At 45.2% G+C, this 142,641-nt stretch overlaps 1 long non-coding RNA gene and 1 pseudogene across 2 annotated transcripts; one reads left to right on the top strand and one right to left on the bottom strand.

Moving 5' to 3' along the window:
* Positions 1 to 42,136: 42,136 nt before the first annotated feature.
* Positions 42,137 to 88,222, bottom strand: LOC123157554 (ABC transporter C family member 10-like; annotated as a pseudogene).
* Positions 59,792 to 63,504, top strand: LOC123158945 (uncharacterized). Of its 2 annotated transcripts, XR_006479402.1 has the most exons (4): positions 59,792 to 60,152; positions 60,244 to 60,338; positions 61,690 to 62,688; positions 63,215 to 63,504. It is a non-coding gene; the product is annotated as an uncharacterized lncRNA (long non-coding RNA). The 2 variants fall into 2 exon arrangements; XR_006479401.1 differs by having other exon boundaries at positions 59,804 to 60,152; positions 61,690 to 63,504.
* Positions 88,223 to 142,641: the final 54,419 nt, after the last annotated feature.

Below are 142,641 nucleotides of genomic sequence, written 5' to 3'. Positions count from 1 at the left end.
GTTGGAGCGCTACGGTCGAAACGGGGGTCTTGTTCATCGGGAGGGGTGTGGTGTACCGCAAAATGGGACTCCACAGGATACTGTTCATCTCCACCGTCGACCTCCTCCAGCCTCCACGGGCTACCGTCGACCTCCTCCAGCCTCCACGGGCTCCTGTTCATCCAGCCTCCACCGTGCACTACTCCACCGGCTACTGTTCAACCACCCCTCCACGGGCACCCCTCCACCGTCTATTGTTCATCCAGCCCTCCACACCACGGGGTCCTATTCAACCACCCCTCCACGGCCACCCCTCCACCGTCTACTATTCATCCAGCCCTCCACACCACGGGGTCCTGTTCATCCAGAGGCAACACCACTGCTCACTGTTCATCCAAACCCCCCCGCAACACTCACTGTTCATCCCAGAGGCAGCATCGATCGGCTTCAGTTAGCTGCAGTAGCGAAGGAATCGCTCGATCGGGTTCAGTTAACAGCCATCGATCGATCGCTCGGGTTCAGTAACGTGTAGCCTGCAGTGCAATCGCTCGGGTTCAGTTAGATCCAATGCCTCGCACACACGCGCGTACGTGTACAAGAGAAACGCGCCTCGCTCGGCCCCCGACCTCCCACCATAACTGGCAACTCCCTGAAATTTTCCTCCCCCTCGCTTCTACCATGTTTTTTTCCATCATGGACGGCCCAAAGAATGTCATGCAGCTGCGTCTCCGGCCCGCCCAGGACGAAAAAAGCCCATTTTCTGTCATGATTTTTTGTCATAGAAGTAGGAGCCCACCACATCTATGATGATACCGGGTTTTGTCACAATTATTGTCATAGAAGTGTCATATGTATGACAGGAAAAATACGTTTGGCCCAAAATGTCACGGATGTGTCTTTTTTTTGTAATGTATACTGCTAGTTTCCTAGGTTGTTGACCGAAAGAATTAAAATAGTTATTATATGAAATTCAACTAAAGTCAACATTTTTGTGTCTAGCCCGTGCGAAGGCATGGGTTAGCGACTAGTGCTACTAATAAATCTTGTGCTCAGCTCTAGTATGTCAACTTAGAGCCACCTAAAATATGCTTTGTTTTTTAGATTACCATGCTCAGTTGATGTTGTTGAGCACAAGTGCATTGCTTTTTTTTTCTCGGTTTTCTTTCATGTCTAAAAACTTGCCTCTCATTAATTAAGTGTAGTTAATTATCTTCTGCTCAAAACTTGTGCTGCTGTAATGTTGTATGATAATGTTGTAAGGGTACTAATTGGTCTCTTCTAATGTTTATCAGAAATGGGGGGAGGTGCTACCTCTTGAGCACTGCATTGGTTTTCCCTTGAAGAGGAAAGGGTGATGCAGCTAAGTAGCGTAAGTATTTCCCTTAGTTTTTGAGAACCAAGGTATCAATCCAGTAGGAGGCTCCCCAAAAGTCCCACGCACCTACACAAACAAACAAGAATCTCGCAACCAACGCGATAAATGGGTTGTCAATCCCTTCACGGTTACTTACGAAAGTGAGATCTGATAGAGATAATAAGATAAGATAAATATTTTTTGGTATTTTTATGATATAGATTGAAAAGTAAAGATGCAAATAAAAGTAGATGGGAAACTTATATGATAAAAGATAGACCGGGGGCCATAGGTTTCACTAGTGGCTTCTCTCAAGATAGCATAAGTATTACGGTGAGTGAACAAATTACCGTCGAGCAATTGATAGAAAAGTGCATAGTTATGAGATTATCTAGGCATGATCATGTATATAGGCATCATATCCGTGACAAGTAGATCGATGATTCTGCATCTACTACAATTACTCCACACATCGACCGACTCCTGCCTACATCTAGAGTATTAAGTTCATGAAGAACAGAGTAACGCATTAAGAAAGATGACATGATGTAGAGGGATAAACTCATGCAATATGATATAAACCCCATCTTTTTATCCTCGATGGCAACAATACAATACGTGCCTTGGTGCCCCTACTGTCACTGGGAAAGGGCACCGCAAGATTGAACCCAAAGCTAAGCACTTCTCCCATTGCAAGAAAGATCAATCTAGTAGGCCAAACCAAAGTGATAATTCGAAGAGACTTGCAAAGATAACCAATCATACATAAAAGAATTCAGAGGTGATTCAAATATTTCTCATAGATAAACTTGATCATATACCCACAATTCATCGAATCTCGATAAACACACCGCAAAAAGTGTTACATCTAATAGATCTCCAAGAAGATCGAGGAGAACTTGGTATTGAGATTCAAAGAGAGAGAAAAACCATCTAGCTAATAACTTTGGACCCGAAGGTCTATGGTAAACTACTCACAACTCATCGAAGAGGCCTTGGAGATGATGTAGAGGCCCTCCATGGTCGATTCCCCCTCCGGTGAAGCACCGGCGAAGGCTCTAAGATGGGATCTTGCGGATACAGAAGGTTGCGGCGGTGGAAATAGTTTTTCGTGGTGCTCCTGGATGTTTTTGGGGTACCTGGATATATATAGGAGGAATAAGTATGTCGGTTGAGCCACGAGGGGCCCATGAGGGTGGGCGCACGCCCACCCCCTTAGGGTGCGCCGGGCACCCTCGTGGCCGCCTCATTTGCTGCTTGACGTCCACTCCAAGTCTCCTGGATTGCGTTTGTTCCAAAAAGATCACTCCCGAAGGTTTCATTCCGTTTGGACTCCGTTTGATATTCCTTTTCTTCGAAACACTGAAATAGGCAAAAAAAAAGCAATTCGAGTTGTGCCTCCGGTTAGTAGGTAGTCCCAAAAATGATATAAAAGTGTAAAGTAAAGCCCATACATACAGAAATACCCTATCCTATCCATTTGGAAATCCTGGTTCAACGCAATTTGCGTTCCGAATTGCTAGTTCTTCTCTTTCAGTATTATAAAATTCCATTCCCATTAGAATATTCATTGACAGATAATAAAAAAAGGAAAACTCTAATATAATAGAAAATGAAATGAAACATCCAAAACGGGTAATATAATAGCATGAAACAATCAAAAATTATAGATATGTTGGAGACGTATCAAACATCCCCAAGCTTAATTCCTGCTCGTCCTCAAGTAGGTAAATGATAAAAACAGAATTTTTGATGTGAAATGCTACCTAGCATATTTCTCAATGTAATTTTCTTTATTGTGGCATGAATGTTCAGATCCAAGTGATTCAACAATAAAAGTTCATATTGACATAAGAAATAGTAATACGTCAAGCATACTAACTAAGCAATCATGTCTTCTCAAAATAACATGGCATTAGAAGGTTCATACCTACAAAATCATATAGTTATGCTATGTTTCATTTTAATCACACAAAATACTCCCATCAAGAACAACCCTGGTTTCAGCCAAGCAATTGGTTCATGCTTTTTAACAGGCTTCAACTTTTTTAACTCTCACGCAATACATGACCGTGAGCCATGGATATAGCACTATGGGTGGAATAGAATATGATGATGGGCTATGGAGATGCCCATCAATTGATGTCAACATGAGTAGTAGGGATTGCCATGCAACGGATGCACTAGAGCTATAAATGTATGAAAGCTCAACAAAAGAAATAAGTGGGTGTGCATCCAACTTGCTTGCTCACAAATGGGGCATCATGGCTCGGCTGGAAACATTGAGAAACTTGGTTTTTTAATTCCTGCAAATCCGAAACTCGCCTGAAAATTATGAAACTTGGCATGGTGTCATGACATGCCAATAACATGACGTGGAAAAAAACTTGGCCAAATTGGAACAAGTTTTGGTACAAGCTTCTTGCAAACCGGAGCTTCTCTCAAGAAGGCTCGTGGTTGTGACAGGGAACATGTCACCCTTGTGTGCGAAATGATATACGGTAGTCCCCCCCCTTGAATTCCTTTACAGAGGCAACATAGAACTATATGACTGCCATGTTAAATTTTGGGATTAGTCCGGGTTCTATCGGCCTTGTTTATACATTGATTGAGTTTCTGGTCATTTAATGTGCACAATTCAATTTTGAACTACAAGCACATGCTCTATGTCTCCAACGTATTTATAATTTTTGATTGTTCAATGCTATTATATTACCCCTTCTGGATGTTTATGGGCTTTATTTTACACATTTATATCATTTTTGGGACTAACCTACTAACCGGAGGCCCAGCCCGTACTGATGTTTTTTTGCCTATTTCAGTATTTCGAAGAAAAGGAATATCAAACGGAGTCCAAACGGAATGAAACCTTCGGGAGCGTGATTTTTGGAACGAACGTGATCCATAGGACTTGGAGTGCAAGTCAAGAAGCAGCCGAGGCGGCCATGAGGGTGGGGGGCGCGCCCACCCCTACCGGGCGCTCCCCCTGTCTCATGGGCCCCTCGGGCGGCCACCGACGTACTTCTTCCTCCTATATATACCCACGTGCCCCGAAAACATCCAGGGAGCCAACGAAAAACAAATTCCACCGTCATAACCTTCTGTATCCACGAGATCCCATCTTGGAGCCTTCGTCGGCGCTCCGCCGGAGGAGGAATCAACCATGGAGGGCTTCTACATCAACACCATAGTCCCTCCGATGAGTTGTGAGTAGTTTACTAGAGACCTTCGGGTCCATAGTTATTAGCTAGATGGCTTCTTCTCTCTTTTTGGATCTCAATACCATGTTCTCCCCCTCTCTTGTGGAGGTCTATTTGATGCAACTCTTTTTGCGGTGTGTTTGTCGAGATCCGATGAATTGTGGGTTTATGATCAAGTTTATCTATGAGAAATATTTGAATCTCCTCTGAATTCTTTTATGTATGATTGAGTTATCTTTGCAAGTCTCTTCGAACTATCAGTTTGGTTTGGCCTACTAGATTGATCTTTCTTGCCATGGGAGAAGTGCTTAGCTTTGGGTTCAATCTTGCGGTGTCCTTACCCAGTGACAGCAGGGGTTGCAAGACACGTATTGTATTGTTGCCATCGAGGATAAAAAGATGAGGTTTATATCATATTGCTTGAGTTTATCCCTCTACATCATGTCATCTTTCTTAATGCGTTACTCTCTTCTTATGAACTTAATACTCTAGATGCATGCTGGATAGAGGTCGATGTGCGGAGTAATAGTAGTAGATGCAGGCAGGAGTCGGTCTACTTGTCACGGACGTGATGCCTATATACATGATCATGCCTAGATAATCTCATAATTATTCGCTTTTCTATAAATTGCTTGGCAGTAATTAGTTCACCCACTGTAATACTTATGCTATCTAGAGAGAAGCCACTAGTGAAACTTATGGCCCCCGGGTCTATCTTTTATCATATAAGCTGTCAATCTACTTTTATTTGCATCTTTACTTTTCCTACCTATATTATAAAATACCAAAAATATATTTATCTTATCATACTATCTCTATCAGATCTCACTTTCACAAGTGGCCGTGAAGCGATTGACAACCCCTTTATTGCGTTGGTTGCGAGTTCTTTGTTTGTTTGTGTAGGTGCGTGGGACTTTTGAGGAGCCTCCTACTAGATTGATACCTTGGTTCTAAAAAACTGAGGGAAATACTTATGCTACTATTGCCGCATCACCCTTTCCTCTTCAAGGAAAACCAACGCAAGCTCAAGACGTAGCAAGAAGGATTTCCGGCGCCGTTGCTGGGGAGGTCTTCGCTCAAGTCAAGACATACCAAGTACCCATCACAAACTCATCTCCCTTGCATTTACATTATTTGCCATTTGCCTCTCGTTTTCCTCTCCCCCACTTCACCCTTGCCGTTTTATTTGCCCTCTCTTTCCCAATCTTCTCCTCTCTTTTTCGCTTGCCTTTTTCCGTTTGCTCGTGTGTTAGATTGTTTACCTTGTCGTAATGGCTAGCTCGGTCTTTACCCCTTCGTCTCCCGACTTTGAAGTTCTTCACTTCAAACAAAGACAAGGAGAAAATTTAAGAGATGCTTGGCTTAGGATGTTAGAATCTTATCGTAGTTGCGCTATAGAAGGAGATTTCAAGATTTTGCTTCGCAATTTTTATGTTGGGTTAACTTTACCCCATAGACAACTCCTTGATTTTGCTGCAAAAGGGAGTTTTATTGAAATTGATCCTAGTTCCGCTTATGAAGTTATAGAGGGGATAGTAGGATTACTTCCCCTACAAAAAGGGTCACTCAATTCTTATGAAGGAACCCAAATTCTAGAGAAATTATGTGAATTGCAAAAATTTGTTGAACCACTTAAGAATATTGGTGGGAATATCAACCGCATGAGTAATTTGATTACACTTTGTAATAAGCGGTTAGATGCCTTAGATCAAAATATCTCTGAGCATGAAGGGAAACGCAAGGGGCCTCCCGGACTTGAGCATAACTCCATAAAAAAATTGAGTGCCAAAGATGGCACTACTTAGATCTATCTTCGCTTTTATGCCTAGCTAGGGGCATTAAACGATAGCGCTAGTTGGGAGGCAACCCAATTTTATTTGTGTTTTTTGTTTTTCTTTCTGTTTAGTAATAAATTTTGCATCTACATTCTGTTTATATGTGTTTTTATGTTTTAATTAGTGTTTGTGCCAAGTAGAATCTATAGGATAACCTATAGTGATAGTTAATTTGATTCTGCTGAAAAACAGAAACTTTGCACACACGAAATTAGTTTTGTTAAATCACAGAAACGTGCTTTTGCGTTTATTCTTTTTGCTTCTGATCAATAGATAAATTTCCCAGGACTTCCTATTTTGGTAGGATTTTTAAAGTTCCATAAGTTTGCGTTAGTTACAGATTGCTACAGACTTTTCTGTTTTTGACAGATTCTGTTTTTTGTGTGTTGTTTGCTTATTTTGATGCATCTATGGCTAGTATTAAGTGGTATGAACCATAGAGAACTTGGAATACAGTATGTTTAACACCAAAATAAATAAATAATGAGTTCATTACAGTACCTTATGTGGTGGTTTTGTTTTCTTTCACTAACGGAGCTTATGAGATTTCCTGTTGAGTTTTGTGTTGTGAAGTTTTCAAGTTTTGGGTAAAGATTTGATGGACTATGGAACAAGGAGTGGCAAGAGCCTAAGCTTGGGGATGCCCATGGCACCCCAAGATATTCAAGAGTAGCCAAAAGCCTAAGCTTGGGGATGCCCCCGGAAGGCATCCCCTCTTTCGTCTTCGTTCATTGGTAACTTTACTTGGAGCTATATTTTTATTCGCCACATGATATGTGTTTTGCTTGGAGCGTCGTGTATGATATTAGTATTTGCTTTTTAGTTTACCCCAATCATCATTTCTGTACAAACCTTTTGGTAGAAGCCCACTTGATTAGAATTTATTAGAATACTCTATGTGCTTCACTTATATCTTTTGAGCTTGATAGTTTTTGCTCTAGTACTTCACTTATATCTTTTAGAGCACGGCGGTGGCTTAATTTTTAAGAAATTGCTAGTCTCTCATGCTTCACTTATATTATTTTGATAGTCTTTTAGAACAGCATGGTATTTTCTATGGTTACAAAGTTGGTCCTAGAATGATGAGCATCCAAGTTGGGTATAATAAAAACTATCATAGAAAGTGCATAAAACACTAGGATCAATTTGATGCTTGATAATTGTTTTGAGATATAGAGGTAATAATGTTAGAGTCATGCTAGTGGGTAATTATGATATTGAGAAATACTTGTGTTGAAGTTGGCAAGTCCCGTAGCATTCACATATGGTAAAAGTTGTGTGACAAATTTGTAGCATGAGGTGCTCTTTTAATTGCCTTCCTTATGAGTGGAGGTCGGGATCGCGCGATGGTTTACTCCTACCAACCCTTCCCCTAGGAGCATGCGTAGTAGTACTTTGCTTCGAGGGAAAGTAGACTTTTGCAATAAGTATATGAGTTCTTTATGACCAATGTGAGTCCATGGATATACGCACACTCACCCTTCCACTTTGCTAGCCTCTATTATACCGTGCAACTTTCATCGGTATCATGCACCCATTATTTACCTTCCTCGAAACAGCCACCATACCTACCTATTATGGCATTTCCTTAGCCATTCCGTGATATATTGCCATGCAACTTTCCACCGTTCCGTTTATTATGACACGCTCCATCATTGTCATATTGCTCTTTGCATGATCATGTAGTTGACATCATATTTGTGGCAAAGCCACCTTCATAATTTTCATACATGTCGCTCTTGATTCATTGCATATCCTGGTACACCACCGGAGGCACTCATTTAGAGTCATATCTTGTCCTAGTTTTGAGTTGTAATTCTTGAGTTGCAAATCAATAAAAGTGTGATGATCTTCATTATTAGAGCATTGTCCCAGTCAGGAAAGGGTAATGAAGACTATGATTCCCCCACAAGTCGGGATGCGACTTCGGACTTTAAAAATAAAAAAATAAAAAAAGAAGAAAGGCCAAAAAGAAAAAAAAAAGGCCAAAGAAAAAAAAGGAGAAAGAGAAAAAAGAAAAAAAGAAGAAAAAATAAAATGAGAGAAAAAGAGAGAAGGGACAATGCTACTATCCTCTTTACCACACTTGTGCTTCAAAGTAGCACCATGATCTTCATAATAGAGAAGTCGCCTATGTTGTCACTTTCATATACTAACAGGGAATTTTTCATTATAGAACTTGGCTTGTATATTCCAATGATGGGCTTCCTCAAAATGCCCTAGGTCTTCGTGAGCAAGCAAGTTGGATGCACACTCACTTAGTTTCTTTTGTTGAGCTTTCATATATTTATAGCTCTAGTTCATCCGTTGCATGGCAATCCCTACTCGCTCACATTGATATCCATTGATGGGCATCTCCATAGCCCGTTGATACGCCTAGTTGATGTGAGACTATCTTCTCCCTTTTTGTCCTCACAACCACTACCATATACCACCATAGTGCTCTGTCCATGGCTTGCGCTCATGTATTGCGTAAGAGTTGAAAAAGCTGAAGCACATTAAAAAGTATGAACCAATTGCTTGTCTGAAACCGGGGTTGTGCATGATGGGAGTATTTTGTGTAATGAAAATGAAGCATGGCCTAACTATATGATTTTGTAGGGATAAGCTTTCTTTGGCTATGCTATTTTGATAGGACATGATTATTTGTTAGTATGCTTCGAAGCATCATTATTTTTTATGTTTTATAAGCTTTTATCTTGAATCATTTGGATCTGAACAATCATGCCACAATAAAGAAAATTACATTGAGAATTATGCTAAGTAGCATTCCACATCAAAAATTCTGTTTTTATCATTTACCTACTCGAGGACGAGCAAGAATTAAGCTTGGGCATCCTTGATACGTCTCCAACGTATCTATAATTTTTGATTGTTCCATGCTATTATATTACCCCTTTTGGATGTTTATGGCCTTTATTTTACACATTTATATCATTTTTGGGACTAACCTACTAACCGGAGGCCCAGCCCGTACTGATGTTTTTTTTGCCTATTTCAGTATTTCGAAGAAAAGGAATATCAAACGGAGTCCAAACGGAATGAAACCTTCGGGAGCGTGATTTTTGGAACGAACGTGATCCATAGGACTTGGAGTGCAAGTCAAGAAGCAGCCGAGGCGGCCACGCCCACCCCTACAGGGCACGCCCCCTGTCTTGTGGGCCCCTCGGGCGGCCACCGACATACTTCTTCCTCCTATATATACCCACGTACCCCGAAAACATCCAGGGAGCCAAAGAAAAACAATTTCCACCGCCATAACCTTCTGTATACGCGAGATCCCATCTTGGAGCCTTCGCCGGCGCTTCGTTGGAGGGGGAATCGACCATGGAGGGCTTCTACATCAACACCATAGCCCCTCCGATGAGTTGTGAGTAGTTTACGATAGACCTTCGGGTCCATAGTTATTAGCTAGATGGCTTCTTCTCTCTTTTTGGATCTCAATACCATGTTCTCCCCCTCTCTTGTGGAGGTCTATTTGATGTAACTGTTTTTGCGGTGTGTTTGTCGAGATCCGATGAATTGTGGGTCTATGATCAAGTTTATCTATGAGAAATATTTGAATCTCCTCTGAATTCTTTTATTTATGATTGAGTTATCTTTGCAAGTCTCTTCGAACTATCAGTTTGGTTTGGCCTACTAGATTGATCTTCCTTGCCATGGGAGAAGTGCTTAGCTTTGGGTTCAATCTTGCGGTGTCCTTACCCAGTGACAGCAGGGGTTGCAAGGCACATATTGTATTGTTGCCATCGAGGATAAAAAATGGGGTTTATATCATATTGCTTGAGTTTGTCCCTCTACATCATGTCATCTTTCTTAATGCGTCACTCTCTTCTTATGAACTTAATACTCTTGATTCATGCTGGATAGCGGTCGATGTGTGGAGTAATAGCAGTAGATGCAGGCAGGAGTCGGTCTACTTGTCACGGACGTGATGCCTATATACATGATCATGCTTAGATAATCTCATAATTATTTGCTTTTGTATCAATTGCTCGACAGTAATTTGTTCACCCATCGTAATACTTATGCTATCTAGAGAGAAGCCACTAGTGAAACCTATGGACCTCGGGTCTATCTTTTATCATATAAGCTTTCAATCTACTTTTATTTGCATCTTTACTTTTCCGATCTATATGATAAAATACCAAAAATATATTTATCTTATCATACTATATCTATCAGATCTCACTTTCACAAGTGGCCGTGAAGGGATAGACAACCCCTTTATTGTATTGGTTGTGAGTTCTTTGTTTGTTTGTGTAGGTGTGTGGGACTTTTTAGGAGCCTCCTACTGGATTGATACCTTGGTTCTCAAAAACTGAGAGAAATACTTACGCTACTATTGCTGCATCACCCTTTCCTCTTCAAGGAAAACCAACGCAAGCTTAAGACGTAGCAACAAAGACCTAGGGCATTTTGAGGAAGCCCATCGTAGGAATATACAAGCCAAGTTCTATAATGAAAAATTCCCACTAGTATATGAAAGGGACAACATAAGAGACTCTTATATGAAGAACATGGTGCTACTTTGAAGCACAAGTGTGGAAAAAGATATTAACATTGCCCCCTTTTTTCTTTTCTTTTTCTTTTCTTTTTTATGGGCCTTTCTTTTTTTATTTGGCCTTTCCTTTTTTCTTTGGCCTTTCTTTTTTTTGGTATTTTTATGATATAGATTGAAAAGTAAAGATGCAAATAAAAGTAGATCGGAAACTTATATGATAAAAGATAGACCCGGGGGCCATAGGTTTCACTAGTGGCTTCTCTCAATATAGCATAAGTATTATGGTGGGTGAACAAATTACTATCAAGCAATTGATAGAAAAGTGCATAGTTATGAGATTATCTAGAAAGTAGATCGAAACGATTCTGCATCTACTACTATTACTCCACACATCGACCGACTCCTGCCTGCACCTAGAGTATTAAGTTCATGAAGAACAGAGTAACGCATTAAGAAAGATGACATGATGTAGAGGGATAGACTCATGCAATATGATATAAACCCCATCTTTTTATCCTCGATGGCAACAATACAATACGTGCCTTGCTGCCCCTGCTGTCACTGGGAAAGGACACCGCAAGATTGAACCCAAAGCTAAGCACTTCTCCCATTGCTAGAAAGATCAATCTAGTAGGCCAAACCAAACTGATAATTAGAAGAGACTTGCAAAGATAACCAATCATACATAAAATAATTCAGAGGAGATTCAAATATTTCTCATAGATAAACTTGATCATAAACCCACAATTCATCGGATCTCGACAAACACACCGCAAAAAGAGTTACATCAAATAGATCTCCAAGAAGATCGAGGAGAACTTGGTATTGAGATTCAAAGAGAGCAAAGAAGCCATCTAGCTAATAACTATGGACCCGAAGGTCTATGGTACACCACTCACAACTCATCGAAGAGGCCTTGGAGATGATGTAGAGGCCCTCCGTGGTTGATTCCCCCTCCGGTGGAGCGCCGGCGAAGGCTCCAAGATGGGATCTCGCGGATACGGAAGGTTGCGGCGGTGGAAATAGTTTTTCGTGGTGCTCCTGGATGTTTTCAGGGTACGTGGATATATATAGGAGGAAGAAGTATGTCGGTTGAGCCACGAGGGGCCCACGAGGATGGGGGGTGCACGCCCACCCCCTTAGGGCGCGCCGGGCACCCTCGTGGCCGCCTCGTTTTCTGCTTGACGTCCACTCCAAGTCTCTTGGATTGCGTTTGTTCCAAAAAGATCGCTCCCAAAGGTTTCATTCCGTTTGGACTCCGTTTGATATTCCTTTTCTTCGAAACACTGAAATAGGCAAAAAAACTGCAATTCGGGCTGGGCCTACGGTTAGTAGGTTAGTCCCAAAAATGATATAAAAGTGTAAAGTAAAGCCCATAAACATCTAAAACGGGTAATATAATAGCATGGAACAATCAAAAATTATAGATACGTTGGAGACGTATCAGGAGGCCGCCACCGCAGGCTGCGCTCTGCCACATCGGAGTATGAGTTGGATGCTTTCGAGTTCTTCAGTATCATACTTGAGAATTCATCCAGGAGGCGGGTATGTAAAAGGAGAGATCTGCCCTTCACCCATATCTTTATGATAACTCTGCTGTTTGCTACATCACTCCTTGTTCCATGCTGCAGAGGCTGCCTGACACTTTCATGAAGATGCTGGACGACCATCGGCCAAAGAATGTGAGGCTGCGACAGGCCGGCAGCGAGCTTCGCAGGCATCGGGACGTGCAGCTGGTGATCAGGTATGGCCACATGTACCTGTGTCATGGCTGGGAGCAGTTCTACCATGCCTACAACCTGCGACACGAGTACTTCCTTCTCTTTAGGTACGACGGCGACGCCATGCTCACCATGAAGGTGTTCAACATGACTATGTGCCGCATGCACTACCAGGATGTCAACGATGCCAGTACATTCTGCCTCTTCTTCCTCTACGTTTGGCTTTGTCTCACATCGATTGTTAATGGTCATTATTGCATTTGGTTAGGTAATGGGAGCAACATCAGCGACTCTGGCTATAGCCAAAGCATCACTGACTCTGGCTACAACAAAAGAAGCAGCAAGGATGATCCGGAATAGAGTGGGGAAGAAGAGGAGTAGAGTGGGGATGAGGAGGTGCTGTCTGATGATGGGCAAGACATGGTGGTGGCTGAGGATGACATAGCGATGGTGGTGGCTAACGATGGGCAAGCGATGGTGGTGGCTCATGATGGGCAAGAGATGGTGGTGGTTGAGGATGACCTAGCGATGGTGCTGCCTGAAGATGGCCTCGCGATGGTGGTAGTGCTTGACAACGACCTCGCGATGGTGGTGGCGCCGACTATCCCACAGCCGGGCGACATGACCATACCAATTGTGGTAGAAGACTACATCCCACTTCCTTCACTGCCTCGCCGCTCTTGGCGCATCAGGATGAAGAAGGAGAAGGAGAAGAAGGAGGAGTGAACAATGTCAGGTATGTCAGATCTCCAAAATGATCTACACTTAGCTTTGTTTCCTCTGAAATTAACTAAGTTAGCTCTAATATGCTAAGTTATCTCTAATATGCTTAGTTACCTAGGTTTGCTCAATAATGACATACACTTGGCTTACTTGTGTAAAAAATGGCATAATTAGTTAAGTTAGCTCCAAAATGACACATTTAACCTAGGTTAGCTCCAATATGATCCATTTTAGCTAGATTAGCTCCAAAATGATCCGTTTTACCTATGTTAGCTGAAAAAATGGCATAATTACTTATGTTAGCCCAAAAATGACCTATACTTACCTTACTTTCATCCAAATTGACATAATAAGCTTAGTTAGCTAAAAAATGGCATAATTACCTATGTAAGCTCTAAAATGACACAACTAAGGAATAAGAAGAAGAAAGCAAGGAAGAGGAGAAAAAGAAAGAATAGAAGATGAAAAACAAGGAAAAGAAAGAATAAAAGAAGAAGAATGAGAAGGAAAAGGGTAAAACCCTTCTTCTTCTTCTTCTTCTTCTTCTTCTTCTTCTTCTTCTTCTTCTTCTAGTCTTCTTCTTCTTCTTCTTCTTCTAGTATTCTTCTTCTTCTCCTCCAAAATGACCTAAGTTAGCTCTAAGTTAGCTCTAATATGCTTAGTTACCTAGGTTAGCTCAATAAATACCTATTCTTAGCCGCTTTATATAAAAAATGGCATAATATGCTTAGTTCACTCAAAAATGGCATATTAGCTCGGTTAGCTCTATTTTACCTAAGTATGCTTACTTCTTCTTATAGTCTTCTTCTTCTTCTTCTTCTAGTATTCTTCTTCTAACTTTCTTCTTTCCCATTTTGCAGATTTCATTTACTTCACAAAAGCTTGCATGGATGGAGTGCTTCTGTTCCCTTTCTGCTTTTATTTTGTATCGATGAACAATGTGGAACTTGTTATATGGATGGATAGGTGTTGGATGAACTATGTGAAACTATTGTAATATGTATGGATGGAACTATGTGTTGGTTATGTATGTATATATGATGAAACTTATGTGTTGGATATATCTGCCACTACTAGGAAAAGGGCTATAGATAATATGGACATTAATGGCGCATCACATATGTGGTGCGCCACTGCTATATAGCAGTGGCGCACCATGTGTTGGTATGCCACTACTAACAAATTCTTTTTTTTCCAAAACTAGTAATGGCGCACCAGGGCATAGTGCGCCATTAATAGTATTAACTAGTAATGGCGAACCACACACCCCGTGCGCCACTACTAACAAACTTTTTTTTACTTTTTTTTCAAAACTAGTAATGGCGCACCAGAGTACAGTGCGCCATTACTAGTTCAAACTAGTAATGGCGCACCACATCCATGGTGCGCCACTACTAACTTTTTTTTGCAAAATTAGTAATGGCGCACCACCTAACAGGTGCGCCATTAGTAACCAGGGTTACTAATGGCGCATTTTTAGGTGGTGCACCATTAGTAACATGAGACCAGCTAGATATTTTGGACAGACACCTACCACACTCACTTTCCCCACTTCATTCTCTTCACCTCCTCCTCCAAGCTTGTCTCGGCTGCCTCCTCCTCCTCACCTCATTTACACCATAGATTCACCCAAATTAAGTGGTTAAATTACCTTTTTTGATAGGCAAGTAAGGGGAAAGCTTTCTTTATGTTGTAGATCTACTTTTTTCTCCCTCCAACAACGTGCACATGCACTTTTTATGGCCTAGCTAGATCTACGTATGTTTGTGGTGTTGCGTATGTTTGTGGTGTTGCATATATGTTTGTGTTTGCAGGTACCGGTATTTGAAATGCTATAGTTGCCAATATTTTGCCGGAATGTTGATTCATTTCTGTTTCGGCGAGAATTTGGCACTATGCATTCTTTTTGGTCCTATTTTTAGGCAAAGTCATGCCGAATTTTTTCTTGGTTCTAAAATATCGTTTTGCTCTACCCCGCAGGCGACCGTGGTCCGCACAATGACTGAAGGCATTGTGAATAGGTTTTTGAGCTCCGCGAAGGCCGAGATGCTTCAAAAGAACGAGATGGAGATAAGATGTCCGTGTCAAAGATGCAAGCTGAGGATCCTTATGGACCCGGCTTCCGTAGAGGTGCGGGACCACCTGCTCTTGCGTGGTTTCATGGATGGCTATCGGTGGCAAGGTTATGAAGATGATTATGAAGTCGTCCATCGGGGGCGGGAAAGAAATGAGGAAGGGAAGCAAGACAAGCGCGGCGAGGGCAGGCGAGAAGACGAAGAATCTCCAGGACATGATCACGAAGTAGATGCAATACACAGTCATCATGTAGAAGATGCTGGACATGATGATGAGGAAGATGCCGGAGCATATGAAGGGCATGATCATGAAGATGAAGATGCCGGAGCATACGATGATGGACCATCGATGGGCTGGGTGCAGGACCCTCATATTCAAGAGCTGCTTCTCAAGCAGACGGATAACACAAGAGCTGCCGCCCGAGAGAAAGCCAAGCTGGATCAACTGGAGATAGACGTGGTTACTCCATTGTATGAAGGATGCAGGCCCGAGGATACCCGCCTGAAAGTAACGCTCATGGCTCTGGAGATGAAGGTAAAACACAAAATGACCGACACATGCTTCGACGAGAACATGTCATTTTGGCACGAACATCATCCTAAGGGGAACAAGTGCCCGACCAGTTTCGAGGAGGCGAAGAAAATCGTGTGTCCTCTAGATTTGCTGCACGTGAAATACCATGTGTGCATGAACAATTGCATCATTTATCAAGACGAGCACGCGGAGTCTACCATATGTCCGGTGTGCGGCGTCACTCGATACAAGAAGAGGAAGAAAGCTCCTCGAAAAGTGGTGTGGTACTTTTCGATCACTCCTCGTCTGCAGCAGTATTTTGCGGACCCTAAGGTAGCAAAGCTCCTGCGTTGGCATGCGGATAGGGAGGAGAAGAAGCGAGAAGATGACGAAAATGAACCGAAGTTAAATAAAAAATACAAGATGCTAAGTCACCCTAAGGATGCGAGCCAGTGGCAAGCGTTGAACTTCGAATACCCAAAATTTGGGGACGATCCAAGGAACATCATGCTGGGCGCGAGCACCGATGGAGTCAATCCGTTTGGCAGCCAGAGAAGCACACATAGCACCTGGCCTGTGTTTGTGTGGATGTACAACCTTCCCCCCTGGTTGTTCATGAAGAGGAAGTACATTCACATGAGTATGCTAATTGAAGGGCCGAAACAACCAGGGAACAACATCAATCTGTATCTGGGGCTGCTGAAAGAGGAGCTAGACATGCTGTGGAAAACGCCAGCCAATACGTGGGACGCTGCAGAGAAAGAATATTTCCCTATGAGAGTCGCACTGCTCACAACGGTGCAGGACTATCTCGGTTACGGATATGTCGCGAGGCAGGTGGTCCATGGATTCTCTGGATGCGTCAGGTGCATGGATGACACAACATATCGCCAGCTAGATAGAGATCCCAGGTCTCCAAAAACCGTGTTCATGGGACATCGAAGGTGGCTTCGCGACGATGACTCATGGAGAAAATGCAAGGATCTGTTCGATGGTGGAACCGAACCCCAAAGACGCCCATGTATGAGGAGCGGCGAGGAAATAGATGAGCTGTTGAAAAATTGGAAAGATTGCCCACTACCGGGAAAGAAGCAAAAGGCGCCAGAGCTAGGAAAGAAGCGAAAGGCGCAAGGAAAGGATGTCATTTGAAAGGATGAATGGTGCAGTAGGAGATGCACTCTTCACGTCCAGGGGCTTTCTGACTGAAGGGTGCATCTCCTACTGCACGAATTATCTAGGCATCGAGAACCCCGTTGGTCTGGCCGTCAACAGGCACCTCGGCAGGCTTGCTGGATGGGGTCACCGTGATGGTCGCCGCGAAATGCATGTCGACTTCGAGGGTCGACTCGCCGACTTTGAAAGAGCAAACCTAGTCACGCTACTACACATAGACGTGGTCGATCCTTGGGTGGTAGAGCACAAAACCTTTATTGAGAAGACATACAATGACCGAGGCCAACAGAGGACAGACAGAGATATAATCAAAGAGCACAACTCATGTTTCGCGTGTTGGTTCAAGGAGAAGCTTCTGTCGTACCCTTTACATGAGGATTCTTCCGCAGAAGAAAAACTCATATTCGCCTCGTCACAGGGCGCCGAGCACAACCTGATGATCTATGAGGCGTACGATATCAATGGCTACACATTCTACACCGAGGGAAAGGACATGAAGAGCGATGGTTATCAGAACTCCGGGGTAACGATGGAATCCTACACCGGTAATGACAAGGACAGATACTACGGAAGGATCGAGGAGATCTGGGAGCTGGCTACGCTGGAGAGAAGGTCCCGATGTTCCGTGTCAGATGGGCCAAGAGCGTCCTAAAAGAAGACCGGTATTTCACCACCATGGTTATACCCGAAGCCAAATCCAAGACCGCGGGCGCATACGTCACCGTGAAAAATGAGCCATGGGTACTGCCTTCCCAAGTGGACCAATGCTTCTTCATTATCGACCCGTGAAAGCCCAGTCGTGTTGTCGTGAGGAGAGGAAAAAGGAAGATCATCGGAATGGATGGAGTCGCCAATGAGCAAGAGTTCGACAAGTACGGTGACCCAAAGATGGAACATGACGACGACGATGAAGTGCCATACACCACAAGAAGAAGCAGCACCACCCTACCTAAAGGACGTCTGTTCAATAGAAGAACTTCATTTGCGAAAAAGAAGGGCAAGCAGATTGTGAAAGGTTAGCTAACTAAGATCGATTGTATTTAAATCGTAGTCTTCATTTCTCGATTGTATTTCGATATTGAAATGATATTTCTTCTGTTCTAGTGTCCTCATGAATATTTATTTATGTTTATTATGGTATTGAATTTCTAACTCACAAAAAATATTGAATTTGTTAATATTTTTTGAACTCATGAATATTTTTAAATTTCATGGGCACTTTTTGAATTCATGAATATTTTTTCAAATTTGATGATATTTTTTCATATTCATAAATGTTTTACCAATTCACAAATGAATGCAACTAAAAATCCAAAAAAATATTGATGATATTTTTAAATAACAAATTTGATGATATTTTTCCATATTCATGAATATTTTGAAATAAAAAATTTGATGATATTTTTTCACATTCATAAATTTTTTTAAATTTGATTGTCATTTTCTAAAAAATATTAGATGCAACTAAAAAAATAAAAATAAAGTTACTAATGGCGCAGCAGGAGAAGGTGCGCCATTGCTATCAATGTACGTATGGCGCACCCCTAGGAGGTGCGCCATTGGTATACCAATTTTTATGATATTTTTTCAAATATTTCCAAATAACAAATTTGATGATATTTTAAAATAACAAATTTGATGATATTTTTTCATATTCATAAATATTTTCAAATAACAAATTTGATGATATTTTTTCACATTCATAGATGTTTTCAAATTTGATCGTAATTTTCTAAAAAATTATTAGACACAACTAAAAATAATAAAAAAAAGGTTACTTATGGCGCACCCCTGGGAGGTGCGCCATTGCTAACCTTCCCCCCTCTACCCCTTTCCCCCTCGCCCCCCGCGCCAGACCCCCCTCCATCTCGATCGCTATCCCCCCTCACCAGATCACCCTCGCCGCCGCCGACCCCCTGCACCCTCCCCCGCTCCACCGCAGCCGACGACCCCCCGCACCTTCCCCTGTCACCTCGCTCGGTTCTCCCGAACGGAATCGGCCGAGCGCACCACCCCCCCCCCCCCCCGAGCGAGACCTAGGGTTCAATCCGCCGCAGCCGGCCCTCCGCCGCGGCGCGCCCAGCCGGCCAAACCCTCCGCGGCCCCCTTCGTCCACTCCAGGAGCCGTGCCTCCTCCGTCTGCATCGAGTACGCCAACGGGTCGGCCGGGATCGCCACTACATCGACGCCACGATCCTCTTCTTCAACCTCGGTCGCCGGTGCGCCATCTCCCAACTACTCTGCTCCGACCACTCCGGCCTTTCCCCGAGCACGCCTACGGCTCCGTGGTGAGCTCCTCTCCCAGCTCCCCCTGTTTCCCCTTTGAATCCATCACCATAGATGTCGTCCCCATTTGCGCGCGTGCCCTGCTGCGCCTGACGCTGTCCCGCGACCGTGGCCGAAGCTCCATGTATGCGCATGTACTGCTGCTGTTGCTTTGCTGCGACGCTGCTCCTGCTGCAGCTCTTGGCTGCCTCGGGAGCCGCCTTCGCCAGCCGCACGTTGCTCCGTTAATGGCCCCGCTGCTGCACTCGCCCGCTGGCTTCGGTTGCTGCTGCCACGGCCTCCAGCGCTGATGCTGCCGCTCATTGTTCCTCTAAGCGCGCTCGACCATGGCCAAGTCGAGCGTGTGTCCGTCCTCATAACTTGGAACATCATTGCTGTTACCTCAAATGCAGCCAGCCGGCAGGCTGAGTAGTAGCTAGGATAGTTTCTTTCTTGTTGCTGTTATGGTGTGGTTTGTTGATGACCATATCCTGACACTCACTCAGCCAATCTGATTGTTTGTACTGATGCTCTCTTGAGTTTCATCCATTCTGCAAAAACTGGAGCCAAGATACATCCCTCTTGATCTTCTCTAGAAAGGAATTCAGTCTCTACCCTTGAAGATTTTAATAGACGTTCATGTCGTATTCGAGCTTAATTAGAAATGGGTACCATAAAAAGTTTGTATGTCAGCAGTTAATTTAAAATTTTATTTATGGTGTAGAAACAACACAATTTTTCAGGTGTAAAACTTTTGCTAAATGCCTGAAACTGAAGAAATGCTAGTTACCATTGTTCGTCAGAGTCAGAGACCATGCATTTTGGTTCAGTTTCCTAATACTACATCACAGTGCATTGCCCAGAGATTTTTAGAATTCAGACTTCAGTTGCTGCTACCTCTGCTGTTCTCTCTCTCTCTCTCTCAAATTTTTTAACCTTGAGTAGTGTAATGTTCAGAATTGTGTAATGTTCAGGGTTGTGTAATATTCAGACTTGACTAGTTCTAACCCCATACAGAAACCCTAAATCCCCAATCCCTTCTACTCACCACGTATGCTCATTTATTTTTCCTTTTGATGTACAACAAGTTAGTGGATTGGTCAGCGGATCTGAAGGTCAGTGGATTTCAAGCAGCCATATCAAAGGTAACTGAAGAAAACACCATTGCTCTGTTATGCCTGTGATGGTCTGAATGATGGTGTAGAGATGTTCTTTTGATTTTTGTGATGGTCAGTTTTGTTACATCAGATCAACTAGACATGATTTGTTACATAGTTGTAGACATGTTCTGTTGATACTTGTGATGGTCAGATAGTTGTAGACATGTTCTTTCGCCATACCCCAAACACCATGAATTGGTAAGCTACTGGTTACTGCCATACCCCAAACCATGAACAAGCTAGTTGTTCCCAAGGATCACGTAAGGTCTAATATGCTTCTCTAAATGAAAACACCATGTTTATGAACACTTTGACATTGACTATATATTTTTCACACAAAATAAGTACTTGGAGTTCTATCTTCCATGCACTAGCCTATCAATGGCAAAAGAGAAAAAACACTGACTAAGAATATCAACATTTGTGTCCATGCTTTGATGCATAAAAAAACATTTGTGTCTATCTTCCATGCACTAGCTTATCAAAGCTCTTTTTACCAGCTGTAAGGCAGTGTGCAATGCAAGACCTACATTAGTTAGTGGATGAGGCCACAAGACCAGCTTTAGGGTTTAGGGCTTAAGCCAGGAGGAGAAATAAAGGGCTGTCCATATGAAAAGATACCATCATTATTGTTTCCATGAATGTGGTGTAATATATGTGGCATGTGTTTGTTCATCTTTTCTACAGGAGCATTTTTGAGTCCTGACACCTTCTAGTGGTGCTGGTGTCTTCACCCAAGAAGATATATTGCTGGGTTTTGTCTCCGACCATCGTGTCGTGATGATTTTGCAGGTACCCCAAGAGGCCCTTGAGTTTGCCGGAATGTCGATTAACTTCCGTTCCGGCAATTTCAGGTACTCCATATATCCTATTTTCAGCAAAGGTCATGCTGAAATTTTCCATGAATTTTAGCATGACTTTGCTAAAAATAGGACATATGGGGTACTTGCGACTAATGCATGGGTCGGGGTATCTTAGTACTTAATTAAGTAGGATCAACTTCCTCTTGTGTTATACATATAGAAGTGTGATATGTTTACTGTCTCTTGGTGTTGGGATCAAGAATTAAGTAGGACTAGTTCTGAACAGCTTCTACCTACGGCTGATATGTTTACTGTCTCTTGGTGTTTGTCCTTCGAGAAGTACCTAGTTGAAGTGTCTCATGGTGTTATATTTGCAAATGCAAGTGTTGAGATGTCTATTTTGTGTTATTCTTGCTACATTAAACACATATGCTGTATTCCTGTGTGGACAGACAAAACCATGAGTCGTTTATAGTTCAGGAAAATAATGTTATCATTATTGTTTAGGGGGTTGAAATAATCTGTTTGTTGCACTTTGTGCACTTTCTAGTTGAAAACTGTTAAATGGAGATACTAGATTAGCTTTTTGAGGTATCCCATTAAATATTATCCATTACTGCCCGCTCTTAAACTTTTTTGCACAACTAATATGCAACAACCATAGGTGGCAATAGAGCCAAGTGATTAGGCCCAACTTAGAATTCCCCTTCCCTTTTCTGTCAGCACTTGCATGTCACTGTTGGCTATTTTTTAACTATTGCGCCATACTTGATAGGGTATATTATTAGAAGATACCCATATATATAAGTCAACCTAGGGCTTAGCTTCTAGGATGCCTCGGTGTCGACAAACCCTAAATGATAAAAGCTTAGCTTTTAGGATGCCTCGGTGTCGACAAACCCTAAATGATGAGACCATGATAATTCCTCACAAACCAACCCTTAAATAACACTGAGCCATTATGCCGTCACCCTTGAATCCTTGCGGGCATTTGCAGCCCTTAGCTTGTTCATTCTATAGATTTCCAAAATTCAGTTTTGTACCGCACACCGAAGCCCCAAGAAAGAAAACTGCAATCTGAAACAAATGATCAATTTTCAGCCCTTGGATTAGTTTAGTATTTTTTTTCACACACTCAGACACCCTTGCTTGCCATGTGTCTGAGAGAGATAGTGAGAGGAGACAAGAAGAAGGGGGTTAGGAAGGGACTTGGACCTTAGCAACAACACACTAACAACGAATTCCTCGAGAATTAGGTTATTTGGTCAACTTAGAGATCTTGTTCCTTGACAATAACCAACTTTTTGACCAAACTTTTTCCTATTTAGAGCGAACATGGCCCACAACGATGAGGTCTGTGGTTCGGGCAAGCAATTCTGGGAGCTGTCCCAGGAGATGGAGGAAGAACCTCGCCGCTATGAGGATGCCGCGGAAGACACCGATCCTGACTACACAACCCCTAGTGGCATCGGGGATGACACCACTGATGGTGCCACCGAGAATGCCACCACTGATGATGGTAGTGCACGCACAGATGGCAGCCAACCGAAGAGGCAACGAAAGGACCGGCGCCCGAACGTGCTCGGCATCGTCAAGGAGGAATTTACTGAAGTGTCCTCCGAGGGGCATCCAACGGCGCCCAAAGAATTAGTCAAGGGGTACGCGGGACAGCTCGGGTGCATTCTCCGGAGCACCATCTCGATCAACACCTAGAACATAAGGTATCGTGACCGAGGGAATTTGCACAATCTCCTCTTCACGAAGATGCACGAACGATACAAGTTCCCCGGTGACGTCGCAAACACACGCCTCTCAGGGAATAAAGTGAACAGTGCCGCCCTCACGAAGATGAGCACGACCCTGGCTACTTGGAGAGGTGCGGTGAAGAGAATGATTGAAAAAGGTGATAGTTATGAGAAGATCAAGGAGAAAAATCCTTCGATCAGTGAAGATGACTACAAGGAGTTCAAGATCAAGTGCGAGAGCAACACAACTGTGGAATCAAGTCAGTGGGGGAAAGATATGCGGGACTTGAACTTAGGGGTCCACCAACTCGGTCCCGGCGGTTACAGAGTGGCGGAACCTATATGGGACAAGGAGGATGTGGAGCGTGCCGAGCAAGGCCTACCGCCCTGCTTTGAGAAATACCGTGACAAGCAGACCAAGAACTATGTCAGGGCCCCGTACAAGGTGGACCCGGTAACAAAGGAGCTTACCACGGATCCGAAGACCAAGGCACTTGAGCTTGTTCTGGTAAGGAATCGCCCCCGCGTAATTAGCTCCATATCGTTGCACTGTAATTAATGAAGCCAAATTTCTAAATGGTTCACATTCCTTCCGCAGGACACTGAAAGCAGTAGCGCGGGGTTGTCTCAGAGCTCCCCTTGGGACAACACTTTAAATAGGGCGTTGAACATAATGAAAAACAAGGATAAGTTCAGTAAGCCGTTGTCAGCTGGTCGTGTGGCTGGCAAAGGCTTGTCCACAAAATGGTCATCATACTATAACGCTGGTGGGCGGAAGGAGAGAAAGACCAGCTCGGAAAGCCAGTTGCGCGAGGTTCAAGAACTCAAGGCAAAAGTGGCGTGGATTTCGGAGATGGTCCAACAGCAAGTGCAACACCAACTAGGAACGACGCTCACCGCCATTGTACCTACCTTGATTGAGGGGCTGAAGGTGTGGATTGCGAGCGGCCAACAAGGGCCGCCCCCGGTTCCCAGCTTCACGGCCAGCAACTTGCACAATGCGCAGGCGGTGCCATTGTTGTCTCCGGCGGAGGCGGTATTGGTGTCTCCAGCGCCGGCGCGGGCATTGGAGCTTAATGCACCCGAGTGTGCGAAGAATACGCCGGCCGGCACCTCGGCAGCAAGCGGCCCCTCCGTCACTTGCATGCCCACCGTTGGCAGTGCCTCGACATTAGCCGATCTCGACGCCATCACGGTAACTAAGCCTCTCGGCCAATGACTTCATCTCCTTGCCTTTGACTGGGCAGCCTTGACGCCCTGCATGTTTTTGCAGGGCACCACCGATGTTCCATGCACTCTCTTGCACTTCGTGGGCGGTGAGTTGATCGATGTCGCCAAGGGCAGAATCATTCACCTGGGCAACCCCATGTTCCACAGTAATCCGATGCCACCCACTGTGTATAGGGTTCAACTGGTTCGGGTGCTGCCAGGCTACGACGACTTGTTACCTCCGTTTCGACCCGCTGGGGCCGACGAAGATGATGTGATGACCCTCAACGCCTGCTTAAGCTGGCCCCTACTTTGGCCAAAGAGCCAGATTCGTTTGGGGGCGGGGGACACCACCCCACAAACAACACCGCCAGTTGTGCCGGCGCCAAGCCATGGCAAGACCGCCGCAATGCTATTGGACATGCCGGACATGCATATGGCACAGGATCCGGACATGCATATGGCACAGGATCCAGACGACAACGATGACGATGACGACGGTACAACTACCAATGTCGATAAGTACTTTGCCAAACATGGGTACGGTGACGAATTCTGGGGCCTCCTTCTCAAGAATCCAACCCTGCAAAAGATGACCACGATCTAGCTGGTACCATGGAGAAACCCAATTGCAACAGGCATCATCTAGCGTTCAGTTCTCAGGAGATACCTCCAGCTGCCGCCTTCATCGAGCCTCAGATAGCCGAGGTGCGAAATATTATCAGCCCCAACACACTCAATAAGTCGGTCTCTGAGCAGAACTCGATCCCATTACAGTAGAAGAAGAAGGGACGGAAAAGAAAGAATAACAAGGGTGCGAGCCAGCCGACACCGAGTACGATCCGTGCTCAGGACGGGCCACCTTCACCTAAGGATATCTCGAGGAGGGTGCATGTGGCGGGTAGGCCGATGCTACCGACTAATCTGCTCAATGCTGCAACCGGTGCTATGCGGAGTCTGCATGACAGTGTTCTTTCTTTGGAGAATCGGCGTCTCTCCGAGAATAATGCGGCATACCCAGTTCTCGTGGCCAAGGTGCCAGAGGGCAAAGGCTTTGTGGATAGCGCCATCGGGGGTATGATCGTGCTGCGGTTTGATGACATCTTCGCTATGTTTAACCTTCATCCGCTGCACTACACCTTCATTCGGCTATTTTCGATGAGTATGGAGATGCAGATCATTAGAGACAAGACCCCGGACATCGTGATAATCAACCCCTTCTACATGCGTGCCAAGATCTTGGCCAGTGCTGGGGACTGGCAAGTCGCGAGTTCATACCTCGAAGGCGTCATTCTGGCAAACCCAGATAAGGATAACTTCCTCGTGCCTTACTTTCCTGAGTAAGTCATCCCCTCACCGCCCTGTAACATATGATTTCTTAGATTTCGATCATTCTTTTTTTTCTAACATTCCGTGTTTTGTGTAGTGACACACATTGCACACTCATCCTCTTAAGCCCGAAATATTCCATGGCCACGTATTTCGACTTGGACCGTCAGTCGAAGAAAGACTACACAAATATCAAGAAAGTTCTTGATGATATTTTCCCCGGCTACGCCAGATCTGGAGGCACCTTCAGCAGGCCAATTCATAGGTACGGCAAGCACGTGTTCACCCACAATACGACGTTCCCCTGCGTCAAGCAGCCGCCTGGCGGTCAGAAGGATTACTACCACGCCACATGCGGACGATCATACGGGACCATAATCACCTTCTGCTACCAAATAATCTTAAAGATTGGGCCGCACGCTTGTCGGCAATCCAGGACACGGACATCAGACAAGAATTCTTTCACATCCAGTCGGAGTTTGCGAAAATCATCCATCAAGATGTCCTTCGTACCTCGGAGCAGTTCTACCTCAGATATCAATCGTCCAACAGTGAGATAGAAACAACGCTACAAATGCAGGCTGACAACGCGATTTCATGACCATCATGAAAGACGGCGGCTTCATCCACGCTCCGGTCCCTGAGTCGAGTCAAAAGTAGTGATGCTATGTAGTTCTGAAATATCGATTAGATCATGTTGTAATTAAACTTTAATGAACTTGTATGTCTCTTTGGTTTGGACAGTCATTCAACTTATATGTAATCAATGCTATTTATTAGTAGGACCATGAATCGTGCTATTAATGTGTTGCTTTTCTCTTCCGATCCTTTTGTTGCATACTTATATATTGCTTATGTATTGTCTGTGAATTGCTACTAATGTTTTGTTTGGTTAGTTCATAGAGATGCCGTCGTATGTCGTGTACAAGGGTAAGGTTCCAGGAGTCTACGACGACTGGGAGGAGTGTCGGAGACAGGTTCACCGTTTCAGCGGTAACAGTTACAAAGGGTACACCACTAGGGCAGAGGCGGAAGCTAGATACGCACACTATCTAGCAGGAGAGAGGAGGGAGCGTTGGAGGAACCGGATGAAGACCAGTTTCATCGCGATGATGCTCATCGTGATGACCGCAGCTCTCTTCTATGTGATGGTAGTTTAGATGATCGATATCGACTTGTAATGTGAAGACAAACTCGCTACTCGCGGTCTCGAGACTTGTAATGTTCTAACTTTGTTCGGTATTTTGAATTCGGAGACTAATATGATGAATTGTATTCGGAGACTAATCTTGTATTGTATTCGATAAATCTGTTGTTTATATGTTGTGCTGTCTATATTCTATGCAGTAATATGTTTTGTAACCTGTGCAAATATCAGAAAAGAAAAAAATTCCTAATATTCATACTAGTGGCGCGCCACATTGCACTTTACTGGCGAACTGCAATAAACACACTAGTGGCGCATTATCTAGAAGTGCGCCATTAGTAACCAGGAGCACAAGGTAAATACGGCCCCCTGGTAGGCATAGTAATGGCGCACCATTTGACATACTAATGGCGTGCAGACTAAGGCATAGCCTAGTGGTGGGAAGGGGCTGATGCCTTCCCACCCACCCAGGTTCAAGGAACGGTACTTGCAATTTGGATTTGTTGCACCTACTACACTGTAGGGGGTTCCCTTACTGTCTTTCTGTCAAAAACATACTAATGGCGCACTCCCTGGTGCGCCACTATTGTCTGGTATACTAATGGCGCACCAGGGGTGCGCCATTAGTATTAATTACTAGTGGCGTGATGATAGTGGCGCACCTGTAGTGCGCCATAAATGGCCAAAACAGGTGCGCCACTAATTAGCCTTTTCCTAGTAGTGTGCTGTGAAATTTGTGTGTTCAAACTTGTGTGTTCAAATTGAATGAATCTAAGAAAAAACAGAAAAAACAGGGGCTATACATACTCTTTGTCGTCCGCCGGCAGACGGCAAAGAGGTTTGCCTTCAGCCAACTGATGGCAAATCTACCACGTGGGAGCTACCTGTTCAACCTGAGGGGCTGGCCTATTTGGTTACTTTGCCGTCCGCTGGCTGATGGTAAAGATGAAATGGTCTTTGCGGTCCGCCAGCTGACAGCAAAGCGCACCGTTAACCCCCGAACGGCCATAAGCTCCCACGTCTGCCATACAAGTCCTTTGCCATGGGCTGGCGGACGGCAAATACCATATCATCTTTGCCATCCGCCAGCGGATTGTGGCGCCCCGGCTTAGAGCAACGGGTTTACCTTGCATTGCCATCCCAGAGACCATGTCTTCTGGCAACACACAACATCTTGGTACAGAATACAACCGCTTTATTGATACTCGCGGAACATAGTTCATATTACAACAAGTTAGGAGGCCAAGCGGCCCACACAATGCGGCTGAACAATATGTACATTATTTAATGAACATAAGGAGGGCCTCGATCATGGCAACTAAGCGGCAACGGAATGACGATGAAGTGGGACTCCATAGCACAGGGACACCGGTGTGGACACAATCTAGACTCGAACAACACTCCGTTCCAACAAACCTTTCTTGAAATCTGGCATGACACGCCAGGTCAGTACATTGAATGTACTTGCAAGCTCACAACAAGCATAAACATAATGACAAACAATATCATGATATTAACCAATTTAATCATCAATGCAATATCATGCTATGAATGTAGTGAATCAGAATCTCTTGCCTCAAGTCACACGGACTTGCTCACCAACGGGTTACCACGTAACCAAATGGTGATCATTCTTGGATCACAAACGGACCAACAACTTGGTCATCAACACCAACATGGTTCTTTAACCATCATCTTTTCAAGAGTGTCATGTTATTTTAGTGTGCAAGGTTTATTCAAAACGTTGACCCATGGTGTGACCTACTTTCGAGCGTGTCCGTAACCGTGGACTTGGCTATCAATAGATTTAATACACTCTGCAGAGGTAGCGCACTGTACCCACACCAAGGAACCCATGGCCTCGCACTCCCATTTGGGTGGACCAACGACATTCCAACAAAACCCCTCCATTGCCACGACACTCTCCCGGCCACTCCGACTAAATCCCCACTGGGCTAAATCATGGGTGGACCCGTGTCTACCCCAGACACCAACGGCCACCGTCGTGGCAAAACGGTCCCAAACAGGGACAAGGTACCATAATAACAAATCAACGGGCACACAAGGTTATGTCTGCTTACCGGGCCAGGGTACCGCACGCCATAACCTTCCCTCGTTGGAGGTACCGACCAGAGGCATGACAATGGACCGAATAAAGGCCTCCCCATAAAGGCAAATGTGGTTGCACTGGGAAATACTTGATTCAGTGGCACCATGACCCGGTCAACAATATGTTCAAGTTGATTTATTATCAGGTTCAACTTAAAATAAAAATGACCGGTGTCATGACATGCATGCAAATGCACTCATATAACATGTTTCACTAATCATCAGAATCTTATCAAGTCAACTTATCTCAAGCACTAAACAGTTCAAAACGTCAATGCACTTTTGTGGTCATGTTTATGCAGCAAGTAATTATGACAATAACTTAGCATAACCATTTTCTTACTCAAGAAAATATTATTCAAACTAGTCCATTTTCAATAGCCAAATATTTCTCCAAAGACTATCATCACTTATAATAACTTAACTCTAGCTTAGTTAACTCCTAACTTTCTGTCAAACAACATATCCACATGAATAAGCTTGCAACAGAATCAACACAATTATTTAACTAGGTGATTTAAACGCATGAACTAATTAATCATTAAAGTTGAAAATAAATCACAAGTATTTCAATGGCACCATGAAAATGTTGTTGTGGCTTGCCTTAGTGCACATGAGGGTCACACTCTCCCTGGTGATCCTCAAGACAAGCTCCACCTTCTGAAAAAGAATTATAAACACAAAAAGAAAACATCAAGAACCCTTCTGAAAATTACCAGAGAATCTAGGCAGCAGGGAAAAATCCCATCTTTTGTGTGCTACTAGAGATTTTCATACAGAAACCAATGCAAAAAGAATCAAGTCATTTGCACTGATGGTTAAAAAGTTGTGGTTGTTTGAAATGTTCTATAAATTTTGAATTTAAATAAACAGAACTGGGGGTGAAGTCAAAGGCGTAAACCCGCGGGGCGCCTCCACTCGTATCGCTTCGGGTGTGTATAGAGTGGCTGACTAGCGGGCCCCGCTAGTCAGGTGAGGGGGAGGGGAAGAAAGAAACAGAGGGCGGCGGGGCTTCACCGGAGCACACACTGGCGAGGAGAGCTCATTGGCCAAAACTTGAGGGAGGGATCGAAAGAGGGGACGGAGGCACACCTCCCCGTACCCGCACGTTAGCTAGGGGTGGTCAGACAGCGTCGGAAACGGCCTCTCCAGCGACGACAGAAGATAGCGGTCGCCAGAGTTGAACACAACGGCGACTAGAGGCAGCACCAGGGGCTCCAATCGAGCGGAACGGCACCATCGAGGCATGGCAGAGGCCCTGGAAGGGTCTCCTGAGCTTGGGAGGGGCTGGAGTGGTGCGGACAGACAAAGGGGATCGCCGGCGAGATCGAGCTCGGGGACGGCGGCCCGAGGCCTGCCCGGCCGGGCCACGGCATTCTATAGGTTTGTGGAGTGTAAGGGAGGAGTGGATGAGGCTCGAGGAGGCTGGGGAGGGCTCTATTTATAGCCGAGCGACGGGAGGTGCTCGGGCTCCGCCGGAGGACACCTGGATGCTACGCCCGATGACGTGCTGTGTCAGAGAGAGATGGGAAAGGTGACGCAGCTCCCACGGGAACTGTGGACGCGCGGAGACGAGCAAAGGAGCAAGGAGAAGGCGACGAACACAGTGCACGGCGCACTGTTGGGTTGGCCAGACCACGCCCGTGCTCGCTGCGGCGAGCTCCGGCATCGGCGAGCGCCAGGGTGGAGTAAATGGCATCGGGACGGTGATGGTGGCAGGGTTTGGCAGGCGGGGAAGCGATCACGCGAGCAACAGAGGCTCGGGCGCGACACAGAGCATGCCGTCTGCATGCCAGCACGCTTGGTCAAATGCGGTCACCGCTTGCACTCTGACCTCAGGCCGACCTAAGCATAAACTTGATGTCTGGCGTGTTGTTCGTGGTAGATATAGTTGTTACCCTACTTTAGTTTGCTCTTAGGCGCAGTGAACAAGATTTTTACTTCACTGCAAGTTACTAGACAGTAACTTTGAGAGCTTGTTGTGGTAAAATTGCTGGGAGTTGGGAGCTGTGCTTTGGGGTGTAGCAGTAAGTTAGGAGGGTAGTGATGCACAAGAAAATGCAGCACCAATGGAGCAAGTAAAATGGTAGTTGCTGTAGAAACCACCATCTCTGGCCAGAACTGAAAATATTTTCTGTAGCAAAAATATTCCAAAAAGTGGTGTGATATTTTTGCTTAGGGAGGTGCCCAAGGTTTCAAAGGATTTTTTTAGAATTTTCTCAAATTTTTGTGGGCAAGAAAAATAGGGGTGTCTTTGGAGCACAAGGTTCTGTTTAGGGTTTTTGAGAGGAAAATGAATATTTTTCATTAAAGAAAAATATCCATGGCATTATTTTGTGGTAGAACAGAGAGGAAATGATGGTTTGGAGGAGGAGTGAGCCACTTGTGTGAAAGCCAAGGTGATGCCCAAGTGTTTTAAGTCCAACTGAAATGACTCAAATTCAAAATTCAAATCAAAACCCAACTGAAAACCAGAAGAGAGAAGAGGGCAAAAACCAGGCTGTCACAAACCTCCCCCAGTTAGGATGAATATCGTCCTCAACATTCGGTTGCTCGGGAAAACAATTCTGGATAATTTGCCTTTAGAAATTCTTCGTGCTCCCAGGTTACTTCTGCCTCTGTATGATGCTCCCACTGGACCATGTGAAAGTTTCTCGTCTTACTCCGAGTGACCCTTTCCATCTCATCCACAATTCTTAACGGTCTCTTTTCATATGTTAAATCCTTAGCCAATTCTATTTCTGTCACAACAATCATTTTTTTGGGCGGTGATATGCATCGTCTCAACTGGGAGACATTAAACATGTTGTGCACTTCTGACAATTCTTGCGGCAGCTCTAACTCATATGCAACAGTACCCACTCTGGACATAACTGGAAATGGACCAATAAACCTGAGTGCCAATTTTCCGCGAGTCTGAAACCTTTTTATTCCCTTCATAGGAGTGACTCTGAGGTACACTTGTTCTCCGGGCTCGAAAGTGACCTGTCAGTGCTTTGCATCATAATAGCTCTTTTGTCGGGATTTGGCCAGTCGCAGACGGTCTCTAATTTCTTGTACTTGTCTTTCAACTTCCATCATGAGGTCGGTTCCGAAGAGACGGCTGTCCCCGGTTTGAGACCAATTCAGTGGGGTGCGGCACTTACGGCCATACAAAGCCTCATATGGTGACATTTTTAAACTGGCCTGGAAACTATTGTTGTAGGAGAACTCAGCATATGACAGACAGTCTTCCCACTTAGGCCCTTGGGCCAAGGCATAGGCTTGTAGCATATCTTCAAGTATTTGGTTTACCCGTTCAGTCTGCCCATCTGTCTGAGGATGGTAGGCAGTACTATATTTCTGTGTTGTTCCCAAGGCTTGATGTAGATGGGACCAGAAAGCGGAGGTAAATAGGGACCCCTAGTCATAAGTGATCGTTCGAGAAACGCCATATAAACTAACTATTTGGGACACATATAATTGTGCGAGTTGATCAACACGATATGTGGTTCTGATGGGAATGAAATGTGCTACCTTGGTTAACATATGCACTATGACCCATACTGCGTCATTGCCTCGCTGAGTTTTGGGTAGCCCGGTGATAAAATCCATGCAGGTGTCATCCCACTTCCATTGTGGAACGGGTAATGGTCGGAGGAGTCCGGCTGGTTTCTGGTGTTCTGCCTTTACTTTATTGCATATGTCACAGCAGGCCACAAAATATGGCATGTCTTTCTTCATCCCATCCCACCAGAATATTAGGCGAAGGTCTTCGTACATTTTAGTACTTTCGGGGTGGATAGAATATGAGGATTCTTGTGCTTCGGATAATATTTTCTTCCTTAAACCTTCTTGACTTGGTACACAAATCCTTCCGCGGAACCTCAGTGTACCCAGATGGTCCTTGGAAAAATCTATGGTCTGTCCTTCTAGCATGTGCTTGACATATTTTTGCAAGACTGGATCATCTTGCTGGGACTTGCAAATCTCATCCTTGAGGGTAGGAGTAATTTCCATAATATTAGCAAGACCAGCTTCAACAATGACCAGGTTGAGTTGAGCAATCTCTTCTTGGAGTTCAGAAGGCATGTTTGCGAGCATGGCATTTAAACTAATGGGCTTTCTGCTGAGTGCGTCGGGCACCACGTTGGCCTTACCCGGGTGGTAATTAATTACAATGTCATAGTCCTTGACTAACTCAAGCCATCCGCGTTGGCGGAGATTCAAATCTGGCTGAGTGAATATATACTTGTGGCTTTTGTGGTCGGTAAATATTTGGCACCTTTTTCCAATGAGGTAATGCCTCCAGATTTTTAGAGCATGAACCACCACGGCCAATTCCAGATCATGAGTAGGATAGTTCCCTTCGTGGGGTCGCCGCTGACGAGAGGCATAAGCTACTACCTTGCCATCTTGCATAAGTACGCATCCAAGACCCTGCCTGGAAGCATCACAGTAGACCTCAAAGTTGCGGTAGATATATGGAAGTGTCAACACAAGGGCTGAGGTCAATCTAATTTTCAGCTCATTGAAACTTTTCTCACAATCCTCAGTCCATTAAAATTTCTTATCCTTTTTTAGAAGCTCTGTCATTGGCTTGGCAATTTTAGAGAAACCTTCAATGAACCGCCGATAGTATCCGACTAATCCAAGGAAACTCCGGATTTGAGACACTGTTGTGGGTGCCATCCAATCAAGCATGTCTTTTACTTTTCTTGGATCCATGGCTATACCTTCCGCGGATAGTATGTGCCCAAGGAATCCAACTTGCTTGAGCCAAAACTCACACTTACTGAACTTGGCGTACAATTGGTGGTCACGGAGTCTTTGTAAGACCGCTCGGAGGTGTCCTTTGTGTTCTTCTTCACTTGTTGAGTATATGAGAATATCATCGATAAAGACCACCACAAATTTATCGAGGAAATCCATGAATACTTTATTCATCATGTGCATGAAGAAAGCAGGGGCATTGGTGAGGCCGAAGGACATAATAGTACATTCATAAAGACCGTATCGAGTAGTGAATGCGGTCTTAGGAATATCCTCCTTTTTAATCTTGAGTTGGTGGTATCCCATCCTCAAATCAATTTTGGATAATACTTTAGACCCACTTAGTTGATCAAATAAGTCATCAATCCTGGGTAGTGGATATTTGTTTTTGATGGTGACATCATTCAGCTGACGGTAATCTACACACATATGGAGACTTCCATCTTTATTATCCACGAATATAGCAGGTGATCCCCATGGTGAGGAACTGGGACGGATATAACCTTTTTGGAGCATCTCATCAAGCTGTTTCTTTAGCTCCACTAATTCTGATGACGACATTCGATAATACTTTTTGTATAACGGTGCGGTTCTGGGCACAAGATCAATTGCAAACTCGAGCTCGCGGTCTGGTGGCATGCCTGGCAGCTCTTCTGGGAATACATCAGAAAATTCACTGACTACCGGAATTAATTCCAACTCAGCCACAGCGGCAAAAACCATTTCTTTCTGTGGTATGCTCCTGCTGGCATGGAATTTTGTAGCTTGTCCTTCTGGACTGGTCAAGGTGACTTCTCGGGTTGCACAGTTAATACAGACTTGGTACTGTGTCAACCAATTCATTCCCAAAATGATGTCCAGCTTAGCAGACTCAATGACTATCAAGGAAGCAGGAAATTGGACTCCCTTGATATTTATTTCCAGATCACGACAAACCAGATTGCTTCTGAGCAAGGATCCCGGGGATTGTACCAGAATATTCTTGCTCAAAATCGAACAAGGAAAATTGTTTTGGGCAGCAAAACTCCACGAAATAAAAGAGTGGGAAGCCCCAGAGTCAAATAAAATTATGGCAGGTATGCTATTAACTGAAAACATACCAATGACAACTTCGGGGTTCTCTTGGGAGAGGGCATGGACGTGGCCGGTGATGTTTTCCTGGACAGGATATGCCCCAATATAATTGACTTGTGGCATGAATGGGGGATTATTCTTGCCGCCCTTGGGACACTGTCTGGCATAATGTCCGGTTTGCCCACAACTGAAATAGGAATTGTTGCGCTGGCATTCTTCTCGTACCGGGTTGGTTACGACATTCTTGACTTGCGTAGGGGCCTTGTTGATATTCTGCTACCAATTGGGCTTGTACTCTACTTGTGGTTGCTGCCAGGTACGAGCCTTTTGCATAGGCTGAACCTCCTTCCTTGGCTCAAACTTGCGCTTGTGGTCATTATTTGAAGGCTTGTTGTCGTGTATCATTTTGTGCTCCCTCTCAGCAATGAGGGCCTTGTTTACCAGAGTTTGGAAATCGGTGAAATCAAACATACTAAGGGTGCATCGGAGATGTTGATTCAGCCCTCCAAGAAAACGGTCAATCTTTCTTTCTTCAGTGGCCACATCATAAAGAGAATAATGGGCCAAATGATTGAACTTATTCAAGTATTCACTCATAGACTGACTCTCTTGGAGGAGCGAGAGGAATTCACGCTGCTTGACCTTCATAACTCCAGCATGAATATGATATTTACGGAACCGATCCTTGAATTTTACCCATGTAATTTCTTCATGGGCAAGCCACATAGCTTTTTCATTTTCACACCATATTGCAGCAGCGCCTTCTAGATAATGCGTTGCAAATTGGACTTTGTCATTTGTATCAGTACGGGCAATCTCAAGTTTCTTCTCAATAGTTTGCAACCAATCGTCTGCATCCAATGGATCAATAACCTGACTAAAAATGGGAGGGTTGGTTCTCTGAAAGTCTGATAGTTTGGAGGGATGACCGTTCTGATTTCCATTCTGTCCAACCATAGCTTGCACACTTTTCAACACTTCAAGCAGATCATGATTTCGCCTTTCTTCAAACATATGGAGAATTTTCTTGGTGGAGGGTGGATTTGGCGGTGGAGGCGGGGGTGGAACGTACGGCTCAGGGGAGGGTCTTGCCTGCCGTGCGGAACGACGAGCAGGGGAAGCCTCACGAGCGTCACTACTGTTGCCTCCCCGAGTCATCCTATTGTTTTTCCCAAGACAACACGATCAAGATGAGCAACATCCAAGAAGAAAACACAGCGGGGAAAAGCCAGCGACAAAAACCCGAAAGAAAGCGAAAGTCCGAAGGAAACCCATCAAAAAGGAGAAAGTCCAACATAATTATACATAGACCCGTACATAAATGACATAACAAGTTCAAGTACTCTCATACATCAAACGGAACATCATGACTCATACGACTACATCCATACATCATCCTGATAACTGCAAATACTCGAGCGCTCTAACGCTCTGCTGGTGCTGCGGTGTCCTCTCCTGAATCAGACTCGGATCCTGAACTAACTGTGTTAACCGCGACCTCCGGGTTAAATGTAACACGACATCGCTGCCTTGAGGACTCTCCCTCAGGAGCAGGTGCAGGGTGAGGCTGAAGCATCGGGGCTACAGGGGTGGTGAGAAGGGAAACCCACTCAGCAGGAGCACTAAGAGGGTTCACAGTCGAGGGGCCCGAGCTACTCGGGGGAGCAACTAGTGAAACTGGTGAGCTAGAACTGGATGGAAGATAAGGAGTGAATCTCGTAGACGATGGAGTAGTGACAGCTTTAGTAGCGGCTATAGCAACACGGGCACGAGTTAGCTCTCGAGCCAGCTCGTGGATCAGCAGGTAGCTAGCAGTAATGTAATGAGAAAGGTGGCTAGCAGTACTATTGGACTCCGGACCAATGGTAGGGAAACGAACAAGACCATTGTCGTGCAGGGAGGGATAGTAGTAAAACCTGGATGGTTCTGCATTCGGACCTCGTTATAGCATAGCTCGACGAGGACCTCAAATGCAGTGAACTGGACATCCTGACAAGCGGTAGAAGCGTAACCGCTCCTGGAAGTGCGAGTGTAAGAGGTGGAATATAAACTGGTATGCAAAGGAACCACGGCGTGATACTCATACACTGAATCTGACAGACACTCCCGGTACACCTGATAGACTGGGTCATCCCCGTGAGGATACAGTCGACACCACACGTTGCGAAGGAGATGTGGCGACGTGTGCGGCATCAGCTGCAACTGGCACGGATACAGCACCGGAGCCATCTACACTCACAGCCATTAGTAGTAAGAAATAAAATAACCAAGTACATGCAAAGCAACAACCAGATAAAAAAATACTTTCGTCACTCAACTTTTACGCTAACTAACGTCCAGTAACGCGGCGGGAGTCTACAGTCAGCGCGGCACTGATACCAAGTGTTGTGGCACACCGGCTCAGAGCAACCGGTTTACCTTGCATTGCCAGCCCAGAGACCATGTCTTCTAGCAACACACAACATCTTGGTATAGAATACAACCGCTTTATTGATTCTCGCGGAACATAGTTCATATCACAACAAGTTAGGAGGCCAAGCGGCACACACGGTGCGGCTGAACAATATGTACATTATTTAATGAACATAAGGAGGGCCTCGATCATGACAACTACGCGGCAGCGGAACGACGACGAAGCAGGACTCCATAGCACAGGGACACCGATGTGGACACAATCTAGACTCGAACAACACTCCGTTCCAATGAACCTTTCCTGAAATATGGCATGACACGCCAGGTCAGTACATTGAGTGTACTTGCAAGCTCACAACAAGCATAAACATAATGACAAACAATATCATGATATTAACCAATTTAATCATCAATGTAATATCATGCTATGAATGTAGTGAATCAGAATCTCTTGCCTCAAGTCACACGGACTTGCTTACCAACGGGTTACCACGTAACCAAACGGTGATCATTCTTGGATCACAAACGGACCAACAACTTGGTCATAAACACCAACATGGTTCTTTAACCATCATATTTTCAACGGTGCCATGTTATTTTAGTGTGCAAGGTTTATTCAAAACGTTGACCCATGGTGTGACCTACTTTCGAGCGTGTTCGTAACCGTGGACTCAGCTATCGGTAGACTGAATACACTCTGCACAGATAGCGCACTGTACCCACACCAAGGAACCCATGGCCTCGCACTCCCATTCGGGTGGACCAACGGCATTCCAACAAAACCCCTCCATTTCCATGACACTCTCCCGGCCACTCCGACTAACTCCCCACTGGGCTAAGTCATGGGTGGCCCCATGTCTACCCCAGACACCAATGGCCACCGTCGTGGCAAAACTGTCCCAAACGGGGACAAGGTACCATAATAACTAATCAACGAGCACACAAGGTTATGTCTGCTTATCGGGCCAGGGTACCGCACGCCCATAACCTTCCCTCGTTGAAGGTACCGACTAGAGGCATGACAACGGATCGAATAAAGGCCTCCCCATAAAGGCAAATGTGGTTCGATTCAGTGGCACCATGACCCGATCAACAATATGTTCAAGTTGATTTATTATCAGGTTCAACTTAAAATAAAAATGAAAGGTGTCATGACATGCCATGCAAATGCACTCATATAACATGTTTCACGAATCATCAGAATCTTACCGGGTCAACTTATATCAAGCACTAAACAGTTCAAAACCTCAATGCACTTTTCTGGTCATGTTTATGCAGCAAGTAATTATGACAATAACTTAGCATAATCATTTTCTTACTCAAGAAAATATTATTCAAACTAGTCCATCTTCAACAGCCAAATATTTCTCCAAAGACTATCATCACTTATAATAACTTAACTCTAGCTTAGTTAACTCCTAACTTTGTATCAAACAACATATCCACATGAATAAGCTTGCAACAGAATCAACATAATTATTTAACTAGGTGGTTTAAATGCATGAACTAATTAATCATTAAAGTTGAAAATAAATCACAAATATTGAAATGGCACCATGAAAATGTTGTTGTGGCTTACCTTAGGGCAGATGAGGGTCACACTCTCCCTGGTGATCCTCAAGACAAGCTCCACCTTCTAAAAAACAATTATAAACACAAAAAGAAAACATCAAGAACCCTTCTGAAAATTACCAGAAAATCTAGGTAGTAGGGAAAAAATCCCATCTTTGGTGTGCTGCTAGAGATTTTCATACAGAAACCAATGCAAAAAGAATCAAGTCATTTGGACTTATGGTTAAAAAGTTGTGGCTGTTTGAAGTGTTTTGTAAATTTTGAATTTAAATAAACAGAACTGGGGGGTGACGTCGGAGGCGTAAACCCGTGGGGCGCCTCCACTCGTACCGCTTCGGGCGCGTACAGAGTGGCTGACTAGCGGGTCCCGCTAGTCAGGTGAGGGGGAGGGGGAGAAAGAAACAGAGGGCAGCGGGGCTTCGCCGGAGCACATGCCGGCGAGGAGAGCTCCTTAGCCAAAACTAGAGGGAGGGAGCAAAAGAGGCGACGGAGGCGCACCTGCCCGTACCTGCAGTTTAGCTAGGGGTGGTCAGATGGCGTCGGAAACGGACTCTCCAACAGCGACAGAAGACAGCGGTCGCCGGGGCAACTGGAGGCGGCACCAGGGGCTCCAATCGAGCGGAACGGCCCCACCGAGGCATGGCGGAGGCCCTGGAAGGGTCGCCTGAGCTTGGGATGGGCTGGAGGGTGCGGACGGACAGAGGGGATCGCTGGTGATCTCGAGCTCGGGGACGGCAGCCCGAGGCCTGCCCGGCCGGGCCACGGCTTTCTACAGGTTTGTGGAGTGTGAGGGAGGAGTGGATGAGGCTCGAGGAGGCTGGGGAGGGCTCTATTTATAGCCGAGCGACGGGAGGTGCTCGAGCTCCATCGGAGGACACCTGAATGCTGCGCCCAGCGACGAGCGGCGTCTGAGAGAGAAGGGGAAGGCGACGCAGCTCATACAGGAAATGTGTACGCGCAGAGACGAGCACAGGAGCGAGGAGAAGGAGACGAACACAGTGCACGACGCACTATTGGGTTGGCCGGACCGCGCCCGTGCTCGCTGCGGCGAGCTCCGGCGTCGGCGAGTGCCAGGGTGGAGTAAATGGCGTCGGGACAGAGATGGTGGCGGCGTTTGGCAAGGTTTGGCAGGCGGGGAAGCGATCACGCGAGCAACAGAGGCTCGGGCACGACGCAGAGCGCGCCGTCTGCATGCCAGCACGCTTGGTCGAACGCGGTCACCGCGTGCACTCTGACCTCAGGCTGACCTAAGCCTAAACTTGATGTCTGGCGTGTTGTTCGTGGTAGATATAGTTGTTACCCTACTTTGGTTTGCTCTCAGGCGCAGTGAACAAGATTTTTACTTCACTGCAAGTTACTTGACAGTAACTTTGAGAGGGGTTGTGGTAAAACGGCTGGGAGTTGGGAGCTGTGCTTTGGGGTGTAGCAGTAAGTTAGGAGGGTAGTGATGCACAAGAAAATGCAGCACCAATGGAGCAAGTAAAATGGTAGTTGCTGTAGAAACCACCATTTCTGGCCAGAACTGAAAATATTTTCTGTAGCAAAAATATTCCAAAAAGTGGTGTGATATTTGTGCTCAGGGAGGTGCCCTAGGGTTCAAAGGATTTTTGAGAATTTTCTCAGATTTTTGTGGGCAAGAAAAATAGGGGTGTCTTTGGAGCACAAGGTTCTGTTTAGGGTTTTTGAGAGGAAAATGAATATTTTTCATTAAAGAAAAATATCCATGGCATTATTTTGTGGTAGAACAGAGAGGAAATGACGGTTTGGAGGAGGAGTGAGCCACTTGGGTGAAAGCCAAGGTGATGCCCAAGTGTTTTAAGTCCAACCGAAATGACTCAAATTCAAAATTCAAATCAAAACCCAACTGAAAACCAGAAGAGAGAAGAGGGAAAAAAACCAGGCTGTCACACGGACGGCAACCAGCCCTTTGCCATAGCCTATTCAGCCGGACCTGTTGCTGTCTGCTGATGGACGATAAAGGCCTTTGCCATCCGCCAGGCATGCCTTTGACTTCAGCCATGGCAGACGGCAAAGTGCCTGATTCCTGTAGTGATCTGCACCAGATCTATCGGGATCGGTGCTGTCAGCTGCATCATCCTTGTGTCTGGCGCCTGTACAAATTTGGTGCTGCGTAAAATTATGGCTCGGAACAACAATTTTTTCGCTGTTTTCATTAGTAGCATCAGAATGGCTATTAAGCAAATGATCATCAGCATATGTTTCACCCCCATGATCAGTTGGATTTAGGAGTTCCGGAGACAGTAGAAGAATTTCTGCTCGAAGACGAGCCCCTGCGCTTGGATGCAAAGCAGCGAAGGGAAACACGGTCTCATCAAAAACCACATCTCTGGAAATATAGACTCGCCCGGTGGAAATGTCTAGACACTTAAAACCTTTATGGATGCTACTGTACCCCAAGAAAGCGCACTGCTTAGAACGAAACTGGAGCTTGCTTGTATTGTATGGGCGTAGGTTCGGCGAGCAGGCGCACCCAAAGATGCAAAGAGCGGAATAATTAGGTTTTTCATGAGATAGTTTTTGAATGGGTGTTTCAAATTTGATGACTTTGCTTGGAAGCCTGTTAATGAGATAGGTGGCTCAAATGAAAGCATCATCCCAGAACTTCAGAGGCATGGATGCTTGAGCTAGGAGAGAGAGTCCAACTTCGATAATGTGTCGATGTTTTCGCTCAGCTGACCCGTTTTGCTGATGAGCATGGGGACAGGAGACATGGTGTGATATACCAATTCGAGTGAAAAAAGGAATTTAACTTGACATATCCCCCCCCCCAGTCAGTCTGGAGAGCAAGAATTTTGCGATCAAATTGTCTCTCAACAAGTTTTTGGAAGTCATGAAATTTTTGAAAAACTTCTGACTTATGTTCGATTAAGTAGATCCATGTGAACTTACTGAAATCATCTATGAAGCTCACATAGTATTTTTTTTTCACCAATAGATTCAATAGCAGGTCCCCATACATCAGAGAAAATAAGTTCCAAGGAAACTTTGATTCACTTATTGATTTTGGATAAGGTAGCTGGTGGCTTTTGCCTTTTTGACAAGAATCATAAATAAAATCGCTGTTGAACAACTTGACACACGGAGATTATTCTGACTAATTATTTTGCTAATAATGGTAGATGAAGGATGTCCTAGGCGCCCGTGCCACCTATCCGAGGAGGGTGTGACACTGAGCGCTTGCTTCTTGGCGCCTTGTCCCGTGTGTTTAACAGGGTATAGACCTCTTCTACCCCTGCCTTGGAGAAGGACTCTCCTCATTCCCCGATCCTTTACAAAAAAGAATAAGGATGAATTTCAACAAAGAAATTGTTGTCAATAGCAAGCGACTGGCAGAGATTAGACCTTCGTTTGCTTCGGGTACGTGAAGGATATTAGTTAGATGCAAATCATGATCTTGGGTATGAATGGCTGAATGACCAATATGTTTAATAACCATACCTGAACTACTCGCGGTGTGAATCTACTCATTGCTGGTGTAGCGGTCACGCACGGTCAACTTCTCCAGGTCTCCTGTGATGTGGTCGGTGGCACCACTATCCAAGTACCAGTTGGTGTCCACCCCATACTGTGGTGCAGTGAGGTTGGCTGACTTCTCCTCCACACCTTGGTAGGATTCGCCATAGCGTTTCCAGCACTTCCAGGCTGGGTGACCCATCTTGCCACAGATCTGGCACTGGACCCTGGGAGCGGAGGCATGATTGTTGTTGTATTTGCCTCCGCTGTTGCCATTGCTGCTGTTGTGTGCGCCACCACCGCGACCTCCTGGCATGGGGTAGCCGCGCCCGCCACGGTCACCACCATTGCCACCGTGTCTGCGACCGCGATCACCACCGCTGCCACCAGGTTTGTGGCCTCGGGTAGTAGTGTTGGCAGAGGACTGCAACCCTCCGCCTCGGAGACTCAGCCTCGTTTCGAAGCTGAGAAGCTGTGAGAATAGTTCGACCACGGTGACCGGCTCCACCCGGGAACACATGGCAGACACCACCAGATCAAAATCTTCTTCGAGCCCGGCCAGGATGTGGGCAACGATGTCGTCCTCATCCACCCTCTTCCCTGCGGCTATCAGCTCATCGCAGATGGACTTGATCTCCCCGACGTAGTCGGTGATGGAGGAGTTGCCCTTCTGCAGGTTTGCGAGGGCGATCCGGACATTGGTGGTTTGGGAATGGGTGCGGGATGCAAGCATCCCTTCGGCCGTGTTCCAGAGCTCTGCGGAGGTATGGCAAGAAGCGACCTATATGGCTATCTCACGAGGAAGAGTCGTCAGGAGATAGGAGAAGACTTGTTGGTCTTGTGCATACCAGGTTTGGAACTCAGGGTTCGGCGCCTTCGCCATGGTCTTGCCATCAGATGAAGTCACGTCGATCTGCATGGGTGGTACTGGTTGCTCGACTCGAGGTACTTGGCCATCTGCGCTCCCCGGATCACAGAGAGCACGGTCGCCCGCCACAGCGCTTGATTGCCCTTCGTGAGCTTCTCGGTGGCGGCGTGAACGAATGGCGAGGATGGGAAGGAACTTGAAGACGCTGCCATTGATGAGCTCGAGGATGACTCTGGTTACCATGAAAGAATTTGGAGAGGCGTGGAAGCGTATGCTTTTCGTAGGGACATGTGCATGTTTATATAGCTCAAGAAGTTACAAGATCGGCAAGTTGTTTGTAGTCTTGATCCATACAACAAGCTATACATGAGATGCGATCATATCTACTCTAACAACCTGCCTTGTTTTACACAATATGCACGCATACGCTATCGTGACACACATGTCACGTTACACAAATACAAAAATACAAGCCTATCATTTAACACTGAGAAAGGGCTTATAGGTGATCACTAAATAGTGGCGGTCAGGGCACCCGCCACAGCTACTTTGGTCTGGCTAGGCTTCTGTGGGCCGGTAAAAAAAATTAAGAGATCGATCGTTGGCTTGGAGAGATCGCTCGTTCCCTGCGATCCGGTGAAAAAAAAGGAGATCGATAGGGGCAGCGATTCGCTCAATATAAAAAAACTTAATCGGGGAAGAGACGGATTAAGGAAAACTAACTTTTCTAATAGGAAAGAGAGGAGAGAAGAGAAAATATATCCTTTTAAATCTCAACCGTCAATCTTTATAGTTAACATAAAATGAACGGATATAAAAAAGTGACGGATGGAGAACTATGAAAGCCTCCATCTTTTAATATTAGGTATAGATATAGATATAGGTAAAGATTGCTGTGATGACGTACCTTGCCGGTTAGCAACCACACCATGGTGGCCTCAGATCTTCTTGTGCCTCCCGTACAATGGCGGCCGCTCGTACCTACGCCCAGCGTGCTAGGGTTTCTTGTGCTTCCCGTTGGTGCCGTGCGCCGTTGGTCTACCTCGTCTTCTGTGGTCTTAGGGCCATGGAGGCGCGATGGATCCTAGCCCTTGCCGGCGGGAGGGCTTCATTTTCCAATGATTTTTTGAGTTTTGATAGGGTTTGTGTTCTGTTCAGAGATGCGAGGCGGTGGCTGTTCTCTGTAGATGGAATAAGGTTTTCCCTCCTATCCCCCGTTTCGGTATTTTTTGTAGTATCGTCGGACGATGTGTGGAGGTTTTCTTCCGGCGAATCTCATGAATTTTTGTATTTCTGGTGTCTTTGTACAATCTTGACAGTTGATGGATAAATCGGAAATTTTCCTTGAATTTCTTTTATGGTGAATAACATAAAAATACGGATTTGCTTCCACGAGACACACGAAAACGAAAAAAAAGTCATTTTCTTTTTTTTCTCCGTTCTGCGCGAGGCAGGATCTACTTCCGCGAGAGGCACAGTCGTGCCTCTCGGAAACAGGAAAAAATGCATTTTTCTTCCCCTTCCGCGAGAGGCACTGTCGTGCCTCTTGGTAATGAAAAAGAACACGTTTTTTTAGCTTTACATGCAAAGATATTTGGGGCGGCCCCTACCTCAGATTAAATATACCACCCATTATTTTTGAAGGGTCGTAAAAAAGAAGGGAGTGTCAAGACGACTTAATATGAAGCATGGGTGGGCTAGCTTGTCACTAAAACTCAGTTTTTTTAAAAAAAAGAGGAAGACCCTCGGCCTCTGCATCTGGATGATGCATGCAAACACTTTATTAATTATTCACAAAAGTTCTTACAAAAAAATACAATAGTAAGTCTGAAGCCACCATCTAGGCAACATCTGTCGCTACTCCTATCCAGTTGATGAAGGGATGCTGATAGTCCGGGCCTAATACCATAGACCTCGCAGCCAAGCCTAACATCTAAAACCTGAGACCCCAACCTAGCCACTTGCCGAGACTGGGGCACACACTGGTCCGGCATGCTGTCAGAGGCCGCCGCCGCCAACTGCCACTGCTCCATCTGTCTTCAGAACTGTACTGATGCATCAACCTTGCTCAGTCTAGCTATCGTCGACGCCACCCCGATGCCCAACGGCACCTCCTCTCTGCGCGCAAACAGCTGAGCACGTCGCGGTCGCCACTGATACACACCTCAGCACCATGCTGCCAAGTACAACCAGTCAACACAGCTTGAAGTCTTTGAAAGATATGTCGTGCGTAGCACCTGCCGACCAGGCATGACAAAGCGTAGCACCTGTCGGTCAGACATGACTTGACATCTCCACCGAAGCTCCGTGCAAGATGAAGCCGCTCCACCTCCTGCCTTTGACTTCTAGCGCTGCTCCACAAACGATGCTCCCAAGAGAGGTACGACACCGCAGTGCCGCCATCATCCGATCTGGAACACCAAATCCTAGGGTTTCCCCCGGAGCAGCACGAGTGGGTCGACAGTAGTTACACGACGATGCCTCCATCAAGGTAACGGAGCTCAGCTTTACCTACCCCAAATTAGAACATCCATGTCATGTTGCAAATCCATGGAGCGGAGAAGTAAAGTTAAACAAATGAGATCTTGGACATTTGGCACCATTAGTTACATTGAGTGCCAATTTCTCGCATGGCCTAACTGATGTGGAACCAATACGATTTCCCCGTCGATGATCAAAACAATCAAATATATATTTGTGTATTTATTATTATACGATTATTACGCCTGATGTTTGTACTCTACTAACCCATAAATGGATAAGTTGTACTCGCTCCGTCCTATAATATAAGAGTGTTTTTACCCTAGTGCACGTTCCCGAAGGGATTGAATTTCTGCGTGTGATCAGAGAATTATTGGAAGACCAGCGCCCATTTTACGCTAGCTGAACATTCTTCTTGGAGGTCCCATTTTGGTTGGCAGAGTTGGTAGCATGGCGTTTGTTCAATTGTGAGAAAAGGAGAGGTTCTTTAGAGAAGGCACCTAAGGCCCTTCCCAGTGCTCCACCGTGGGCAGGTGCTAAGCATGCCATGTAAGCGAAAAAATGACATGGCACAATATTTAAGGTGGAGAGAGAACACTTTGGTGACCCCAGGAAGAACCAATGCCAAGCGCGAGAACCTAGGAAAACCACTTAAATGAAGCAATTTGACCAATGCATGAAAGACTTTAGGTGCCAAGTCATTAAATAAAGTGTGCTTAGCAACAACAAGTTAAGCACCTATGCATTGAGGGGTTGAGTTGCAAAGGTATTTAATGCACTTAGCACCTTCTCTAAGCACCTTTGCATTGGAAGAGGTCTAAGCAAGATACAGAGAAGTTGCTTGGTACTCCCTCCTTTCCGGTTTATAGGGCTTATCTTAAAATTTTAGTTTTTCATTTTATAAGGCTCAATTTGGTTGTTACCCATTACATGTTCAAATTCCAAGGTGCATTAAATCATTGGATGCAAGTATTAAGAGAAAATTGACCAATGCATGTACTTTATGCATGCATGTATTACAATTAATACATTGGTAAACATAATTTTTGAGGAAAACAAGAACATTACTTGGGTGTTTTTGCAAACTATAAAAAGTATTCCACCACTCACCATCTACCTTGGTTGGTGAGATTTTTGAATTGAACCCTATAAACCGGAAAGGAGGGAGTAGGAGAGAAGACTTGTGAAATTTGTTCACTAGGGTCCAAAGGGGCAGCTGGAGAAAGAAAAGGTGGCCAATATTTTACACTGACTCTAGAGGTCGATCACCTCACCATGAGAGGGAATGTTATAGCGTCCTCCCGATCCACGCCATGAATTAAGAAAACAGAACCTACTTTTCCAAGATACGACACCTTCTTAGAAGTGCGCGTCCCAGGCAGAAGAGCTGCCTTTGGCCCATGCTCCAGTTTGACCCACTTTTCACAACTACTAGTAGAACGCCCGTGCGTTGCTACAGACTACAATGGGTATAAATGATCAAACAAATAACTAAGGTTGTCTCCAAGGTCGAAGCTTATTTAGTCCTCGTATGTTCGAGCGTGTTCGAACATCAAATGGGTGCCTAGCAGGCTCCTTAGAATTCAATCGTCTGATGCGTGGTTTAACTTGTCATGCTCTCCGCCTTCCTAATTTAGGTCTAATCTTGCGTCCACCACCTCTCTCTACACCCTCCCCATGGCTTCCCATATTGTACATGTTGCTCATCTAGGCTTTAGCCCCATTAGTGATAAAATTCAGGTGGGGATATACCTGGCCATGGGAAGCCCGGCCCGGCCCGACACTAGTAGAAAAAGGGGTATTTGTCCCGGTTCATAAGAGCCTTTAGTCCTGGTTCTGAAATCGGGACTAAAGGGTCGTTACTAAAGCCTTCCTCTTTAGTCCCGGTTCTTACACGAACCGGGACTAAAGGTCGTCCATGTGGCCGCTGCTTGGAGGTCCACCTTTAGTCCCGGTTGGTAACACCAACCGGTACTAAAGAAAATTTTATGATTTTTTTTAAATTTCCTTTTTTGAATTTTTTTTATTTTTAAATTTTTGAATTATTTTAACCTCTAATCTCTAATCACCCTCATCACTGCTCAATTTAACCTCTAATCTCTAATCACCCCTCATCATTCCAAATCATCTAACTTCCCGAACGGTCACCCATCTCTACTTATTCAATAATTATTTAGTAACATTAATATTTCTTGAATAAGTAGTTTGACCACAGTTTGACCATAATTTGACCACAGTTTGACCAGATTTGACCAAAATTCAAAAACACTGAAATAATTATTTAGTAACACTAATATTTCTTGAATAAGTAGTTTGACCATTGTTTGACCACAGTTTGACCAGATTTGACCAAAATTTAAAAAAACTGAAATAATTATTTAGTAACACTAATATTCTTGAATAATTATTTAGTAACACTAATATTCTTAAATAAGTAGTTTGACCATAGTTTGACCAGATTTAACAAAAATTAAAAAAAACTGAAATTTGAGCATAACTTTTTTTCCTTTTAGTAACACTAATGGGACCTTTGCCGCATGAACCGGGACTGTCGTAGAATTGTCACGGCAGATGTCCTCTTGCAAGGACTTAGTCGCGAGGCCAACGCATCTATGTGGTAGCTTGAGAGGGGTTGGGCGGAATCGAGAGACGCTAGGCGGATCATCACACAAGACGAGGATTTAGACAGCTTCGGGCCCCGGGAAACATCATCCGGAATAGCCCTACATGTTGTTTGAGGCTAGGTCTCATTATGCTCATCGAGAGTCGCCGCATAAGCCGGCTCCCCCTTTGTGTCTAGCCCTAAATATTGTTTCTCGTTACTTGTCCCTCTTTGGGGTGCCCTGCCCCTATATAAGTTAGAGGGGTGGGTTACATGGGGAGTCCAAATAGGATTAGGACTAGCCTATCTTCTACTACAAGCCGGGTACAAGTCCGGGTCTTGACTCCTTGTAAGGGAGATATTCCTCACGCCTTTCCTCTTAAGTCGGCCTACCATAACGTAAGCCGGCCTTCTAGGCCTTGAGCCTCCTGGGCCCCCGGGTCTTGTCGCTCCTCTGATCCGCTTGCCAGGTCACCCATAAGCCGCCAGGATCGGGCGGGTCACTTAGTATGTCGTCCAGTCAGGGCGGATCATTAGTGAGTCGCCAAGTCCGGCTGGGTTATACTTCCGGCCGGGTTACACCGCGGGGTATATCCCCGACATTAGCCCCCAAGTTTAGCTTGGATTTATCCATGGTAAACTTATGCTGCAAAATAAACACAAGAACAAATTTGATAGGTTGTGCTCCGGGTTAATAATTCTTGTAAACCGGCACCTGAACATCCTTAAATCCTTGTCATTTCCTTCTTCTAGAAAGTCCGGGTCAATAGACCAGCTTCACAATCAATTTGCATGTAGAAGAAATATTGTAAACAAATAATCCATTTGAGTCGGCTTCCAAAGCGCCGGCTTGAAAAATATAGATCTTGAAATACTCATCTGATTTTCAACCGGCTTAAAGATGTAGATCTTGCCGAGTTATAATTTCCAAAATCACCGGGTTATAAAAGACTGATGATGTCGAGCCATAATTGTTGTTGACACCGGGTCATGTAATTGATCTTCCTAATTTACTCAAACCTGAGAATTTGAAGATGTTCCTTCTTTATATGCATAATACCTGTAGCCCCCAAGTCTTAAGAGGAGAACATAGTGATAACTTAAGACTTGCTTCAATATAAGTGTTGCAACCTTGAAGAAATCCGGGTTATTCATCTCAATCATTAGTCATAAACTGAATATTCCACATATGTAGCCCCCAAGTGTCGGGTTGTTATGCTTGCAGAAACATGGGACTTGTAATTGCCTTATGCTCATAAAAATTTCAACCAGTGTAGCCCCCAAGGGCCGGGTCATTATGCAATAATGAGCAGGGACTTTGTAAATAATTCATTAATAATAACATCATATGATGTAATCTCCACCATGGGTCTTGAACCCACGTCCATAAGGTTAAGAGCTTTGTACTCTACCAACTGAGTAGTGGATCTTTCAATGTAATGGACTGAGGCTTGTGTACCTTGAATTTTTTGAGAGGAGCAATTGGTAGCCCCTAAGGGCCGGCTCATTTAAAATGTGATGAGTCTGGTCTTTAATAAGTTGAGCAAAAATTGACTTTACATTAGCCCCCAAGTGCCATGGTGCATGCTGGCAGTGACATGGGACTTGTATATTCGATGTAATCTCAATTTGAATAATGTAGCCCTCAAGTGTCGGGTCGTAAGCCTGCAGCAACTCGGGACTATTCCTTTCATTATAGAATAAATCATATCCATTGATAAAATAATAGCCATTGCGCTGAAGCAACTTTGAAAACCTCAATCATAACACTGGTTATTGATAATCACAATAGAAATCCATCCATGTTGGTTATTTAAGATTTGAACAATATAATTCGGTATGAAAACCTCAATCATTCAATATCATCATGAGAATCTAGCCAGTTTTGGCTATTAAAGATTTGAATACATCATCGGTTGACAAGTAAATCCGGAGTTTAAATACCTGGCGGCTCTTGGCCGATGCGCATTCATTGTAACCCGATGGCGTATAGCCTTTGAGAAAATCAAGAATTAATAACCCTTTTGAGACATCAATTTCAATCTTTGATGATAGGCTTGAACTTGATCATTTGTGTAAGCCGTAGCTCTGTAGATCCTGCACAGAGTTTAAACAACATATGCCCTGGCGACTTAATGTCAAGAAGCCAGGGCGGGTAACCACCCAAATATAGTCTTATCCTGCACACAAGTAGATCACAAGATCCCTATGATCCTTTGAATGATATCGCCGGTTTATGTGACCCGGACAGTGAAGTTGATAACTCAATTCTGTAAGAGCCGGCACATATGATATTTGTGACAACTCAAATACTTGTGATTGTATAAAAAAAATAAAAAAAATTAGGCTTCTGATTCGAATACGATCAGTAAACCGTTCCAAAGGGGTTAAGCTAAGATTCGAATACGATCATATAGCCCCCAGTGGCGTTGGTGATGCCGATCAAAGTGGGTATCGACAGCTATGTTCTCTTTGGTTCGAATACGACCCATGTTTGAACAGGAAGCCCCTAAGTGACCTTAAGAGTTGTTTAGCGATGCTAATTCGAATACGATCCACGTCGATTCCCAAAGGGGTTGAGCTATAATTCGGATACGATCAAGAAGCCCCCAAGTAGGTTCAGCAGTTTGCTAATCAAAAGGGTATCGACAGCTATGTTCTCTTTGGTTCGAATATGACCTATGTTTGAACAGGAAGCCCCCAAGTGACCATATATAATTTTGGCATTGCGCCGATCAAGAGGGTACTGATAGCTATGCCCGATGAGCAGGAAGCCCCCAAGTGACCATAATAAAATAAGCCGTAAGGCAGGATACCCATGTTTTGAAACATGCATCATGGCAGCAAGTTCCTTTTGGTAACCATTAATTTGTTCAAGCTCTCGAACTTTCTAGAGATTAATTCTTTTGAACCAGAAATTCTTAAACCGGATATTGAGATCCTCAAAGCTTTGTAAGGGACAAATTTACCTTGATCCGGATGTTGAACCGGTTTTGAGAGCTTCAAAGCTTTGCGGGAGAAAGATGTCTCTTGAGCTGTATTTTAAACCGGAATCCTCATTTTGAATCGGAAATTTTCCCGACGGCCTTTAAATATTTGCCAATAAAGCAGTAGCCTCCAGGGCCGGGTTATCTTCCCTTCAATGACCCGGAGTTCTTGAATTCATTGAAACCGGCTAATTTTGCCGAGCCATACCATTGTAGCCCCCGAGTCTCAAGATGACTCGAAGTGTTGGCTTGAGATTCTTCATATTTGACCATAGCAGAAGGTGTATATCATTGGCGTTGATAGCGCGATGTGAATCCACAGAAGGTTGAGGTGACTGCGGCGGGTTATAAATGATCCCATATGAACCGTGTCAGCAACTCGGCCAATGGTTTCTTCCAACTGGCTGTTTGAAGTTTAACCAAACAATAGTGCGGCGACTTGTGCGCCTGCCCATTGAGCCATCCAGTGCAGACGACGGCTAATAATACATGATAATTTGCCTCCAATGTGTTGGAAGAAAACCGGGCTTCCCGAGTAGTGACTTGCTCATACTCAATAAACAACTCATGCAGACAGGTGCGGCCCGATCTGTTGATGTAGACCAGGCCACGGGAGACGGACGGTAAAGACGACTGCAACATCTGAGGTGGCACGGACAGATAAACCGGCCGTGGCGTTGTAAGCCGGTGCGGACGGGCAAGTTGTCCTTCTTGTTGTAAGCTGACGTGGTCGCGGGAGACGGCCATGGCGTTGTGAGCCGGTGCGGGAGTCCGTTGAGTGATGATGACCACCTGTGCCAAAAGATGTTGGCGTGCCTCCATCTCCGCGGTATAATATCCCTTTTTGTTATAAATAATTGCCCTGCATAAACAATATTGCAGACCAAGGCAAAGATAAACTTGTTCTTTAACAAAAACAATACATTTAATAAAATACACTTGGATGAATATCACCTGATATTTTTTGCCGGTCAGTGAGACCCGGCAGAGGCAGCAGGCCGACCCGCAAGGTCAGTGAGACCCGGCCAAGGTGACTTGGCAACGAGGTTGCTCAGAGGCGAGGCAAGCGGTTCAAAGTTGAGGCCACGGCGAGCAGACCAAGCCGGCCACAGAGTTGAGGGCAGGGGCACCGCGGCACGGCAGAGTCAGCAGTGACGGCGGCGGTCCGAAACAGCAGCCAGCCACAAGTGAAGCGGCGGCGATTTGAAACAGGAAGATATGGCTCCGGTTTAATGCCATCGGGCCATGGCGGCTTGTAAGGCCGGTCGTAATGGTAGTATCATAGCTAGTATCATGCATGCCAACTAGACTATTTTGCTGAGGTGGCATAGAATTAAATGAAGAAAGAGAGTGTTGAGTATCATATTATGATACTGTATCATATTAAATGCTATGCTACTATGTGTCATGCATGGCAATAAATAAGGTTACCTATGATACTAGTATATAATACTGTGCATTACGGAGGTAGTATCATTCCTTAGTATCATGTGCATGATACTAAGGTATGATACTACCCATTACAAGCAGCCTAACCGCAGAGACAGCAGCAGCGGGTGAGGCTTGAGTTGACTCGATCCGGCGGCGGTTTGAAGAAAACATCCGTCCGATCAGACTGTACTCACCTCTTCCATCACTAAATATTGAAATCGATGGATATATTTTTCCTTGCGTGGCTCCATATAAGGAGACATAAAGACTGTTTTTGGAAATTCTGTACGTACTAGTACATTTTTCCCAAATGATGACGGTGCTTGTAGTACTAATCATTAATGCTTCTTTGGACGGATACCCATGCTAGTGCTGACCTTTGATAGCTCCCTTGTCGCTTTGGACAGCGCTTCAGGTTATGTGATGCATCTCCAGAAAGGAATCTCATTTTTGGCTTGATCCTCCGTCCTGGTGATGGATCTGGGTTCGGATTAACAATATGTAGAAACGGAGTACAGCCATGGCAACAACAAAGTCGCTTGAGGATTCGTAGACAGCCGCAGTAGACGCAGCAAACCGGCTTGGATGTGAAGGCAAACCACTACGTGGCTGGTGACTTGAGGGTGGAAACGAGGCTGCAGTAGCCTAGAGCACGGCCACGGCAGAGGCGACTTTAGAATAACTCATAGGCGAGGTGGCTCGCGGAGGCCCATGGTGGTTTGGAAACGGCGATGGTGACTCGACGCGGCCCACGGCAGCAAAGCAAGTCGACGGGGCGGCAAGCCGGATCAAGCATGGCTGTATCGTTGCGGCGGCGGCTCAGGCGGATCTTGTTCAGGTCGTAGTTTGACTTTGGTCATTTGAACAACTAGAACTCGGCGTTTTACTGCAGCCTGGGCGACTTACATGTGTCTTATATGTAGTAATACCACAGATGAACCAGCCCGTGCAGCTCTCCCTGTCTTGGACTTGTCGTTGCATAGACGATGGAAATCCTACCAGCGGCAACTTCTTTGCGGCGGCAGCAGAACAAACCGTAACCGATGCAGCGACTCCCTGATGCAGCAACTCCCTGGCGCAGTGGCCGGCCGGCCGGCTTGACGCGTCAGCTGCTACGAGGTGGATGGACGGGGCCCAGCGGCGGCTCACGGACAGGCCTTGGCGGAGGTCAGCAGAGTGAGGCCACGACAAGTCGCGGAGGTCATGGCTCGACCAGGATCGGTGAGGGAAAACCGGTTCGATGGCAGAGACCAAGTCTCTTGTCTAATCCACTTACGAGTCGTGGGATGTTTCCTTTTCTCTTTCCTTTTGTTTTTCCTTTTTGGCATCTGAACCGAATCCAGCTTGGAGCAGTACGCAATCGACCTGGCTTGACTTTTGGTAAAAACAACCTTGAACCGCCGATCGAACGAATCTGAAACACTTGAACCAACTGGACGTCGATGCACCTGATCCAAAATTCCGTCGGTCTTGGCGACTTTTCAATAAAACAGCGGCGGAACAGCTCGCAACCCTAATTCCTTTGAACCTTAAATCTGACAGATCATCAATCTGGACTGATGAACTCGTCACTGATGCAAATCCTTTCAATCCAGCTTTTCTTCATCTGAAAAATTGCGAGCCCCTTGATCCCTAAGAGAGATCCCTCCAAGAACTCAACACCACCGTGCGCGAGCCCCACGGTGGGCGCCAACTGTTATGGAATTGCCACGGCAGATGTCCTCTTGCAAGGACTTAGTCGCGAGGCCAACACATCTATGTGGTAGCTTGAGAGGGGTTGGGCGGAATCGAGAGACGCTAGGCGGATCATCACACAAGACGAGGATTTAGACAGCTTCAGGCCCCGGGAAACATCATCCGGAATAGCCCTACATGTTGTTTGAGGCTAGGTCTCATTATGCTCATCGAGAGTCGCCACATAAGCCGGCTCCCCCTTTGTGTCTAGCCCTAAATATTGTTTCTTGTTACTTGTCCCTCTTTGGGGTGCCCTGCCCCTCCTTATATAAGTTAGAGGGGCGGGTTACATGTGGAGTCCAAATAGGATTAGGACTAGCCTATCTTTGACTACAAGCCGGGTACAAGTCCGGGTTTTGATTTCTTGTAAGGGAGATATTCCTCACGCCTTTCCTCTTAAGCCGGCCTACCATAACGTAAGCCGGCCTTCTGGGCCTTGAGCCTCCTGGGCCCCCGGGTCTTGTCGCTCCTCTGATCCGCTTGCCAGGTCACCCATAAGCCGCCAGGATCGGGTGGGTCACTTAGTGTGTCGTCCAGTCGGGGCGGACCATTAGTGAGTCGCCAAATCCGGCTGGGTTATACTTCTGGCCGGGTTACACCGCGGGTATATCCCCGACAGGGACCAATGCTCACATTAGTCCCGGTTCATGACTGAACCGGGACTAATGGGCTAACCCGGCCTGGACGAAAGCCCTGTTTTCTACTAGTGCGACCCGGCCCGAAAAAGCCCGACCCGTCCCGGCCCGACGCTGCCCCGGGGTCGGGCTCGGGCCTAGATTTTGAGCCCGAAGGCCGAGCCAGGCCGGGCCCGGACCCGTCGTTTTCACGTTTTTTTGGAAGGTCGGGCCGGGCCGGCCCGAAGCCCGACGGGCTTTTACATGTTCGGGTCGGGCTCGGGCCCGGGCCTGGGTTTTTTGCGTCGGGCTTGGCTAGGCCCGGCCCGAAGCCCGGACCGGCCCGAGGTATGGCCAGGTATAGGTCGGGAAAACTCTTCCCATGAAAATTCGAAAAAAGTCAATGGTCTAGACAGTCCGGGCACCCCGAAAGCCAGACCATGTGAGAGACATATGTGATTGCGCTCCACCATGTTATCTTCAACTGGCGGGCCCAACGCAAAAACCCCACCCCATGATGCATCCCTCCTTTCTCGTGTCGAACCCTCCCCTTCCCTCTCGGTTTCACGTCGTAACAGGACATTTCTCGCTAGAGCCCTCTCCTTTAAGACCGGATGATGTCCACCTCACCTTCGACATGGCACCCTCTCTTCTTCACACCGTACTTCCACACAGACCGCCAAGAAGGAGTCCCCGCGCCAACCGGCCCGCTTTCTGCCCTAATACCCTCCGCCCGTGTTTTGGGCTGATTCGCCACCGCCATCAAGGGGGAGGAGGAGTGCGTCGCCCGTGACACCCCCCAAGCCAAGAAGGTAGATCTGATGTCTGTTAAACTATTTCCACATTGTAATGTACTTATTAACTCTTAAAGAAATCAATGTATTTACCCTTCTATCCTAACAAAAAAAACTCACACAGCTCAACCGCTCAACCATCTCTAAAGAAATGCAACTTCTTATTTTCTAAAGGAGAGAAATTATTCTGCTCAAACATAACTCAATAGACCAACCCCAACCCCATCCAGAGTTTATTTTAAGACGTAATTGAACAGACGTAACACACAACATGGGAGGTGAGCCCAAGGTTTTTTAGTATGATCCCAAGGTTTCATCAGATCATAGAGGAAGCAATTTACTACATACTTTGAAGGATTCTTTCAGAATTCAGAATGGAACTCTTATTTGTTGTTATTTTACCTTTTTAAGTGTTATTTTCTGGAGCAGTTTTCCAGATGGTATCATGCATAAAATAGGTAGTTTTAGTATTGTAGTTAGATGTTTTCTGTAATAACAAACAATGTATTTCTGATAATAGAAATCAGAAGCCAGGTAGAATGGAATGATCAAATGTGCACTCACTTTTATCTGATGCTTCCTATAAGAAAAGATATTGTGTGATCATGTTGTAGCTATAAGGGCTGACATAGGACGTCATGCCGCGGCGGGGCTCCTCCTTGTTGACCAAGATCTCGAGCTGTTGGACAGTACTTCCGAGACATTTCACCTAGATGGTAGCAAGATTTCACATTCTGCATTTCGAGTCAAAAAACAAACAATGATTGTTAGTTTCCATTTCCAGCTTGCAAGACACAAGTTATACATAACTTAATAAATACTTTGTTTTTCTCTCCCAGCAAGAATATGCATAAATGGGAAGAATATATCTCCCGGATTGCAAGGCACAGTCAATTAATCAAAATGGAATACAATTTATATCAAAAATGGAGTGGTCAAGAACACTCAATTCCATCTCAGTAAAAATATTCTACTGAAATCCCATTCACATCCATTGTTCCATGATGGACTTTACATGTATTTTTTTGTAACGTCTCTGTACTCATAAAGACATTTCCTACAGAATTGGTATCAAAATTCCATCAAAAAAATAAAACGTGAAGACAAAAGTTAAAGATCAGCGAAGTGCCATTGTCATCCCGGTGTTGTAGAGGTATCGAGTATTCCATCCTTTTAATTTTTCCTTGACAACAAGAGATGTATACTTGAAGTGCCATTGTCAATGGAGCCACCCTTTAAAAAATTTCTTTGCAACAGGAGATGTACACCATCAATTACCTGCATGGAACATAAAGACTAACGAATACCACCTATGTACGTTTATCCTGGTACTGCTGGAGACAGTCATAAGAGTTGCCCCACAAATGACAAGAAAATAACAAATCAGATGCTTTGCTAGCTAGCCAATATGAACGATACACCTCTAAATATTAATGATCACAACAAAATCTGATAAAAAAATCTATTAAAAAGACACACCTGCCAAAGAAGCAACTCAACAAGAACATGTTTCTAGTAGATAAGTGCTACAATAGACTACAATAACACACGAGTACATACATAAGTTTCACCTAATCCATAAGAAGTCATATTGTATTCTCAGCAGGTAAATTCTCACTCAAAAGAACCATGGACACAATGATCGACATACCTATAATTCCAGAACATCACAAATGAGACCTTCTATCTGCAACCATTCCACATAACTATGAATCAAATAAGAGTGTAGCTATATCCAGATGGAGTTTAAAGTTGGAAGGCGCTATGGGATGGGCCTTCACACTGGACCCACATGTGTGCAGGGTCAAGAATGTGCATGATGAACATCTCTGATGTAGGTGCTAAAGCATGCAGAATTTCAGACTAACAATGAACTGTGCAGTACATCACTTAGAAAAAAATATATGATAAATCAGTGGATCATGTCAAACTGCACAGAGATGGTGAAAATAGATAAAATGTGGATCCTTTTGGGTTTTGAAGCTTACCAGGAGACGAACAGCCCCTTGACCGCATTTTACCATTTTTTGTGTGCTCGAGGCACTGGAATATTGCTTGTTTGACAAACAGCACAACCATGTCATTAACAATCTTGAGAATAAATGTGCTGCTAATATTTCAATCAAACTATTTAGGGAAGACAGCAGATTAGCCACACAAATACAATGAACATGGTAGATTAAATGCTAACCCATATTTTTTGCATTTCAAGGAGAAAACCCTAGGATTCTTGGCTTTGGGTATCTGATGGCTTCCCATAAATGTGGTTTCACGTCTGAGGAGTCAAAATTTTCAGATTCACAACCTCATCATCTTAGGAGAACACTATATCGATTTACAAAGAATGTCAGTGCTTAGTTTTCAATAATTTAGTGAAAGTGAAGCAAAATTAGAGGTAGTACATGTTACATCATCATCTTCAGATGAATAATAGCAGATGAACATGCAAGTGTTTAAAAGGAACATGCGTATATGTCAGCATTGTGCATGCATGCATGGGACTCCTTCAACGCCTTCAGACCAAACCTTTATAACCATAGATGAAAGACAAGAAAAAGATAGCTACATGTATGCATGGAGAGCGTCATAACTCCAATGGAACAAATAAAATGGCAAACAAAGATGCATAGAGGCTTGAGTGCCAGATTACCTGATGCATGCAACAAGTTGGAATTGTTAGATTATAAAATTACGTGAGAAGCTGGGGATTTTGCTCCTGCGGCTTTTCTATACAGCATCGCCGGATAAAAAAAATAGGACTTCCACAACTATGGTTATCTTAGGATTTCATATGCCAGCCGCCACAATGCAAACTTTGGTTCCATTTAGTTGAAGGAGGCAAGCACACAACCATAGATGTGTATGGCAGTAGAATTTTATCAAAATGCAATATATTCACAGATCTGATAGATTAGCCGCCAACACCCACGAGTCAGGCTGCTGGCCACCTGATGTGCTTGTGTCGTTGGTGGCCATTATCGTCATCTTGTGTGCACCAATTACATATTACAATAGGAGTACTTGGCCTTCTGCCAGACCTCGCTAATGGCAGCCATGGATGGGCTAATTACTTGCAATGCCCGTGCTCCAACCGCTTCGAGTAGAAAGTGTGCCTAATTAGTTTTCTAAAAAAAATCTGATCAAGACAACTAATTTTACTTTGAATCTACATGAAAAATACCCGGGTCGCCGCCGGTGCTGGCCTAGGTCCCGCCGCCGTTGCCCTCGATCTACAGTCATCACCACCCAAAAGAGGTGAGAGATGGAGAGTACAGCATGCGGAGGATCTTCAATACCACGAGGATGCTAGCGGACGACGGAGGTCCAACGCGGATGGTGCCGCTTGGGCGTCAGGTGAGGAAAAAAGAGATGGGATCTGGAGGAGGATGTGGCTATCCAGCCTTAGATGTTGCTTCACGTGGCTCTCAACGGCCGCTGCTGCTATCAGGTAGTTCCCCATGCTCGCCTGGTAGCTTGCTGCTTGCCAGCTCCGATGCAGGAATCCTAGGAGGATGACGCCAGCACCATGGCGAAGGCGAAGTCGACGAGGACGATGACCTGGAGTAAGATTGGATGCTACGGAGGCCCCGATGTTGATTAGAACGAGGCGCATCGGAGTACGGCGGCGACGAGACCGGTGTGGTCCTTGGAGTTGCATGCAGGACTGGGGCATGAGGACGAGGAGCTAGTCGAGGATGCAGAGGCGCCATGACGTCGCGTGGCTGGCGGGTCGAGGGGAGGAGGGCAGTCGTGGCGGTGCATCCCTAATTAACGTGATTGAGGAACTTATGGTATAGTTGATTAATTTAGATTTGATTTTTTAGAGCACTACAAGAAATCAGTTAATCCATGACGGATTTCTGGTGACGTTCTTAAAAACCATCATAGATATAGCGCCGGTCCCTTCGAGTCGTCATAGAAATCGTCACGGATCAACAAGATGCGTATGGCCACTGAAATGATGCCCCATTATGACGGACACTGAAAGACCGTCATGGAAACCATGTGGACCTAGGGCGGACCGTCACCGATGGCTCATGCTGATGTGGCATGTATCCGGTGTGATGCGTATGCTGAATCCTGATTGGTCAATCTGCCCTTCTCGCGGATCGCGCATCACAACCGTCCACTCCCTCGGATAGCACGGTAGGCACATGGCCCAACGGTGGTTGACCGCCTCCACCACCGCTGCTCCCCATCTTCTTCTCCATCCTCCATCCCCCAATTCAATCCTATCCATCTCCCTCCCCCTCGTCCGCCGCCACCACCGGCAACCTCGGTGCCCCTCTCCCTAACCACCACCGCCCCCACCCTCTCCCCTATCCCCCGCTCTTACCTTCTCTCCTTAAACTAGGCGGCCTCAAGAACGAGCAGGCCGAGGCGCTTCCCGATTTGCGGCGCTGCTTCTGGATCTACCGAGCAGCGCCAGAGGTCGGCTCCTTCTCCGCTGTTCTCCGCCAAGGTTGGCCTCCCCTTCCTTTTCCGCGTGGTCCATGGCGCTAACCCCAGACGGTACCGCCTCTCCGGTTCCCAATCCCACCCCTAAATCGATGGATGGATCTCCATGGCTGATGTGTTTTCTTACTGCTTTGGTTGGTCGCAGGTGAGGCACTCAATACCATGGCTGGATGGAGGTTGGGTGATTTCCTTCCCTGACCTCGCCGCCTAGCCACTCCACCACGAGCTTCTCGCCCCCAGGTTGTTCTTCCCCTGCTCGCTGCCTCCCTCTTCCTCTCTATGGATTGGTTGTTGCTGCATGCTTGCTGCTCAAGTACCAGTCATCTCTTGTGTTGGTGCTTCTGCTGTGTGGATTTGTTGATATTCCTTAGCTAGTGTGGATGACTAGATGTGGGTGCGTGACTGTGCTCAACATATTAGAATATTTTCAGATAAAAATAACAATTAGTTCTCAAGTAATAATTTATGGGTTGAGTTCTGCGCATAGTTAAATGTAGCAGCAGCATACAGTTTTCACAGTGCACACTGCCGAACACTTGCTGGCATTGGGTAAATGACTTGCCTTCCATTAACTACAGTCTTGCATTTCTATAAAAAGAGAAAAGATTATCTCTTGCGTCAAATGTACTCTGTGAGATAATAATACATCCACGTGTATGTGTAGTTCATTGGGCCTGTAACCCACTAGTTTGCGTTTCCCCTGTAATGTTTACATCTGCTGTCATGATGAATTTGGCTTTGTAGTCCTTTCCTTGACATATACTTCTCGTTCGAAGAATTAGTATTTTAAAATTTTAGTGTCCACGTAACATCAGTACCTTGGAATATACTGCCTGTTGGAAGGATTAACATTTTATATCCTGAACATTTGTTATTGCAGCTGCATGTATATTTCTGTAGAAACGACTTCTTCCATTAACTACAGTCTTGCATTTTTCCAGAAAAATAATCTAATCTCTTGGGTGCAAATGTTCTCTGCGATACTAATACATATGTGTATGGGTACTACTGGGGCCTGTAGCTCACTAGTTTGTGGTTCCCTGAAATTATTTACCTCTGCTATCATGCTGGTTTCATCTTTGTAGTAAGGTCCTCGACATATACTTCTCGTTCAAAGAATTAGCACTTCAAAATTTTAGTTTGCCTACATAACATCAGTACCTTGGAATATATTTCATGTTGGAAGGATTAACATTTTGTATTCTGGACATTTGTTATTGCAGCTGCTCTTTAGCTATATAACATCAAATCTGGATTTGAACTTTAAATGTTTAGATTATATGACAAGTTAATTGTGCTACTTTTTATTCGCCGGTGTTAGTTACTATGAAGTAGCTGACTGGAGCCAACGATGGATGCTTACTCTCTAGTTATAAGGATTACCTGCTGCTGCTTTTGCTACCTCTTCTGTTCCCTGAATGAATGGTCATGCTGCTTTCTCGCATGCGGTTTCTGTTTCTCTTTTTCTTGGAGAGTGTTTTTCTCTCTAAGAATCATATTCTGGTCAGGCTGCTTGTGCTGTCAAATTTGAACTATTTATTATGGTTGATTTCTATGCCACTAATGCCTACTACCTTCTCCACCCATCCAGCGGCGTACAAGACGTCCTCCTCCTCGATGCAGCCGTTCCCAACGAGCTCTCTTTGCCGAAAGAGGTGCAGAAGCAAGTACAGCACCCCCTTGGCCCCTACATCCTGTCCTACATCGCCTGCACGAGCTCACTGATGGCTGCGTCCTCCTTACCTCCTAGCGTGGCGAGCCTCTCCCCACTTTACCCCAAATATAGATGATACTTGCAATCTGAATACATATCATATTTTGGTTCAGTTTAGAGGCGGATTCAGTTGCTGAGATGAATATGTGAGCTTGATTAGTTGCTGACGGTTTTGTGGATCTGATTCTCTTGCACTATTACACATAATTTAATTAGGGCAAGCTAATGCTGATCCACACGATATGATATAGCTATTTTTTTCTAACATGCACCGTTCTTCATGTTGATTGATATTTTGGGAGTTAATTTGGAAGTTCCAGCTTGTTAGATATAAATTAAGCTGCGACTGTGTATCTTGCTAGAATGGACTTGTTTTATAGATGCGTGTATGTAGTAGTACTTGAGAGAAAACCTAAAAACTGTACTTTTATCATAAGCATCTTAGAACTGTAAGTGTTTTTTCTTGTTTATATTGCTATATGCTTTTATTGTTACTTGGATTTTTATTTCCTGTCAAGTAACTATATTTTTGCTTGAACAGATGTGGCCTTTAATTATGCTCCTGTTGTTTTCTTGTTAATACAAAAGCAACAAGTTCCCTATTCTAAAATAGTGTTTAGGATTCAGATTGTGTTGGACATCAATAATTCTGTACATGGTAGCTGAACTCCCTTCTGTTCAATATCCTATCCCACACTACATATATGATACATCAATTATCACTTATTTTCATACCAATGGTAACCCCTTTTCATGGTTGAAATGGACATTTTCACCATGGCAGTCTGCTTTCTCTATCATAGATTGGAACTGTGGATGCATTACGGTATGATTGATTGTTGTACGAGAAGCTATTATCCTTTTTGTTGTTGGAAGGTAGGACTACCTGTGGTATTATTATTCTCCTATAGCATAATAATCTTATTAAGATGAAAAAAGTTTTGTTCCCTTTTTGTTTTGATGTTTGCCTTGGTTACTAGAATAAAAGTATTGCTTATGTTATTTATTTTCAGCAATGGGTACGGAAGTGCCTCCCCTTGACTTACTTTTCTTAGTTTCACATACTTCATATTTCACGGCACATGAGAGACTGCATTGTAGGAAATTCAGAAGGTTTTCATAGCATGATTCGAGTTTAGTGTATTGATAGCTTAGGACTTGCAGTCAAATAAGCACAGTGTTGTTTACTACCAACTATTGATCTATGTATGCTCATAATGCCTTTTTGTTGCCATCAGTTGTTTCTTTTCACACGAATGATTTTGTTTCACTACTTTGCATCATGGCAGAGAAAAAATATAGAACTTGATAACGTGTAGTAAGCTACTTCCAGTTTCTACTTCTATTTTAACCTACTGACTATAATATTTAATAATGTGACATATTTTTCATCATGTGGCAGATATTGGTTTATGGGAGCATTTCAACAACAAAGACATGATGAGCGAATCCACGGCCAGGAATGCGGGGTCCCTTGGTTGTCCAATGATCATTGTCCTTTGCTTGATGGGTGTGGTGTTGGCTGTAGAGTAGCACAGTTTTCTTCGAGACATGCTTGTAGAATTAAAATCTTTTTTGGGTTCATTTTTTGCTCCCGTACAGGTGTATTTTTGGGTGTGTGTATGTAATTTTTTGTTTTTAAGGACCTGAACATATATTTTCTGTTAAATTATTATTGGCTTCAAATTTCCATGGACAAAGAGAAATGCGTGATGGGCTAATGTCCTGGACTGAGAAATTACTGGGCCTTTCTTGAAATTAATGGACCTAAATTCAAATTGGCTTGATTACTATATGGGCCACCACTCTTGGAGAGTTGAAATTTAGTGGGCCAAAATTTTAGATGGGCTGATTACAACATGGGCTGCCACGTTAGATCCATGTCAGATGATGACGTGGTAGACAAGCTAACGCCGTTATGAGCATGCCAGTTAACCGCCATCGATGACGGTTAAAAACCGTCATGGTCCGTGACGGTTTTCGATGATCCGTCATGGAGCGTGCTGTGGTTAAATTATGACGCGATATACATGACGGAATTCAAATCCGTCACGTATGCCCCTCGATGACGGACTTGCGCAAGTCCATGACAGACAGAAACTGTCACGTATTAACAGATTTCTTGTAGTGGAGATTGATTAGAGATTAATCATAATTGATTTTTTTCACATAAATACATTACGAATAAATGGAAGGAGTATCAAACGCGATTCGGTTTTAGCATGGGAGGGGTGGTGGGAGGTGAGACAAAAATAAACCAGACGAAAATAAACCGGACGGAAGTTGTGGGACTATTCAACCAACTCATCCATTAGGAGTAGAGATTATGACAGGATCTTGATCAGTACTATGGATGAGATAATACCAAACATCATGCTAGCACAAATAAAATAACTAATACGCATATGACTACTAACAATTTGACATATTTATTGGCACATGTATGTTCACACCTACTTTGAGTTCTTGAAATGATTAGAGCTTTTCTGTTTACACACTATTAGTTTCCAACGATGAACTCCAGAAACCAAAGTATAGATAAAGTGAAGTTTCCTACCATGTGAATCCAGTCCCTGTTCCTTCTCCTGGACAGCTTCGAGAAGTTGACATTTGGCAAGAACCTGCAAGCACAATAACAAATGGAGTAACCACTTCAGTTGCACTAGTAGAAAACCAGCCATTAGTCCCGGTTCGTAAGGGCCTTTAGTCCCGGTTCATGAACCGGGACTAATGGGTCGTTACTAATACCTCCACCCATTAGTCCCGGTTCAAACCAGAACTGGGACCAATGTGCCTCCACGTGGCCCTGTGCGCCCACCCCAGTCAGGGGGCCTTTTGTCCCGGTTGGTGGCTCCAACCGGGACCAAAAGTCAATTTTTTTTAAAAAAAGTGGCTGCTTTAGGGGTTATTTTTAGGTTGTTATTACAGCTAGCTAATAGAGAGAAGTGTCCTCTCTTATATCTTCGTCCTTGGTTTATCAACGCTGCTGCTATGTTCATTGCACCCGCAGATATAAAATGCTAATGCATGCGTGCATCATACATCACCATATATATATAATAACAAGTCCTACTAATCATGCATCATCATATACTACAACTTCTACTCGTTATTAATAATAAGTCATACGATCATCATCCTCATAGTCATCAAACCCAACCCTACATAATTGTTCTTAGCACATGATCATCAGTATCAGGTAGGACCTAAAAACCCTTAATGTAAAATAGCATAAAACAATATAGACCCTGACTCTCCATTATGAAGAATGGCGATCATCCTGTCTCCAATTTTTGCCCTTCGCTGAATGTTGCTTCCAAGAAGCTCCTTACGACTGTCCATACATTTTTTCCATTCTTTGATTATCATGTCTCCACTTCTTTTAGAAACCCGGTATGGACAGTTGAGATTCGTAGGACGACCTAGGTGTATGTTCAAAACATGAAGGCTACCCCGTGTATACATCAGATGAGGCACACAATCATTTGGGATTATCTGTTGAAAAACATAGTAATAACTTCGTAGTTAGCAATGATATGATGTACTAGTTTTAGAAGTGTGCAAAAAGATGCACGAATGTTGTAATAGTAAAAAATCATACCAGAGTATCTCCATGGTAGTTACCGTAGTTCAACACGTGCACTAGTGGCACGTATTGACCATAATGTTGAGGAGTTCGATTGTAGACATTGCAATTCTCAAGATCAATACAAAATCCAACCAGATGATTTTTCTCCTGATAAGTTAATTCGGAGCCTTCGGTGTAGTAGGTTATGTCTACCATCTTCCGCACATTCTTTGAAGAATGAAAATAAGTTGTCAATGGAGAATAAGTTGTCAACTATTTTCAAATAAACAATATAAATTACTTAATAACTATGTTAAGCTCACATGGGGGAAGAATTGGAGGTGTATCCACAAGGACGAAAATCGTAGGTCTCTCTTGCTCGATTGTAGGATCACCAAGATCCATGGTAACAAGCATACCCTCATCAAAACCATACATCTTGCAAAGTGCTTCCCAATTTTTGCAACCAAAATGGGTTACACTCTGAGCATTGTACAACTTTACTTGAAAATCCACACCATGATGGGTACTTAGGATAATTTTTTTGGTTTCGAAACTTTCATGGTCTTCAAAACCCATCCTCTCCAAGACATAGCATCTTGCAAAGCATGGGATAAGCTAGTCGAATTGGAAAAGATGAAAAATATTGTCATGATTAAAATAGTTGAAGTCATGAGTAATTACGAAAAAAACTATTATCGTCGGTTGCGTACTGTATGAACATCGAAGGTCTCCTCGAGCTTAATGCTGAAGCGCCGATCTTCGTCCAGCACAATGAACCTGTCGCAGATACCTCGGTCGTCGTGGCACCAGTTGCACTCCCCCGGGCGGTTTTCGTCGTCCGATGAGTACGACATTTCTGGCCTATACGTTCATAATTCAAATATTAAACTAGATCATTATTATTAATCACGGGTTGACTATCGATGATCGATGTACGTAGCTCCTCCTTTCATTCCCGAATGCATTATTAATTATATCCAATTGTCTAGCACACGGGAATGAAGGAGAAATTATCTAATATGAGCATTCAATAAGCAAAACCAAATCATAAAATAAGCAAAACCAAATCATAAAATAAAGTATAGTATTCAAATTAGCATGCATTCAATAATTATAAGCAAAAGTACATCATCTCTTGGTGTCCGTACATCGTCGAATATTATCACTAATACAACTAGAACCGTAGCTCCCGACGGGTATCGACGCGGGCGGTGGACACCCAAAGATAAGGAACCATCACAGGATCATAGCTCCAGTGAGATCCCTAAAGAATCTGCCTGGTATTGTCGAACCTCCCCTCCAATGCAACCATGTAGCGATGGACGTGCTCGTCCTCCTCGCTGACACAGTGACGTACCACCTCCGCGGTGTCCGGATGCCTCACCACCGTCACTGGCCCACGCGACCGCCACCAAACAAGGATCGGGTCAACAACGCGCTGCCTCCTCACCAACCTACGTCCCCCGGAAGGTAGCACCTCCCAATACCAACCCAGCGGAGCCCAGTCCCGAACATGGCCCTGATCAAGCAGGCCTCCACCACCGAGTCGACGACGACGAGGATGCGGGATAGGCATCGCCGACGTCGACGCGGGAACTACTTCTATATATAGTTAAATAAAAGTAGTTTTATTAATTAAATCAACTATATAGTTCAACTATTAAAATTATTGAACAACTTAATTAATCTAACAAAAATATCTAACATAATATGAACAACTTAATTACTACACATGTAATCTAACAAAAAAAATCTAATCTAACAAAAAAATCTAATTAAATCAACTATCTAGTTCAACTACTAAGCACTTACTATAAATAAATAAGTAGTACTTACTAAAAACAAACTACTTCATTATATAGTAAAATAAATTAGTTTATTAAATCAACTAGCTAGTTCAACTATATATAAACTACTTCTTATTTTTTTCCTTTTTCTAAATACTATGAACAAAAAAAATCATTAAAATTCTATGAACAAAATTAATTACACAATCTAAATATCACCAAAAAAATCTATTAACAATAATATCACCAAACATGCATATTCAATAATAATATCACCAAAAAAATCTATTAACAGAATAAAAAACTAACATAATATGAACAAATTAATTACTACACATATCTAGTCTAACAAAAAAATCTAATTAATCTAACAAAAAAATCTAACATAATATGAACAAATTAATTACTACACATGTAATCTAAAAAAAATCTAATCTAACAAAAAAATCTATGAACTACATATCTAAATTACTACACATCTAACCTAACAAAAAAAATCTATGAACTACAAAAAGAATCTAAAAAAAATCTAACAAAAATAAAAAAACGCTCACGTCGGCGTCGAGGCGGCGCGGTGCAGGGGCGACGACGGGCTCGGGGCGGCGCGGGGCAGGGGCGACGAGGACAGTGGGCTCGGGGGCGGCGACGGGGACGTCGGGCTCGGGGCAGGGGCGACGGCTGGCGACGACGTCGGGGCGCGGCGGCGCGGGACGCAGGCGACGATGACGGGGCGGCACGGGACGCGGGCGGCGACGACGGCGGGCTCGGGGCGGCGTGGGGCGGGCTCGGCGGAGACGGCGACGAGGAGCAGAGGCTCGGGGCAGGGGCGAGAAAGAGATGGGATTTGGCGAAAACTGCCAAGTCCAGTATATATAGCAAGAGCATTAGTCCCGGTTGGAGGCTCCAACCGGGACTAATGCCCCCTTTAGTCCCGGTTGGTGCCACCAACCGGGACCAAAGGCCTCATTTCTGTAGCGCAAAGGGCGGGAAACGAAGCCCTTTGGTCCCAGTTGGTGGCTCCAACCGGCACTAAAGGGGGGGGCATTGGTCCCGGTTGGTCCAACGAACCGGGACCAAAGATTGGCATTTGTACCGGTTGGTTCCATGAACCGGTACCAATGGACTCGTGTAACTACTTTTTTATTTTCTGCAGCTATTTTTTTGTTGATTCTTCCTGCAGCTGTTTTTTTAGTCCCACCTCGCCAAGCGAGAGGCAGTCGCAGCTGTTTATAAGCCCTGAGTGCAGAGACGATGACGAAGAGGCTCAATGCTCCTGCACGTTGGTTAGCTTCAAGCCTTGAGGAATACGGTAGACTGCACAGAGCTATGTGAAGTGCAGTTGACATTATTCCGAAAGGCTTGAAGCAAATTAACGAGCATTGCGCCTCTTTTTTATTTTTAATGACTTTACTAAAAAATAATTCTGACCATTGCAGCCGGCGACGGTGGTCATCTCTTCAGTCAGAGGTGGTCGGCCTGAGGCTGGGTGTTCGGATCTCGGGATCCGTCATCTCGCACCAGCTGCGAGTCGGGGAGACGTAGTTGCCGGTGAAAACCGAGCTGACGGTGGGTGATGGCGGCGTTCCATGTCGTTACCATGATGAAGGCATTGTCGTGTGACTACCGTTGACCCACTCGTATTGCTCCAGAGGAAAACCCTAGGATCTGGTGTTCCAGACCGAACGATGGCGGCACTGCGGTGTTGTTTCTCTCTTGGGAGCATTGTTTTGTGGAGCAGCGCTGGAAGTCAGAGGAAGGAGGTGGAGCGGCTTCGTCTTAACGAGCATTGCGCCTCTTTTTTATTTTTAATGACTTATTACAACTCAGAAATAAAAAGAAAAAAATAAATGTAGCAGAAAAGAAAAAAAAACTATATAAAAAACCACTCAGAAATAAATAGAAGAAAAAATAATTTTGATTAACTTTACTAAAAAAATAGCATAGATGCTTATTTCTAATGAATTATTACAACTCAGAAATAAAAACAAAAGAATAAATATAACAGAAAAGAAAAAAAACTATATAGAAAACTACTCAGAAATGAATAGAAGCAAAAAATAGTTGTGATTAACTGTACTAAAAAAGGAGCATATATCCTTATTTTTAATGGCTTATTACAACTCAGAAATAAAAAGAAAAAAAATAAATATAGCAAAAAAGAAAAAAAATATAAAAAACTACTCAGAAATGAGCATAGATGCGCTTATAGAGGAAAATCAACTTAAATTCATAACGAATTTTAATCGAAATCCGTATGAATTTAGGCTAATTTCCCTATATAAGGGCATCTATTTTCATTTTCAGAGGAGCTCAATAAGGCAGAGAGGGAGAGGCTTATAAACTGGTCTGATTCCCCTTCGGTTGGCGAGGTGGGACTAAATTCTGGCCGCAACGAGGACCAACCCTTTAGTCCCGGTTGGTGGTATGAACCGGGACTAATGGGCATCCTTTGGTCCCGGTTCAAGCCTCCAACCTGGACCAATAGTGGTGGGCCAGGAGCGAGGACCATTGGTCCCGGTTCGTCCCACCAACCGGGACCAATAGGTACAGACGAACCGGGACCAATGGCCCACGTGGCCCGGCCGGCCCCTGGGGCTCACGAACCGGGTCCAATGCCCCCATTGGTCCCGGTTCTGGATTGAACCGGGACTAATGGGCTGGACCGGCCTGGACCATTGGCCCCCTTTTCTACTAGTGTTGGTGGGAGACTGGGAGGTCATCACCCACGTCTGAGTTCTCAACTCAAATTCGGGTGCCTATTTCTTCCATAGGTGAAAAGTTGTCTAGTTCCTCATAGGCAATCTAGTTCTTATGAGAAAGGCAACTTGTGATTTGAGATTCCTCCAATTAAATTTATTCACCCCATTTTGTTAATGTGTTGAACTTTCCGAAATAGTTAGGTATATGTCAAAGTAATCAAGCTGAATTGCCATAGTACTAAAAGAGGATGACCTCATGATTGAACATGGCATCAGGTTCTTTTGGTTTTTTCGAAAAGGAGGATGACCCCTGGCCTTTGCATCTGGAAGATGCATGCGGTCATTTTATTGGTTATTCTCGAGGACCTTAGAAAGTAGTATAACAATATGTCTGAATCCGCCATCTTGGCAACATCTGCCGCTACTCCTATCCATATGATGAAGGGGTGCAAGCTGGGCCATATAACCAGACCTCTCACCTAAGCCTAACATCTAAAATCGGAAGCCCCGACCAAGCCATCTACCGGGTCCGGGGCACAAACTAGTCCGACGCACTCATATGTGTCGTCGCCGTCATCTTCCACCGGTCCATCTTCAGAGCAGATTGAGGTGTCAACCTTGCTAGGTCCTCCGCCATCGACGCCAAACGACGACCTCCACCTACGTGAGCCTTGGTAGGTCCTCCACCATGGATGCCACCACGACGCCAAATGACGACCTCCGCCTACGCGAGCCCATCTCCAAGCAATGGACGTAGATCCATGCTAGGATAGGACCGCACCACCGCCGTCGCCCACCACCCACAAGCGCCACCCAACCCCAAGGTTCCCAAAGCGACGCCTTCAATAAGGGAACGACGTCGTTAGCGCCGCCGTCGCCCAACAAAGTTAGGGCTTTCGTCCGGGAGACCTAGGATAAGAGGAAGTGAGGAGATCAGTCAATACCGACGCCTCCAAGGAGGGGAACGGCACCCTCAGGTGTCGCCGTCGGCGCGGCCGGTCATGGCCGGCCAGGGATTTCGCCCGAACTAGATCCCCACCACAAGTAGCGCCTCCTGTACAGTACCGGCGACCAAGAGAAGTGCGGCCCGACCAGGCTGGCCCGCACACCTAATAGGGGAGAAGGGAAGGCGCCAGATCGCGCGCACCGACCGTCGCAGAAGCCGCTGCCAGCCGCCAACGACCACCGGGATCCCGCCGCCTGTGTGGTCAGGGCGCCAGATCCACATGCCTCGCCAAAGGAGCCGCCGCTCCAGATCCGGGACTTCCCACGCAGAGGCAAGGCAACCGAGGCCCCGCCGACACCATCCTTGGCGCCCCGGGCTTGCCCAGAGGGTGCCTCAGGCGGCGGCGAGGAGATGGAGCGAGGTGGGGAGGGGGACGCGGCGGTGCGGCTAGGGTTCCCCCGCCGCCGCTGTGGGAGGCGACGCGGGGTTCGCGGGAAGGGTTGCGGGCCGCATCAGGTTCTTTCGGTGTCATACCTTGTCATCATAATCTTATCTTATCATTGTGTAAGATGAGGAAAAACAACATAGTTAGCTGTGCAGAATCTTACCTCCCATATGTTTTCACCTGAGAAATGCCCAAGAGGATCTAGATTGTATCTTATTGTACCCTGAAAAAGTGTTGTCTTGTGGAATGATACCCAAACGCAACCGCAGATCATGTAAGCCTATCGTACTGATATCCACAGAGTCTATGATTATTTTCCCTTCATCAGGTTCAACAAGGCGAAACATTGCACCAATTAACATTGTCTTGCCACTTCCTGTTCGACCAACTATACCAATCTTATCTCCACCTTCAAAATTGCAAGTGATTCCATGTAGTACAAGGGGAGCATCTATCCTATACCTGATCTGTTAAATGAAAATCCATCACATACATTTGTTATAAGTGTTAATAGGTAGGATTTTATTTTACCTTGTAAGGTTTATGTGTAAATATTTACATTTGATTACCTTCAAATGCCTAATGTCCACATTGCCATTTTGGGGCCAATCTGGTAATGGTCGATTGTCTTCAATGACTTTTGCTGCTTCACTTGGTATGTCCATGTATTGGCTCACCCGTTCCACCAAGATTATTTGATTCCCAAGGTTGCACTGGCTTTGAGTAAAGAAAACAAATGATGTAGTTAGCGAAAGACCATAGGACAATGCCATTCCCACAAAACCTGTGCAAGTATGAAAGCAAGGAACTAATTAGTGCTACTATTTGTAATGGCACAAACTGAATGATATCAAGTACTTTATTTAGTTAACTCCGGTGCATAAGCATTAGGACTAGAATTGCATCTTCATAAAAATACAAACTTATCCATAAAATCATCAGAACAAGTGGTGGCTTGAGAAATGTACGGAGTTTTATGTTCATAATGTTCTGCCCAGCCGAGGGCGGTAAATATAATTTTCTTGCAATAATAAACATTACTACCTCAGAGTGTAACATTCTAGAAGGCATTCAATCAAACTTTCACACTTTAGGCATCTTTCCTTTCCTCCTCCCCAAGAAGCTACTCCCAGGCAACTAGGGTTTCTCGTTCTCCCGTCGCCGTGGCCACCGGTCCGTGTTGCCTCCGGTCGCCTTTGGGCCGTGAAGGTGCAGAGAATCCCGGCCCCGCACCAGTGGGAGGGATCTCCCTCTCATTCTTGTTTGGTTTAGCGTCTCGGTTGGGGCTATGTGGCTGCGGTGGTGTCCCCTAGTAGGAATAATATCTCCCATGTTCGATCCTCATCTTGATGTTGCATCTACCATCGTCGGAGGCAGCGGCGGAGCTATGTTGTGGTCTGCAGGGGCCATGGCCCCCCCAGCCTAGGTAAATTATGTGAAGGAAAAAAATTTGGAGAGGACGATTAGAGGAAACGTAGACTTTTGGCCCCCCCCAAACATCCATATTTTCTGTTTGGCCCCCCAAACAATTTTACCTAGCTCCGCCAGTGGTCGGAGGGCATGTGGATCTGTTTGGATCCAATCTTTGCATGTCTCTGGTCGTGTGTCTATAGGTTTGATCTTTCCAATCTTCACTTCACTTTATCTACGACGTTTGTTGTTCTGGTGCGCTGGTCCTATGGAGCCTTAACACCACGACTTCCCGGATGCTACTACAATAACGTTTGCCCGGCTCCGGCGAGGAAGGGTGATGATAGCGGCGCACCTTCGGCTCGCTCCAATGCTTGTATTCGTCGCTAGGTGACCCACGGACCTGGTTGTAATTTTTGTTACTTCTGATGTTCTCTGTACTACCATGATAGATGATGAATAGATAGAAAGTTTCTTCCGCAAAAAAAAACTTTTTAAACTTTACTATTGTATATAAAAAAGGTATTCGGACTAGTGAGATCATAATACTATCATTGGATTTTTTGTCAATATTATTTTCATAGTATGTAATGGTCAAATTAGTTTGTTGGAGACCCATGTCATGTGTAAATCGTTATCTATTCCAGAATGGAGGGAGTGTCATGTTCTCGTAGCAAAAGCTTATTTGAAGCAACGTGGTGTTTATATAATTGCTTACCAGGGCTAAAAGTTTCTTGAGGAAGAAGAGCCATGACAAAGGCAGAAGAAGAAAGAACTATGGCGCTCATTATTTCTATACATTGAATCAACCATTCAGTTGCTGCAAAATTACAGAAATATGGGCTAGCATTCTTGTCAACAAGATCCAAATTTTTAGCAAAGAAACGATCTTCTCCCTCAAAGGCCCTTATCGTTATATCCCCTGCAATCGATTCACCTAAGTGACTCGCTAGGGCGGACTTTGTAGTACCATTGATCCGCATTAATTCCTTGACCGATGCTAGATAGTACCTCTGCATGACCAAACACAACAGGTTTCACTTCTTAAAACTTTGAGTGCAAAACTGTGAAGTGTGAATGAAATCAAATAATCAAAGAAATGAGGATTAGCCATAAAGTAACAAAGTCATACCAATTACCTGCAACCTAATTGCCAAAACTATCATTGGCACGGATACAAACAGAACTTGCCATGTAACAACAGCCAATACCCCTAGATTGCTACATGCATTTAAGCTGGTACCAAGGCTAACCACTAATGCAAATGGAATATCGAGGTCAACGATACCCAAATCTGAAGAGACCTGCATTAGAAGAAAAAGGGAACAAGTTAATCCCTCATGAGAAGATCTCTGTAACTTGTTGTATCACCATTCGTTTAACAACTCTTACCTAGCTAAGAACCCTTCCTAGAGGTGTAGAATCAAAAAAGGACATTGGTGCACGGAATAATGAATTGAGTAGCTGGGAAAATACGGATCTTGATGACTGGATCCAAAGAAGAACGACTGTTAAAGATCTTGATAGCAAGAAGATCATTGTGCAAGCTCCGATAATAATGTACACAGAAATTAACTTCAGTGTGCTAACATGAGGATTTTGGACATTAGCAGCCATCCATGAATTCTGTGATATCTGCCCAGCTACGAAAATTATGTGAGAAATCATAACACAAGGAGAAATACAGGAAGCCTTTCTTCTGGCTCAGGTAAAGCATATAAGACTTGAAAACTGCGTCCCCTGTTTCTTCTGGTGATGGTTTCACAGACTCTGTGTATCTACTTCCATGAATACCATCTGTCTCCTTTATTGATACTTCCTTGGATCTTTGATGGGGTATGGTGTTCTTACGATGTGAAACACCCATAGTATCTTTATGGGCATTTACAAGGTCTTTAAATTCTTCACAATCTGTCAATAGATCTTGATAAGGTGCAGACGGAATAACCTCTCCATCTGACATTAACTGCCAAGAATCATTTAGATGACATCAACAAATAAATAAAGCTAATTACAGATAAATATCATCATATGGTGAATTTTTTTAAGTAGAGAGAGATACCAAAATGGAGTCAAATACAGGTAGAAAATCCACTTGGTGAGTCACCAAAAGAACGGTCTTGTCTGATAGAGCACTCATGACATATTCCTGTCACAAAGAGATTTGTAAAACAGTTCATGATCTTCTAGTAATACAATATGTACCTGCTGATATAATCTGCACTCATGAATATGATCCTTACATTAAAGAGACTTGTGGCTGTGCGGGCATCAACAACACTAAAAGGGTCATCAAGAAGATAGATATCTGCATTTTGGTATAGTGCACGAGCAAGCTGGACGCGCTGCTTCTGACCACCACTAAGATTTACTCCTCTCTCCCCAATTTGAGTACAATCTCCATATGGCAACATTTCAAGGTCCTTGACCAACGAGCACCTCACGAGTGTCCTGTGGTATCTTTGCCTGTCCATCGACGATCCAAAGAGAATATTGTCTTGCACAGTTCCTGTTTGGATCCATGCATTCTGAGAAATATATGCTATTTTCCCACAGACTTGGATCTGAAATGTTTATCCGAAGATAAATAATTTATATTAAGCTGTTAGGGAAAAATGAATTTATGAACATATTTTATGTTGGCAAATATTGTCAACCATAATTTTCATAACTTTGCAAACTGAACTTCACGCTGTTGTCAACAGGCTATGTTTATCTTAAACATGTATAAATGTCTAAATTCTGAGTATGGTATCTATTTCATTAGAAGATGAAGTTAGTAAGAAGAAAACATACCACACCTTCAGTTTTGGAGACCTCTCTGAGTACAGCAGCCAAAAGTGTCGACTTTCCTGATCCAACCTCTCCACAAATTGCAACCTTTTCTCCAGCTTTGACTGCCAGATTTATATTCTTGAGAGTTGGTTTTGATGTATTCTCATCCCACGAGAAGCTACACGAATTCATCGCTATAGGGTAATCAATTCCACCATAATATTTCTTCCTAACTTGCTCGTTTAACTCAGGTGCATCAAGGAACTTTGATATCCGAGTGAAAGAAACCTTAGCTTGTATCGCAACTGCAATAACATCCGGTATCGTCCTAACTGGGTCTTGCACGAGACGTAGAGTTGCCACAAAGGTGAAGACATTTCTAGCATCAAGAGGGACTTTCAAAAGATAGCATGTTACAAAGGTTGCCACAGAAACCAAAGCAGGAGAAGCCCAGAACAGGAAACTATTGTATGCCCTCCAAAGCATTGCTAGCATGCTGACAACCACTTGTACTCAACTTCCCTCAACCCCTCGATGACCTTCTTGAAGTGGGATTCCCATGCATAAAGTTTCAAGACCTTCATATGAACTAGTGACTCAGAAATGGCCTTCAATCTCACATCTTGTGCTTCCATAAGTTTCCTCAGAAATTTGTGTTGGAATCTAGCCAGTGGAGCATTGCAGAGTACGGTGAGAATGATGACAACCAACGATGAAATCATTGCAGCACCAACTGCATTGTATAGAATTGCCAGAGCAATGCAAAGCTGAACACTTGTTGTCCATGTTTGATGGAACCAGTATGGGAATTCCCCAATCCGATAGGCATCGACGGTCACATAGTTCATAATTTGTCCAGAGGAGTGCTTCATTTTTGCTGCATTTGATAGCTTCTGTTGTTTCTTATAAATAGCTACTGACAGGAGTGACCTCACCTGCAGTCCTAATCTCCGAGTGCGGAAATACTACTGTCTCTCCGACAATGATTCACAACATTTGCAGACGAACAATAATGCAGCCAGCGCATAGCCTTCGTATTTAAAGTTCCCTTTCCCAAGTGATACATTGATGAATGCCTTGAGAATTACTGGGCCAGTGGATAAGGTGAGAACCTTGAGCAAAACAAAGAAACCCGAGACCATGATGGCACGCTTGTGACAAGAAACAATAGTCCAGAAGAATGATGGTGTGGCGTGCGCCGGCGACTGCTTCCTGCAATTCAGCTTCTCCATGAGCATGGATCACTGGTTTTGCACTCGATCTGTGGCGCGTAAAAGAAGCATGTCTTTGTCCTCAAGGGGATTCTCATAGCCCTTCTTCATTAGAGGATTCAACCACCAAAACGACATCTCACTGAAAAAACCAGCAGTAGCAAAGGGAGTCTCGGAACAGCTGCCTCGCCGTCTGTCTCTGTGTTGAGGGGTTTGTATAAACCATTTCCAATTCCTCCATAGCCCTCTTCGTCATGGCTGTGTCGAATGCCATAAATGAGGAGGACCACTGCACCTGGTAAGTAGAGAACATCTAAACAAGACTTAATAGTGATTGTCTTCTCTGCAACAATGTCAACAACTGAAGAAGAACAAATCAATGCTGCATAGACGGTCAGCAAGACCGGCCAAGACCTGACGAATGCCGCTCCAGGAAACCGAGGCCTGGCACTGAAAGCCAAGCCGGCAAGGACCAATTTTTTTTTGAATGGTCACCGGGGGGGAGAGATTCCCCACCTGAATATATTGCTCAAAGTGGCCAAAATGCCAAGTGTTTGATCCAGTTTATAAGGAAAACCGGATCAAAAACCTTAACAGGTTGACCCCGTTTATAAGGAAAACCGGGCCGAAAAACCACACAGGGGGGAAAGATTACATAGGGTAAGAGCATATGGACGCCCCGAAGAAAGCACTACCTAGCCAGCAAGCCAAGAGACCACCACCATAAAAATCGAGAGGAAGTGGTGTGTCATTGAGGAAACACAATACCAACACTAAACAACTATCCTAACGCACCACACCTGCGTGCATACCAACCCCTTGGCACAACAGAGGATCAGCACCAATCAATGAGTGACCCATCACGAACCTTAACTGGAAACTCCGCCACAGCAAGCCGGCACGATTAGCAAGGTGGGGAGGCATCGTTGCGTCGTTGTTGAGCAAAGATAAACCGAGATAGCACGAAGAGCACGAAGCTCACCAAAACGGACGACGGGCATGAGAGGGTCTTGAGCTAGCAGAGCAGAGGATGACCAACCTGAAGGAAATATGCCCTAGAGGCAATAATAAAGTTATTATTTATTTCCTCATATCATGATAAATGTTTATTATTCATGCTAGAATTGTATTAACCGGAAACATGATACATGTGTGAATACATAGACAAACATAGTGTCACTAGTATGCCTCTACTTGAACTAGCTCATTGATCAAAGATGGTTATGTTTCCTAACCATAGGCATGTGTTGTCACTTGATTAATGGGATCACATCATTAGGAGAATGATGTGATTGACTTGACCCATTCCGTTAGCTTAGCACTTGATCGTTTAGTATGTTGCTATTGCTTTCTTCATGACATATACAAAGTTCCTACAACTATGAGATTATGCAACTCCCGTTTACCGGAGAACACTTTGTGTGCTACCAAACGTCACAACGTAACTGGGTGATTATAAAGGTACTCTACAGGTGTCTCCAAAGGTACATGTTGAGTTGGCATAATTCGAGATTAGGTTTTGTCACTCCGATTGTCGGAGAGGTATCTCTGGGCCTTCTTGGTAATACTCATCACCTAAGCCTTGCAAGCATTGTAACTAATGAGTTAGTTATGAAATGATATATTACGGAACGAATAAAGAGACTTGCCGGTAACGAGATTGAACTAGGTATTGGATACCGACGATCGAATCTCGGGCAAGTAACATACCGATGACAAAGGGAACAACGTATGTTGTTATGCGGTTTGACCGATAAAGATCTTCGTAGAATATGTAGGAACCAATATGAACATCCAGGTTCCACTATTGGTTATTGACCGAGAATAGTTCTAGGTCATGTCTACATAGTTCTCGAACCCGTAGGGTCCGCACGCTTAACGTTACGATGACAATTTTATTATGAGTTTATAAGTTTTGATGTACCGAAGGTTGTTCGGAGTCCCGGATGTGATCACGGACATAACGAGGAGTCTCGAAATGGTCGAGACATAAAGATTGATATATTGGATGACTATATTCGGACACCGGAAGTGTTCCGGATGTTATCGGAGAAAAACCGGAGTGCCGGAGGGTTACCGGAACCCCCCCCCCCTCGGGAACTAATGGGCCTTATTGGGCCCTAGCGGAGAGAGAGAGGGGCCGGCCAGGGCAAGAGGCGCGCCCCCTCCCCTTGAGTCCGAATAGGACAAGGAAGGGGGGGCGCCCCCCTTGCCTTTCCCCTCTCCCACTCCTTCCTTCCCCCTCCTTCTTGGAATAGGAAAGGGAGGGGGCAAACCTACTTGGAGTAGGTTTCCCCCTCCTAGGGCGCGCGTCCCCCTTGGCTGGCCCCCTCCTCCTCTCCCCCTTTATATACGGGGGAGGGGGGCACCCCATAGACACACAAGTTGATCTACGGATCGTTCCTTAGCCGTGTGCGGTGCCCCACTCCACCATAATCCACCTCGGTCATATCGTCGCGGAGTTTAGGCGAAGCCCTGCGCCGGTAGAACATCATCATCGTCACCACGCCGTCGTGCTGACGGAACTCATCCCCGACGCTTCACTGGATTGGAGCCCGGGGGACGTCATCGAGCTGGACGTGTGCTGAACACGGAGGTGCCGTACGTTCGGTGCTTGGATCGGTCGAGTCGTGAAGACGTACGACTACATCAACCGTGTTGTCATAACACTTCCGCTTGACGGTCTACGAGGGTACGTAGACAACACTCTCCCCTCTCGTTGTTATGCCATCACCATGATCTTGCATGTGCGTAGGATTTTTTTTGAAATTACTACGTTCCCTAACAGTGGCATCCGAGCCTAGGTTTTATGCGTTGATGTTATATGCACGAGTAGAACACAAGTGAGTTGTGGGCGATACAAGTCATATTGCTTACCAGCATGTCATACTTTGGTTCGGCGGTATTGTTGGATGAAGCGGCCCGGACCGACATTACGCGTACGCTTACGCGAGACTGGTTTTACCGCCGTGCTTTGCACACAGGTGACTAGCGGGTGTCAGTTTCTCCAACTTTAGTTGAACCAAGTGTGGCTACGCCCGGTCCTTGCGAAGGTTAAAACAGCACCAACTTGACAAACTATCGTTGTGGTTTTTGATGCGTAGGTAAGAACGGTTCTTGCTCAGCCCGTAGCAGCCACGTAAAACTTGCAACAACAAAGTAGAGGACGTCTAACTTGTTTTTGCAGGGCATGTTGTGATGTGATATGGCCAAGACGTGATGCTATATTTTATTGTATGAGATGATCATGTTTTGTAACCGAAGTTATCGGCAACTGGCAGGAGCCATATGGTTGTCGCTTTATTGTATGAAATGCAAACGCCCTGTAATTGCTTTACTTTATCACTAAGCGGTAGTGATAGTCGTAGAAGCAATAGATGGCGTAAACAACAACGATGCTATGGAGATCAAGGTGTCGCGCCGGTGACGATGGTGATCACGATGGTGCTTCGGAGATGGAGATCACAAGCACAAGATGATGATGGCCATATCATATCACTTATATTGATTGCATGTGATGTTTATCCTTTATGCATCTTATCTTGCTTTGATTGACGGTAGCATTTTAAGATGATCTCTCATTAAAAATTATCAAGAAGTGTTCTCCCTGAGTATGCACCGTTTCCAAAGTTCGTCGTGCCCAGACACCACGTGATGATCGGGTGTGATAAGCTCTACGTCCATCTACAATGGGTGCAAGCCAGTTTTGCACACGCAGAATACTCAGGTTAAACTTGACGAGCCTAGCATATGCAGATATGGCCTCGGAACACGAAGACCGAAAGGTCGAGCGTGAATCATATAGTAGATATGATCAACATAGAGATGTTCACCATTGAACACTACTCCATCTCACGTGATGATCGGTTATGGTTTAGTTGATTTGGATCACGTGATCACTTAGATGACTAGAGAGATGTCTGTCTAAGTGGGAGTTCTTAAATAATATGATTAATTGAACTTAAATTTATCATGAACTTAGTACCTGATAGTATTTTGCTTGTCTATGTTTATTGTAGATAGATGGCTCGTGCTGTTGTTCCGTTGAATTTTAATGCGTTCCTTGAGAAAGCAAAGTTGAAAGATGATGGTAGCAATTACACGGACTGGGTCCGTAACTTGAGGATTATCCTCATTGCTGCACAGAAGAATTACGTCCTGGAAGCACCGCTGGGTGCCAGGCCTGCTGCAGGAGCAACACCAGATGTTGTGAACATCTGGCAGAGCAAAGCTGATGACTACTCTATAGTTCAGTGTGCCATGCTTTACGGCTTAGCACCGGGTCTTCAACGACGTTTTGAACGTCATGGAGCATATGAGATGTTCCAGGAGTTGAAGTTAATATTTCAAGCAAATGCCCGGATTGAGAGATATGAAGTCTCCAATAAGTTCTACAGCTGCAAGATGGAGGAGAATAGTTCTGTCAGTGAGCATATACTCAAAATGTCTGGGTATAATAATCACTTGATTCAACTGGGAGTTAATCTTCTGGATGATAGCGTCATTGACAGAATTCTCCAATCACTGCCACCAAGCTACAAGAGCTTTGTGATGAACTATAATATGCAAGGGATGAACAAGACAATTCCCGAGCTCTTCGCAATGCTAAAGGCTGCGGAGGTAGAAATCAAGAAGGAGCATCAAGTGTTGATGGTCAACAAGACCACTAGTTTCAAGAAAAAGGGCAAAGGGAAGAAGAAGGGGAACTTTAAGAAGAACAGCAAGCAAGTTGCTGCTCAAGAGAAGAAACCCAAGTCTGGACCTAAGCCTGAAACTGAGTGCTTCTACTGCAAGCAGACTGGTCACTGGAAGCGGAACTGCCCCAAGTATTTGGCGGATAAGAAGGATGGCAAAGTGAACAAAGGTATATGTGATATACATGTTATTGATGTGTACCTAACTAGAGCTCGTAGTAGCACCTGGGTATTTGATACTGGTTCTGTTGCTAATATTTGCAACTCGAAACAGGGACTACAGAATAAGCGAGCACTGGCCAAGGACGAGGTGACGATGCGCGTGGGAAATGGTTCCAAAGTCGATGTGATCGCAGTCGGCACGCTACCTCTACATCTACCTCCGAGATTAGTTTTAGACCTGAATAATTGTTATTTGGTGCCAGTGTTGAGCATGAACATTATATCTGGATCTTGTTTGATGCGAGACGGTTATTCATTTAAATCAGAGAATAATGGTTGTTCTATTTATATGAGTAATATCTTTTATGGTCATGCACCCTTGAAGAGTGGTCTATTTTTATTGAATCTCGATAGTAGTGATACACATATTCATAATGTTGAAGCCAAAAGATGCAGAGTTGATAATGATAGTGCAACTTATTTGTGGCACTGTCGTTTAGGTCATATCGGTGTAAAGCACATGAAGAAACTCCATACTGATGGACTTTTGGAATCACTTGATTATGAATCACTTGGTACATGCGAACCGTGCCTCATGGGCAAGATGACTAAAACACCATTCTTCGGTACTATGGAGAGAGCAACAGATTTGTTGGAAATTATACATACAGATGTATGTGGTCCGATGAATGTTGAAGCTCGTGGCGGATATCGTTATTTTCACACCTTCACAGATGATTTGAGCAGATATGGGTATATCTACTTAATGAAGCACAAGTCTGAAACATTTGAAAAATTCAAAGAATTTCAGAGTGAAGTGGAAAATCATCGTAACAAGAAAATAAAGTTTCTACGATCTGATCGTGGAGGAGAATATTTGAGTTACGAGTTTGGTTTACATTTGAAACAATGCGGAATAGTTTCGCAACTCACGCCACCTGGAACACCACAAAGAAATGGTGTGTCCGAACGTCGTAATCGTACTTTACTAGATATGGTGCGATCTATGATGTCTCTTACTGATTTACCGCTATCGTTTTGGGGTTATGCTTTAGCGACGGCTGCATTCACATTAAATAGGGCACCATCTAAATCTGTTGAGACGACGCCTTATGAACTGTGGTTTGGCAAGAAACCAAAGTTGTCGTTTCTTAAAGTTTGGGGCTGCGATGCTTATGTGAAGAAACTTCAACCAGATAAGCTCGAACCCAAATCGGAGAAATGTGTCTTCATAGGATACCCACTGTTGGGTACACCTTCTATCACAGATCCGAAGGCAAGACATTCGTTGCTAAGAATGGATCCTTTCTAGAGAAGGAGTTTCTCTCGAAAGAAGTGAGTGGGAGGAAAGTAGAACTTGATGAGGTAACGGTACCTGCTCCTTTATTGGAAACTGGTTCATCACAGAAATCAGTTCCTGTGACAAATACACCAATTAGTGAGGAAGCTAATGATATTGATCATGAAACTTCAGATCAAGTGTTTATTAAACCTCATAGGTCTACCAGAGTAAGATCCGCACCAGAGTGGTACGGTAATCCTATTCTGGAAGTCATGTTACTTGACCATGATGAACCTACGAACTATGAGGAAGCGATGATGAGCCCAGATTCCGCAAAATGGCTAGAGGCCATGAAATCTGAGATGGGATCCATGTATGAGAACAAAGTATGGACTTTGGTTGACTTGCCCGATGATCGGCAAGCCATTGAGAATAAATGGATCTTTAAGAAGAAGACTGACGCTGACGGTAATGTAACTGTCTATAAAGCTCGACTTGTTGCAAAAGGTTTTCGACAAGTTCAAGGGGTTGACTACGATGAGACTTTCTCACCCGTAGCGATGCTTAAGTCTGTCCGAATCATGTTAGCGATTGCCGCATTTTATGATTATGAAATTTGGCAAATGGATGTAAAAATTGCATTCCTGAATGGATTTCTGGAAGAACAGTTGTATATGATGCAACCGGAGGGTTTTGTCGATCCTAAGGGAGCTAACAAAGTGTGCAAGCTCCAGCGATCAATCTATGGTCTGGTGCAAGCCTCTCGGAGTTGGAATAAACGCTTTGATAGTGTGATCAACGCATATGGTTTTATACAGACTTTTGGAGACGCCTGTATTTACAAGAAAGTGAGTGGGAGCTCTGTAGCATTTCTAATATTATATGTGGATGACATATTATTGATTGGAAATGATATAGAATTTCTGGATAGCATAAAAGGATACTTGAATAGAAGTTTTTCAATGAAAGACCTCGGTGAAGCTGCTTACATATTGGGCATTAAGATCTATAGAGATAGATCAAGACGCTTGATTGGACTTTCACAAAACACGTACCTTGATAAAGTATTGAAAAGGTTCAATATGGAACAGGCGAAGAAAGGGTTCTTGCCTGTATTACAAGGTATAAAGTTGAGTCAGACTCAATGCCCGACCACTGCAGAAGATAGAGAAAATGAAAGGAGTTCCCTATGCTTCAGCCATAGGCTCTATCATGTATGCAATACTGTGTACCAGACCTGATGTGTGCCTTGCTATTAGTTTGGCAGGGAGGTACCAAAGTAATCTAGGAGTGGGTCACTGGACAGCGGTCAAGAACATCCTGAAATACCTGAAAAGGACTAAGGATATGTTTCTCGTATATGGAGGTGACAAAGAGCTAGTCGTAAATGGTTACGTCGATGCAAGCTTTGACACTGATCCGAACGATTCTAAATTGCAAACCGGATACGTATTTTTATTAAACGGTGGAGCTGTAAGTTGGTGTAGTTCTAAACAAAGCGTTGTGGCGGGATCTACATGTGAAGCGGAGTACATAGCTGCTTTGGAAGCAGCAAATGAAGGAGTCTGGATGAAGGAGTTCATTTCCGATCTAGGTGTTGTACCTAGTGCATAAGGACCAATGAAGATCTTCTGTGACAATACTGGTGCAATTGCCTTGGCAAAGGAATCCAGATTTCACAAGAGGACCAAGCACATCAAGAGACGCTTCAATTCCATTCGGGACGAAGTCCAAGTGGGAGACATAGAGATTTGCAAGATACATACGGATCTGAATGTTGCAGACCCGTTGACTAAGCCTCTCTCACGAGCAAAACATGATCAGCACCAAGACTCCATGGGTGTTAGAATCATTACTATGTAATCTAGATTATAGACTCTAGTGCAAGTGGGAGACTGAAGGAAATATGCCCTAGAGGCAATAATAAAGTTATTATTTATTTCCTCATATCATGATAAATGTTTATTATTCATGCTAGAATTGTATTAACCGGAAACATGATACATGTGTGAATACATAGACAAACATAGTGTCACTAGTATGCCTCTACTTGAACTAGCTCATTGATCAAAGATGGTTATGTTTCCTAACCATAGGCATGTGTTGTCACTTGATTAATGGGATCACATCATTAGGAGAATGATGTGATTGACTTGACCCATTCCGTTAGCTTAGCACTTGATCGTTTAGTATGTTGCTATTGCTTTCTTCATGACATATACAAAGTTCCTACAACTATGAGATTATGCAACTCCCGTTTACCGGAGGAACACTTTGTGTGCTACCAAACGTCACAACGTAACTGGGTGATTATAAATGTACTCTACAGGTGTCTCCAAAGGTACATGTTGAGTTGGCATAATTCGAGATTAGGTTTTGTCACTCGATTGTCGGAGAGGTATCTCTGGGCCTTCTCGGTAATACTCATCACCTAAGCCTTGCAAGCATTGTAACTAAGGAGTTAGTTATGAAATGATATATTACGGAACGAGTAAAGAGACTTGCCGGTAACGAGATTGAACTAGGTATTGGATACCGACGATCGAATCTCGGGCAAGTAACATACCGATGACAAAGGGAACAACGTATGTTGTTATGAGTTTGACCGATAAAGATCTTCGTAGAATATGTAGGAACCAATATGAACATCCAGGTTCCACTATTGGTTATTGACCGAGAATAGTTCTAGGTCATGTCTACATAGTTCTCAAACCCGTAGGGTCCGCACGCTTAACGTTACGATGACAGTTTTATGATGAGTTTATAAGTTTTGATGTACCGAAGGTTATTCGGAGTCCCGGATGTGATCACGGACATAACGAGGAGTCTCAAAATGGTCGAGACATAAAGATTGATATATTGGATGACAATATTCAGACACCGGAAGTGTTCCGGATGTTATCGGAGAAAAACTGGAGTGCCGGAGGGTTACCGGAACCCCCCGGGAACTAATGGGCCTTATTGGGCCCTAGCGGAGAAAGAGAGGGGCCGGCCAGGGCAAGAGGCGCGCCCCCTCCCCTTGAGTCCGAATAGGACAAGGAAGGGGGGGGCGGCGCCCCCCTTGCCTTTCCCCTCTCCCACTCCTTCCTTCCCCCTCCTTCTTGGAATAGGAAAGGGAGGGGGCAAACCTACTTGGAGTAGGTTTCCCCCTCCTAGGGCGCGCCTCCCCCTTGGCCGGCCCCCTCCTCCTCTCCCCCTTTATATACGGGGGAGGGGGGCACCCCATAGACACACAAGTTGATCTACGGATCGTTCCTTAGCCGTGTGCGGTGCCCCCCTCCACCATAATCCACCTCGGTCATATCGTCGCGGAGTTTAGGCGAAGCCCTGCGCCAGTAGAACATCATCATCGTCACCACGCCGTCGTGCTGACGGAACTCATCCCCGACGCTTCGCAGGATTGGAGTCCGGGGGACGTCATCGAGCTGGACGTGTGCTGAACACGGAGGTGCCGTACGTTCGGTGCTTGGATCGGTCGAGTCGTGAAGGCGTACGACTACATCAACCGCGTTGTCGTAACGCTTCCACTTGACGGTCTACGAGGGTACGTAGACAACACTCTCCCCTCTCGTTGCTATGCCATCACCATGATCTTGCATGTGCGTAGGAAATTTTTTGAAATTACTACGTTCCCTAACACAACCCCCAAGGGCAACGGAGGATGAATGGCGGCAAGGAGCTCCCTAGTGACGCCTTCAAGAAGGTGGACGACATCCGAGGATGACGCCGTCACATAGCTTTCGCCTGGAGCATAACCGGTTAAATTCCCAGAGGGCAGAGCCGAGAGCCGCGAATCCGGACCGAGAGACAAGAGTGGCACATGAGCCACGCCCCCAAGAGGGTAAGCGACGCTGGAGTAGCGCCGCCGTGGTCAGCTGACAAGGTCAGCGGGGATTTCTCCCGTAGCACATCCGTCAATGGTGGGCCGCCATCCAAGTGGAGTCGAAGGGCGACAGAGGACAGGACCGAGACGGACATATGAGGCGAATGGTGAACCGGGGAAGGACGAGTGGAGCAGGCCGCCGGTGGGGAGGGTGGAGACGAGGTGGTGCGTCGTCGGAAGTGGACAGAGGGCGGGGGCACCAGAGTGGAGGTTCTTCCCGGCAGGGACTGGCGGTGGCGGGGACGGGGACGGGGAGGGCGAGCGGGGTGGAGGCGCAGGACTGGTTGTCGATGTAGAGGGGAGGGGACGCCGGCGCCGGATCTGCGGCCGCCCGACTTCGGTCGCACAGGAGAACGGGGTAGAGGAGGATCCGTGGGGAGCAAGGCGAGGTGGAGCGTGGTGCATCGTCCGCCGGAGAGGATGGGGGTGGCAAGGGGAGCAATGGGAGCTGCGAGCCGAGGGAGAGCCTTATCCGCGCTCGGAACCGCCGGATCCGTCGCCGGCCAGCCGAGAACGGACGGCCAGGAGGCCGAAATGCAGCCGCGGGCGCCGCCGGCACCAGGGGCCAGGCCGCTCGCCCACCTGGCGCCAGCAGAGGAGGGTCGACGCGGACGACGGCGACGAGCTGAGTGGAGCAGCAGCCACTGATAGAGGGCCAGCACGCGCCAGCCGTCGGGCACAGACGGCCCGGGCGGGAAGATGGGGGAGGCGGATTTTGGATCTTGGGAGGAGGCAGATGTCGCGGGCAGAGAGCAGAGCATGGCCTTGCCGCCGCCGTCCGCCGCGGTACCGGCCCGACGGCCTCCGCCGGCGCCGGCGATGCAGGGGGCCGCCTCGATCTGGCGGTTGTGGATGCGGAGGGGAGCACCGGACGGTGAGGCAGGGCGGCAGGGGTGGGGTTGGATTGAAGTGGGAGAGGTCGCCGCCCGGTTTCCGGAGCCGGCCTTCGCCGCCGCCGGCGCCGGTCACCGGCGGCGGAGGTAGAGTGGTGGTGGATGTGGACCTGGCGGCTAGGGTTGGGGTCGGCCCCGGTGTCGCCCCGCGGAGCGACCGCAAGGACCAAATTCAAACCCTGAAATAACGTCACAAGCCACCAATGTGGAAGGTAAACAGTAGAAGCATCCTGACTGAAGCCACTCCCCAGCATCCAGAGTCCCAGCCCAAGATAAACCAAACCCAAGCAGCCGGTGAACACGACAGCAGACAAGTGCAGCGGTGAGCCGAGCGTGACGAGCTGCCGCGCAGACGCTCTGCTCTGCGGAATTTTGACAAGCAGCTGGAGTACGAGGCGCGAGCACGAGCAGTGCGGCCATGCCGGTCGCCGCCAGGTGGCTCGTGCAGGTGGAGGAGTCGAACATTTGGTTCAAAGCGCAGGAGACGGCGTCTTGGCCGGAGCATATCGGGCTCCCGCACAAGGTCGTCACCCAGGAAGAACCTGAGATGTAGTTGCAGAGTATTGGAGTCAGATGGCGTTCCAAGATTTCAGTGATGCGGCATGAGGAGGCTGATTAGTTGAGGAAAGGACTTACTTGTGAGGGAACCCATCTGTTGATTCGAGACGGATCAGCAGCTCCGGTTGCAGGCCTGCGCCAATCATGAAGATGAAACAGGTTAGGACAGAAGAACAGATGTTCTGTTTCATGGAGGAACAGACAAACAAAGAACAGACTACGAGCAGCATCGCTCGCTGGAGTCTAAATCCGATGAAATTATTCTAGGGGAAATCCCAGTGCTCGCTGGGAACAAAAGGAGTCGGAAATCCAAAGGGGAAGATCGACAGCGATCGTCGGTCGGCATTCGGCAGGGAAAGCAACAAATCCACCGGGTCATGTTTTCAAAGAGCTAAGCAAGCAATGGTGGAAAGTGTTGACCTCTCCAGCAGTAGCGCGCGCGCCCCCCTCGACCTCCTCCGCGGCGCGAGCTTGACGAAGGAACAAGTTGCTCTTAACGTCAATGTGTGCTGTTTCGCTACGGGGACGCCCGAAACAGTACAAGTTGGACGTGCTCTGTCGCGCGGACGTGCGTGGGCAGTCCTACTGATACTCTTTGTCATACCCTTTTTTTAAAGAACCCGGATCTAGTGTAAGGGTATTTTCAATGGTAACCCGCAAAAATCCTCTCGCATCCAGCCGTGAACAGGGGACCAGTCCGTGGACACGAATAAACGTATCCTCATATATTTTTACAACAACTTAAATCAATCGGACCGAATTAATAAATGGATGAATTTTGATATAAACACGACGGATTTCATTGAAAGTAGGATAATTTGTACATAAAACCGAATGATTTGTCCGGTGAAATAAAAACCTGAAACTAAAACCCTAAGTTATCCTATACTTCACAGTGAACTCGTAGGTCACTTTTCTGTCAAAAATAAAACTCGTAAGTCACTTCCCCGACCCGGTGTCGGAGTCGTCGTCGTTAGGCTTGGGACGGCGGAAGGTGAAGACGTCGTGGCAGGGCTTCCCAACGGCCGCATAACACTCGCGGATCATCCTCTCCGCCTCTTCCTGTCGTGCGCAGTGCGCCACGGCCACCGAGGACGTGGGCCGGGGGAGAGGGGCGGCGGTCGTTGGAGGCTGCGTCGTTGGCGGTGGCGGCTATCTCGGCGAGGGACCATTCCTCGCCGTACCTGGCCATTTCCCCGTCGAGGAGGCGGAGACGGCGCTTGGCCATCTCCGACTTCGTCACGGAGCGTTCCAGGGCCAAGGTGTACGCCAGCTCTAAGTACGCCGCGATGTGTGGCGCCGGGACGTCCGAGTCCACGAACTTGGATCGATGCACGGCGTTGCGGTTGTCCCGCCGGTGCTGCTCCCGGCCGGCGTACTCCTGCGTCGTCATGGCACTTGGGAACGACGTCGAGGAGCCGTCGCTGCGAAGGTAGTGCAAAATGCGGCCACACGCTTAGACAGGAGCCGCGCTGCCCTTTCACGACACGCTGGGGCGGCGGCGAGCGGCGCTTCTCCTTCACGACGCGCCGGGCAACGGCAAGAGCCGCTCTTCCTTGGCACAGACAAACGGATATCAAGGGAGAAAGTTTTCTCCGTATTCGCGTTGCGTGTGGGGAAACAAGAAGTTGGTTTGTCCTAATATTTTTGTTCACACGTGCTCCTGCTTTCTTTTAGTACAACAGTTGAAATCTGCCCTCCGTCCATCAATTCCTTTGGATCGACCGTTGGACATCGACGGCGAGGTGATCGACCTCTGCAGCTAGTGTAAAACATTGGCCGTCTTTTCTTTCTCCAGCTGCCCGTTTGACCCCTAGTAGTGAACAAAGTTTTGCAAGTCTTGACCTATCTACCGGATGAAACTCCTTCTCTAAGAGCAATTCCAACGGGCGATCCATTTCGTCCGCTCGCATTCATTTGGATCGGTGCGGATATAAAAGTTGGCCCAACGCGCCGACCCAAACGGACGCGCGCCCGCTCTTCGTCCGCGGGCGACCCATTTCCAGCCCGTTTTTGAGCTGGATTTGCGTCGGCACGGACATGAGACGGACGCGCACACGCTCGCCTTCTCCTCCCCCAGGCCCGCTGGTCGGTGGCACATTGGTCTTCCCCCATCCAACAGCAACCACGCCCGCCTCCTTCGTCGTCGTCGCCACCGCCCATTTTTCGGTGACTCTGCCAGCTGTCGGCACCTGCAACATCCTCTGAGCAACGGCGCCACCGCCGTCTTGCCGCCGGGAACCGACTGCTTCCCACCCCGACACCCCCGCGACCAAGCAGCCGCCTCGCTGTCACCGGCCAGACCCTCACCGGCACGCTCGTCGGACGCCGGCAGGGCAGCTAGCTAGTCCGTGCGCGCCGCAACTCCCTTCACCGGCCGTCTTCTTCGTCGACGCCCATAAACTGTTCGACAGTTTGCCAAGGTACAAAATGGACTCCACCGACGAGTTCTTTTTTCGCAATTTCCTTTGCGACTCCGACAATTCGTCATCCGATAATGAGGAGGAGATATTGGCTATCGTGTTGGTCCATGACCACCTCAATAGCCAGCGGCCGTTGTTCCGTGGCTCCATTCCGGGCTACCTTCCGGCGTTGAATCGCAACCAGGAGAGCGGTCATTTCCTTCTTTGGAAGAACTACTTTGATACAACAAATCCGTTGTTCAAACATCATAAACTGCATCGCCGTTTCCGTATGAGTAGGCATCTTTTCAACCGTATTAGAGAGGGGGTGGTCGGCTACGATGACTACTTCGAGCGCAAAGAGGATGTCGTTGGAAAGATTGGTTTCTCCTCTTATCAGAAATGCACTGCCGCCATCTGAATGCTTGCATACAGAGTGCCCGGTGATATCATTGATGAGTATGTCCGTATGAGTGGGTCTACATGCCTAGAGTCCCTGTACAAGTTCTGCAAGGCTGTTATTGTTGTGTTTGGCCCTGAGTACTTGAGAGAGCCGACTGCTGAAGATACAGCCCATTTGTTGGCGATGAATGCCAGCAAGGGCTTCCCAGGGATGCTTGGCAGCATAGACTGTATGCATTGGGAGTGGAAGAACTGCCCTTCTGCTTGGCAAGGGCAGTATAAGGGCCATGTCAGGGCTTGCACTGTCATACTTGAGGCTGAGGCGTCTCAAGATTTCTGGATCTGACACTCTTTCTTTGGCATGGTCGGATCACACAATGATATCAACGTGCTTCAGCAGTCGCCGTGTTTGCTAGTCTTGTGATACGTCTCCAACGTATCTATTTTTCCAAACACTTTTGCCCTTGTTTTGGACTCTAACTTGCATGATTTGAATGAAACTAACCCGGACTGACGCTGTTTTCAGCAGAACTGCCATGGTGTTGTTTATTGTGCAGAAAACAAAAGTTCTCGGAATGACTTGAAAATCCACGGAGATAAATTTTGGAAAATATAAAAAATACTGGCGAAAGAATCAAGGCCAGGGGGCCAACACCCTGTCCACGAGGGTGGGGGCGCGCCCTCCCCCCTGGGCGCGCCCCCTTGTCTCGTGGGCCCCCTGCTGCTCCACCGACCTCAACTCCAACTCCATATATTCCGTTTCGCGGAGAAAAAAATTAGAGAGAAAGTTTCATCGCGTTTTACGATACGGAGCCACCGTCAAGCCCTAATCTCTCTCGGGAGGGCTGATCTAGAGTCCGTTCGGGGCTCCGGAGAGGGGGATTCATCACCGTCGTCATCATCAACCATCCTCCATCACCAATTTCATGATGCTCACCGCCGTGCGTGAGTAATTCCATCGTAGGCTCGCTGGACGGTGATGGGTTGGATGAGATTTACCATGTAATCAAGTTAGTTTTGTTAGGGTTTGATCCCTAGTATCCACTATGTTCTGAGATTGATGTTGCTATGTCGACTTTGCTATGCTTAATGCTTGTCACTAGGGCCCGAGTGCCATGATTTCAGATCTGAACCTATTATGTTTTCATGAATATACTTGAGTTCTTGATCCTATCTTGCAAGTCTATAGTCACCTATTATGTGTTATGATCCGACAACCCCGAAGTGACAATGATCGGGATACTTCTCGGTGATGACCATAGTTTGAGGAGTTCTTGTATTCACTATGTGCTAATGCTTTGTTCCGGTTCTCTATTAAAAGGAGGCCTTAATATCCCTTAGTTTCCACTAGGACCCCGCTGCCACGAGAGGTTAGGACAAAAGATGTCATGCAAGTTCTTTTCCATAAGCACGTATGACCATATTCGGAATACATGCCTACATTACATTGATGAACTGCAGCTAGTTCTGTGTCACCCTATGTTATAGCTATTACATGAGGAATCGCATCTGACATAATTATCCATCACTGATCCAATGCCTACAAGGATTTTCACATATTGTGCTTCGCTTATTTACTTTTCTGTTGTTACTGTTACAATTACTATAAAACTGCTATCTTTACTTTTGCCACTGTTACCGTTACTATCATACTACTTTGCCACTAAATACTTTGCTGCAGATACTAAGTTATCCAGGTGTGGTTGAATTGACAACTCAACTGCTAATACTTAAGAATATTCTTTGGCTCCCCTTGTGTCGAATCAATAAATTTGGGTTGAATACTCTACCCTCGAAAGCTGTTGCGATCCCCTACACTTGTGGGTTATCAAGACTAATTTCTGGCACCGTTGCCGGGGAGACATAGCTCTATTCTTTGAGTCACTTGGGATTTATATCTATTGATCATTATGAGGAACTTGAAAGACGAAAGAACTAAGATTTTTCCCTCAACTATGTGGGGAGGTAAGGAACTGCCATCTAGCTCTGCACTAGATTCTCCTTCTGTTCTGAGTAAGCTTGCGACACCTAAACCTGCTACTGCTTTGAATTCTGATATGTCGCATGTTATTGATGATGTCACTTCTGCTATGCATGATACTGATGATGAAACTACTTCTGTGCGTGATACTACTTTGCCATTAGGTGAATTTCTTGATGAACAACTTGCTAGGGTTAGAGAGAATGAAATTATTGAAGATGCTATTATTGATGATAGTGATGATGAAAGTTCTCCCCCTAATTATGAATTACCTGTTGTTCCTGAGGGTTATGTTATGGATGAGGAAGCTGCTAGATCTATATTTCCTTGCAAAGATAGATTTGATCTTAAGAAGTTATTAGCTAAATGGAAGCGGCAATCTCTTAATGCTTGAATGAAACCTGACCCCGCTTTTGCTACTTCACCTATCTGTGTTACTGATAAGGATTATGAATTCTCTGTTGATCCTGAAATAATTACTTTGGTTGAATCTGATCCTTTTTATGGCTATGAATCTGAAACTGTTGTGGCACATCTTAGCAAGTTAAATGATATAGCCACCCTATTTACTAATGATGAGAAGTCTCGCTATTATTATATCCTTAAGATATTTCCGTTCTCATTAAAGGGTGATGCTAAGACTTGGTTTAATTCTCTTGATCCTGGTTGTGTGCGTAGTCCCCAGGATATGATTTATTACTTCTCTACTAAATATTTCCCTGCTCATAAGAAACAAGCTGCCTTGCGGGAAATATATAATTTTGTGCAAATCAAAGAATAGAGTCTCCCACAAGCTCGGGGGGGGGGGGGCTTCTCAGATTACTTAATGCTTTGCCTGATCATCCTCTTAAGAAAAATGAAATACTTGATATCTTTTATAATGGACTAACCGATGCTTCCAAGGACTACTTGGATAGTTCTGCTGGTTGTGTTTTCAAGGAAAGAACAGTTGACCAAGCTGAATTATTATTGAATAATATGTTGACTAATGAAAATAATTGGACTCTTCCTCTGCCAATTCCTGAGGAAATTCCTGAGCCAATTGAGCCAACTCCTGAGCCTATTCCTAAACCTACTCCGAAGAAGAGGGGTGTTCTATTTCTCAGTCCTGAAGATATGCATGAGGCAAAGAAATCAATGAAAGAAAAAGGTATTAAAGATGAAGATGTTAAGGATTTACCACCTATTGAAGAAATACATGGTCTTAATATACCGCCTGTTGAAGAAACACATTGTCTTGATAACCCGACACAGGTAGTAAAGGTAAATTCTCTCCATAGATATGATAAAGTTGAAATCCCGTCTACTAAATTTCATAGCCCTTGCTTAGATGAATTTGATGACTTTATGTCTAGACAAGAAAGTTTTAATGCCTATGTTGGTAGAGAATTAAAGAATAATGCTGTCGAGATAGGACGCTTGAGTGATTATATGGCTAGAGTTAAAGGTGAACTTAAACCCATTAGCAAATATGCTTCTATGGTTACCACTCAAGCTGAGCAAGTACTTAAAGCTCAAAGTGATTTGCTCGATGAATTAAATAATAAACATGACTTTGCTGTTAGAGTGGCTACTAGAACTAGTAGAATGACTCAGGAACCTTTGTATGCTGAAGGCCACCCTAAGAGAATTGAGCAGGATTCTCAGAGAAATAATTTAGAGGCACCTAGTTCTTCTAAAAAGAAGAAAAAGAAAAACAATAGGACTTTGCATGCTTCTAGTGAACCTGTTATAGACACACCTGAGAATCCCAATAATATTTCTATCACCCAATAATATTTCTATCACTGATGCTGAAACACAATCAGGTGATGAACGTGAATCTAGTGATAATGTTAATGATAATGTTCATGTTGATGCTCAACCTAGCAAAAATAATGATGTAGAGATTGAACCTACTATTGATCTTGATAACCCACAATCAAAGAATCAACGTTATGATAAAAGAGATTTTGTTGCTAGGAAGCACGGTAGAGAGAGAGAGAACCATGGGTTCAGAAACCCATGCCTTTTCCTCCTAAACCATCCAAGAGAAAGGATGATGAGGATTTTGAGCGCTTTGCTGAAATGATTAGACCTATCTTCTTACGTATGCGCTTAACTGATATGCTTAAATTAAATCCTTATGCTAAGTACATGAAGGATATCATTACAAATAAAAGAAAGATACCGAAAGCTGAAATTTCCACCATGCTTGCTAATTACACTTTTAAAGGTGGAATACCAAAGAAACTTGGAGACCCAGGGGTACCAACTATACCATGCTCCATTAAAAGAAACTATGTTAAAACTGCTTTATGTGATCTTGGAGCCGGTGTTAGTGTTATGCCTCTCTCTTTATATCGTAGACTTGAATTGAATAAGTTGACACCTACTGAAATATCTTTGCAAATGGCTGATAAATCAACTGCTATACCTGTCGGTATTTGTGAGGATGTGCCTGTTGTTGTTACAAATGTCACTATCTTAACGGACTTTGTTATTCTTGATATTCCCGAGGACGATAGTATGTCGATTATCCTTGGAAGACCCTTTTTGAATACTGCAGGGGCTGTTATTGATTGCAACAAAGGCAATGTCACTTTTCATGTTAATGGTAATGAGCATACGGTACACTTTCTGAGGAAACAATCTCAAGTTCATAGCATCAATTCTATTGGAAAAGTTCCAACTATCATTATTGGAGGTTTTGAATTTCCTCTTCCTACTATCAAGAAAAAGTATGATACTCTTATTGTTGGGGATGTTCATATCCCCGTTGAGGTAACCTAGTGTTATTCGAAATTTCTCCGGTTCCGTGTTATTCGGAATGAGTTTGTTAACAAGACTTGATCAACCTTGTTAGTGGATTCATTTTGATGATCATGAGATGGATGAAACTAGAAGGCACAACCTTCTGTACCCTCTTTTTACTTTCTGTTATTTAGAATAAATAAAGCAAAAATAGTATTATTTGTCTGTTTTCTGAATTATCCGTGCAATAAGAAATACCCCAAAAATAAAAGTTCTCCAAATGCCCTGCAAATTTAGTTTGATTTTTATGGAATATTTGAGGATTTTAGGCACTGAGAACACTGCAGGGAGGGCAAGCACCTGGCCACGAGGGTGGAGGGTGCGCCCACACCCCCTGGGCGCCCCTCCTGTCTCGTGGGCCCACGGTGGCCCCCCTCCACTTATTCCTGCACCCACACACTCCATCTTCTTCCCAAAAAATCCCCATCCAGCTCAAGCACGAGTTCTAGCTCATTTTGCTGCAATTTTCGATCTCCTTGCTCAAAGCTCCATTCACAAAACTGCTTTGGGAGATTGTTGCTTGCTATGTGACTCCTCCATTGATCCAATTAGTTTTTGTTCTAGTGCTTTGTTCATTGCAAATTTTTGCTGCATAGGTGACCCTATTCTTGAGCTTGCGTGTTAAATTTATGAGGTCCCAAGTAATTCCAATGCATGATATAGGCTCTAGGCACTTGAAGGAGTAGTTGCTACCAATCTTGTTTAGTTTTATTCACTTTTATTTTGAAGTTACTAAAAATTTCAGAAATTTTTCAGAAAAAGAAATATGTCCAGGAGAATGTATGAAGGTGGTTCCTCAACAAAGAAAGGACCCAGGCATGCTATGCGTGAGCAAGACGATGAACCACCAAGGGATGCTGAAGTGCGAGCTTGTGAGTGGCCATCAGACGAGTTTATGGTCAAAGCAGGCATTAAGGATGAATTTGATGCATATGTGCGTAATGCCGACCTTGAGGACTTCTTACAAGATAAGTGTCCTCAGTACTATCAATTGACTGATTCATTCGTAAGAAGGTTTAAATATAAATCTTCACGTAATTCTCAGAGTGTCCTGTTTGATATTTATGACAAATCTTACACCATGGACTTAGAAGATTTTACAACTGCTTGCAAACTCCCGCAGTGGGGCAATGTTAATGACCCCCACAGATCTGAATATAAAGACTTTCTAGCTAGTATTACTGTGGGAGAATCTAGGGATATAGCACAAGCTACCATAGGGAGCATTCATTTTCCTGCTATACACTATTTTGCTCTCATCATTAGTAGATGCATTAACGGTAAAGATGAAGCATGTCACATGTGTGTCCCTGATCTTTGTGTCCTCAAGAGTGATGTGTTAGGTAATAAAGAATACAACTTGGGGGCAATAGTTGCACGTAGGTTGCATAATAATGGTATGTCTGGAGATTTATTTGGAGGGATTTATGAGACCAATGTTGCTAATTATCTTGGTATAGCCCCACGAGAGGGGGATATGGAGTTGCTTCCTACTTATTTAGATTATGACGCGATGGTCAAACATCATTTTCTTTTGAGGAATGAACAATTCCTCCAGTATCGACTAATCTTTGACAGGCGTAGCTCTGTCCATGTTACTCTCCCTGCTCCTTCCCCTTTTGATTACCAGGGAGGAGGCAGCTGAAAATGAGGGGAGAGCGGAAGCGGCTCGCAAACATGCCGCAACTCAGGATGCATTTGTTGCTGCATCTCAGTACAACCCCAGTTATAACTTCGGATATCAGCCAGGCTATCCTTGGCATTAGACCAACTTATGCCAAAAGCCTAAGCTTGGGGGAGTACGTATTTCTCACCGACTTTACATTCATGTTCACACATTATTCTAGTTGTCGGTGCTCATACTCTTTCATTGTATTATCCATGCTAGTTTAATTTCTTTTTCTAGCTTTCTTCTTGTGTGTTTGATAAACATTAAGAAAAACCAAAAAAATAGTTAGTTTAATTTCCTTGCTTGTAGTAGTAATTAAAATGAAAACCCAAAAAGATTTCTCGTTCTTCTTTTACTTGTTGGGAGCTTTCCCGTGTAAATATCTTTATTTCTTTTCTTTCCTTTGGGGGGTCAAGAGTAGAAGACCATATTGAAAATGTTTAGTGGCTCTCGTATGCATGATTGTTGATTTAACTTAAAGCCCATATTACTTGTCTTATCTCTTGAGTTGAATGCTTGCAGATTCCAGCTTAGTCCAATGCAAGTGAACTATTATTATTATACACATCATTCGGTCATGCAAGGGAAAGGAAATAATGATGATATATGATGGACTAATTGATATGAGAAAAGCTGGTATGAACTCGACCTCTCTTGTTTTTGTAAATATGATGAATTCATCGTTCCTAATTCAGCTTATTATGAAGTAAACATATTTGCAGTGACATTTAGAGATTATAGTTGCTTGTGCATGCTTAATTAGCTATGAGTTATAATGGTTTACCTTGCGTGCCAACATGCTATTAAAATGACTGTGATGTGGTATGATGGCATGGTATCCTCCTTTGAATGAATTGAGTGACTTGACATGGCACATCTTCACGCATGTGGTTGAAACAAATCAACATAGCCTTCACGATATTTATGTTCATGGTGGATTATATCCTACTCATGCTTGTACTCGGTGTAAATTAATTTTAATGCATGTTCATGACTATTGTCGCTCTCTCAGTTGGTCGCTTCCCAATCTTTTGCTAGCCTTCACCTGTACTAAGCGGGAATACTGCTTGTGCATCCAAACTCCATGGACCCCAAAGTTATTCTATATGAGTCCACCATACCTTCCTATATGCGGTATCTACCTGCCGTTCCAAGTAAATTTGTATGTGCCAAACTCCAAACCTTCAAATGAAATTCTGTTTTGTATGCTCAAGCAGCTCATGTTTCAACTAGGGCTGTTTGTATCTTCCATGCTAGGTGGATTATTCTCAAGAGGAGTGGACTCCGCTCCTCATTCACGAGAAAATGGCTGGTAACTGGGATGCCCAATCCCATGATCAAAAAGATCAAAGAAAATCAAAATAATTAAACAAAACTCCCCCAGGGCTGTTGTTAGTTGGAGGCACTCGTTGTTTCGAGCAAGCTATGGATTGATGCTTGTTGGTGGTGGGGGAGTATCAACTTTTACCATTCCGTTTGGGAACCGCCTATAATGTATGTAGTATGGAAGATATCGCCATCTCATAGTTGTTGCGTTGATAGTGAAAGTGTGCCGCTCAAAATGTTATTCATCTCTATTTTAAAATCGAGCTCTGGCACCTCTACAAATCCCTGCTTCCCTCTGCGAAGGGCCTATCTATTTACTTTTATGTTGAGTCATCACCTTCTTATTAAAAAGCACCCGCTGGAGAGCACACTGTCATTTGCATTCATTACTATTAGTTTATATTGGGTATGACTTGATTGGATCTCTTTTACCATGAATTACAATGCTTAGTCATTCCTTGATCTTTAAAGGTGCTCTACATTTATGTTTTGCAGTCTCAGAAAGGGCTAGCGAGATACCATCTTGTTATATCATATTATGATTGTTTTGAGAAAGTGTTGTCATTCGAGTTTTATTATTATTGCTCGCTAGCTGATTATGCCATTGATATGAGTAAACATGAGACCTAAGTGTTATTGTGAATATGGTTAGTTCATAATCTTTGTTGAAAACTTGAATGCTGGCTTTACATATTTACAACAACAAGAGCAAACAAAGTTTGTAAAAGTTTTTCTTTATCAGTTTTAGTTTTTCAACTGAATTGCTTGAGGACAAGCAAAGGTTTAAGCTTGGGGGAGTTGATACGTCCCCAACGTATCTACTTTTACAAATACTTTTGCCCTTGTTTTGGACTCTAACTGGCATGATTTGAATGAAACTAACCCGGACTGACGCTGTTTTCAGCAGAACTGCCATGGTGTTGTTTATTGTGCAGAAAACAAAAGTTCTCAGAATGACCTGAAAATCCACGGAGATAAATTTTGGAAAATATAAAAAATACTGGCGAAAGAATCAACGCCAGGGGGCCCACACCCTGTCCACGAGGGTGGGGGGCGTGCCCCCCTGTCTCGTGGGCCCCCTGCTGCTCCACCGACCTCAACTCCAACTCCATATATTCCGTTTCACGGAGAAAAAAATTAGAGAGAAAGTTTCATCGTGTTTTACGATACGAAGCCGCCGCCAAACCCTAATCTCTCTTGGGAGGGCTGATTTGGAGTCTGTTCGGGGCTCCAAAGAGGGGGATTCATCGCCGTCGTCATCATCAACCATCCTCCATCACCAATTTCATGATGCTCACCGCCGTGCGTGAGTAATTCCATCATAGGCTTGCTGGACGGTGATGGCTTGGATGAGATTTACCATGTAATCAAGTTAGTTTTGTTAGGGTTTGATCCCTAGTATCCACTATGTTCTGAGATTGATGTTGCTATGACTTTGCTATGCTTAATGCTTGTCACTAGGGCCCGAGTGCCATGATTTCAGATCTGAACCTATTATGTTTTTCATGAATACATGTAAGTTCTTGATCCTATCTTGCAAGTCTATAGTCACCTATTATGTGTCATGATCCGACAACCCTGAAGTGACAATAATCAGGATACTTCTCGGTGATGACCATAGTTTGAGGAGTTCATGTATTCACTATGTGCTAATGCTTTGTTCCGGTTCTCTATTAAAAGGAGGCCTTGATATCCCTTAGTTTCCACTAGGACCCCGCTGCCACGGGAGGGTAGGACAAAAGATGTCATGCAAGTTCTTTTCCATAAGCACGTATGACTATATTTGGAATACATGCCTACATTACATTGATGAACTGCAGCTAGTTCTGTGTCACCCTATGTTATATCTATTACACGAGGAATCGCATCCGACATAATTATCTATCACTAATCCAATGCCTACGAGATTTTCACATATTGTGCGTCGCCTATTTACTTTTCCGTTGTTATTGTTACAATTACTATAAAACTTCTATCTTATACTTTTGCCATTGTTACCGTTACTATCATACTACTTTGCTACTAAATACTTTTCTGCAGATACTAAGTTATCTAGGTGTGGTTGAATTGACAACTCAACTACTAATACTTAAGAATATTCTTTGGCTCCCCTTGTGTCGAATCAATAAATTTGGGTTGAATACTCTACCATCGAAAGCTGTTGTGATCCCCTACACTTGTGTGTTATCAGCTTGCCGAAGGCAACAACCCACCGGTGAACTTTACTGTCAACGGGCACAACAATGACAAATGATACTACCTTGGTGATGGTATCTATCCTCAGTGGACCACTATTGTCAAAACAATCCCCAACCTTGTCGGAGAGAAGAGGAAAAGATTTGCCCTAGAGCAACAGAGTGCTAGGAAGGATGTTGAGCGTGCCTTTGGTGTTTTGCAATCTTCATGGGGCATCGTTCGGTATCCTGCTAATACCTGGAGCACGCAGAAACTGTGAGAGGTGATGAATGCTTGTGTGATCATGCATAATATGATCGTAGAAGATGAGCGCCCGGAACGTCTGTGAGAAATAAGCTCCATATTTTGCACATATAAAAAGTGTGGCAAGATTTTCTAAGACAAGCCAAAGCGTTGCTAAATTTTTCAAAACACATAAAGTAAGGCAAATGTGATGAAAACTGTGTGGTAGACCAAGTTAGTCACCAACCAAACAGGCCCACTATGTTAGCGAGAAAAAGACAAGAAAACTCGATAATCTATCATGCATATTCGCATAGGTGTGGCAGCTCTCGCGAGGTATCAAAAAAATTGTTAGCCGGTATCTGGTGCATCGGTGCTTGTGGTGCATTCACTCTTGGATGCACTTATTAAAATACTGAAGAAAAAAGTAGTAGCACGTTGACACGTCTATGTTATCACAAAATTCAAAATGTAAATTAGATCATAAAATTACAAAGCCGACCGTGAATAGCATATATATATATATATATATATATAAGACTTTGAGATCGTGCACAGAGAAAAAAAAGCCGCCCCTTGCCCCCGCGTTGTTCCCCCTGCGGGCGCGGCGCCAGATCCAGCCGCGAGCGGCCTTCCCTCCCTCCCCCCACCCCTGCCGCTGGTCGGAGCCGCCAGGGCAAAGTCCCTCGTGGTGGCTGGCGGCAGGGGCTTTCCTCTCCTCGTCTTGGTCGTGGGGGTTGCGGGGCCTCCATCCCAGGCGGCGGTGGTGGGCGTGCACGGGGTCCGGCAGTGTGGTGGCGCTCCTTCCGGTCGATGTGGTGGTGCGGTGGCGGTGAGGTGTGTGTTGGGCAACACAGCGGCTGGGGTTCGACTTGGGGCCCTCCGGTGGCTGCAGGTGGTGTCCTTCCTTCCCAGTCACGGGCGTGCGACGGTGCTCCTCGGGCAGCAGCAGTTCCGGCGGTGCAGCTCCGGATGGTGTGGAGGAGACGGCGGCGCAACTTCTAGGCGGCGGGTTGGCGCGGCGGCTGGGGGCGCCGCCCTCATGACCCAGACCTGGGCCCTTGGCTCCATCCGGCTATGGGCAGGCCTGACTCGGCCTCGTTTGCGTCGATTCTGGCAGCTGGAGGTACGGCTCGTGCGAGGGGTAGTGGAGTTGGCGGCGCGTTCACTGCAGCGCGACGACGGGAGCTTCACGCGCCCTTTCAGGCTCGGTCGGCCGTGAGGCCTGGTATGCTCCTCTTGTTGCGTCCGGTCGGTGACCGCCGATGGCGGTGGAGGTTGTCCCCTCCTGCATGGCTGATGGCTCTGCCGCATTCCCAGTTGTTCCCTCTAGGGTCTATCGGCCCCGCTTCGCTTACCCTAGTGAGACGGCGGTGGTGATTACAAGACCATGGTGGAGCCTGTTGGTGGGCGGCATGTTTGGTGGAGTGTGACGGATCGGTCGGGGTTGTGGTTGGTTGGCGGATGGGACAAATCCTTGTCGGCTAGGCCGGCACCAACGCGGTGACGCCTGCGGGAGCCACAGTTCCTTCCTGAAGGGTATCGGGTATTCCCCTTCCCCATGCCCCTCCACGTACCGGGGAAAACCCTAGGACTAGTCCGGGCAGCAACGCCAGCATCGTCGCATTCCTTCTTGAAGGTGTTGCTTGGTATGCGGCGGTCCGAAGTGCTAGGAGCGTGGTGGTAATTCTCCGGCGGGCGCAGTGGTTGCGGGTCACCTTCGTTTTCATCGATCCGACTCTATTGTCATATGTTTCTCTTTTATTTCTTTTGGGCATGCTTGTGCTGTTTGCCCCAGCAGTGGAATCGCAGTTGTGTCGGATGGTTACTATATTTATATAGAGGGACGAAAGCCTATTTCCTGATTACCTCTATTGATTACAAAATTTTACTTTTCTTGTATCTGAAGCAGTGCTTTAAATTTTGATTTGAAATTTTTTGAAAACATATATTGATAATGTGTTGACGTACTAAATCTTAGATTTCCCTAATGTTTTAAATTTTTTAGGCAACCCTAACATTTTAAATGGTGCAAGGGAAGTTGGGTGCATCTAGTGCAGCAGGTATCCCGCGGGCCGGTGCTGACATATCGGGCCGCTAGTGCAAAACAATGATATGAGCTAGTATTTTTTACTTTATTCATCACAACAACAAAAAAATATGAGGAGAATATTCGATCTATCCATCAACTGTCAAGGTAGTACAAAGAAAGAAACACCATAAGTACAAAAATTCATCCAAGCCAGGTCTGTAGACGACCTAGTGATGGCTACAAAGTACTGGAGCGAGTCGAAGGCACGTCGCCGTCATTGCCCCTCCTTCATCAGAGCCAGACAAACTTTGTTGTAGTAGACAGGCAGGAAGTCGTCATGTTAAGGCCCTATAGGACTAGCGCATTAGAAGATCAACCACCGTGAATGAAGAAAGCGTAGATCGGAGGATCCAATCTATAGACACGTGAACACGAATGAAGACCGGATCCACGTGGATCCACCGAAGACCAACGCTGACTGAATCCCATGAAATCCGCTGGAGACCGGGGGTGGTCCCACATAGACACACCCAGTGTCAAAGGACACCGGGTAAGTACTCGGATTACCTTAAGCGATCGCTGATATATTATGTTTCTTTTTGAGGTGTAACTAGGGATTTTATTGATCAACCAAAGCCGAAGGAATACAAATAATGTCTGGCAGGTTCCCTAGCCACACATGGCACCCAGTAGGGAGAGACGAGGCTGCCTTTGCCAAGGCATGAGCCTCAAAATTTGCCTCCCTACTTTCAAAACGAAAATTAACTTCTACAAAGTCTGTAGTTCTAGCTTTAATTTCCTCAATTACAAAAGCATATGAGGATGAAGACGCAACCCCATTAATATCTGAAACAACCTGCATAAAATCAAAGGATATTATCACGTGTGTCAGGAGAAGATCTTCAGCCAAGGCAAGCGCTTCATTGCACGCTTGAGCTTCCAAGCTTGGGGCGTCGACTAGGCCATCAAAAACCACCGCTGAAGATCCAAGATAGTTGCCTTCTTTATACCGGCAAACAGCAGCAGAAGCACCAATTCCTCCCTGGCGGGAGATGGCCCCATCTACATTGATCTTCATTGCATCTTCTCCCGGCGGGATCCATCTGTGTGGTCTTGGTATCGCTAGTTGTGTAGGTCTCACCGGTGCTTGCTTGGTAGCAATCTCCAGATCTTCCAAGTACCTATTCACAAAACTCACCGTGGAGAGTGGGCTTTGAAATTCGTCGTCGTGAATCACTTTCCTTCTAGCCCACCAGATCACCCACATGGTGATGAGCACCCTTGCAAGGTCATGTTGATTCAAAGTGTCAAACAGCCAAAACAACCAAATCCTTGCATCTTCACTCCTGTTTGATATCACATGCTCCAGAGTCTCCTCATCTCCTAGCGCCCAAACACATCACGCCATCCCGCATTCAAACAAGGAATGACGTCAGGAATCCACCTCCTCATCATAGAGTCCGCAAGCTGGGGATGTGGCCATGTTTCGCTCATTGCGGACTGCACCAGTCGGTAGCGACATTTGTGCTAGTCTCCATACAAACACCCTTATCTTAGATGGGACTTTAACCTTCCATAGTTGAGTCCAGGACTTACTTTCTGCTTCCACATTTGAGTGGCTTGTTCTATGCTCTAACCAGTCCTCTCTCTGGTGTTTGATACTGCTAATCATCTTGTAAGCTGAGCGCACGGTAAACACCCCTCGTCTATCATAGTGCCATGCCCAGAAGTCATGTTGCACTCGGAAACTTAAAGGTATAGTCATGATGATATCCACATCTGGACTGATGAAGTGCTCGTTCAGAACTTGTTTATTCCATGTGCGTGTTGTTGCATCAATTAACTCTAAGACAAGCTGCAGCGGATCAGGTGATATGGGGCATATGGGTTTCAGCTTGTAGTCACGAGGCAACCAGTTGTCCTCCCATATGCATGTGTCCAAGCCCAACCCAATCCTTCTGATTAAACCCTGAACAAGGAATTCTTTCCCTTCCATGAGCGATCGCCATACTTGGGAAGGATGTGTGCCTAGTGCTGCATCAAGTATGTTGCTGTCCGGGTAATAACGAGCTCGTAGAACTCAAGCACTTAATGATTCAGGATCTTGAAGTAGCGGCCATACTTGCCGGGTGATGACCCACAAGTATAGGGGATCTATCGTAGTCCTTTCGATAAGTAAGAGTGTCGAACCCAACAAGGAGTAGAAGGAAATGATTAGCGGTTTTCAGCAAGGTATTCTCTGCAAGTACTGAAATAAGTGGTAACAAATAGTTTTGTGATAAGATAAATGGTAACGAGCAACAAGTAACAAAAGTAAATAAAGTGCAGCAAGGTGGCCCAATCCTTTTTGTAGCAAAGGACAAGCCTGGACAAACTCTCATAATAGGAAAAGCGCTCCCGAGGACACATGGGAATATCGTCAAGCTAGTTTTCATCACGCTCATATGATTCGCGTTCGGTACTTTGATAATTTGATATGTGGGTGGACCGGTGCTTGGGTACTGCCCTTACTTGGACAAGCATCCAACTTATGATTAACCTCTATTGCAAGCATCCGCAACTACAACAAAAGTATTAAGGTAAATCTAACTGTCGGTGTCAAAACCGGCGGATCTCGGGTAGGGGGTCCCGAACTGTGCGTCTAGGCGGATGGTAACAGGAGACAAGGGGCACGATGTTTTTACCCAGGTTCGGGCCCTCTCGATGGAGGTGAAACCCTACTCCTGCTTGATTGATATTGATGAGATGGGTAGTACAAGAGTGGATCTACCACGAGATCAAGGAGGCTAAACCCTAGAAGCTAGCCTATGGTATGATTGTTGTAATGGTTGTTCGTCCTACGGACTAAAACCCTCCAGTTTATATAGACACCGGAGAGGGCTAGGGTTACACAGAGTCGGTTACAATGGTAGCCAAGGAAAGTCCCATCCGGACACGGGACGAAGTCTTCAATCTTGTATCTTCATAGTCTTGGAGTCCGGCCGATGATGATAGTCCGGCTATCCGGACACCCCCTAGTCCAGGACTCCCTCAGTAGCCCCTGAACCAGGCTTCAATGACGATGAGTCCGGCGCGCATATTGTTCGGCATTGCAAGGCGGGTTCCTCCTCTGAATAATCCATAGAAGATTGTGAACACTAGGATAGTGTCCGGGTCTGCAAAATAAATTCCACATACCACCGCAGAGAGAATAATATGTACACAAGTTCAATCTGCTGACGTATTTTGTGGTGTGACGTCACACCACCACCAAGCCTTTACTTAAATCGTTTTTTATTATACCACCTCAGCGCGTTTAGCGAAGCGGTTTCCTTGGCACGTCTTGTCGAAGCAGAGATCGTGTTCCCCTTTATTTCGGGATTCCCATCAATACGGACGTGGGTAACCCAACCGTGCTCGTTGCCATGCCTCCTCTATCGAAGGTGAGTCCCAAACGGTCACGGGGACGGCTCTTGGTATTCTCCCTCTTTATAATGAGACCAAGGCTCGTTTCTTTTCTTCAATCCTCAATCGAATCTACCCCTCGCCCCGAGTTCCAACACCCGGAGCCCCAGATTCGAGCGCTTCAGACCTTCAACAATGTCCGGCTCCGACCTTCAGGGCCGGTGGATGCCCTCCTCCGTCACGGAGGAGGACATGCTAAAGCTGCAAGAAGCCAGGTACTTGACCTGCGAGATTTCACATAGGTTGCCCGCCAAAGGGCAAGTCATTCCTACTCCTGAGCCCAGCGAGAGCGTCGTGTTCGTGTCCCACCTCCGTCGGGGTTTAGGCTTCCTGATGGATCCTTTTGTGAGGGGGCTTATGTTTTACTACGGGCTAGAATTCCATGACCTGGCTCCGGAGTCTATCCTCCACATCTCATCATTCATCGTTGTCTGCGAAGCCTTCCTCCGCACTACTCCCCACTTCGGTTTGTGGCTCAAGACCTTCAATGTGGAGCCGAAGATGATCGAGGGGCGTCAAGCTGAGTGCGGAGGGGCGGTTGTAAGCAGAAGGGCCGATGCTCCATGGCCCAAGGGCTCTTTCCAGGAGGAGCTCGGCTTGTGGCAACAGGAGTGGTTCTATATTACCGCTCCTAGGGGCAGCAAGCAGAAGCCGCTGCCCATCTTTCGCTCGGGCCCTCCACAGCGGCTGATGTCGTGGGTCAACCAAGGGCTCAACTGAGGGCCGTCAAAGGACGTACCCCTATTGCAGGGCCGGATTCGAGACCTCCAAGAGAGGGAGATCGATCTGGTCATGGTGATGCAGGTTATGTTGATTCGGCGTCTTCTGCCCTACAAGCGTCACCCCCTCCGCCTGTGGGAATTCAATCCAGAGGTGCCACGAGCTCTCCAACATTTCATGGGTACACCACCCGTGGAGATGTATAAATTGTTCTTCGGATCACAAGAGATGTGTCCGGAATTGACCGAGGATTCCGGCCTAAGCTGCAATCGCCCGGATGCTCAGGTAAGTGGCCCTGCATCCGGACACACCGTTTGTTTGCACCTTCTTCAATTTGCCTTTTAACCCATCGTCTCTTGAATAGGAGTGGATAGCGCAAGAAAAACTGATACGGTGTCCGACCCCCCTCCCGGAGACCGCGCCGGATCCCGTGCTGGTCAGGATGCTGAAGGTTGCGCCTTCAGAGGAAGGCAAAGGGGAGAACAGGGGTACTACCGCCTCTACCAAGGAGGCTTTTGAGAAAGGGGGAATCAAGAATCCCCCCTTCCAAGGGGAGAAGAGGACTGCTTTCGAAAACCCGGAGGCCAAGGCCTCGAAGCGGGGGAAGAGATCTTCACCTGAGGGTCCTGCATCCGGGGAGGCCCCGGCCGCACTATCTCCCCTAAGGAATCAGCCCTCCAGTGAGCCGTAAGTAGAAAAAGGGGGGGGTTCTATAATAAGAGACATCCCTATTTTTGCTTCTGAGGATAACCAAAGTTTTTACCTTGTAAGTCGGATCTCTGTCCTTCTCAGATGAGCTCGTCTTCGGGGGACCTTTGTCCGGAGATGATGGAGAGCGAGACGCCTCCATCTGCCGCACCATCGGATAGGGCCGACGAACCTGAGGTGTCATCACGGAGGTTATCCCCTAGTCTGGCAGGGCCGGAGAGTTCGGCACCAACTGGTGTGCCGCCGGGGGAGCTGAAGGATCTGCTTGAGAGGGCGTCTATCTCAGAAGGTCACCGTACACTGATGAGTATGGTGATTGGAAGAATTTCGTCCGCCGAAGGCGGGTTGCATGATGCCGTCAGAAGCTTGCTGGCGGGGTTTGAGGTACGTAAAAATGACATACCTTTTGACAGTTTTACACATAAAGTGCGCCCTGTATAGATAGGAGCCCCTAAGACTCGGTAGGTTGTCGAGAGCGACAGTGTGCCGAGGATCAAAATCGCAGGTATTGATTTTCGCCTTTCCTATGCAGGTGGCGGATAGTCCGGTGGCCAGCCGGACTGATGGAGTTGCCGAACTAAAGCGGCAACTCGACGTTGCGGATGCAGACATCGCGCTGGTTAATAAGCGACTTGACGAGTCACAAGGTATGTTGTTTCTCCGTGGTCACCTAGTAAGGGAGCCGAAGCCCACTCCTTACAACATGTATGCTTAATGCAGATGGTGCCGCTGCTATGGACGATCTTCGGGCAAAACTTGCTCGAGCCAAGGAGCAGGCCAAAAGGAGTGATGTGGCTGCCTCGAGGGCGACTGAAGAGCTAGAAGCCGAAAGGGCTGCTCACTGCCGAAGCAGGGAGGAGATGGCAGAAATGGCCGTGAAGCTGAAAGAAGTTACCGACCGCTATGAGGTTCTTGAAAGAGAACGCCGAGCGGAACAAGCAGACCTGAGGAAGGCCACCGCCGAAGCCAAGGATGCCTGTTCTGCAATGAGGGCTATAAAGGAGGAGCTGCGCCAGGCCGGAGATATTGCGGCTGGCAAGCCCTTTCTACTGCGCAGGAGGTTTATAGATCCAAAGTATGCTCAGCTTGGCCAGCTGTGGGGTCCGGAGGATCCTTATATGGATTTAGCGGCGAGTGCGGCTGATGCTGTTGTGCACTTCTGAAGTCAAAAGGATTACGAGACGGATGAGCTTTTTTGGTCTCAATTCCACAGTCCAGATCATTCACTCCCACTGACCGATCGACTGGCTGAGTGGGCTGAGCTGAATAGATTGTCCGGTCTTGCCATGACGGATATCGTGGCTCATGTCTGGCCGGATAGGCCCAAGCCGAAGAGTTATTTCGGCTTATTGCAGCAATTCCTTGGGACGGTGCCGCATATAAAGGCGATGAAGCGGTCGGCCTGCATAGAGGGTGCACGGATGGCCCTCGCCCGTGTGAAGACATACTGGACGGAGATGGATGCCACCGATGTTGCAACCCGGGGTTCGGACGAGAGCCGGTTACCCGCCGAGCACTATTTTGGGGAAGTTCTGCGTGGTGCTCGTGAAATAGAGTCGCAGTGCTCAAAAAGTGTCATGTTCAAATGATCTTTATGGCTTGTAAAACGATATTTATAATGTAAACGCTTTTTCTACTTGTGTGTTCAAGTATTGAAGTATCTCCTGTGCGGCCGTTAATGTATACTTGTGTATAACCTGAAAGATGGTAGTCTTCGGCTTCAGCCCCCACGCACATGGTGCGGGGGTGTTTGCGAAATAGCACATTTTCACACTTAGTCCAACGTCTTGGTCCTGTGAAGGAGGTGGTAGCATAGCAAACGAGGCAACCGGACTATAATGCTTTATCACTTTCACTTAGCCATAGGAGTTCGAAGGTGGGGCTACGATATAGCCCCTAGGGGCACCGCGCCTCCAGATTTGGGGTGCGTGTGTGCCTGACCGGGCAGTGGTCCTTCGTCAAAGCGGAGGAATTCTAAACATTCCGGAAGTCGATCGAGTGGTTGACCAGTCTCTCGCTACATCATGACAGTCAGTTTTCGGCTTTCTCTACTGAGGTGCTCACCCGGCCGAACCGGGGCACAATCGCAGTAGTTCTCCTGGTGCCGCGTTAGCCGATGATATGGAACGTAAGGCAGCAAAACACAGGAGCCGGGCAAACCCAACATTTGACCAAAGACATGATTCGGAGCTGATGCATATAAGGCCTAACTCGAGACGCCGAACACTCCCTGAGGTGTTCGGTCTTTATGATGACGGGCAGATCAATGCCCTAAGCCCCTAGTGTCCAGGTACATGCAAGATCCTCTGACGCGGCCGATGCCAAAACGTCAGCCTCCTCTCTGGTTATGATTAGAAACCAGGGGATGTACAGCAACAAGAGACAGTAAAAAAGGTTTACGCAGGGTCTTAATCTGAAAAGAATCCTTGCAGCGGGTCCCTACTGCATGTCTGCGCCTGTGTCTCTGTTGTGTTGTATCCTGGACGGGTGTAACACGTTGTTCATCTGTAAAAGAGAGGAACTTAGTTTGAAAAGAAATCGTGTCAAAAATGTATTTAAAATAGAGCATGAATAAATGAATAAAGTGGAGCTTTTGTTGGCTCCTTATTGCTCATACGCACAGCCCCTTGTAAAGGGGTGTGTGGCTAGGGAGCCCCTAGTTTATTTATGCCGGACTCGTCTAGCCGTGTCCGGGGTCTTGAACGACCTTTTAATGAGATGATGCCACGTGGACCGGGCATTTTAAGTGTAAGAGACGCGTAGTGTGGTATTGCATTAAAGCAGACAAAAGCTTCACGTCCCAATAGTGCTTGATGGCTACTTTTGAATGGGGCGACATGAAAGATTAGCTTTCCGTGTCGGAAGTTGTCGGGTGACCCGAACACAATTCTAGTAGTAAGGAGCCCGTGCACTTGGCGTAAGGGCCTGGCATCACTCCTTTAAAGGAAGTGCAGCTATGTCGAATTTTAGTACGGTCTACCCCCAACTTGTGGATTGTGTCCGGATATAGCAGGTTTAAATCGCTGCCGCCATCCATTAGGACTTGTGTAAATTGTAGTCCGTTGATTATAGGATCCAGTATCAGAGCAGTCCATCCTGCATTTCGGACGCTTCTGGAGTAGTCCATGTGGTCAAAAGTAATTGGTTTTGACATCCAATCTCGGGGTTCCGCTGGGGTGGACCGTGCGACACGTACTTCAGCGAGTGCCGCGCTGTTGTTTTGTGGTATCACATGAAGTGAGTGTACTGTTTTGACTTCTTGTGGGAAAGTCTTTTGTTTTCCCGTGCTCTGCTGGTGGGGTTCGTCATCATCCTCGCTTGGCGCGTCGAGCCCCTTGTGTTCGGCGTTGAGTCGGCCGGACTGTTTGAAGACCCAACAATCTCGGTGGGTGTGGTTTGCAGGCTTCCCGGGTGTACTATGGATTTGACATATCCGATCCAAAATTTTGTTTAGGTTGGATAGCTCGTCACTGTTGTCCTTAAGGGGCAGTGTTTTGTTGTTCGGCCGTGAGCTTTTGAATCCGGCGTTAACCGCCGTGCTCTTTGGGCTCTTTTCTTTATTTCGGCGCTGGTCCTTTCTGCGCCGTGATTTTCCGTTTCCATCTCTGATCTCGGATGTACTCGGGTGGCTGGTGTTGCATCTTGCTAGCCAGCTGTCTTCCCCCGCGCAGAAGCGGGTCATGAGTCTTGTTAGCGCGGCCATTGTTCTCGGCTTCTCTTGGCCGAGGTGTCTGGCGAGCCATTCGTCTCGGACATTATGTTTAAAAGCTGCTAAGGCTTTGGCGTCCGGACAGTCGACTATTTGGTTCTTTTTTGTGAGGAACCTATTCCAGAATTTGCGCGCTGATTCTCCGGGCTGTTGGGTTATGTGACTTAAATTGTCTGCATCCGGAGGGCGGACATAAGTCCCCTGAAAATTTGCTCTAAACGCGTCCTCGAGCTCTTCCCAGCTTCCAATGGTATTTTTTGGGAGGCTTTTGAGCCAATGTCTAGCTGGCCCTTTGAGCTTGAGGGGTAGATATTTTATGGCATGGAGATCATCTCCTCTAGCCATATGTATATGCAGGATGTAATCCTCAATCCAGACTCCAGGGTCTGTTGTTCCGTCGTATGCCTCTATGTTTACGGGCTTGAACCCCGCTGTAAATTCATGATCCAGCACCTCATCGGTGAAACATAGTGGGTGTGCGGCGCCCCTGTATTTGGGTGTGCCGTTATCTTCAAGTACTCGCGTGTTGTGTTGCTTCCTGGGACCCTCTTCTTTGGCCCATAAATGGACCTGACCGGGCCATCCATTTTGCAAGGATCTTTTTTATGTGTGTCGTCTGCCGGCTTGTGTGCAGCGCCGCTTGCCGCTCTTGGCCTGTCATCTGGTCGTCTATCCGGCCAGGCGGCCTCTTTGTTTTTTGATTGTGGGGGCTCTACGGCCTCCTTGTCGAATTCGGGCAGTAGCTTGCGCTTCGGGTAGCTCTTTGTTTGGTGGCTATTGCCATATTTGTCCGTGGTCTTAAGTACTTTGCACCACCTCATTCTGAGTATGTCTTCCGCTGTTTTGAGCTTCCGTTTCTCCTTCTTCAAACTTCTTGCAGTGGCGACAAGCCTTTTTTGAAGGTTCTTGTGCTCCGGTGATGTGTCCGGCGTGAGATCGTCTGGACTGTTGTTTTCATCGAGGATGAGTTGATTATCCGATTCATCCTGTTTGGATGGTTGCTTGGCTGCATGTTCGTCACCCACTGGTTTGCCCTGCTCTATGGCTGGGTCATTATGAGTGCTGTTGTTATCGAGGCGGGACTTTGGGTGGCGCTTGTGTCGCCGTTTTGGTTGTTTTTCGGGGGAATTATCCTTCGCCGTGTCCCGTTGTTCCTCATTATCGCTCCCTTTCGGGGTGTCCACCATGTATATATCATGAATTGAGGTGGCTTTCTAGTGCCCGGTAGGCGCTGGTTCTTGGTCGTCTCCGGCATCGTCGTCCATACCGTCGATGTCTTCGGACTCGTAGTCTAGCATGTCGGTTAAATCTTCGACAGTGGCTACAAAGTGGGTGGTGGGTGGGATTTGAATTTCTTCGTCGTCCGCATCCCAACCATCCTGACTGCAGTCCGAGCAGGGCTCTCCTGATAACGAGAGATATTTTAGCGAATTCAGGATGTCGCCAAAGGGTGAGTGCTGAAAGATGTCCACAGCAGTGAACTCTATGATCGGCGCCCAATCGGATTCGATTGGCAGGGGCGCAGGAGGTTCGGAGTCCGGCGAGGAGTCCGGCACCTCGGAGTCACGGGTTTTGCAAAGGACAAGGTCAGTATTCGGCTCCATCGCCGTAGAGATTGCAGCCCCCGAGGCGGTGTCCAGCCACCTGTCCTCGATCTGTGCGGTCGGCTCCGAACTATGGGTCGGAGCGGACTCGTGTGCGGCCTCCAGGGCACTATCCGGTAGCAGAGCTAAATCATGCCCACCGTGACAGTGCGGCGCGCTTGGTTGTGGCTAGAATCCATCGAAGATCAAGTCTCTACGGATGTCAACCATGAAGTTTAAGCTTCCAAACCTGACCTGACGGCCAGGGCGTAGCTTTCGATCTACTCCAGATGGCCAAGCGAATTGGCCCGCAGTGCAAAGCCGCCGAACACGAAGATCTGTTCGGGGGGAAAAGTCTCACCCTGGACTGCGTTGTTGTTGATTGAAGAAGCCATCAAGCCTATCGGTGACGACACAGAGGAACTCTCAATGAAAGCACCAATTTCGGTGTCAAAACCAGCGGATCTCGGGTAGGGGGTCCCGAACTGTGCGTCTAGGCGGATGGTAACAGGAGACAAGGGACACGATGTTTTTACCCAGATTCGGGCCCTCTCGATGGAGGTAAAACCCTACTCCTTCTTGATTGATATTGATGATATGGGTAGTAAAAGAGTGGATCTACCACGAGATCAAGGAGGCTAAACCCTCGAAGCTAGCCTATGGTATGATTGTTGTAATGGTTGTTCGTCCTACGGACTAAAACCCTCCGGTTTATATAGACACCGGAGAGGGCTAGGGTTACACAGAGTCGGTTACAATGGTAGGAGATCTACATATCCGTATCGCCAAGCTTGCCTTCCACGCCAAGGAAAGTCCCATCTGGACACGGGACGAAGTCTTCAATCTTGTATCTTCATAGTCTTGGAGTCCGGCCGATGATGATAGTCCGGCTATCCGGACACCCCCTAGTCCAGGACTCCCTCACTAACCATAGCATGAAACATATGGATCCAAATCAGCCCCTTACGAAGCAACACATAAACTAGGGTTTAAGCTTCTGTAACTCTAGCAACCCATCATCTACTTATTACTTCCCAATACCTTCCTCTAGGCCCAAATAATTGTGAAGTGTTATGTAGTCGATGTTCACATAACACCACTAGAGGTTACACAACATACATCTTATCAAAATATCGAACGAATACCAAATTCACATGACTACTAATAGTAAGACTTCTCCCTTGTCCTCAGGAACAAACATAACTACTCACAAAGCATATTCATGTTCATAATCAGAGGGGTAATATTGTGCATAAAGGATCTGAACATATGATCTTCCACCAAATAAACCAACTAGCATCAACTACAAGGAGTAATCAACACTACTAGCAACCTACTAGCACCAATCCCGGACTTGGAGACAAGAATTGGATACAAGAGATGAACTAGGGTTTGGAGATGAGATGGTGCTGGTGAAGATGTTGATGGAGATTGCCCTCTCCCGATGAGAGGAGCAATGGTGATGACGATGGTGATGATTTTCCCCTCCCGAAGGGAATTGTCCCCGGCAGAATAGCTCTGCCGGAGCCCTAGATTGGTTCCGCCAAGGTTCCGCCTCGTTGCGGCGGAGTCTCGTCCTGAAAGGTTCTCTTTTTTTTTTCTCATCGAAAGACTTCATATGGGAGAAGATGGGCGTCGGAGAGCCACCAGGGGGCCCACGAGGTACGGGGGCGCGCCCAGGGGGGCGCCCCCCACCCTCGTGAGCAGGGTGTGGGCCCCCTGGCCTTCATCTTTGGCGACGATTCTTCTTTATTTATTTTAAGGTATTCCGTGGAGTTTCAGGATTTTTGGAGTTGCGCAGAATAGTCCTTCAATATTTGCTCCTTTTCCAGCCCAGAATTCCAGCTGCCGGCATTCTCCCTCTTCATGTAAACCTTGTAAAATAAGAGAGAATAGCCATAAGTATTGTGACATAACGTGAAATAACAGCCCATGATGCAATAAATATCGACATAAAAGCATGATGCAAAATGGACGTATCAACTCCCCCAAGCTTAGACCCCGCTTGTCCTCAAGCGAAAAGCCGATAACAATAAATATGTCCTCCTGTTTAGAGGTAGAGGCGTCGATAAAAATAAAATACGGACATGAAGGCATCATGATTACTTTATAATAGCAACATATATAAATTTTGTCATATGATTACTTATGTTCTAGTGATGACCTTTTCACAAAGCCAAAGTATGAATCAGAAACTTTATTGGGAACCAACAATTATAATCTCTTCATTGAAGCAATTGCAATTTATCATAACATCGGAAAGAGTCTATGTCAGAGCTTAAAAGCAAGTCCACATACTCAACTATCACTTAGTCCTTCATAATTGCTAACACTCACGCGATACTTGTGGTTACCGAGTTTTAATCGGACACAGAGAAAGATAGGGGCTTATAGTTTTTGCCCCACAACCTTTTACCTCAAGGGTAATGTCAACAATAATAATTCACACTCCCCCACATCCAATTAGATATATATATCGTGTTCTTTCCAACATGCTGAGCTTGCCAAAGGATAAAATGAAAAAGGAAGGGTGAAGATCACCGTGACTCTTGCATAGGGTAGAGGATAATAATAAAAGATAGGCCCTTCGCAGAGGGAAGCAGAGGTTGTCATGCACGTTTAGGGTTGATGCACAAAATCTTAATGCAAAAGAACGTCACTTTACATTGCCCCTTGCATGTGAACCTTTATTATGCAGTCCGTCGCTTTTATTGCGTCCACAACAAGTTCGTGCAAAGTTTATTTTCTCCGCACTAATAAGTCATGCATATTTAAAGAGCAATTTTTATTGCTTGCACCGATGACAACTTACTTGAAGGATCTTACTCAATCCATAGGTAGATATGGTGGACTCTCATGGCAAAACTGGTTTAAGGGTATTTGGAAGCACAAGTAGTATTTCTACTTGGTGCTGAGAATTGGCTAGCATGAGGGGGAAAGGCAAACTCAACACGGTAGAGGAACCATGACAACATACTTTATCTCAGATGTAGGAAAACATAACTCATTATGTTGTCTTCCTTGTCCAACATCAACTCTTTAGCATGTCATATTTTAATGAGTGCTCCCAATCATAAAATATGTCAATGATAATATATCTATATGTGAAACCTCTCTTTCCTTATTGCTTCCTACTAATTGCAATGATGACCAAAGCTATATTTTCCAACTCCCAACAACTTTTAATCATCATACTTTTTCTATGTGAAGTCATTACTTTCGATAAGATCAATATGAACTCTTGATTCTTTTTATTCCTTTTCTTCTAATCACCCAAGATCATGGCAAAATACTCAAGCCCTTGACTCAACACTAATCTTTGTTATATAGCTCATGGACTTGATTACAAAGAAAGACCATAAAGCAAAACTCAAAACTAGATCATGCCATGACTTTATTCTACTAAATTAAGATACTACTAATAGGATCGGACTAAGAAAAACGGTAAAGATAGGAGTTGTGATGGTGATACGATACCAGGGCACCTCCCCCAAGCTTGGCAGTTGCCAAGGGGAGTGCCCATACCCGTGTGATTATGTCTCCTTCTTTGTTGTTGGCGTAATATTCTTAGCGATGATCCCCCTCAGGATACGATTCTCCTCCTCGAGCTTATTGACCTGCTGCTTGAGGTCCATTATTTCCTTGCGAAGCTTTCCTGTAATGGCTAAAGCTCCTTGCACCCAAGGGTGTTGCATAGCTGCGGGAGAACCAGAGATACTTCTCCTCATATTTTCATAGGAAAGAAATTTAACATTGGAAGGGATAACCGAGTTTGGAATAGCTGAGCTCTGTAGTTCCCCCATCGTAAACCCAGCTCGGAAGCGAGAGGTGACTTCTTGATCTTCCATGGCATCTACTCTCATCAGGTCAGCCTCCATCTCTTCCTCCATTGCCGGCCCAAAGTGGTCAGCGTCGCTGTTTGCCCTTGGTTCCGGTGCAGGGTTAGATACCCGGCTCTCCCCGACTGACTCTTGAGAAGACATCTTGTTCTTATCTGCAGCAGCAACACCCGAAACAAAAACAGAGGATATTTGCGTGATACGGGAGTCAAAACCTTTGGGAGTATATATGATGAATTTTTACCGACCAAAATAAGTATCGTGCAAGGAAACGGAGTTCGGAGGGCACACGAGGTGCTCACGAGGTAGGGGGGCGCGCCCAGGGGGTAGGGCGCGCCCTCCACCCTCGTGGAGGCCTCGTGTCCTCCCCGGACTGCTACTTATTTTTCTATTTTTCTAAATATTCCAAAACGGAGAAATATTGCCTTAAAAATTATTTTGGAGTCGGTTTACTTACCGTACCACATACCTATTCCTTTTCGGAGTCTGGAACATTCTGGAAAGTGTCCCTTATGTATTCCTCCGGGGTTACGGTTTCAATAACGTTAGTTTCAATATTTATAGGATTACCTGAGATATAGTGTTTGATTCTTTGACTGTTCACCACCTTCGGATTTGTGCCTGCGAAGTTGTTAATTTTTATGGCACCGGAACGATAGACCTCCTCGATAACGTAAGGACCTTCCCATTTGGAGAGAAGTTTTCCTGCAAAAAATCTTAAATAAGAGTTGTATAGCAATACATAATCACCTACATTAAACTCACGCTTTTGTATCCTTTTGTCATGCCACCTTTTAACTTTTTCTTTAAACAGCTTGGCATTTTCATAAGCTTGGGTTCTCCATTCATCAAGTGAGCTAATATCAAATAACCTCTTCTCACCGGCAAGTTTGAAATCATAGTTGAGCTCCTTAATAGCCCAATATGCCTTATGTTCTAGTTCGAGAGGTAAATGACATGCTTTTCCATAAACCATTTTATACGGAGACATACCCATAGGATTTATGTACGCGGTTCTATAGGCCCATAATGCATCATCCAGTTTTTTGGACCAATTCTTTCTAGACCTATTGAAAGTCTTTTGCAAAATTAATTTGAGCTCTCTATTGCTCAATTCTACCTGACCACTAGACTGCGGGTGATATGGAGATGCAATTCTATGATTAACATCGTATTTAGCAAGCATCTTACGGAGAGCACCATGAATAAAGTGTGAACCACCATCAGTCATTAAGTATCTAGGGACTCCAAACCTCGGAAAAATAACTTCTTTAAGCATTTTAATAGAAGTGTTATGATCAGCACTACTAGTTGGAATAGCTTCTACCCACTTAGTAACGTCATCAACAGCAACTAGAATATGAGTGTAACCATTAGAGGCAGGAAAAGGTCCCATATAATCAAAGCCCCAAACATCAAATGGCTCAATAACAAGTGAATAATTCATAGGCATTTCTTGACGTCTACTGATATTACCAATTTTTTGACATTCATCGCAAGATAAAACAAACTTACGGGCATCCTTGAAGAGAGTAGGCCAATAAAACCCGGATTGCAATACCTTATGTGCAGTTCTATCTCAAGCGTGATGTCCTCCGTAAGCTTCGGAGTGACACTTGCGTAGGATCTGTTCCTGTTCATGCTCAGGTACACAATGTCTAATAACACCATCTACTCCTTTATAAAGATGTGGGTCATCCCAAAAGTAATGTCGCAAGTCATAGAAAAACTTTTTCTTTTATTGGTATGTGAAGCTAGGCGGTATAAATTTAGCAACAATATAATTAGCATAATCAGCATACCAAGGAGTGCTAGGAGAAGTACTTATGACATTTAATTTCTCATCAGGAAAGCTATCATCAATAGGTAGTGGGTCATCAAGAACATTCTCTAGCCTAGACAAGTTGTCTGCAACGGGGTTCTCAGCTCCTTTTCTATCAACAATATGTAAATCAAAGTCCTGAAGCAAGAGAACCCATCTAATGAGTCTAGGTTTTGCATCTTTCTTTTCCATAAGATATTTAATAGCAGCATGATCTGTATGAATAGTTACTCTAGAATCAATAATATAGGGCCTGAATTTATCACAAGCAAATACTGTTGGGGAACGTAGCAGAAATTCAGAATTTTCCTATGTGTCACCAAGATCTATCTATGGAGAAACCAGCAACGAGGGGAAGGATAGTGCATCTACATACCCTTGTAGATTGCTAAGCGGAAGCGTTCAAGAGAACGGGGTTGAAGGAGTCGTACTCGTCGTGATCCAAATCACCGGAGATCCTAGTGCCGAACGGACGACACCTCCGCGTTCAACACACGTACAGCCCGGTGACGTCTCCCATGCCTTGATCCAGCAAGGAGAGAGAGAGAGAGGTTGGGGAAGACTCCGTCCAGCAACAGCACGACGGCGTGGTGGTGGTGGAGGAGCGTGGCAATCCTGCAAGGCTTCGCCAAGCACCGCGGGAGAGGAGGAGAACTTGTGAGAGGGGGAGGGCTGCGCCAGAACTTTGGTGGTGCTGCCCTCCCACCCCCACATATATATAGGGGCAAGGGAGAGGGGGGCCGGCCCCCTCAGATCCAATCTGAGGAGGGGGCGGCGGCCAAGGGGGGGAGGAGTGCCTCCCAAGTCAAGTGGAGGCCCTCCCCCCTTAGGGTTTTCCCTCTCCCATGCGCATGGGCCTTGGGGGGGCTGGTGCCCCTGGCCCATTAAGGCTAGGGCGCCCCCCCTACAGCCCATGCTACTGTATTGGACGTGGTGGAACAATTTCCGGACCTCCGGACCCTTCCGGAATCCTCCGGAACCTTCTGGAATCTTCCCGGTACAATACCGAAAAAACCCGAACTTTTCTCGGAACCCGAACAACAACTTTCCATATATAAATCTTTACCTCCGGACCATTCCGGAACTCCTTGTGACGTCCGGGATCTCATCCGGGACTCCGAACAACATTCGGTAACCACATACAAACTTCCTTTATAACCCTAGCGTCATCGAACCTTAAGTGTGTAGACCCTACGGGTTCGGGAGACATGTAGACATGACCGAGACGTTCTCCGGTCAATAACCAACAGCGGGATCTGGATACCCATGTTGGCTCCCACATGTTCCACGATGATCTCATCGGATGAACCACGATGTCGAGGATTCAATCAATCCCGTATTCAATTCCCTTTGTCTAGCGGTATTATACTTGCCCGAGATTCGATCGTCGGTATACCGATACCTTGTTCAATCTCGTTACCGGCAAGTCTCTTTACTCGTTCCATAACACATCATCCCATGATCAACCCCTTGGTCACATTGTGCACATTATGATGATGTCCTACCGAGTGGGCCCAGAGATACCTCTCCGTCACACGGAGTGACAAATCCCAGTCTCGATTCGTGCCAACCCAACAGACACTTTCGGAGATACCTATAGTGCACCTTTATAGCCACCCAGTTACGTTGTGACGTTTGGTACACCCAAAGCATTCCTACGGTATCCGGGAGTTGCACAATCTCATGGTCTAAGGAAAAGATACTTGACATTAGAAAAGCTTTAGCATACGAACTACACGATCTTTGTGCTAGGCTTAGGATTGGGTCTTGTCCATCACATCATTCTCCCAATGATGTGATCCCGTTATCAATGACATCCAATGTCCATGGTCAGGAAACCGTAACCATCTATTGATCAACGAGCTAGTCAACTAGAGGCTTACTAGGGACATGGTGTTGTCTATGTATCCACACATGTATCTGAGTTTCCTATCAATACAATTATAGAATGGATAATAAACGATTATCATGAACAAGGAAATATAATAACAACTTATTTATCATTGCCTCTAGGGCATATTTCCAACAGTCTCCCACTTGCACTAGAGTCAATAATCTAGTTCACATCGCCATGTGATTAACACTCACAGGTCACATCACCATGTGACCAACATCCAAAGAGTTTACTAGTGTCACTAAACTAGTTCACATCATCATGTGATTAAGACTCAATGAGTTCTGGGGTTTGATCATGTTCTGCTTGTGAGAGAGGTTTTAGTCAACGGGTCTGCAACATTCAGATCCGTATATACTTCGCAAATCTCTAGGTCATATTCTAAATGCTGCTTCCACGCTCCACTTGGAGCTATTCCAAATGGTTGCTCCACTATACGTATATGGTTTGCTACTCAGAGTCATTCAGATAGGTGTCAAAGCTTGCATCGACGTATCCCTTTACGCCGAACTCTTTATCACCTCCATAATCGAGAAACATGTCCTTATTTACTCCAAGGACAATTTTGACCGCTGTCCAATGATCCATTCCTGGATCATTCTTGTACCCCTTGACTGACTCATGGCAAGGCACACTTCTGGTGCAGTACACAGCATAGCATACGATAGAGCCTATGTCTCAAGCATAGGGGACGACCTTCGTCCTTTCTCTCTTTTCTGCTATGGTCTAGCTTTAAGTCTTAACTTCATACCTTACATCTCAGGTAAGAACTCCTTCTATGACTGATCCATCTTGAACACCTTCAAGATCATGTCAAGGTATATGCTCATTTGAAAGTACCATTAAGCGGTTTTTGATCTATCCTCATAGATCTTGATGCTCAATGTTCAAGTAGCTTAATCCAGGTTTTCACTTGAAAAACACCTTTCAAATAACCCTATATGCATTCCAGAAACTCTACATCATTTTTGATCAACAATATGTCAACAACATATACTTATCAGAAATTCTATAGTGCTCCCACTCACCTTTTTGGAAATACAAGTTTCTCATAAACTTTGTATAAACTCAAAATCTTTGATCATTTCATCAAAGCGTTCATTCCAACTCTGAGATGCTTACTCCAGTCCTTAGAAGGATCGCTGGAGCTAGCATACCTTTTAGCATCCTTAGGATCGACAAAAACTTTCTGATTGTATCACATACAACCTTTCCATACGAAGACTGGTAAGGAAACTCATTTTGACATCCATCTACCAGATCTCATAAATGCAGCTAATGCTAACTTGAATCCGACGGACTTAAGCATCGCTACGGATGAGAAAAATCTCATTATAGTCAACTCCTTGAACTTGTGAAAAACTCTTCACCACAAGTCGAGCTTCATAGACGGTGACATTACCGTCCATGTCCGTCTTCTTCTTAAAGACCCATTTATCTCAATGGCTTGCCGATCATTGGGAAAGTCCACCAAAGGCCATGCTTTGTTCTGATACATGGATCCTATCTCGGATTTCATGGCTTCTAACCATTTGTCAGAATTTGGGCCCACCATCGCTTCTCCATAGCTCGTAGGTTCATTGTTGTCTAGCAACATGACCTTCAAGACAGGATTATTGTACCACTCTAAAGTAGTACGCATCCTTGTCACCCTACGAGGTACGGTAGTGACTTGATCCAAAACTTCATGATCACTATCATAAGCTTCTACCTCAATTGTTGTAGGCGCCACAGGAACAACTTCATGTGCCCTGCTACACACTTGTTCAAGTGACGGTTCAATAACCTCATCAAGTCTCCACCATCCTCCCACTCAATTTTTCGAGACAAACTTTTCCTCGAGAAAGGACCCGATTCAAGAAACAATCCCTATTGCTTTCGGATCTGAATTAGGAGGTATACCCAACTGTTTTGGGTGTCCTATGAAGATGCATTTTATGCGCTTTGGGTTCGAGCTTATCAACCTGAAACCTTTTTCACATAAGCGTCGCAGCCCCAAACTTTTAAGGAATGACAACTTACGTTTCTCCAAACCATAGTTCAAACGGTGTCGTCTCAACGGAATTACATGGTGCCCTATTAAAGTGAGTGCGGTTGTCTCTAATGCCTAACCCATGAACGATAGTGGTAATTCGATAAGAGACATCATGGTATGCACCATATCCAATAGGGTGCAGTTATGATGTTCGGACACATCATCACACTATGGTGTTCCAGGCGGTATTGGTTGTAAAACAATCTCCACAATGTCTTAATTGTGTGCCAAACTCGTAACTCAGATACTCATCTCTATGATCATATCATAGACATTTTATCCTCTTGCCACAATGATCTTCAACTTCACTCTAAAATTACTTGAACCATTCAATAATTCAGACTTGTGTTTCATCAAGTAAATATACTCAACATCTACTCGAATCATCTGTGAAGTAAGAACATGACGATATTCACTGCATGCCTCAGCACTCATTGGACTGCACACATCAAAATGTGTTACTTCCAACAAGTTGCTATCTTGTTCCATCTTACTGAAAACGAGGCTTCTTAGTCATCTTGCCCACGTGGTATGATTTGCATATCTCAAGTGATTCAAAATCAAGTGAGTCCAAATGATCCATCTGCATGGAGTTTCTTCATGCGTATACACCAATAGACATGGTTCGCATGTCTCAAACTTTTCAAAACGAGTGAGTCCAAAGATCCATCAACATGGAGCTTCTTCATGCGTTTTACACCAATATGACTTACATGGCAGTGCCACAAGTAAGTGGTACTATCTTATATCTTTTGGCATGAAAATGTGTATCACTACGATCGAGATTCAATAAACCATTCCTATTAGGTGCAATACCATTGAAGGTATTATTCAAATAAACAGAGTAACCATTATTCTCCTTAAATGAATAACCATATTGCGATAGACATAATCCAATCATGTCTATGCTCAACGCAAACACCAAATGACAATTATTCAGGTTTAATCTTGATGGTAGAGGGAGCGTGCGATGTTTGATCACATCAAACTTGGAAACACTTCCAACACATATCGTCAGCTCACCTTTAGCTAGTCTCTGTTTATTCCGTAGCTCTTTTATTTCGAGTTACTAACACTTAGCAACCGAACCGGATCTTAATACCCTGGTGCTACTAGGAGTACTAGTAAAGTACACATTAACATAATGTATATCTAATATACTTCTATCGACCTTGCCAGCCTTCTCATCTACCAAGTATCTAGGGTAATGCTGCTCTAGTGGCTGTTCCCCTTATTACAGAAGCACTTAGTCTCGGGTTTGGGTTCAACCTTGGGTTTCTTCACTAGAGCAGCAGCTGATTTGCCGTTTCATGAAGTATCCCTTCTTGCCCTTGCCCTTCTTGAAACTAGTGGTTTCACCAACCATCAACAATTGATGCTCCTTCTTGATTTCTACTTTCGTGGTGTCAAACATCGCGAATACCTCAAGGATCATCATATCTATCCCTTATATGTTATAGTTCATCACGAAGCACTAGCAGCTTGGTGGCAATGACTTTGGAGAAATATCACTATCTCATCTGGAAGATCAACTCCCACTCGATTCAAGTGATTGTTGCACTCAGACAATCTGAGCACAAGATCAACGATTGAGCTTTTCTCCCTTAGTTTGCAGGCTAAGAAAATCGTCGGAGGTCTTATACCTCTTGACGTGGGCACGAGCTTGAAATCCCAATTTCAGCCCTCGAAACATCTCATATGTTCCGCGACGTTTCAAAACGTCTTTGGTGCCTCTACTCTAAACCATTTAACTGAACTATCACGTAGTTATCAAAACGTGTATGTTCGATGTTCGCAACATCCACAAACGACGTTTGGGGTTCAACACACTGAGCGGTGCATTAAGGACATCAGCTTTCTTCTATCCGCATAATCGCTACTGTCAACTTTCAACTATATTTTCTCTAGGAACATATCTAAATAGTGGAACTAAAGCGCGAGCTTACGACATAATTTGCAAAGATCTTTTGACTATGTTCAGGATAATTAAGTTCATCTTATGAACTCCCACTCAGATAGACATCCCTCTAGTCATCTAAGTGATTACATGATCCGAGTCAACTAGGCCGTGTCCGATCATCACGTGAGACGGACTAGTCATCATCGGTGAACATCTTCATGTTGATCGTATCTACTATACGACTCATGCTCGACCTTTCGGTCTCTTGTGTTCCGAGGCCATGTCTGTACATGCTAGGCTCATCAAGTCAACCTAAGTGTTTCGCGTGTGTAAATCTGTCTTACACCCGTTGTATGTGAATGTAAGAATCCATCACACCCGATCATCACGTGGTGCTTAGAAACGACGAACTTTCGCAACGATGCACAGTTAGGGGAGAACACTTCTTGAAATTGTTGTAAGGGATCATCTTATTTACTACCGTTGTTCTAAGTAAACAAGATGCATAAACATAATAAACATCACATGCAATTATATAGTAGTGACATGATGTGGCCAATATCATATAGCTCCATTGATCTCCATCTTCGGGGCTCCATGATCATCATCGTCACCGGCATGATACCATGATCTCCATCATCATGATCTCCATCATCGTGTCTTCATGAAGTTGTCTTGCCAACTATTACTTCTACTACTATGGCTACCAGTTAGCAATAAAGTAAAGTAATTACATGGCGTTGTTTAATGACACGCAGGTCATACAATAAATTAAGACAACTCCTATGGCTCCTGCCGGTTGTCATACTCATCGACATGCAAGTCGTGATTCCTATTACAAGAACATGATCAATCTCATACATCACATATCATTCATCACATTCTTCTTGGCCATATCACATCACATAGCATACCCTGCAAAAACAAGTTAGACGTCCTCTAATTGTTGTTTGCATGTTTTATGTGGCTGCTATGGGTTTCTAGCAAGAACGTTTCTTACCTACGCAAAAACCACAACGTGATATGTCAATTGCTATTTACCCTTCATAAGGACCCTTTTCACCGAATCCATTCCGACTAAAGTGGGAGAGACTGGCACCCGCTAGCCACCTTATGCACCAAGTGCATGTCAATCGGTGGAACCTGTCTCACGTAAGAGTACGTGTAAGGTCGGTCCGGGCCGCTTCATCCCACAATACCGTCGAAACAAGATTGGACTAGTAACGGTAAGCATATTGAACAAAATCAACGCCCACAACTACTTTGTGTTCTACTCATGCAAAGAATCTACGCAATAGACCTAGCTCATGATGCCACTGTTGGGGAACGTAGCAGAAATTCAAAATTTTCCTATGTGTCACCAAGATCTATCTATGGAGAAACCAGCAACGAGGGGAAGGAGAGTGCATCTACATACCCTTGGAGATCGTTAAGCGGAAGCGTTCAAGAGAACGGGGTTGAAGGAGTCGTTCTCGTCGTGATCCAAATCACCGGAGATCCTAGTGCCGAACGGACGACACCTCCGCGTTCAACACACGTACAGCCCGGTGACGTCTCCCATGCCTTGATCTAGCAAGGAGAGAGGGAGAGGTTGGGGAAGACTCCGTCCAGCAGCAGCGATGGCGTGGTGGTGGTGGAGGAGCGTGGCAATCCTGCAGGGCTTCGCCAAGCACCGCGGGAGAGGAGGAGAACTTGTGAGAGGGGGAGGGCTGCGCCAGAACTTTGGTGGTGCTGCCCTCCCACCCCCACATATATATAGGGGCAAGGGAGAGGGGGGCCGGCCCCCTCAGATCCAAACTGAGGAGGGGGCGACGGCCAAGGGGGGGAGGAGTGCCTCCCAAGTCAAGTGGAGGCCCTCCCCCCTTAGGGTTTTCCCTCTCCCATGCGCATGGGCCTTGGGGGGGGGGGGGCTGGTGCCGCTGGCCCATTAAGGCTAGGGCGCCCTCCTACAGCCCATGCTACTGTATTGGACGTGGTGGAACAATTTCCGGACCTCCGGACCCCTCCGGAATCCTCTGGAACCTTCTGGAAGCTTCCCGGTACAATACCGAAAAAACCCGAACTTTTCCCGGAACCCGAACAACAACTTTCCATATATAAATCTTTACCTCCGGACCATTCCGGAACTCCTCGTGACATCCGGGATCTCATCCGGGACTCTGAACAACATTCGGTAACCACATACAAACTTCCTTTATAACCCTAGCATCATCGAACCTTAAGTGTGTAGACCCTACGGGTTCGGGAGACATGTAGACATGACCGAGACGTTCTCCGGTCAATAACCAACAGCGGGATCTGGATACCCATGTTGGCTCCCACATGTTCCACGATGATCTCATCGGATGAACCACGATGTCGAGGATTCAATCAATCCCGTATTCAATTCCCTTTGTCTAGCGGTATTATACTTGCCCGAGATTCGATCGTCGGTATACCGATACCTTGTTCAATCTCATTACCGGCAAGTCTCTTTACTCATTCCGTAACACATCATCCCGTGATCAACCCCTTGGTCACATTGAGCACATTATGATGATGTCCTACCGAGTGGGCCTAGAGATACCTCTCCGTCACACGGAGTGACAAATCCCAGTCTCGATTCGTGCCAACCCAATAGACACTTTCGGAGATACCTGTAGTGCACCTTTATAGCCACCTAGTTACGTTGTGACGTTTGGTACACCCAAAGCATTCCTACGGTATCCGGGAGTTGCACAATCTCATGGTCTAAGGAAAAGATACTTGACATTAGAAAAGCTTTAGCATACGAACTACACGATCTTTGTGCTAGGCTTAGGATTGGGTCTTGTCCATCACATCATTCTCCCAATGATGTGATCCCGTTATCAATGACATCCAATGTCCATGGTCAGGAAACCGTAACCATCTATTGATCAATGAGCTAGTCAACTAGAGGCTTACTAGGGACATGGTGTTGTCTATGTATCCACACATGTATCTGAGTTTCCTATCAATACAATTATAGCATGGATAATAAACGATTATCATGAATAAGGAAATATAATAACAACTTATTTATCATTGCCTCTAGGGCATATTTCCAACAAATACAACCGATAAAAGTTCCTTTTCGGTAGTATCATAATTTCTTTGAGCATTGTCTAGAGTCTTACTAGCATAATGGATAACATTCAATTTCTTATCAACTCTTTGCCCTAGAACAGCACCTACAGCATAATCACTAGCATCACACATAATTTCAAAGGGTTAATTCCAATCAGGTGGATGAACAACAGGTGCAGAGACTAAAGCTTTCTAAAGTATTTCAAATGCTTCTACACAATCATCATCAAAGACAAATGGTACATCTTTTTGTAATAAATTAGTTAGAGGCCGAGAGATTTTTGAGAAGTCCTTGATGAACCTCCTATAAAATCCGGCATGACCAAGGAAACTTCTTATACCTTTGATGTCCTTGGGACATGGCATCTTTTCAATAGCATCAACCTTGGCTTTATCAACTTCAATACCTCTTTCAGAAACTTTGTGCCCCAAGACAATACCTTCATTAACCATAAAGTGGAACTTTTCCCAATTCAAGACAAGATTAGTTTCTTCACATCTCTGCAAAACTTGAGCAAGATTGCTCAAGAAATCATCAAAAGAGGAACCATAGACGGAAAAGTCATCCATGAAAACCTCACAAATTTTCTCGCAAAAGTCAGATAATATAGCCATTATGCATCTTTGAAAGGTAGCAGGTGCATTACATAAACCAAAAGGCATACGTCTATAAGCAAAAGTACCAAAAGGGCATGTAAAAGTAGTCTTTGATTGATCTTCAGCCGACACAGGTATTTGAGAAAAACCAGAATAACCATCTAGAAAGCAATAATGTGTATGTTTGCATAGTCTTTCTAGCATTTGATCAATAAAAGGTAAGGGGTAATGATCTTTCTTAGTAGCCTTATTTAATTTGCGGAAATCAATTACCATCCTATAACCTGTGATAATTCTTTGCGGAATCAATTCATCTTTATCATTAGGGACAACAGTAATACCTCCCTTCTTAGGGACACAATGGACAGGACTTACCCACTGACTATCAGCAACAGGATAAATTATACCTGCCCCCAGAAGCTTGAGTATTTCTTTTCTTACCACTTCTTTCATTTTAGGATTCAAACGTCGTTGAGGATCACAAACTGGTTTGGCATCAGCTTCCAAATTTATTTTATGTTGACATAGAGTGGGACTGATGCCCTTAAGATCATCCAGAGTATATCCAATAGCAGCACGATGCTTCTTCAGAGTTTTCAATAATCTTTCTTCTTCATGCTCTGAAAGGTTAGCGCTAATAATAACAGGATATATTTTCTTTTCATCAAGATAAGCATATTTAAGATTATTAGGCAACGGTTTAAGTTCAAACACGGGATCACCCTTGGGTGGAGGAGGATCCCCTAGGATTTCAACAGGCAAATTGTGTTGCAGAATAGGTTCCTATTTTAAGAATACTTCATCTATTTCCCTTCTTTCATTCATGAACATATCATTTTCATGGTCTAGCAAATAGTGTTCTAAAGGATCACTAGGAGGTACAACAATAGAAGCAAGACCAATAATTTCATCCTTACTAGGCAATTCTTCCTCACGATGTTGTTTACTAAATTTAGAGAAATTAAAATCATGGACCATATCGTCCAAGCCAACAGTAACAACATTCTTTTTGCAATCTATCTTAGCATTAACGGTACGCAAGAAGGGTCTACCAAATATAATGGGACAAAAGCTATCTTGTGGAGAAGCAAGAACAAGAAAATCAGCGGGATATTTGGTTTTCCCACACAAGACTTCAACATCTCTAACAATTCCCATTGGAGATATAGTATCTCTGTTGGCAAGTTTAATTGTAACATCAATATCTTCTAACTTAGCAGGTGCAATCTCATGCATAATTTCTTTGTATAAGCCAATGGGTATAACACTAGCACTAGCACCCATATCACACAAGCCATGATAACAATGATCTCCTATTTTAACAGAAATAACAGGCACGCCTACCACAGGTCTGTGTTTATCTCTATCACAGGGTTTAGCAATTCTAGCAGTTTCACCAGTGAATTGAATAACATGCCCATCAATATTGCCATACAAGAGATCTTTAACTACATCAATATTGGGTTCTACTTTGACTTTCTCAGGAGGTGTATAAGTCCTAGTATAGCTTTTACGAACAACAGTTGAAGCTTTAGCATGATCCTTCATTCTAACAGGGAAAGGAGGTTTCTCAGCATAAGAAGTAGGAACAATAGGATCATTATAAGTGACAATCTTTTCTTCAACTTTAATAGGTGCAGCTACTTTTACTTCTATGGGAGGATGATATTTAAACCACTTCTCCTTGGGGAGATCAACATAAGTAGGAAAAGATTCACAGAAAGAAGCTACTATCTCAGAGTCAAGTCCATATTTAGTGCTAAACTTACAGAAAATATCGGTATCCATAAAAGATTTAACACAATCAAACTTAGGTGTCATACCTGGCTCCTTACCTTCATCGAGGTCCCAATCTTCAGAGTTGCATTTAATTCTATCCAATAAATTCCATCCAAATTCAATAGACTTCATCATAAAAGAGCCAGCGCAAGAAGTATCGAGCATGGTGTGATTATTGTCAGAAAGCCGACCATAAAAATTCTGGAGGATTGTGAATTTTGAGAGCTCATGATTGGGGCATGAATATAACATTGATTTAAGCCTCCCCCAAGCTTGAGCAATGCTTTCTCCTTCACGAGGCCAAAAATTATATATATAATTGTGATCACGATGAACAAGATGCATAGGGTAATACTTTTGATGAAATTCCAATTTCAATCTTTTATAGTTCCATGATCTCGTATCATCACATAGCCTATACCATGTCAATGCGTCTCCCTCCAAAGATAAAGGGAAAGCCTTCCTCTTAACGGCATCATTGGGTATACCTGCAAGCTTAAATAGTTCACAAATATCATCCACAGAGCGTAGATGTTCGTCAGGATGCTTTGTTCCATCTCCTGCGAAAGTGTTAGCTAGCAGTTTTTCCATCATACCCGAAGGAATCTGAAAAGCAGTTTCATTTTCAATAGGTTTAGTAGGTTCAGTAGGTTGAGGAGCAACTCTTGGCTCACCTGGACGGGGTGAAGATACCCCAAACAAGCCCCTCAAGCAATTACTTTCCATGGAAACAAGTGACAGAAAATTTCAGCACACTAAATAAATTTTTCCTTACCAAATTCCACCTACCAAAGGCGCTTCACTCCCCGGCAACAGCGCCAGAAAAGAGTCTTGATGACCCACAAGTATAGGGGATCTATCGTAGTCCTTTCGATAAGTAAGAGTGTCGAACCCAACGAGGAGCAGAAGGAAATGATAAGCGCTTTTCAGCAAGGTATTCTCTGCAAGCACTGAAATAAGTGGTAACAGATAGTTTTGTGATAAGATAAATGGTAACGACCAACAAGTAACAAAAGTAAATAAAGTGCAGCAAGGTGGCCCAATCCTTTTTGTAGCAAAGGACAAGCCTGGACAAACTCTAATAATAGGAAAAGCGCTCCCGAGGACACATGGGAATATCGTCAAGCTAGTTTTCATCACGCTCATATGATTCGCGTTCGGTACTTTGATAATTTGATATGTGGGTGGACCGGTGCTTGGGTACTGCCCTTACTTGGACAAGCATCCCACTTATGATTAACCTCTATTGCAAGCATCCGCAACTACAACAAAAGTATTAAGGTAAACCTAACCATAGCATGAAACATATGGATCCAAATCATCCCCTAACGAAGCAACGCACAAACTAGGGTTTAAGCTTCTGTCACTATAGCAACCCATCATCTACTTATTAATTCCCAATGCCTTCCTCTAGGCCCAAATAATGGTGAAGTGTTATGTAGTCGACGTTCACATAACACCACTAGAGGTTAGACAACATACATCTTATCAAAATATCGAACGAATACCGAATTCACATGACTACTAATAGCAGGACTTCTCCCTTGTCCTCGGGAACAAACGTAACTACTCACAAAGCATATTCATGTTCATAATCAGAGGGGTAATATTGTGCATAAAGGATCTGAACATATGATCTTGCACCAAATAAACCAACTAGCATCAACTACAAGGAGTAATCAACACTACTAGCACCAATCCCGGACTTGGAGACAAGAATTGGATACAAGAGATGAACTAGTTTGGAGATGAGATGGTGCTGGTGAAGATGTTGATGGAGATTGCCCTCTCCCGATGAGAGGAGCGTTGGTGATGACGATGGTGATGATTTCCCCCTCCCGGAGGGAATTGTCCCCGGCAGAACAGCTCTGCCGGAGCCCTAGATTGGTTCCGCCAAGGTTCCGCCTCATGGCGGCGGAGTCTCGTCCTGAAAGGTTCTCTTCTATTTTTTTCCTCAGTAGGGGGGGGGGGCTCCCCCCACCCTCATGAGCAGGGTGTGGGCCCCCTGGCCTTCATCTTTGGTGACGATTTTTCTTTATTTATTTTAAGGTATTCTGTCGAGTTTCAGAACTTTTGGAGTTGCGCAGAATAGTCCTTCAATATTTGCTCCTTTTCTAGCCCAGAATTCCAGCTGCCGACATTCTCCCTCTTCATGTAAACCTTGTAAAATAAGAGAGAATAGCCATAAGTATTGTGACATAACGTGAAATAACAGCCCATAATGCAATAAATATCGACATAAAAGCATGATGCAAAATGGACGTATCACCGGGCTAATAAAGCCAGGTTAAAAAGCTCAATGTCCTGAAATCCTATTCCACCCATGTTTTTTGGTTTGCACATGGTCTTCCAAGAAACCCATGCTTGCTTCCTCTGACCCCGTTTACTACCCCGCCAAAACTTTTGGAGAAGGCCGTTTAAGTGTTCAATTAGGCCTCGGGGCAGCTTGAAACATGACATTGAGTAAGTCGGGATGGATTGTGCTACCGATTTGATAAGCACTTCTTTTCCCCCAGCTGATAAACATTTCTCCATCCAGCATCGGATGTGTTTCCAAATTCTATGCTTCATGTATTTAAAGCTTCCCTCCTTGTTTTTACCTACATCTGTCGGCAGTCCCAAATATTTCTCTGACAGTGATTCATTCTGGACATCGAGAATGTCTTTTATCTCTTCTCGTGTAGCCTCTGGCACCCCCTTACTGAAAAAAATCAAGGATTTGTCCGTGTTAATACGTTGTCCCGAAGCATCACAGTACATTCTCAGCAGCTCCCGTACTTATGCAACGCTGTCACTGTTAGCTTCAAAGAACAAGAGACTGTCGTCTGCAAAAAGTAAATGGTTGATTGCTGGAGCATAATTTTCCACAGATAGGCCTTGGACCCCAACACCCTGGGCCTTTAAAAGACACGAGAGACCTTCAGCTGCTAATAAGAATAAGTACGAGGATATGGGATCCCCTTGTCTCATTCCCCTCGTTGGCCTGAAATCATGTAGACTACCACTGTTAAAAAGAACTGAAAAAGTGACTGACGACATGCACCTCATAACCATCTCTGTGAACCGTGGACTAATGTCCATCTTCAACATTACTGCTTTCAAATAAGGCCACTCAAGCCTATCATATGCTTTCATCATATCCAACTTCAGAGCCACAAAACGATTTCCTTTTACTCTCCTAGTCTTCATATAGTGTAGGCACTCATAAGCCGTTATGAAGTTTTTCGTGATAAGACGTCCAGGCACAAAAGCGGACTGCTCCTCATAAATTACCTCGGGGAGAATAATCTTTAGCCTGTTAGCTAAGACTTTTGACGCAATCTTGTAGATCACATTGCAAAGACTTATCGGTCGAAATTGTGCTAACATTTTTAGACTAGCTATCTTGGGAATAAAAACGATGAACATACGGTTGATATCCTCTGGTGAGTCCTCTCCATTGAGCAGTCTTATGATCACACCGGTTACCTCATCACCAAAAAGCTCCCAGTGCCTCTGAAAGAAATGCGCCAGGAAGCCATCAGGCCCCGATGCTTTTGTTGGGAACATTTGAAAAAGTGCCTCTTTAACTTCTTCTTTTGGGTATGGAGCATTGAGTCTGGCATTCATATTACCATCAACTCTAACAAGAATGTGTGACAAAACTTCTTCTGTGCCAATACACCCTTCCTATTTGTACAAGTTTCCATAAAACTCATTCGTCATCTCAGCCATCTCCTCCGAGTCAGAAGTGACCGTCCCATCCGGCTTCTAAAGCTGCGTTATGGTGTTCTTGGCCCTTCTGGTGCTTGCTTTCCTTTGAAAGTATTGTGTATTACTGTCGCCCGCAGATAGCCAGTACATGCGTGATCTTTATCTCATCATAATCTCCTCTCGAAAAGACAGCTCAACAATCTGGTCCAAAACCTTTTTCTCTTCCGCTCCCAGACCAACACGGGTCGGATTCTCTCTAAGCATGGTCAGCTACTGCCGCAGCCTTCGCAGCTCTTGTCTAACTGAACCAAAATACAGCTTGCCCCATTGTTTCAAGGCAGTCCCTACCGATCGAGGTCAGTTTGGCCGCTAGCTCAGCCAAAGTTGTCACCGGCTGATCCCGATCCCAGGCTTGCTGAAGTGTGTCACCGAACCTGTCATCACTTTCCCACATGCATTCATAACGAAAGGGATTCTTCAATGCAATTCTTTGATTGCTTGCCTCCAATTCATTGATCAATAAAATTGGGCTATGATCAGATTTTGCTGCTGTGAGATGCTCAACCGTAGCATACGGGAACAGAGCTGACCAATTAGCCATAGCCAAAACTCGGTCAAGCCTTACCCCACAGTAATCTCCTCCCACAATTTTCTTCTCAAACGTCCAGTCCAATCCTTTATACCCGAGGTCCGCTAGCTCACATACATCTACTGCTTCTCTGAAACTTTCTATCTGAGCACTATCTCGCTCATTTGGACCCATTTGTTCCTCTGGCCTCAGAATTTCACTGAAATCCCCCATGCAGGCCCATGGCAGTGCATTCTCCCCACGTAATATTTTCATGGTATCCCATGTCTTGTACCTCATACTCCTGTCTGCTGCACCATAAAAACAAGACAAAAGCCACGGGTCCTTCCCCCGCACTTTCACCACTGAATCAATATGATAACGAGAAAGAGTCTTTATTACAAGATCAACATTATTTTTCCAAAACAAACCTAAACCTCCACTCCTTCCACCACTGTGTACTCCAAAACGACTTGAAAAACCTAACGTACCCGCCAATCCTTCCACTCGGTACTTCGCCAACTGTGTCTCCACAATACAAAGCACCATCAGTGCACACGCCTCCACGAGATCGCGGAGCTCCCTTACCGTCGCGGGGTCGCCAATCCCGCGACAGTTCCAACACAATAGCTTCATTGGGCTCGCCGTCCTCCTCGAGGGAGGCCGCCTTCTCATCAAAATCTGCGTCTTCATCCTGAAGCCTACCATCCTGTTTCCTCCTCTTCACATCGGGTTTCTCCTAGGGGTTGAAGAGGCCGCCTGGTGTGCATCTTCTCCTCCATTCTCCAAAAACATAACCGTTTCAGCCACCTTACCAGAGAGGTTAGAGAGGCCTTGCCTCTCATATTGACTAACTCGTCTGCACGCACGAGCCTTTTGCAAGCATTCAGATTCTCCTCTGAGCTGACATGTTGCGTGTAATCCATGGTCTGTGTTCCTCCATCCTCCCCCTTGGCACCCCTCCTGTCTCCCTTCCTGTCTCCTCTTCCCTGTCTACCGCCTCTACCTCCTATTCCACCTAAACCTCCTGACCTACCTCCTGTTCCTCTACCTTCCATACCACCCCTTCCTCCTGTAGTGTATGTCGGCTGATCCGCGCTCCACAGAAGCCAATTGCCCCATTCACAAGTGCGTGGGTCATGAATTCCATCCCCGCACTCCTCTACTGTGTGTCCCATCAAACCACAGAAGTAGCAAAAGTCCGGCAGCTTCTCATAATAGACAGGGTATTTTTTTCCTCTTTTGAAGTGTAATCGGTACAAACCGCACGAGTGGTGTATCAACATCCACAAAAACTCGAGCTCTCAAAGTGCTTGAAGGGTTAATATTGCCCTCATTGACAGACACTATGAAAGGTCGTTCCCCAACCTTGGCAGCTACCTTTTCTGTTAGCTCTTTCTTAGCTATCAAACCATCCGGCAAACCCTTGATTCGAGCCCATATAGGAACTTTATTCAGTTTGTATTCTGCCACGTCAGTGAAACCATCATATTCCTGTACTATCATCGGAGCATAAAGAAAGATCCATGGCCCCCCGTCCATATTCCGCTTCCACTCACTGAGGCAGTGGCACTGGAACAAAAAGAGGTTGGGTCCTTTGACGTTAAAAGTCACGCCCTGCGCAGCCGCCCAGGCGTTCCGCATCTGCCTCAATATTTCCGCATGGCTGAAAGGCTTGGTGGTATGGACACGAAACAGTCCTAGCCACCTCACCCCCTTGATCAATTCCTCTACCTCCCCTGACAGGTCGAGGTCATCCTCCTCCTCTCCGTGCAGCTTCATCCCAGCAAATTTATCCTCCAGATCTAGTTCCGGGCCATAGTAGTCCCACTCTTCCTCTTCCTCCTCTACCTCATCTCCACCCCCACTTCCGCTGCCTCCTTCTCCCCCCCTGATGGGCCTCTACTAGTCGCCCCGTCCATTGCCTTATTGAGTTCTCCAATCTGCCTCCTATCCACTTGATCACCTCCCATGCTCACCGCTGCCTTCATCTTCTCTACCTCCCCCAACACCCCTGCTGGCGGTGGATTCACCATGCAAACGAGCCTCGTACCCTTGTTCTTGATGTTGATCCCCCCGACACCTGATTAACTAGGCCTCCATGGGTTTTTATGTGGACTCCGACGTCGCCGCCGAAGGATAGGTGGAACCCTAGATCGCCTCTAGGGGAAGTATAGGAGTCCGCTGATATATTATGTGGGACACCGGTAAAATTCGTACGTGGACACCGGCTGAACCGGCTGGAGCGAGGGTGCACAAGCCTGGCACATCTATTGGCGATTGAGGCACCCAGCTAGTCACACCCCAGGCTATCGATCAATTTTGTTAAACTGTACCATAATATTTGTAATACCCATGTGTGCGTTCTGTAAATGTCTTGTATAGAAAGCCCTAGTCTTTAGGATCTGGCGCAATTTCCATGGCATGCGTGCCTATGATTCAGGAACTGCTATTAGTGGCAACAACATTGCGATTATACCTGGCCATACCTTGGGTGGCCGAGCTTCGGGCTAGGTCTAGCCAAGCCCAACGCAAAAAATCTAGGCCTAGGCCCGGCCCAGCCATCGGGCCTGGATTTTGGGCCCAATCCTGGCCCGCATGTGTAAAAGCATGTTGGGCCATGGGCCACGGGCCGGGCCCCTTCAGGAAAACGCGAAAACGATGGGCCCAGCCCGGTCTGGCCTTTGGGCTCAAAATCTAGGGCCGGGCCGGGTCGGGATTTTTTGGACTGGGCTACCCATAACCAGGACTAGTTGCGATATACTGTATCGAAGAGATGGGGAGGAATAAAATTCGTCCAACTAATTTGATCGTTTTTATTTAGGCCTGCAACCCTAAAGAAACCTCGCCTACTCATGGCTTCTTGCATTCCCCTTCAAAGATTCATCATGGCAGCACCTCATCCACCCGCCCAATCGTCATAGAAGCGTCTGTGCTGCCACGGCTTATTTGCCTAATCATTGGACAATTGATGAAAGTATCGCAAGTCGCTACTCCCTTTGTAAAGAAATATAAGAGTGCTAGGGATCTAAACACTCTTGTACAACTTTTTTTTGTAGGTCTAGGGCTTTTAGTTTCAAGGATGCCACAATTAAAAATTGAATTACTACCATTTGCTCGTGTTGGTAAGTAAGAATCAAGTCCAAGTGGTTCTCATTTATATGGATTATTCCTCGACCTTTGAATGCAAGACTCAGTACAACACAATGTAAGTAAGTAAATAAGTACATCTTCATAATTATAAATTCAATCAATATGTTTTATCTTATGTTTTGATGTTAGCCTGTTCAAACATAAATAGTGTAGCCTTAGCTGATTAAATTTGTCTTCAAAGTTTTTATGCGTTATTGTTCAACTTGGGAAAAAAACTTCATATAATCAACTGCAATTACAAGTAGAACAATATTTTGATAAGCATTTTTACTACTGGATATCTACAAAGGTTGAGTATGTTAGTTTTATGCATAACATAGCTTGGTGTTCACATATGTGTAATTTAGGCATGGACACTGGGACATTTTCATCGTGGGTCCGCCCCTGCCGGAGACAAACCTCCACAAGCTATCGGGGAATGCTAGAAACATCATTCGAACGGAGGCTAGGTAGGGAGAACCTTATTCCTTCTACAGAGAGTAGTCAGGGCCTCGCATTTCTAAGTAGGACACAAACCCTAACAAAACTAAAAAAACATTAGAAACCGAAGCTCTCCTGCTTGCGAGGGTTACGATCCACCGCGCCTCCATCGCCCTAAGACCATGGGAGACGAGGTAGACCAATAGCGCCACCGAAGGGAGGCACGAGAAACCCTAGCACGCTGGGTACAGGTACAAGCGGCTACCGTAGTATGGGAGCCACGAGAAGATCTGAGATCACCTTGCTGTGATTGCTAACCGTATGTCATCACAACAATATTCATACAAGTATATTGTAGAAAATGGAACTTTTATTGGAGATATTTTAAAAACTAGGCACCTAATTCACCTTCTAAGCAGCGCCCCAAAACCCTCCCTGATTGTTATTTTAGGGGAGAACAGCAAAAAAACGCCTCCAGCAGTTCCCCGATCCCCTCCCCCTTTTTCTGGCCTCCCCCAAATCACTGTCTCTCTCCCCTCTATCTAGGGGAACGACGGCCTCCCCGATCCCTTTTGGGGAACGTAGTAATTTCAAAATTTTCCTATGATCACGCAAGATCTATCTAGGTGATGCATAGCAACAAGGGGAGAGTGTGTCCATGTACCCTCATAGACTGAAAGTGGAATCCTTATGTAACGCGGTTGCTGTAGTCGAATGTTTGCGCAATCCAACCGATCAAGTACCGAACGCACGACACCTCCGCGATCTGCACACATTCAACTCGGTGAAGTCCCTCGAACTGTAGAGCCAACTGAGGCTGAGGAAGAGTTCCGTCAGCACAACGGCGTGGTGACGGTGATGATGAAGTTACCGGCGCAGGGCTTCACCTAAGCACTACGACAACATGACCGAGGTGGAAAACTGTGGAGGGGGGCACCGCACACGGCTAAAAGATCAACTTGTGTGTACTTGGGGTGCTCCCCTCCCCCGTATATAAAGGAGGGAGGGAGGAGGCGGCCGGCCTAGGGGCGTGCCAAGCATAGGGAGTCCTACTAGGACTCCCAAGTCCTAGTAGGATTCCCTTTCCTATTCGGAGTAGGAGAGAAGAAAAGAGAGGGAGAGGGAGAAGGAAAGAGAGGGAGAGGGAGAAGGAAAGGGAGGCTGCGCCCCCACCCCTTGTCCAATTCAGTTTGGGCAGGGGCGAGGCGCGCGCCACCACTTGGCCCTTCTCCCCTCTCTCCACTAAAGCCCAATAAGGCACATTACTTCTCCCAGTGAATTCCCGGTAACTCCCCGGTACTTCAAAAATACCCGAATCATTCGGGACCTTTCCGATGTCCAAATATAGCCTTCCAATATATCGATCTTTACGTATCAACCATTTCGAGACTCCTCGTCATGTCCGTGATCTCATCCGGTCATCAAATCACATAACTCATAATACAAATCGTCATCGAACGTTAAGCGTGCGGACCCTACGGGTTCGAGAACTATGTAGACATGACCGAGAGACATCTTCGGTCAATAACCAATAGCGGAGTCTGGATGCTCATATTGGCTCCTACATATTCTATGAAGATCTTTATCGGTCAAACCGCATAACAACATACGTTGTTCCCTTTGTCATCGGTATGTTACTTGCCCGAGATTCGATCGTTGGTATCATCATACCTAGTTCAATCTCATTACCGGCAAGTCTCTTTACTCGTTCCATAATGCTTCATCCCGCAACTAACTCATTAGTCACATTGCTTGCAAGGCTTATAGTGATGAGCATTACCGAGAGGGCCTAGAGATACCTCTCTGATACACGGAGTGACAAATCCTAATCTTGATCTATGTCAACCCAACAAACACCTTCGGAGACACTAGTAGAGCATCTTTATAATCACCCAGTTACGTTGTGACGTTTGATAGCACACAAGATGTTCCTCCGGTATTCGGGAGTTGCACAATCTCATAGTCCGAGGAACGTGTATAAGTCATGAAGAAAGAAGTAGCAATGAAACTGTAACGATCATAATGCTAAGCTAACAGATGGGTCTTGTCCATCACATCATTCTCCTAATGATGTGATCCCGTTTATCAAATGACAACACATGTGTTGACGCTGGAACGCGTCACACGAACACGTCGATGTGTACCCGCGGCACCGAGGGAGATGGTCCGCAACTCACACCGCAGGAGGCCGACTTCCAGCGCGATACGCAAGACAGCAAGCCGGCGCTTTTGGGACCCGAAAACCCACACGCCTGGGAGGGACCCCGTCTGGGCGCGCGGCGGCTATGGGCTGCCCTAGGTCGACCTGATCGCCCCTAGGGCCTTGAGGTTCTCCGCCCTACAATGAAGGAGAACGAACGAAGAACGAGGAAGAAGAAGAACTAGGGTTAAGGAGAAAAGATAAAAGATAAAAAGTGGTAGATTGATTGATCGATTGTGTGTTGTTCAATCAGCTGTCACCTCTTAGGTATATAAGAGGCGGCTGGACTTGCCGTGCAAGGAAAAGGCTTGGATTCACGTCCAAAACCCTAGTCAAATTCGGATTGGTTTTGTCCGAACTTTCCAAAACTGTTCGGTTTAAACTCGCTGCACCTTGCGGGTCTTTTTTGTGGTGGTAAACAATCTCGGATGGAATCGAGACCAAAAGCTATCTTGACCGTTTCGACGAGACGAACAACTTTTATGTTGAACGTTTTTTTATCAGAGGTCATCTTGAGGGTCAAATCGGTCGTGCAAAACAGGCTATCCCTCGCGCTACCCATCAGACAGGGTGTCTGGTGGGGCGCGCCAGTTTTTGCCTTCTGACAGGGCTGTATTCCGATGGCTCTAACTTTTGCATATGAACTCGGATTGGGACGATTTTTATATCAAAATCGATCGTTTCGACGAGACGAAGACAATCCGTATAGATAATGTTTCCATTTGAGGTCGTCTTGGGCGCCTAATCAGCCAAACTGTACTCTGAATATAAGATCTTAGTACTTTGAGCATAGTTTCGGCCTTCGAGATGAAATCGGACTGCGATGACCCTAACTTCAAAGATGTTCATATCGACAATACGGAACTCTTTCATGAAGATCACTTCTCCATTTGAGGCCAACTTAAATAAGTATTTGACCGTGCCAAAATCTGGTGTCAACACATGCCCCCTGTTTTTCGGCAAAGTTTGTGTGTCAAAAAATAACTTCCGCATAGCTTGTTCTAAGGACGATGTCAACACTCCATCGGCCATTTTGCATGTTCTTAGGACGACAAGTATATATCGGCCATTGCTTGTTTGAACCTCTTGATGCAAACTTGGGTGAAAACTTCTCAGCTTCTATAACAATCCGGTGATAAGGTTCCATAGATCAAAACCATCCTCCGAACCATATTGTTCACCCTTTCGCTAGGATTCTGCAGATAATCAAGAATGAACTTCCTCCAATCCTGACTTCGCCTGCATAAAAGTTTCATTAGTGGCCGAAGCGGTGGGCTTCGATTCAGCCTTACCTATGTTGACAAGACCTAGCATCGGCTATTGATAGAAATGCAATACACCATGGTTAACATAGTAGCCGGACGCTTGCTGTGCCAACTCTTTCGAATTGTCATGCCTAGATATATGAACAATTTCAAAGCAACCCAAGGTAAATCTTGCATCTAGACATACCAAAAGATAAACTATAAGTGATCCGTCAAAACATAGATAACCCTTGGATATTTGTTGCACTACTAATAACGAATCACCGGAAGCCTCAATATGTATGGCACCTATATCAAGGCAAAGCTCCAATCCGAATGACAATGCATATTCGGCTTTGATGATTGTGCAAAAATATTATAAGCGGCCTGAGGCTTCACAAAATAGCTCCATATGAAGATAAATAAGCAACACCAACACCTTGGCCATTGCCACAAATTTACCGTCGAAAACAATCTCCATAGGACTAGAAAGACAAGGGCAATATCAATGAACATGTACCTCGTTTTGGCCTCTAATTGAACTAAGGACGATGTTAGGATACTACATCAGCCATGCTTTGACATATTCTTAGGGCGATAAATAAATACCGGCCATCAACATAATGCCCATGTAGAATTCAATCACCAAATCATGTATAGCCAAAATAAACAAATGAAATAGCAATCAAATATTTTGGCCCTTTGGATTAGCAAGAAAAAATGTAGCTAATAAAATGTATGGAGATTTGGTAATACCCTCTCATGATGCAGAAAATTATGTCGCTTCCATGGATTAAAATAAATCCATGGAGGGTAATTTATCATACCTGATGATGAATTCCATGGCAAAGTCATCAATGGTATGGTTGAAGAATATGGATGATGTGCTAACCGAAGATTTTGATGAGGTGATGCAAACCTTCGGCTTAACTGTTTTTGGCTTCCATCCTTCTCTTTCTTCACTTTTGTAACACTTGTTGCAATAGAAGGTTGCACATCACTTTCATTTTGACTGCTCCTTTTCGGAACCCATGCCATGTTCTTCTTTTTCAGCTCTTGTGCACTAATTCCTTCTTTCGCCAATACGATAAATCG

This window comes from Triticum aestivum, chromosome 7B, assembly GCF_018294505.1.
Source record: "Triticum aestivum cultivar Chinese Spring chromosome 7B, IWGSC CS RefSeq v2.1, whole genome shotgun sequence".
Taxonomy (NCBI): Eukaryota; Viridiplantae; Streptophyta; class Magnoliopsida; order Poales; family Poaceae; genus Triticum; species Triticum aestivum.
The sequence above is the reverse complement of the archived record's forward strand: the minus strand, read 5'-3'. Positions and strand labels throughout refer to the sequence as shown.